The sequence below is a fragment of the Phoenix dactylifera genome, chromosome 10 (genome assembly GCF_009389715.1).
Source record: "Phoenix dactylifera cultivar Barhee BC4 chromosome 10, palm_55x_up_171113_PBpolish2nd_filt_p, whole genome shotgun sequence".
Taxonomy (NCBI): Eukaryota; Viridiplantae; Streptophyta; class Magnoliopsida; order Arecales; family Arecaceae; genus Phoenix; species Phoenix dactylifera.
The window spans coordinates 3,905,922-4,026,720 of NC_052401.1; the positions used below are offsets into that span (position 1 = coordinate 3,905,922).

Below are 120,799 nucleotides of genomic sequence, written 5' to 3' on the forward strand. Positions count from 1 at the left end.
TTCACATTCCTTCAAAGTGGTTGTCAATTCCACATCTTTGTGTGTTTATGGCTCCTTAAAAGATAGACAGTGATTGGAGGCTTAGTAATGTGACTGTGACTGGTGTCCATGTACGAGAGGTTTTGGTCATGAAAAAGCCATACATATCTATTGAAAGCAAATATAAACAATTGATTGGGTTTATGCCCAATTATTTCCTCTTAAACAAAAAAAAAAAAAGAAGAAAAACAACAGATCCAACTTTGGACTGATCTGTGGCACTACTCGCGGTTTACCATGTTTTTTCTTTTTCTTTTTTTTTTTCCGCGCTAAGACGGATGAAATATACCAGACGAGTATAGATGCACCCAATAAAATCAAAAAACAAAATACCTCGGAGTGCTAGGGGCAACTTTCCATCTTCAGCACATAGGGTACACCTGAGTGACTGGCTATATAAGCAGCCACCCAGTCCGCGGTCCCATTAGCTTCATGGAAGACATGCTTGGCCTGGAAATCTCCTCCATCCCTCACCATTACCTAGATATCTCAGAATAAAAGGTGGACACAACCGTTGCCTCTTGGACTCTCTCGAATCTAGCTGATGACCATGGTCGAGTCCCCCTTTAAGACGATGGAACTGGTACGTAAAACACACTGGGCATGACGAAGGCCCAATTATCATGGTTTGAAGCCCTCCAAGAGATAAAGGATCATTTTTGAGGCATCTGAGCAATTATTTTTGTTATTTTTATAGAACTTTCTTCTTGTATCATCAAACCATCACCCATTAATACAACGCCAATACTATTTGATTCTGAATTCAAAGCAATTTTTATTGTACCCTCTTTAAATTCTACTAATTCACCTATCATTACTTTATCAAAACCATGTGCCAAACCTTAACCCATTAAGATTTCAAATTCCATGCAATTCGTATTGTACGCTCTTCAAATTCTACCAATTCACCTGCTATTACTTTATCAAGACCATGAATACAAGCAATGCCATCACCCACTTAAAGTACGGTACCGATGTTCACAAATTTTACTTTTTTATTATATTGTTCAATACATTCATGGGTAATATTACTAATTTCGTCACCTTGAAAGGTTACAACTAGTGTTTTTTTTATTCTTTTTCGGAAGCAAAGGGACAAAATTCAAAATAGTAGAATCCAGCTGGAAACTAAAATATGTATCAATAGCTAATGGTGTCACTACAGTTTAGGCAATTTTATACTCTCCAATAATTCTTCCATGTACCCTCATTCTTCTATATACACCAGTATAGATTACAATATTGGCCTCTCCATCTATTAAAGTCACAAAATTATGTTTTTTCTTTCATTAGTAAATTTCATAACCCCCCTGCCTTTCCTTCTCAATTTGATGCCAGCTTTTTTTTTAGTTATTTTAAACAAAATAGGGATGTTTAAGCATTCTTTTTATTTGGGCTAAGAAGACACCAACACCAATCAACAAAAGCTATCAGCCTATCACTAGATGGTCATGTCCTCCTTGATGCTTCATAGATCTCCCTCCCTTTTTCTCTCAAAATAAAGAAGCTTTAGTAATTGTAGCAATGTTTGGTGGAGATCACTGGCCTTTACTTTTTAGTGTGTCAACTTGCTAACTCTGGAAATTTTTTCATTAAAAAGAGACATATATGAAAAGAGCTATGGCAAACTATTTGACTATGCTATGGACTCTGTACAACCATATTTTGATTGCTAAAGAGACATGCAACTCAGTCTAGAAACAACTATACACTAGTTGCCCTCTATCTGATAATACCACTACCCTTCAGTGTCCAAAATTTCATGTTATGTTTACTTCTTTGTTCTTTTTTCGCATGTTCATATTATGTATATCTTTAGGGAGGCCAATCAACTAGCTAAATTAGCTATCTAAGCATGGTACCCATATTTGAAGGACTTGGGAAGACAATAATTTCCCATTGCCCCTGCCTGAGCTTGTTTTTAATGAATCCAGTGTTGTTTTGTTTCACAAGAAGTGATACTACTGCTAGTTGTTTATCTAGTAGTGTTGTGGACAGCGAAATGAAGGCATCTAGAATCAAGGCTCATGACATATGCTACTATGAAATGAATTACTACTGAAGGTGTGTGTCGTTTGCAACAGAACAAATGTTTTAGATCATTGCAAAAGAGAGTTGGTATCAAAATTTCCCTAGAGATGCTGAACTATAGCATGAATTTCTTATTATTCTGCCATAATATTCCTTTGCTTGATTGGAATAACCAAACAAATGCGATAAAGGATTGGTCAAAAGATGTCTCTGTCAATAAGTGGGCGAAATTAAAAAAAAATGAAAGCTCAAAACATCAACAACATCAGTGCAATTCTTTGTGGCATTGGTCAAAGAAAAAGAAAGAAAGTCATGTGTTAACTTGGTTGACCCGCAAAGGGCATAGCCTTGAAAGGCTTAATGAGGTGTCCAGCAGCCAAGGTGCCATCATGGCTGCAAAAGAGGGGAGGTCCTACTAATAAGAAATAAAAACACCACCATTTGATGTCTAATTTTAAGAAGAATGCTCTGACACTCCACTCTGAGGCACTTTCTCTGTTGGAATATATTAATAACTAGAGCAACAAGCAGAAGAGAATCACTTGGCTTTATATATTCGAAGGCTAGAGTTTGGATTACGCCAAATCCTTCATAACTTGCTGTCATGATGCATCAAATATGAGTGGAGCCCTGCAATATTGCTCCTATTCCAGCTCTGACAACTATAGATTTTGACCTCCACACTTGGCCCCTGATAAATCAAGGAGAAACAACAGAGTAAGGCACCCTTCATGTCAAAATATGCGAGAAGCCATCTTTACATCAGTGGATTAAGATATGATTCTTGTGAGAGTATAATGACTGACCAAGATAAATACAGCCCCTTGTCTTAAAGAATTCAGAACCTTAATCCAATAGGAGTTAAGGCACAAGCATACTATATCTTTCAGCATGCATATTATGAGTTTTATGAGAGCTGTAAGGCGAGGTAGGCCAAAAACAACCCTTCTGCAGTTGAGAGTTATATTTGAGCATGCTAACTATTTAAGTTGGTAAAGGTTTTTTTTTTGTGCGCGCGTCAAAGTTAAAGACCTACAACAAGTCTCACCGTAATGCCAATATTCAGACTGGACTTCCACCTATCCTTGTTCTATAGAAAATACAAATAAACAAACTTTGGATTTTGAATGGATGATCCAGTGCCAACTCTAGATACGTGAGCTGTATGGAACATGCAAAGTATCTGTGGAGAAAGTTTGCTACTCTCTCTCTCTCTCTTTTATTGATATTTAACTTGGTAGGTGCACGGGATGGTGGAACTCTCAAATTATTATTATTTTTTTGGATACAATGGCGGCTCTCATATGATGGGTATGAGTGCAGCCAATAAAATCAGAAAAAAGGAGATAACACAAAGTATAAAGCGCAAACATGTGATTCTTCCAAATGAAATAATCAGAGTGATGAGCCACGAAGAACACAACCCAGTCAGCAGCATCATTTACCTCCCTGTAGATATGTATGGCCAATAGGAGCCACACTTTTCTAAGAATTTGTGGATGTCGTGGCGCAGCAGCCTTTCGTCCTTAGCGCAACTCCGGCTCCAAACCTACTCAATCATCATGGTCTGAGTTTCCTTCAAATATAATGCGGTCCAAAACTACTTCATTGACTAGAATATCCTAGTGAGGCCTCTTGTCCGAAAGCAAAGGGAAGATATTTAAAAGATACGAAACAGAGGCATCATGACATATTTAATAGGTTTTGGATTTCTTAGGATCCAAAGTTCTCAACCTATGTCTTACCTAACTTTGGATGAGAAAACAAAGGATGAGTCGTGTCAACTGCAATCTCAGAGCAGTGGTTTGAAAAGACGGGCTCTCAGCCTCTCACAAAGAAACCAAAGTCCGAGTAAAGCTGCCAGAGAACTTAGGCGACCATTGTGGAAACCTTTACGCTCACTGCTTCCCTCCTTCTCTTTCTCCTCCCCACCCTTCTTTCCATATATCCAAGAGATACTGTTAGCTTTAAGTTGAAACCGCCCCTCCTTTCCTCTGCGTTGCTTTAAGATCACACCATATCTTTTCCCTTTCCCTTAGAAAGGAAAAGGCTACATTGGAATCGAATGTACGGAAAGGAACCGTCTACAATGAAGATTTTGCAGTGATGTGGTGCAACGATGAACTGTGTGCATGAGACCCGGCTGTTGTCTCTTCTTGGTCTCACTCGAACCAGGCCGCACGCTGAATTGTTCGAGGGATTGTTTTGAGGATCAGACAAAGCTAGCCTTCGCTTTTTGGTGCTCTGCTTTCGTGGTTGATTGCTTTCGACTCTGGGAATTTATTTGAGAACTGTTTGCCGTGTAATAAAAATAATATTTTCATCGTACAATTGCGTATCAATTGCAGCAGTTTTTGAAAGTTGTGCTTGTGGTATTTTCTTTGGGCAGAAGTGCTTATGATATTATATATGCAAGGGCTTGATGTTTTGGCCGGCACCAGAGACCTCACGTCCCGAAAGTCTGCACGAATCTCAGCGTAAGGTGGAAAAATTTCGCATGCTTGGCACGTGAGATGGAAGAAATGGACTCCCATGGGAGTCCGCCTCTTTCCGATTTAATAGAAAGACGAACCCTAAGGCCGTTGGACTCGAGTGGAAATCGGGAAGGCAGCCTTGTTTCTTTCGTCCAGATCAAAACAAGGTTACCTTCTCCTATTTTTCTTCTCCCTCTCTTGCTTTCTCTCTCTTTCTTCTCTCTTTCTCTTTTTTTCATCATTCTTTCTCTCTCTCTCTACTTTCTCTTTTTCACTCTTTTTCTCTCTAAATGTCTTATGGACTAGTGAAGGATCCAAACATCTAGATAAGTTCAGGTTGATACTAAGAGGAGTACTAGGTCGATATTATGCAACCGTAAGAGCGATCTCGGACTGATCTTGTTAGAATCATCTGACGTATCTTTCCATAATCTTTCACTGTTCATGGTTGTTTATAATTATTGTGATGTTGAAACCTGACTCTGTAGGTGAGCAATCATTTAGGTAAGAAAATGATAAGCAAGACACTTTGCCCTGAGTTTGTAGATTCAAGAGTGGATTAGTATTCAATGTAATTGAGTTGGTCACCGTTGCCGTCGAATCCGGACCGAGGTGAGAGTGTAACTCGGACGACCCTATGGTCGATTGGAGGCAACCCGAGCAGGCTGGTTGAGATGTCGAGTACTAGTCTCCTCTGCTGGATGGCTTGTAAGAAGTCCACTTGCCGAAAAGTTTTCGGCGGAGATCCTCCGATGCCTAAGTCGGAATAATGAGACAACAGTGTGGAAAGAAGAGATCTCAACAGAGGGTGGTTTCTCTGAGTGATAGTGAATTCTTATTATGCGCATACCTCAAGTCCCCCAGGTTGCTCCCTTTATATGGGGAGTCAGTCTTGTTCTTACCTGAGCCTATGTAATATGCAATGATGCTAGGTAGCAGCCGGTGTTACAACCAAGACGTGGGGGTCAGTCCGCATGGGCGGAGTGCAGCGCAAGCCTAACATGGGACGTAGGGCTGCGACGACTGCAGATTACCAAGGCTGTCGGTTGTTAGGGTTGTCAGCTCTAGTCAACGTGTGCTAATGATTTTTCTCAACTGAAGCTAAAGTCGTTTACCTCGGTTAATGTCTGCAATCAGGGGGGTTGTTCTGGCCTGAGGTCGAGGTGTCCCATAATCCCCCATCAATCGCTAATGGCAACAAGAATTTTTATACACAATCATCTGTATAGATGTATGTATTTCGTAAGATGTATCGATGATTTTAGATTTTTTGCATCATTTTTTGTGTGATTGCTGTTTTTTTGTTGATCTAAATTTATAAATATATGTTTCTTAATTGTATCTGATATTGAAGATTTTGATTGCTCCCAATATGATGTTGGTTGTTTTGGATTTGGCAAAAAATATAATATAGAATTATATTTTATTTGGCAAAATTGAATGACCGTAAGATTGTAAAAATAAGCTTTGGACTAGTAATGTTATGAATCATCAGGGTCCGATCATGACACTTTGGTTTGCTGCCACGAGCCGAAGCGTGGGTACTATGGATTGCCAATCAAGGGTCGAATCATGATATTATAGTTTGCCAACACGGACCGTAGTATGGATATTGTGGTTTACTGCCATAGGCCAAAACGCGGGATTATGGTTTGCCACTAATGGGCTGAAGCGTGATTATGGATAGTCCAAATTGGAAATATTATTACTGATAAAAAATCTGGATAGGAACGAAAGGTAAGATATATGAAACCACTATTGAACAAAGACTTTAAATTGATGATATACCTTATATGTTTTCTTGAATGAGATGTATATTTATGTATGCATATCCATATTGATTTATTTGAGTTATGCTGATGGTCGGAATGAAGTTTTATAATTTTAACCTATATTTGACATGGTCTATAGATAATATTTATTTTAAATTTACTTTATCTACATTAGTGTAAGTGTTGCGGATTCTTATCGAGTTGTAAATTTTACACCATCTCCTCCTTTTTCCTCTAGAGTTGCAGGACACTTAGTCTCGGATGGGTTAGGCATAAAGTTCAAGTGATGAAGTTATTAGTATATTTTGTAATTGAGTAAATTCTTCTAATGATTTTATGATTAATTTTTATGATAAATTTAATTATTCTAGCGCTATTGAAAATTTTGTTCATTTTATAGGCCTTTTGCATGATCTCTAGGGCATCACTATAGAGTTCATGCGGCTTTGTCAAGTAGCCGACTCAGATGATGGATTCAGCAGTCAAAAGTGACAATATTTCAAACATAAATCATCAAATTCATGATCTATTGCATCCGTGGTGGGAATGGTATTTCCACCACACGACATCGCACTCCTCTAATTTTGTATTTGGTCATGGTGAGAATTAAGAAACATAAAAAATGGTGCTAGTCAAATATATAAAAACCTAGGAAGAGAGAAAATCAAGAAAAGGATATATAAGTTTGCCAAAATAATATGGCAACCTCCTCTATCTTGATATATGTTAGTTCTTCGTTTTGTCCTCTAAAAATTTGATAACAGAAGTCACAGAGACCTTGTTTTTTTTAATGCGATGGTTATATATAAACTTGGGAGCCAATTTTGCTTTAGTTATCAAATCCTATATTTTTGATACTCTTACATGTGCATGTGAAACAATATTTAAATCCAACAATTTGACATACACTAGATATTCTTACCAAGGATCTCCCATATATAAGAAGGACAGGATTTGGACTCTTTATAAAAAGGATTATGTAACACTTGAAGCAGTAATTACTACATGACTATTTTGTTGGAAAGGATTCTTCCTGCTATCAAGGTTACTTGATAACTTCTTGTAAAATTTCGTGCTAAGACTCCTTTAGAGTAAGATGGAACCAAAAGACTATCAAATGCAAACCACATCACAAGATAGAACTTGAGATAGACCATGAAATTTGTAATTAAATACATTTGCTTGTAAGTGAATATAATGTGAAGCATGAAAACTGGAACCCGAAACTTTATAATGCTATTTAACAAATAGTCTGATAATTTGCCAAAATTAACATAGTGTAGTACAAGAACATCGTGTATGCTAACTTGACATAAGACCAGAGAAATATATATATTTGACATGGCTCAGCATAAATACATGAATAGCTTTTCGGAACATGACTTTATGTATCTTTTCCCCCATTGTAAATGTGCTCCAATCTTCATTTCAATTATATATTTGCATGCCAATTACAGGGAAATAGTTAGGATAAATGTATTTCCTGTGGTTGTAGGAATTAAATGGAACCTGTACTGTGGAAAAATAGTGACTCAGATGATTCTCATCTCTTGGGAGCCCCCACCTCCGAGCTTTCTCAAGAAAATTTTTAATCGTAGTGTGACTGATAGTTGGTGTAGGGGCACAGTAGGGTTTGTGATCAGGAGGCTCCGATTTTAGACTTGTTGCGGTAGGTAGCAACTGTATCTATGATGTCTCAATGTCCGAAGATGAAGCTTACGGCAACCTTGGAGGGTATCACTTATATGGGGCTCATCCTGCGAGTAGGTTGTATTCATCTTGAAGCGGCATGTAGCAACTGTATCTACGATATCTCAATGTCCGAAGGTGGAGCTTAGGGCAACCTTGGAGGGTATCACCTATGTGGGGCTCATCCAGCAAGCAAGCTGTATTCACCTTGGAGGTAACATTGCGACAGTGATTGATGGATTCAGGATCCATCTAAAACGGATGGAGAGCATCTATTGCTGTAGGACATTCGTAGGCTGGCGAGAGACTATGTTGCCTTCCAAATCATCCATATGTATATGGAGGCCAACAAGGCATTTGATTAGATCACTACCTATATAGCTCAGCACTATGGACAACTATGAGACTGTTCTTCATCTCTTTCGTCATATTTTATTTTTTGTTTTTCTTAAGTATACTAATATTAGAATTGCATCATCTTTCCTGTCTTATAAAAAAAAAATAGTGAGAGAAATGCAAAGACCAGATCTCCAATTTTATTGTCAGTGTGCAATAACTCATTATTAAAAACACAGCAGCACTACATCTACTAAATATTTAGGCCTCTCCAAGCCTACATGACACAGTTTGCATGACTTGCACTCCACGCGATGAATCAAACCCATGAGCAGCTCGGTCATATGGTGTAACCCAGGCCATAGAAAAGCTAGGAGCCAAGCCGGTCAAAAGAAAGAAATCAAAGGCAAGGAAAGGATGAGATAAAGATATGATAGAAAGGTCGCTGGCATGACACGAATTGGCTCGTGAATAAAGATAGTAATTACCAAATGCTGGCCTTGAGAACGACACATCATTGCGAGCCTGTCACCTTTGGGCCTCCCCCGAGGAGGACGGTCTCCGAGTTTTCAAGCTCCGCTCCTCCAAAACCCCGACAGCACTCGCAGGTTCAGAGCTTAGCCTGTCCCAAGGTTGATCCATGAACAAGCATCTTGATTGACCCACAAAAAAAAAAAATCTTTTGATTCAAGAAACTTTACTTCTATATCTGCAAAAGTAATGCTTTTTTTTATTTATTTTTTGTAAGACAACACACAGCTCTGGTTGCAACCAGCACACTCAAAAGTAGAGATGATCATGGAGGTGAAAAGGGATGGAAACAAAGAACTTCATTTCATAGAGATCGTTTGATGAGCAGCATACGAAGCCACCCAGTCTTTTTTACAGCTAGCCTCGGATAACCTACGAAGACAATGAGAGAAGAAACAATCCTTCGAAAATGTCCATGAGGAAGGGATGGAAATCCTGCCTTTGAATCCCCTTTAAGACCCCATCTTATCAGCCTGCAATACATTAGTAGTGCTCATCTTTCTTGAGCCCCTCTCAGCTCTGTATCATATTAGCAACTGCTGCTACCTGCTACAATGGAGTGGTGCATCTCTCTTTCTTAGAAACGGCCCATTTTGCTTCTTTTATAGGAAAATGGTGCCTGGCTGCACCAGTTTATTGAGATAGTGACGTGATTACATAAGAACCGGGAAATTCATTCTAGATATGGCTTGTTTTGTGATCCATAACTAAATATCCAGACTCAACTCAGCTTCGCGGGACTTTAGATATTTGTTTGTTTTAATAGGAACAGAGCTCAGGGCAATATGAGAGAGCATTACCTACGCGAGACGTGCGTTAGAGACGGATTGTATCTCCCTTGAAGGAGATTCAGCTATGGTGATCTAGTGGGAGACGAACACCTATTGCTCGGTGACATTCGCAGGATGATGAGAGACCGCGGTTCCTTTCAAGCCATGCATGTGTACTGAAAGACAAATAGGGCTGCAGACTAAGTCATCTTTTTTGCTGCTCAACACTCAAGAGAGGACATTTGGACATGTTATATAGCTGCCCCTCTATCCTGCGCCAGCCGTTGTACCAAAAAAAAGGGAAAGAAATCAAAACCTTCACGGCCTGTTTGGATGACTAGACCAACCCATGAATTTTATAGCATTTTGATCCCAATCATCCAAATAGACTCTCAGTGAAGTTGGCTCCCGCTCGTTCCAGTTACACCAAACCTACTGGTCCTAACGGAGAGAAAAAGAGAGAGAGAGAGAAATAGAGAGCATCAGGGCGGAGCCGCGGAGGAGGAAGGGGAGGGCAGGCGAAATTGGAGGGAATGGGCTAAGCTGTTAGAAGGCCCAGCCCGACAGACCCAAGCGGCCTTGTAAGATAAGAAGCTCAGCCGAACGACCTCATGAGGCCCACGAATCCACCAAAACCATCTCCCCAAAAGCCGCAAAGTTGCACTAAGGGCTCGTTTGGTTCGCGGGAAGCATTTTCCTTCCTAGGAATATGATTCCTGGGAAACAAATTCCTAGGAAGATGATGCCTAGGAAAGTACTTTTGGCATGTTTGGTTGACCATGGGAAAGTGACAAATTTCCAAGATGCTTATGTTTGGTTGGCCATCCACTTTTCTAGGAAAGTTATATATAATTCCTATTATGCCCTTAATAAAAATTAGGTTTTTAATGCCTCTTTAATGCTTCTTTAATGCTGAAGGGACTTTTTGGGAAAAAGTAAAAATGGAGTGATTCCCGCCTCATGGGAAAGTAACTTTCCCATGTTTCTCATGGGAAAGACTTTCCCATGAAATGTGGGAATCACATTCCCATGGGAACACAACTTTCCCTTCTCTCTCCTTTGAAAACTCCAACCAAACAAGAGGCATCTCATTACTTTTCCGTTGACCACACTTTCCCCCCTTCTTTTCCCGCGAACCAAACGAGCCCTAAATGATTTTGACTGTTAATAACTTAATACATGCTTCAAATATATTCATTTTTAATTGTAGTTAAACTAAAATTAATACAATAAATTTCAAGAATCGAGGAATTAACAGGCTAACAAGTTAGAAGCTATTTTTTTAAACAAAAAATAATTTCTAAAAAAAAAAAGAGAGCATGCTTTTTTCCCCCATAAATTCAATAATACTTAGATGGTGTTGCTTTATATCATGACTGAGAAGTTGCTGCTTCCAAATCCTCGTAACTGATATTTGCACTTTAATACTGTGTCTAGTTAGTTCCACTGGGTTTGCTTGAGCACGGTCTAGTCTGTTAAAGCAAGTGCAAATCAATGCAAATCAACACAATTTAGCGTAATTCAAGAATCAAAAATGTTTCCTGCTAGTTATTAAGAGGTTGTGAGTTCAAGCATTCTAGTGGTTTATGATGGCAAAAAAAAAAAAAAAAAAAAGGTTGTGATTTGTACATAGACATTCTTGCATGCTTGGTCAAAATTTTCTGCAACTTATGACACAAAAACCTTGATCCGAGCACCTCATGCAACAGAATTTACAACTCCAAACATCAGAATGAAAATAGACAAGTCTTATGTGGCCAATGATATAGGATCAATATTATGGGATTCTAGGGCACACCTTCCTGTTCCATTGTTAAATCTTTTGTTAGCTGATTCCCATGGATATACTTATACTCGTTTGGTTTAATTTATCCCATTTACCAAAAAAAAAAAAAAACAAGCTAATCCTGGTGACTTTGGGCTTGCAAAAATATGTAATACTATTCTCTGGGGCCTTGGATGTGAACAGGTTTGTAACTTAGGTTGAGTGGTCAAAGGGAATATACTCTTCTTAGTTCCTACTAATGCATTCTTGCCTTCTTTGTATATGGAATAGAGAAGGTAGCCAGCATGTGTTTAAAGGTTCTACAAGCTTGAGTCAAAAAGCTTGTTCACTTTGGAGTTAGTTCAGAGGACAGAGAAATCACCAAGCATGACAAACTTCAGTTTCTTATTTTCTTTTCCCCAGTTCTAACTTTGTGAGGAATATGTATTCAAACAGAAATTTGAAATCCTGCTGCAGACTTTGTTAGCTAGCTCAGGGTACAATCAGCAATTGCTAGTAAATTTGATCTCTTTGTTTCTCTTAGTGTATTTGTATTAGCCCAAATAGCTGTTACTTGTTCTCTAGAAACAGATTTAGGAGTTCTTGATGCACTAGGTGACAGGTGCAAAGTTGGGAAGCTTTCATTTGAGCTTTTTTTTTTTCACTGGGTCAGGTTCCCAGGTCATGTACATGCTTGCCAATGTGTATAGCAATGATTGAGATTGATATGAAAGGTGAGGCTTGCTTCAATGATGCTCCTTTGCACTAAACTTTGATGTTTCCTTTTCTTCTCTGACCCAATTGCCCTTTGATCAAAACTTTTGTTGCACCCTCCATTTTCCTTAATGAAATAGGGTGAACCTTAGCTCTTTCCATTTCTTGAGAGAGAGAGAGAGAGAGAGAGATTGCGATGAGAAGCAATAACTCATCCTTCTTTTGCCGGCAAGTTATATGCTAACAATTGTTGAAAAATGATAGTTCTAGATGGGTTAGGATTTTTACGGTACTTATATGTTCGGAGGTCTATCTATCTCTGTTAGAGCGGAAAAGTAACTACGTCCCAACTAGAAGTATTGTCTGCTTTGGGAAAGTACGTATGTGCTTTACATCGTGCGCAGCTCTTGATGGTGCTTTACATCGTGGACCTTAGCTCTTTCCATTTCTTAAGAGAGAGAGAGAGAGAGGAATAAGAGATTGCTATGAGAAGCAATAACTCATCCTGATAGTTCTAGATGGGTTAGGACTCTTACGGTACTTATATGCTCGGAGGTCTATCTAGGGAAGTACGCACGTGCTTTACATCGTGTGCTTTGGGGAAGTACGCACGTGCTTTACATCGTGCGCAGCTCTTGATGGTGCTTTACATCGTAGACCTTAGCTCTTTCCAGTTCTAGATGGGTTAGGACTCTTACGGTACTTATATGCCTCTAGAAGGAAAGAGGTGGCTCCTTCTTATAAGGCATAATCCTTTCCGCTATTTTTTCCAATATGGGACTAAAATCCCGGATACCCCATCCGTCCCCAAACAATCTTAATGCTTATTTTTTAAATAAGATTTTAATAATATATTAGAACTCTTGTGGTGTTTATATATTTTTGGGCCTATCTATCTAAATGCTTGCATTTTTAGATAGGATGTTAACTTAATCACCATAGAACTTAGGCCTCCAAAACTTATGGTGTCTCTCCCTATAATTAGTACATTTATTGCTTCAGCCTAATAGTGCAACTACCGGCTTCCCTTGAGCTCCTTGGACAATCTGAGTGCTTTTGAAGGAGCCTGAAGCTTGAATCCCATGATTGCTAAGGTTATTAGGCGCATCAAGGAGAACTTCCTGCTCCAGACCTCACAGCTCTCAAGCGAAAAAGGCTTTAAACTTTGCTGCCATCAGAGCTATGATAGCTTCTGAGCCACCACAGCATCTTTGTATTTCTTCTTCCTCTTTCGTCTCTTTGTTATCAATGCTTTCATCTCGGTCATACTCCTTGTATAATCTGTATTAATTGGACCAAAAAGTTTTCCTTTTTCTTAGATAAATGACTAGAGATAGTGTGCACTAGTCTTGCTATGCAAAATCAATATATGTTGCCCAAACTCGTTTGGTTCGCGGAAAGAGGAGAGAAAAAAAGTATAGTCAACGGAAAAATAAAGAAATATGGCGATGCTCGGTAATTTTTTTTTTTTTAAAAAAAAGAGATGGAAAAGTAGTTTTTTCATGCGAATAAAATTCACACATTTCATAGAAAGAAAAATCCACGTGGAACATTGAAAAATCCAATTTTCATCTGCTGAGAATTGGGGTTTTTTTTTTTAAAAAAAGCATCCTTAACCTTTTGGATAAAATGAGAAAAGGACTTTCGCTTTACTAAATCATAATAGATATTTTATCTAATTTTCTAAGAAAAATATATGCTCAACTAAACATAAGCTACACTAAAATATACTATTTTTCTATTATCAATTAGATATGCAAAAAACATTTTTTCATGCATCATATATCTAGTCAACAGCATTCTAAAAAATATTTTAGTGAAAAAACATTCTTCTTGCGAACCAAACGAGACCTCTGTACAGTATACAGTAATTTACATGAGGAGAGATGACTTTTATTTCCTTCTTTTTACATTTAGATAGTTTTGAGGCATCTTCAAAGCATTATACAGCTTTCCAAATTTAATATGGAGTTTACTTAATCAAGGGTAACGCCAAGAATTTATTCTCTCTCTTAATAAACTTTATGTCTTTCGTTACGATTTTGACAAGTTTTAAGATAGGAACCGGTTTAAGTTATCACTTATGGCGATCACAGCCAGCAGTTTAAGGATGGATAGGAGAGCACCGGTTGTAAAACGGAGAAGATCTGGATTTATTAATCCATCAGTTGCGAACACACCAAACCCTTTCCTTTAAAAGGGAGAAAAAGAAAAAGACTAAGAAATAAAGAATGAGAGAAAAGATTTAAAGCATAATTTTAATATTTGACAATTAATATGACATATTTTTTAGATTCTTATTCATAGTAAGAATGTTGCTTCGAGACGTCTGACGAGGGATGAAGGGGCATTTCAGGCCAAGCATGTATTTCGTGAAGCTAATGGGGTTGTGCATTGGGTGACCGCCTATGTGGCTAGTTATGCGGGCATCACTTTGTAAGCTGGGGATAAGAAGTTGTTCCGGATACTCTGAGATATTCTGTTTTTCTGATTTTATTGGATGCATTCGTATTCGTCAAGTATAGTTTGCCTGTCCTATATATATATATATATATATATATATATATATATATATATATATATATATAATATATATATATATATACATATATACATACACACACACTAGATCATGACTACTAAGAATAAGATTGGGATCTTAACATCTCATCCTAGTTTTCTTCCTCAGATAGTGAATCAAGTAATGCAAACTTGAGTTAGCTCCAAAAGCTCTGTGCCAAATCCACCTTGCTGAGACTTTGATTAAGCCCAACATGACTTAACTTGAGTTCCAATTATATGACACCAACTCGGACCTCACTAGCTTGTAGTTTAGGCTCAAGAAAACAAATACTCTAATGGTCAGCCTATAAGCATGCGCCATCACTTTTTACAAAAAAGTGCACTCCTAGAAAAAATTAGTCCGTGGAAACTAACTTATGAGAGGGGCTGGACTGACAAAAATTAATATCTTAAACTCATGAAGGAGATGGTGATATTATCTAATTCATAACCTAGTGCTCCAGAGACCCCACCACATCACTCCAGGATTGAGAAAGTTTTTTTTTAAAAAAGAGAGTGTCTCGATCATGCTAGAAAAATTGACCAGCAGTCTACGTTTACTCCCCGCATCTTGTGGACATAATATAATTATACATACAAAATAGATTAGCTGTATATATTGAAACAAAAATACCTAAGTAGAAAATAAACATAGCTGTGCATAGTATATTAGCTATTTGCAGGACTAAATATGAAATTCTAAGTGTATTTGCGATAAACATAAAATGGGAATATATAGAACTACATAACAACTATATATAGGATTAAACATAGCTGCACATATTGCTTTTTAGGAAAGCTAATTGTATAGCTGATAGGTTGGCGGCTTAGGTAGCCAACTATGATGAGATAGGATTCACTATAGATCTTTTTACTTAATTTTTGAGTACTTTGTTTTTTAATTTTTATGAAAGTTTTTATGTGCAAATAGTTTAATTTAGTTGATTTTATATATATATATATATAATGCCAATCATAAGATGTTAAGTTTTGGTAAGAAATCAGGTGTTCATCAACAATAGCACTCTGCTTTTGTGCTTAATTTACAAAATAAAAAAAGAAATTTAAGATCTACCGCCTACGATGTGTGGTATTTCATGTTTACTTTTTATTAACCGAAAATTTTATTTTTATCTTTTGATTTTATATATAATTAGCTGTGTACAAAATTGATACGGTATTAAAAAAAAATCATACTAGATAAAAAATATTGGATATATGTATTTCATATCAGTCTAAGTCCAGCGACATAAGCATACCATACTATACCGATTTGGATGAATGGCATGGATTATGCATTCAAAAAAATTTATATTATACCGTAAGCAGTGCCGGCTCGAGCCTTAGGCGACTGAGGCGGTCGCCTAAGGCCCCCGACTGAAGGAAGGCCCCGTTTTGGCGCCTGCACTACTGCACAGCTATAGGCCTATAGCTTTCACATCCGCCTGCAACGCCGCCGCTACAGTGGGTTCCCGTCGACGGACACTCGGACAGCGAGACAAACTATGGCTATAGCCTATAGGTGAGTCGGTGACTGAGGTGAACCGTGAGCTGCAAGCCTACGACAAAGACAACCAACGGACATTTCCTCCCCCACTTTCTCTTCTCTGAGTTCTCTTCCCCCTCCTCTTCTCAGTTCTCTCCCAGTGCTTTTTTTGTTTTTTGAACCTTCTGGGCAGTGACTCAGTCCTCTCCGGCTCTCCCCCCACCACCAGACTCCAATTCTTCTCCAGTTTCTTGATAACTCGACCATCGACGGGCGCTTCTTCGGTTCTTGGGCCGCCGGCCGCCCCTGCTCCGGAGTCCGGAGATCGGAGTCCGGACGTCCTGTCTACTCTCCTCGGCTCCTCGCCCTCCGGCCTCCGCTCTAATCCGCCTCGGCTCCTCGCCTCCTCGCCGCCGCCCGCCAGCCACCCCTGTTCCGGAGTCCGGACACTAGAGTCTGGACAATGGGACCTCCTCTCCAGAGTCCAGACTCCAGCAGTCCAGCTCTCCTTGGCTCCTCCGGCCTCCGCTCCTCGCCGTCCCCGGCTCATCGTCGTCCTCCGCAGCTCCGCTCCTCGCCGTCCTCGGCTCTTCGCCGTCCTCGTTAGCGGCGAGCGGTCCACCGTCCACCAACCACCGTCCTCCAGCTAATAGGCAAGAACTTAAGGTTGGTTTGCCGAAGTCCACCGTCCACGGGTCTCACTTTTTAACTAGCTTTGGGGAGACATGAGACATCACTCATCACTCATCACTCATCTAATTTTTTTTAATGCTTTCTTTCTCTGTCTTCTCTCAAATATATTAGTTTTGGAGGAATGAGATACCAGGGGGCAGGGGCCGCTGAAGGAGAGAATAGTTTCATTTGAGGTCAGTAAGAGCATTTAGTTCTCATACCTTATTTTTGACATTCAGGGTTATCTTTTTGTTCTTCTTTTTGGCGTTCATATGATAAAGATTGAATCTTTTTTCCTATATTTGGTTTTTTCTGGAGAGTTTTGGGGTTCTTCACGCTTTTGATCATGCTTTGGATTGAGTTGAGGCTGGCTTTTTTTTTTTTAAGTCATTCTCTCCCCAAAAGTCCAAACTTCTAGACATCCTTTCAAAGTTTAGAATGGTTGTCATCTGAGAGAGCTAGGGCCGGGCAAATTTGTCTCGCACAGGTCTCTACATCTCAGAGAAATAATTGACCAATGCCCTCACCTCCCTATCGTGTTGAAGGCCACCCAGCTGGCTAAACCTTTTCTGCATCATGATGACTTCGAGCCTCTTCACTATGAAGTCTATCAACAGGCGGACAAAGGAGTCATAGTTGCTGGATGTAGCCACACCATATTGGGCACTTCCAAGTTCCAACAAGCAATTTTTGCTTGCAATTTTTGTTGCTTACTCCTGAAGAGTTTCTTTAAAGATTGAACTTTTTTGATCAAAGATTGAGGTCTTTGGGTTTCATTGCACTTATTAAAAAAATTTTATAATTAAAAAAAAGCCTCTGTTACTGAGTTCGCCTTAGGCCTCCAAACGCATTGGGCCGCCCCTGACCGTAAGATACCAAGCTGGCATTTGTACGGATTAGAAAAATTTTGCTTGAATATACTATGCAGCAGTGAATCGACAGCGAAGAAGGGTAGCCATTTCTTGGATCATTACCACCCTGTCGAAATTATCCGAAAGATTCGCAAAAAAGGGAATCTAGGCATAGATTAGTGAACCGCCCCGGCCACCCGATGCGCGCGCCGTTTCCTCGTCCTTCCGCCGACTTCTCCGCCTCCCGGTTCTCTCCATAAAACCCATTAAACCTATCTCGAAAACGCCAAGGCTTCGACGGAGAAGTGGAGGGGAGGAAAAAAGAGCGACAGTTTCCTCCCAAAATCTCCTCGTCTTGTTGTCTTCTTCCCTTCTCTTCCGTCCAATCCTTCGGTCTTGTCGTTCGTTATCGAGGATTCCAATGCGGCCAGATCAGTTGATGATATCCAAGTTCGAACCTTGATTCGTTGTTGTTGGAGTTGGAGGAGCCCTAGGATCCTCTGCAGTGATTGGGAAGATAAAAAGGGATCGCCTTTCTTGCGCGAGGTCAGTTTGTTTATCCGGTACCCTGAGTTTCTGTTTTGGAGTGTCGGAATCTATCAGTTTTGTTTTTTTGAATTTTCTGATGATTTTGGTTGGTTTTGAGTAGAATTCTTTTTTTTTTATATATATTTTTGATGAGATGAAACACTATTTTTCGTTCCTTTTTTTGCTTGATTTTTGAGTGTTTTCTGCATAGAAATCGAATAGCTTACTGAATAGATTCGGGATTTCAATCTAAAAGCGGTGTTTTTCTTTTTGGTTTTTAATTTTTCCATGAAATATTATTTAAGCTTAATTTAGGGTGCTGGGATTTCTTGGGTTTCTGAGGCTGATTTTTTTGGTGTACTAAATTTGATTCTGACGAGATAAAATAGTATTTTTCATTCCTTTTTATTTGGCGGCTCTTTCAGTGTTTTCTGCAAGGAAATCGAATGGACTGCTGAATAGATTGTTGGATTTCAAGCAAATTAAAGATGTGTTTTTTTCCCTTTGATCTCTTGAGTTGATCATAGATGTTGAGCGTAACTTCAGTTTGATATTTCTTGTATGGTTGTTTTAAGGGTATAAAACTGATGCATAAAGTTTAATCGGATTGGAAAAACTCTGCCAACTGTTCACAGGATGATGGTTTTCATAGCAAGGATCAAAAAGAGGTGCTTTTTATAAATTTAAGGGTGTTGGAGAGTTTGGAATTATAACAGGATTGAGATGAAGCCGAGGAGGAAAGGGGATGAAGAGGAGGAAGAGCTGTGGGCAAACTCTCCAAGAAAGGATGCGCTGCTTAGGCTGATAAAGATTGTTACGGGCGTAGTTGTTTTCATGGCTGGGGCAGTTCTAGGCTTGTCATGGGGTGTGCGTTTCAATCCGCACATAGCACAGACTGAAATCTTCTTCCCGACAAAGCCATACGCAAAAGAGTGTGGGAAGGTTACCATGAACCTTAAAGATTTCCTTGAGCCATGCCATTTGATGCATGGGATGACAGATAAAGAACTCTTTTGGAGGGCTTCAATGGTATCCAAGATAAAGAAGTATCCATTCAACAGAGTGCCAAAGGTGGCCTTCATGTTTATGACGGAAGGACCTCTACCATTCTTTCCATTGTGGGATAGGTTTTTCAGAGGCCATCAAGGGCTCTTCACAGTGTATGTGCATGCATATCCAGGGTACACACTTAAGGTCCCTGAGACCTCTTTCTTCTATGATCACCAAATTCCAAGTGAGGTACAATTTTTCATATGATCTTATTTGTGTTTAATTGGTTTATTTATCACATATTTTGCTTGATCTGCTGTTCTGAAACTCATGCCATGTTTTTCAATCTATCATAGAGGGTGTTCTGAAGATACAGTAGTGCATCACCATTGTTGATTTTTTCATATGATTTTATTTGTGTTTAATTGGTTTATTATCACATATTTAGCTTGATCTGCTGTTCTAAAACTCATGCCATGTTTTTCAATCTATCATAGAGTGTGTTCTGAAGATACATTAGTGCATCACCATTGTTGAGAGTTGCTGAATATGTTTACTAGTGACAATGGTAAAAGCGAAGATATCTAAAAGTAATTTCAGTTAGTATTACGATGGAGACACAGCAACCAAGTATTTTTGTAACTACAGAAAAAATTTCCATAAAATCAGATTTTTCTGAGATATAGTTATTTACAACAAAGTTCCAAATGATCTCATTTTTCTGAGATAATAGTTATTTTGAATTCTTATAGGAATTTTATTCTATATTCTTACTTTGCGGTATCCTTTCTGAAAAATTTGCATGCTGCTGCTTTCCCGTATCTTTTATGAAATAGAATTCCCAAGCACATATTGTTTCTGATTTTCTTATTTATCTTCTTAAATTCTGTGCGCTTAGAATTGACACAATTATCTGTAGTGGCCTCCTTGGTGATGGAGTGTAATTTTGTATAAGATTTGGTAACTCACCAAAGTGGTGTACTTGAATTTTGGAATTTGTAAATCAAACTATGTATGCTTTCGTGTGGTCAACCTTTCTAGTTCTCTCCGAATTTCTCTGTTATTTTGAGGGTTGTTTAAACTAGTAAACAAAACAGTGCATGCAGTATGGTCAAAAAATAGCCATCAAGCTTAATGCCTCAATTCAAGCTAATAATCATTATGATTCTTTCTGCTGAGTTAAGGGAAAATGTCAGCAAGAACAATATGAATATACTTCTGTTATATTCTTCCAACTGCCATTCTTTTATTTTGGCAAAAAGCATCTACCTTTTCCTCTGTACCCTTGGCGACGATCAATCTTGATTGTAGAAATGGCCTATGATCTGTATCATCAAAGCAGAGATCATTATATGATCTTGTCTATCCTGATCCTTAACTGTTTTCTCTTTGTCCTGTTCCAGTTTCCATGTTGAACTATTAACGATACAAAAATATCTCCTATAATCTACCCTTGTTCTCATTTTGGATTTTGAATTCCAAAATCTGGTTCTTGAATGAAATTCATTTTGTCAACATACTTCCATGGAGATTGCTTGCATCTTTTTCCTAGTTAAGTAATGTGAGTTAATCTTTTAACAAGACATGTAATCACTTGATTTATTAAGAAGAAACACTTCCATATTCACCATTGAAATAGAACTTTTTTGTCCCACAATTAGTAGATGTACATCCATAACTTTAAATCTTGTCAAGGCCTGTAGTATTAGTTCATGCTTTCTATATACGATACTTAAATTAATTGCTGGTCCTGCCTGAACTGCTTTAAATTTATTACATTAATATGGGTCGGGGCTGGGAACCCCTTCCTGTTACAGAGTTGGTGTATGAGTAATCGAGATACAAATGGTGCAGATTCCATAAGATGGTACGGGTTTGTTTCATATAATGTTGGTTTGTAAACCAGACCATATTGTTTTTATGCTTGAATAGGTTCTTATCTAATTGTGTCTCTTCTATACTTTTTTTCTTAAACTCTAAGCTTTAATCTAATATGCTTTTGCTTCATGTTAGTATGATGAGTATATGCTGAGGATAACTTTATCTCCAACTAACATGGGCCTTTAGTATCACTTTGGATCCTAAATTCATTTAGATGGGTCATTTTTATGTTTTGACTGTTTGGCATGCCTCTTCCTGTTACATTTTTTTTTTAATCAGCATAAATATAAAAGATATAGTTTCTTTTTCCAGTGTATCTTAGCTTGCTTATTGTGTTTATATTTTAGTAGTGCACTTTATCTTTTTGCCATAGCATTTCATTGTTGGCTGTTCAGCATGGTAAAACACATTAAAATTTTTTAATGGATATAGTATAAAAAGTAAAAGATATAGGGTTTCTTTATCTTCAGCTGTACGAGTTCTCTGTCCAGTGGCATCAGCAGCAGTAATAATTTTTCAAAAAGTTTTATTCTATAAATTTCAAAAATAGTGTTTTTTAATAGGCATTCCAAATGAAGTTAAGTTTATATTTCTGCAAATTTTTTTGCTTTATTGTCTTCTCAGTAAAGATGTTCTCATCCAAGATTGAATGAATATCAGAAACTCGTAAAAATTAAGATGTTGCACACTATACTTGTAAACAATTGTGAATTTAACATGACAGAAGCCTTGGTTGAATTGAAGCATTCTCTTTATGAAGACAGCTCAGCTGAACTGTGTTTTTATTTGCTGTTTGTATGCAGAAAACTAAACGGGGTTCGATATCACTGGTAGATGCGCAAAAGCGCCTCTTGGCCAATGCTTTGCTGGACTTATCCAATGAGCGCTTTGTTCTGCTCTCCGAGAGTTGTATACCAGTCTTTAATTTCCAAACCATCTATAATTACCTCATCAACTCTGCATACAGCTTTGTTCAGTCTAATGATGAAAACCCAATCCAAGGCCATGGAAGTTATAACAGCCGCATGGCCCCTGAAATAAAGCATTCTCAATGGAGAGAAGGAACTTGGTGGTTTGAAGTCAAGCGCTCACTGGCGGTGAATATAGTCGCAGACAACAAATACTACTCTATTTTCAGGAAATACTGTAAAATTACTTGTTACCCTGATGATTCCTACATCCCTACATACTTGAACATGCTTGATGGGATCTTGAATGCGAACCGGACAGTTACCTGGGCTGACTGGTCCAAAAGAGGTCATCACCCTGCAACGTATGGAAGCGAAGACATTACAGAGGGCCTCATCCAGTCTATCAGAAATAATGGGACCATCTGTACATACAACTCCAAACCAAGTTCTGTCTGTTTCCTTTTTGCGATGAAGTTTTCTCCTGATGCATTGGAACCCCTACTCAACCTCGCTTCAATGGTTATGAAATTCTAAATTCTTTTTCTGCAGCTCTCCTTTTGCTCAGCCCTCGTTCCTTCCTCTCCCTCTTCTCTGATCAACACAGGAATTATACTTTTCTCATTTATGCATTCTTACCTTCTGTGTATTTGGATCAGCGGAGGTTTCAAGCATGTGTTTTATGGTACTAGGAGCTTGAGTTGAAAAGTCAGATCATCCCTAAGTTTAATTGAGAGGATAGATGGATCACCAAACACGAAACGTCTCCATTATATTTTCTTTTCCCCAGATTTTGCTTTGTGAGATATGTATTCAAAGAGTAATTTGAAATTCTGCTGCAGAATGTATAGTGATGCAAACTCGTTGTTTGTTAGGTGATCATACAGTGAGTAATGTTAAAGTAAATTTGATCTCTTTACTTGTCTTAGTATATCTGTATTAGCTCAAATAACTGTAACCTGTTCTTGAGAAAACAGATTTACAAGTTGGTTCATGGTTACTAGGCCAAGGGATGATGGATCCATGGATACTACCATGCTAAAATTTCAGAATTGGAGAATGCAAAGAGGGAAGTGAAAAACCAGATCACCAAGTATTTTAAAGATCCTCCAAGCATTCTAATGTTGTTTGTTCTTATTTTCTGGCTATCCATGACACTATGCAGCTTAACAAGTTTAGCATTTAAGAAGTAATAAATGACTAGGTAATAAGCTTCTTCTGTAAGAGTAAGAGAAAGTGATAAGAATCAATAAGCTCTGGAGTATGAGAAGAAGCAAAGCGATAATGAGGCAGTAGGTGAAGAGGAGAAAGTGATGACCCCACTAAACGAATAGGGGAAAAATCTCTGAGTCTCTCTGAGATGATGTGACCAATGTATCTTAGACGAAGAAGGCACTAGGACAAATGCAGCCCTCATTTTATCAGAGGTGAGGATGGAACAGAAGTCTAGATAGAACAGGTCCTTGTACACGAGTTGATCTCGAAAAGAAGGCCTTTTTTAAAAAGAGACTTTTTGCCCTCCCTTGAGCTTTTCAAGGGTGCTGCATCTTTTTTTCTTGAGTGAGTTGCAACTATAATGGCAATCCATACCAATTATGGAAGATACATAGTGAATATTGGTATGCATTTTTGCAGGTTTTTATATGAAATGCAATGTTTTATCTTCCACAACGCTTGTGGATTATCAGTGTTCTGTGCCATGATTTAAATTATATAAAAGTCAAATCTAATTGTTCTTTGTTTTGTGCCATGAATCGTCTCTTACTCATGGCATAAAATTGTGACTCAAAATTTAAATCAGCCAGCTTTCTTCTGAACATCACTCACCAAAATATTTCTGGTAATATGCATTCAGTCTTTTCATACTCAATATTTTCATTTGCAGATGGTGATCCCACATATTAGTTGATAAGGTTGCATATGTAAGATTTTGCTAAGTTGTAGTGAGAAGACACTTGGAAGCTAGTGTTGCAAGGTAATTGCATTCATGTCCTGCATATCAGGTTGATTAGTTACTATAGGAAGCAGTTATTCTGTCAGCATGGTATGTGCAACAGCTTGGCCTCCATATTGCCTGCAGTGAAATTTTATCCTTAGATGCCAATATGAATCATCTAATGTAAAATTAATAGATAGTTGGTGAGGTGTTTAAGGTTCAGATAAACTGAATTCGTCTTCGGAAGTCATATTGAGTGTAAGAATCAAAAGAGCAAGCTACTCAGTGTAGAAACAAAGAGTGCGACGGACGCGAAAAGGTTGTAGTACATGAATTTATATTTCTGTTTCTGGAGGTGATATTGGATTAAAATCAGATGGTCTTTTCTCATAAGAAAACCAAAATCCTATGTGAAAGCAACAGAACTAAGTCTTCTCCAAAGCTAAGACAAAGCTGACAGGTGGAACAACTATTAGCCATTTAAATGGAATTCCAATTAATCTAAGTCTTATCCAAGCTACAAATTATAACTTAAATTGATCAGACTTATATTTTATAGTTAAAGTAAGTAAAGCCTTGGTTCCCTTCCAAAGGAATCAATTAAAGAAAATGAATCTTAATGTCTGAGTTACTAGAAGGGAGGAGAGAAGATCATTGCAATCAAAAACCACAGATACATTCAGCATTCCTATGAATGCAAATCAGCATGATAAAATTCCTTGAATTAATGGTTAAGCAGGATGCATAATAAAGTTGACGCAAATTTATGAAACATGGCTTGTTATTTATATCAATATGTCAATGTTTTAGGATATTAAATCCCAAAAGCAACAAGAAAAAGGAAGATCCAAGTCAAGGATAAAAGCTAAATATTCTGGTTATTCCATATTAAAGCAATCTGTGCACCACTTAAACCACCATAATCAAGCACACGTATAAGTCTATGCAATACATTGTATTGCAAATCAGCATTCCTATGAATGCAAATCAGCATGATAAAACTCCCTGAATTAATGGTTAAGCAGGATGCATAATAAAGTTGACGCAAATTTATGAAACATGGCTTGTTATTTACATCAATATGTCAATGTTTTAGGATATTAAATCCCCAAAGCAACAAGAAAAAGGAAGATCCAAGTCAAGGATAAAAGCTAAATATTCTGGTTATTCCATATTAAAGCAATCTGTGCACCACTTAAACCACCATAATCAAGCACACGTGTGAGTCTATGCAATACATTGTATTGGCCTGTTAAGACAAGCGGAACCAATTAAGGGAGGAAAAGATGATTAAGCTGGATACTGGAGTACAAAAACAAACAAACTCCCTGGTTCACAATGTAAAATACTATTATTGAAACACATACTTGAAAGAACTCAAATTATAGCATCGGAAAAGCAGTGATGCAAGAAATTGACCAACAAAGGGGTCACGGTTTTCACTTTGTCCATATCAAAAACACGAGCACTTGATACTTTTAAGTTATATGTATGCAACATCCAAGAATTGCGTATATCAGTTAATAGGAATTACAGTTCCAGTTCAAGAATGCATCACTTTTAATTTGATAAATCCATATCTTCTGAAAGCCAGTCAAAGCTATCTAGTTCAATTTCCCTGCAGCACAAGAAATAAATGATCTTTATTCATTCAACATCCAAATTCATATAGTGACATTAGATAATATCACCCATGAAATCTTAACTCCGAACTCGAAAAAACCACAGGCTTAAAGAGAGAAAGTTTGACACCACCTAAGAATCTGAAGAACAAAGAGGTCTGTGGGAGGAAAAAAAGGTTGTGCTGCAACCGAATAAGCAGCAGGTTCATTTGTAATCCTCAAAGTTGGACATAGGGAATGACACCATGAGAAGGCCAACATAAAAGATCCAACTCTGATATCTACTTGTACCACATATCAACTATCAAGTTAAAATGAACAGATTAAAGAAAAACGAATCATTAAAAACGTCAAAAGAATCTAGAACCTAAAAACTCCACGAACAACATTTTCATAAACAAACTACCATAATCAAGCAAATAAGACCCCAAGACTTCCAATCTATATTTGTCTAGCATCCAAATTCTGCACAAGAACACCAAATACTATCGGAAAAAAAAAAAAGAGATAGTCAATAGTATAAAAATTCTAATCTTGATTTAAGAATTTGCTATAAACTCTATGCATCTAAATCAGGCATAGATGGACCAAATCTACAAAAGCACATTAAAGTATAAAATCCTTATTCATTCAATATCCAAATTCCAATACAACCATACAAGGGATTATCACCATTAGTTCCATAATCTATAATCGAAAGCATGCATGAAGAGATAGAAAGATTGTTCGTCACCCACAACAACAGAATCCTCCTAAGCATCAGAAACCAAGGGGATGGCGCAATCGAATCCGCCCCCGCACCGGGGGCACTCCTCAAAGTTGGACAAGGGGAAGGAGGCCGACAGCGGCCCGACATAGAACTTGAGCTCATCGCCACTTCTCACGACCCCACTGATGCCAATCCACAAGAACAACACCTTCACACTGACTCCATTCAAGTCCTTGAGCGTCCCCGACTCCACCGTGCCGGTGATCTTCGTCTTGTACCTCAATTGATAGGCCCCAGTGACCTTGAACTCGCAGTCCCCACCGAGATAAACCTCAAAGGTGCCGTCTTTCCTCAGAAGGTAGCTCTGTACTCCCCGTGGGAGGATTCCTCTGGGGAAATTGAAGCTCTCGAGGAGCTCGTAGGCGGTGGGAGCGTCGGAGAGATTGGTCTCGGCGAAGGCTAGGGAGAGGGAGAGGATGAGGAGAAACCCTAGCAGGGTTTTGGGGTTGGGAGCAATTGGGAGATGGGAGTTTGAGGGGAAGGTCATGGTGGCTGGGAGTAGGATGGGATTGCGGGAATGGGGGAAGTAGGTATTAAAAAGATAGGATCTGTTTTCTGATTCGGTGGCGTTGAGCTCTGTAGGCCAGGGAGGGACGGAGATTCCAACCAAAGATACCGTGGTCCGTTTGTCGTTGGAAAGAGAATTTGTTTGGTCATAAATTTGGGATTTTGGGATTTCTCACGAAATAAAAAAAAAATGCACAAAAATATGGATATAGAATCTTTCAGAATTAATATCGATACCATTCAGGGATATGTTCTATTTCTCATTTCCAACATTATGACTAATTATAATAATGAATCACTTTATTTTAAAATGGCTGAGAATATTAATGCTATGTCATTAATATTTATTACATATTAAGTAAAAAACTTTAATAACGGTCGAGCATGTAAATACTCGTATTCATGTAGCTAATAAAAAAATTTATGTAGAATAAATTCTTATTTTAGATATATATAATAAAATAGTTGCAGTTCTCATATCCTCCATAGAATAAGTTTGGCCACTGGCAGTATCAAAAACATATGAACCTCATGCTCCCAAGCTTTCGATTACCGAGTAAAACTTCTTTTCTTTGACTACCTCTATAGATATTTTAATTTAAAATAGAATTTTTAATGCCAATGCTTTTGGCTCATTTAAAACCTAAGTCCTTCATCCCCAGTGGTGACTCTCTTGTCAAAGTTGCAACCTTAGCTACTCTGATTCACTTGCCTATTTTTTTCCAAATAAAGGGTGAAACTTCCATCCATGTCATAATCATCCATATTCGTATTTTTGGGGTATATCATCTAGAGTCGAACTCAGACTTCTAGTTGGTAAGCTGAGAGGTATTTCTACTTGAATAAGCCGTCGTTTACAAGTTTGCTTGACTTAAAATTAATTTAATGTACACGGAAGTTTTATATCTATGCTGTATACATTTACTTGATTTGAATTTAGTTAAATCCAGCTTGGGTTGGGATTGCCATTGAATCTACCCACCTCATTTTCTATGCACAAATGCTAGGACTAATATAAACATTGGTAAGTAAAATATTCTTTTCTACTCCAATCATGTAAACAATCAAGTGCTTTTATCCCTGCTGAATGCTGAGCAAAGAGAGCAGTTTTGGGATTGGAGGAATCCAAAGCATATATTAAACATTCTTTTTACTTAAAATCAGCCACATTCATGGGATATCATGGGATTCATCCATCCATCAAATATTAATTGTTAATCAATTCCATGCATCTGTGGCAGTTTGATGGTGAGAACTTTGTTTTCTCCTTCTTTTGTAGGAATGAGGATTTAGAAAGAGGAGGAATAGCAAAGAAAACTCTCCAATTATAGGAAAATAGGGGGGAAATCTGCTTTTCTCTAGAATCTCACCCTTCAAGTTTTCTCTTTTCGGTTGCTTATTTACAGTGATCAATGTTAGCAACATGAATCTAGGGGCCCGACTCGGCTCAACAAGCATGAAATCTGTGCCCAAGCCTCCCATAGATTAGGTTAGGAAGGCTGGATGTCCTTGCTCAAGTCTATCTAGACCCAAGAATAAAGTTGTCTACATACCCCTAAATGTAAGTTATTTTGCAAAAATATATTAATCTATGGATTTTATGCAAAGTTCATGAATATATAAATATTTTTTTATATATTCATAAGCCAAATCTTCTCTTATACTAAAAGTTTTCTAATAACAACCCTAAGCTAAGTTTTTATTTAGTTATAATGGAATATTTATACTATATTTTTTCCTGTTCCGCTCTTCATTTAGTCCCTCAAAGATTCTAGCTGTTAGTCATTCATGCTACTCAATATAATTGTAATCAAAATTGACCTTCTTGCCATCATCATTATCAGAATTGAGTTACTATTTTTATATCAAAATTTGAAGATAATTGCATTGAGGAACATTGTAGCTCAAAAACTTCGAAGGACCAATTAGAAAGAGGGAGGGGGGAAGAAATGCGATAAAAAATTCACCATACTAATGGAGTTAATTAGGACCCCATATGATAATTTAGTATTGGGATGGATTGCGAGTTGTAAAAATATAAAAGATGTTTGGAGTTAGATGCTAAAAAGCCCCTTTTTTTTAAGAATTATCCATTTTTCAGACCATTATACCCTATCTCCAATTGCTATATAATATAGAACCATGTACATGTAAATATATTTCTTAAAAATTCATAAGGGAAAGGGTGTAATAGTTGTAAATTCACAATCAATTTTCTCTTAAAAAAAAAAAGAAAAAGAAAGTATGATCCATCTTTACAAAACTCCACACCCTTAGCACCTATTGGGTAGTATCAAAATCAAATTAAACCATTTTTGCAATTATAATGAGTACTTGCAACTGAATTGCAGCATGACATAGCCGGCCATTAGTAGTATGACACCTAATTTGTCTATTTTGAGATGGAACATGTACATGTGTAGCAACTCCTTAGGAGGGAAGTATATATATACACTGGAACAACCTGTATCATCAAATCATCAGACCTTATTTGGAAGGTAGGGGCTAGCTTTCTTGCATCATTTTATTACGCATGGAGTTCATTCACAGAGCAGCATGACCAACTTTCTCCCTGTTTCCATCTACATGAATGGATTATCTATCATACACCCTGTTATTTTCATCTACTTAAGCATTGGAAATCTCCAACAGCTAGGGTTGCAGAGGATTCAAACTCCTTCAGACTGGAGATACATACACTTAAACAAGTTACTTTGAGGCATTCTTGTAGCCACCAAGCTAACAGTTTCTATATAGTTCAGTAAATGTCATCTACAAACAACTTCTTTCAAGGTTTGAAGCAAGCTGCCAAGTAAGAGAGAGTTCCAACAAGTGGAGCATTGATGTATGTGGCTGGCTCTGATTGAGCATAGCTGCTCCGGTCATCGGAGAATGCATCGTTCCGATCAGGCCCTCCAACTACAGCCCCTGTCAATATATTTGGATTGGCATCGGTGGCATGGTAAAACTGAAAGCCCTGGTCGCAACCGATGTTCTGCGAGTTAGAGCGAATGCTAGGGATCGACGAGCCTCGGTGATGGATGCGCTGTGGAAAGTTGTTGCCAAAGCCTACCATGTATGACAGCCCCCTTGGATTATCTCCCAAGATGTAGTCCACCTGAAGAAGAGAAGCAATGAAGAGAATTTAGACACCAAGTGATGCCTATAAACCTACCTACACTGACATTATTTAAGTCTCTGAGTTCAGCTAAACTTTTGTGTCACTTATAGACCAAACACAATCAAACAGGCATGATATAAGCCTTATGTCATATGATTCCTGCAGGTCTGCCAATGCATGAACTCCTTGGTGTCTTAGTCCAGCTTTTGCTAACATAGCTAAATAAATAGAGAGCCTTGACATGAGCTCAAATTATGAACTAATTAAAATTCAAACAAGCAAGACATGAGCATTCATTCAGTTACCTGTTTCTGAGCTACTTTCCTCAAAATGGATGGAGAGACAACCATATCACCACAGCTGAAAGTTTGTTTGGAGATCTTCAAGTATTTGGCATAGGCTGATAGTAAGAAACTGACAGAGGTCACATACTGTAGGTTGCTTCCATTGAGCTTGTACAATAGCCCTCCTGGTGTGTAGCCGACGCTCCGAGATGAGGAGTCTGGTAGCACGCTGCACATAAATCTCTCTGCTTGCTCTTTGAATGATGAGGCTGCTTCGTTCTTCTCGACAAGATACTCCTGTAAAATTCAAGGCTCATCAAATGCATCTTCTCTATGATGCAGCATTCCATCTTATAAGAAGATACGAAAGCAAGCGATTAATGCGATCGAATATAAGAACTTAAGGAGTATATGTCAATGGTTATTTCTAAGCATCAACCGTTTAGGTCCTAAAGTTTGTTTCAACACTGGTAAACGAATTTTCTTCTTTTTTTCTTTCTCATTTCCCTCTGGAATATTATTGTTCGGGTGCGACCGGACTACTATCGAAAAATTTGCACTTTGGTTTGATCTCACGACAGCTGACCTCACTCGTACCTTCTACTCTAGGTAGTAAAAGAATAAGGCGCTCAAAGGAGCAAAAAAGAGTAAGCATAGAGGGAATGACTAGTCGAATGCCAAAAGAATCAAGCTAAGGCCAGGCAATCAAAGTCAAGCGAGTCAGGTGCATCAATAAAAAAAATTGGAAGCAGGTGCTTTCTTTCAAGGTCAATTAGCGTATGGTTCATCAAAATCAGAGAGTGATCGAGCATATCTCAATATCGGCCTATCCTATCAATTCTGTCTGATGCCAACCTCTATTGTCTGGTAAGGCCCTCGAAGCTGGATTGGATCAAAGGCTGCGCATCTCGCATCTCGGGAGGCCTCCACGAGTCTTTCAAGCGAGCCATTAAAAGACCCCTTAGGGGTCGAGCGCCAGCTCGGGGGGTAAGATCCTATCTGAATGAGTAAGAGCTCGAACTTGGTGTAAGGGAAGGGCTAAAAGCAGGTGGAACTACGCGCTTTATTGCGATTCCCTACCATTCGACTCGACTGAAAGGATTTCCACCCACTTGGTGTCGGATCAGCTCGACAGGTCACTCAATAGTCTTTCGCGGAGTACCCCTCTTTTAGTGAACCTGGGGAGTTGTCGGCATTAAATATAAATCATAGTAACGAAAACCATAGTAAGGTAGGAAGGGGCTGCTGACTTCTAGGCGCAGGTGCTGTGAGAAACCCTTCATTTTCAACTAATTAAATATAAATCGTCGACAAAATGTTGTGAGAAATCTACATAAATGACCAGGTGATATCAAAACACAGCTAGGAAAAAGAACGTACCCGAGCCAGGAGCACGCGAGCACCAGGAATCTTGTTATCCCAGCTAAACATATCTGAGTCAGAGTTGATGCCAAGAGACTGAACATAGCTTAGATAGGAAGGGTTTTGCGTGGCCATGAGCAGCCATGCAGCTGCCCATAGAAGTTCATCCTAGATCACAGTATAGTTGGTGATTTTTTGTTTGTTAGACGTTCAGTGGATTAACAAAGCGCATGCATCAGTATATGAAAGTGGGCAGCATTACTTGGTAGCCAGAGTAAGAGCAATAGAAGGGGCAGACAACAGAAGAAAGGGAGTCACTGTAGTTTCCTCTGTAATTGTCGGCGAAAGTGAAGGCTTTCTCTGCAGTCTGCAGAAGCTTCTTGGAATAATTCCCATCAACGCGCCTGAACACGAGGGAGGCAGCTGCGAGGGCGGCAGCTGTCTCAGCTGCAACATCGGAGCCTGGGTTTGAAGGGGTGACCTTGTAGACAGACCGAGGTGTGCTCATGTCCTCAGCTCGTTGCCAGCATTTGTGGTCAGTATTTGGATCGCCAACCTGCTCTCAGTTTACATTGTATGCATCTGGGTCAGATCATATCTCTGAAAAAAATTCTTGTTTGTTCTCTATTGGATTCCACAGATAATTCGATGAGTCCATATTTCTCTGATCAGAATATTATTGTTACCAATCCAAACATAGGCTTTGTACTGTAAATCAGAGAAGAACATACATGCAATGGCATGAAAGGATTTGAAAAATACAGTGGGAATGCCACCTTCTCAATTCCCGTTGGCAGCATTTGGTGTCATGAATGAGGTCAAGGTTGTGCAACAAAGCATGGTACAAGTAATGCTGCTAATTAAATGTAATAAAGAGTCTGAATTTGGGAAATGCTTTTGTTCATGCAAACTGAAGTGGGTCATCTTGACAACTTGGGATAGCAGTTTAATAAATTAAAAAAGGTCTTGATATAACAAACCTGAATGTAAAGTGCTTCAGGAAGAGCACTGCAGGCCTTGAGGAGGTAGTCAGTGCCCCAGCGCACTGCTTCTCGAGCATGATCTAGTTCCTTGGGCATCCATCTCCCGAATTCGAGGACGCTCCATGCGAGCATTGTGGTTGTGAAGGCCATGGGGAAGCCAAATTTAACATTGTCCCCAGCATCATAGTAGCCACCAGTCAGATCCACCTGAACCATTGGTACTTAGATTGCTATGCAGAAGGATCTTCATTATTTACATCACAAAAATGATCACCAATTTGATTTTTTTTTAAAAAAAAAAATCCAGACTTCTTGTCATAAACATATTCATGCAAAGTCGATCCTTGCGCACCAAAAACAATCAAGGAGCTACAAAAGCAAAGGTGACAGGAATTCGCCTCTTTGTCATTTTAACACATAGAACATTACTTTTATCAAAGGAAGAGTGAATATGATTGGGGGAAAAAAGAGGCATAGAAAAAGGATAATTAGATTCTAGTGCTCAGATGCGGCAGCGATGAAATCTGTTCTCAGTTTGTGTGTTTGCAGATTTGATTTGGAATTCATACCAAGCGTACCATCAATACCTTCATAATTATGGGTGAACAACAAGCACAATGCCATCAACTTATTGCATATGATAAGATTCTCTCAAACAAAGTACTCTAGATTATTTTTGTGACATTCTAAATTACCTACTTGTGATCTTATCCCTCTTGGTCATGCTATAACTCTATTTCTACACTTTCATTTCTTTTCTTGATGCAAGCATTTAGTGAAGTGCCATTGGATGGTTGAACATTAACAACTGTTCTCAAATTTAGATGGTTGGCTTTTTAAAGGGCGCAAAGAGAAGGCAGTTAAATTAGTCACCTGGATTTGTTGGTGTGAGCAATTATCTTACCAAGTCATCCAACTGGTGAGTGAGGTGCTAACTGGCAGATCAAAGCCCCAGTGGCATTCTTTTCTTTTTTCTTCATTAAGAAGACATGCAAATCATTTAGGCTGAATTATTTGAAGCTTCATAAAATTACTAATCAAATTATAGAAATCTTTAACCAACTGATGAAAACTTGCAGAATGCAATAAAATTTGTTAGCTCAGATAATCTGAACAAAACCTACATTCTCTGTCGATCCATCGGTGAGCCCGGAGTCAGCCCTCCACTTCAAGTTCTGTCCTGGAGGAAGCTTTCCTGAGCGCTGGCCTTCGAAGAAAATGAGAGACTTTGAAAGAGCATCCTGGTAGTCAGGGTGGCCTGAAACACCAACTGCTGCAAAGGCAACGAAAATCCCGAGAACCAGAGTCTTCTCCAATCCCATTTTTCTCATCAAATTGCAACTGTATGTCCTAATGTTCCTTTCGTTAACTTGAAGCAATAGGGAAGAGGTAACAGGGTTGTAAGTCAGTTATTTGCATGTGGAGGCCTATTGCTCTTGAAGCCAGAAAAACCTAAACAGCATGTAATCAGGAGAGAAAATGGTCCTAATTAAGGCTGCTAAGTCTGGGATAACTATATATGGGTGGTAATGAGTGAACAGGGATAACTAGCTATTTGGAGGGTATTTGTAGCTCAACTAAAAATGGGAAGCTTGGATGCTTAACAAGTACCAAAATTATATGAGCCACATAACACAAATTTCAGATCGATTTCTTTATGAATTCCAAGGAACATTACGAGTTACAATTCATTCAAAGAAGCTTTAGATTTAAATTTATAAGGAAGCCCATAAACTTAGGTAATGTTAACATAGTCCACTCATCCATGGAAAGAGTGCAACACCTTTTTCCTACTAATTATTTACTACCCTAGCTTCCAACCAAGGAAGAAAGAGAACCAACAAGAAAGGCATCAGTTTGATCAGAACCACTGATGAGGGCACCTGTTAAGATGTTAGGGTTAGGGTTGCTGGATTTGTAGTACCGAAAACCAGCTTGGCAACCAATGGCAGTGGGGTGGGTAGCCTAGGAGGGCAAGGAAGAGCCATTGTGGTGTATCCTCCTCGGTAACCGTGTACCAAAACACACCATGCAGGCATCCTTAGAGGGTTTCCCCCAGAATTTAGTCCACCTGAAAGTGTGATTTGGGTGCGTATCGATTCAATATTTTAATGGTTATTATGGAAAAAACCTTAAAGCCCTATAATCTACGCTTTGCTAACAAAATAATATACGAGAATAGAATACTATTACACCTCAAATAAATTTTAAGAGTTTACCAATGGCTCTTTTGGTGAAGAATTCATTTGTTTACTTTTTTTGTTCTTTGAGGAATAATGGAGGAAGTGAGACACTTCCCTCATATTTATTAATTGGAAATCGGAATAAGTACAGCTAGAATTTGGTGCAAGTTACCAATCAGCAAGAGTAGAATCACTGTAAGCTGTAAGACACCAATGTGGACAGAGCCGCCACAAGATTTTTTTGTGACTCTCTGCTGTTTTAACTGAGCACAAATTTTCCCCCTGTTTAAAGGTTTGGAGTGTTCTTCAGAGAACTGTACTAGTAGATGCTTTCTTTTGAACAAAAATTCTCACATTCCATTCTTGCCAAATCTGCTAGAAAAGAGCCATTGTGAACTCATTTGTTTGCTTCTTACTCTACATACATAGCATATAAAATATTATGACAGTCAAGTAGCTTTTTGATTCTTGTATTTTTATACTCAAAACTTAGCTTCCACTGGTTGGTGTAAAGTGGTTATCCATGCTACAAAAGGGAAATGCAACCTAGAATTATGCTGTTAATGATTTGCACAGGCTGATTGCTTATATATAACTCCACTTATGTGATGACCCTCAAAGTAGGGGGAATATGGCAACTTGGTATCCATGTAAAAAGCTTGATATCATATTGTTCTTGTGTGCTCAAAAAGATTTTATTCTTGTGCTTCCAAGGAAGGATTACAAGCTGAAAGCTGTTTCCCAAGCATCCTAAAAAGATTTTTATTGAGATTTACTGCAATAGAAAAATCATGCAATCTTCATCAGAACACAAATTTCGAAGGCAAGGGATTTTTCTTTCATATTCATGTAGAGGTTTCTTTAAAAGGTGATAATGTGCTACAAATAAGATTGTTCAAACTGTTTTTTATCCCAGAGGATGTAATATTCCACAAAATAAGCATATACATGACACTTATGATAGCATCCATCATGTCGTGTCACAGCAGACCTGATTGCTTCCTGTAAGTTGCTAAGCTGTAACATTTTAAGAACACAAACCTAAAGAGAAACGCAGAGAAAGAACCAGGTCATAAAATGGATGTGCAATCCTGTGCTTCATGACATTCGCCTCCTGTAAGAAGCATGTAAGCAGCAACTCGAATGACAGTCGAACAAAGGACCAGGTGTTAAGCATGTAAGCCGACTCGATAGAACGACAGTTGCATTGAGATCTGTGCAGATAAATGAATGACGTATGGTGGGTGATCTGACAATGGATTCATGCGAAGGAAGGTGAATCCTTCTTTTGTGACTGCAAGCCCTCAAGCTGTCATCTCCGGCAGCAGAAGCTGGAATCGGTTCAAATCGAATAACTTCTTGCTCGGTGGGAGCGGGGCTCACACATACACGCAGCTGGGTCATGGTGCTCAGCAAGAAATACAGCTCCACAGGGCCAAAGGCATCACCTTTGGCATCTCCATGTAACTGCATTGGAAAATCCGAAATATCACAATAACAGAACTAAAAATCCACATTCATGCTTGAATCCATGCAGCCTTCAAGTTCTCAACTGTAATCCTGTTACAATTTCACTATATCCCAACTTATCCTGCAACCAAATTTCCTAGTTTCTACCCAGTTCAAAAGTCATGAAAATCTGAGAATTAGTGCATTGAATCAGAGAGTAATAAATCAACACAATTGCAGACCGAAACTGCCCTGAACATATGAAAACATACCACTAAAAAGCAATCAGCTCTATTAGATTAACTCTCGTGATCATTAGTTAGGCCCTTCTACATTTTTTCTTTAGCTTTTCAAGCTAGGCCTCTACCTTATCCTCTCCCAGGATATTTTGAGATCCTAGGTCTGGTTTCGATTCAATTCATATATTTGTTCACATATGGATTGGCATCTACTCTATTTGCAATGGCAAATCGGTGACACCTTCTTTTGTGCATGGTGTGAGACTTGCCATGCGTTGCCATATGTCTGCCAACCGTAAGAACTAGATACCTACCAGCAATACTTGTCCTCTTGGTTTATAAGACCAAGCATGGATACAATTCATAGCCTTTACAGCTTTCCTCTTTGGTCCTCTGAAGCCATTGTAAGAGACCCATCCGTTCCACTGCAGCCAAAAATTTTAATACACAGGAGGCCTTGAATTCCTACCCTCCTACTCTCCATTTTTGCAGTTTGACATGGAGGGCAAAAACACCATTGTATGTTCTTTGTTGCTGATGTTGCTCATCTTGACTTATAGCATCTCTCTCTCTCTGTCTCTCTCTCTCTCACACACACACGCATGCATGCATGATACATCCACCACAATTTTACATTATGGCTGTCATAACAATTTCAGGGCATCTCAGCTACATCATATCAATATATATGTTTGGGCAGGACATTATGAAGGTTAATATAATGACATTGTATGATAGTTATGACAATTTCATAACAGCAAATTTTGGGGGGAATGGTCAAATTTAAACAACACATGGGACAGATTGCTAATGATGAAGTCTCCGACACTGTTGGCTGATTAAGATGGCATATAGTATGGTAAACCATTGAAAAGGATTCAAATCTCACTTTTGACAAACATTTTTTTAAGTTTTTAAGGGTAATTTGTCCCCTTTTTTAGAGGTTGGTATGAAAATATTTTATCAAGAAAAATGGAGTGACATGGATTTAGGTCCCAACTAAATGTATTCTTGACCATGATTTTTTTCCCTGCTTCTAATAGATCAAGCGAAGTTTGATCTAAGGTGAAATCCAATGCACATGGTCTAGGTAAAAAAGGGGAGCCATGAGAATTAGCTCGAGGTAAAAAAAACCCAACCAGAAAATACCAAGCTTGCTCGGAATTGAGATTGAAATCTAAACTTGACCTAATCTAGAGATATTCAAGTTGATGTCTGAAGTCTGAACCTGTCATACCCTGTTAACTTTCACCGAGTTTCCTGCATCCTTCGCTCTTTATTAATCTTGACTGAAATTTGATACTCGATCAAAGGTGAAATTCTCAAACTGGACCTTTTTGCGGTAAGGGTGTCTTGAAATCATAAAAGTGGAATTTCGAAAAGATGTTTAACAATGTTGTTTGGGAGTGACTTTGGAATTATGCGGTATCTACATACTTTCTAGACTGAAAAAAACATAAAAATAATGTAGTTGTAGTTCACTCCAGTACACAACCAAATATAAAGGAGAGCTTCCCATATTCCTGTCCTGGAGATGCATAGCTTCAGGGGGAAAGGGGCAGAGTACCGTCCACCAGCCATTTTCAACCCCCACCTGGATGGTATTAGGAGACGAAATCATCTTGAAGGCACCATGGGCCATGCAGCGACACCACCCGCTGGAACTGCTCTGAAGATGGGCACACGTCTCACCACTGCGAATGCTTCGTTTAGGCGTGCAGCATGGACCTTTAACTGGGACACCTTCTGCTTAATTTAATACGCAACATAGAAAAATGATATTCAGGAAATAAAATGCTTAACTGTAGCAGAAGAAGGATAAGTCTTTTACAAGAGTTTTATTTATCAAGTGATTTGAAACCATACATTCAGAGATCTATTACAGCGAACTTGAAAGAAATAGAAGGTATAGTTTTCATGTTAGATTTATAATAACTGCCTCATTAGTCAACATCATTCCTCAGTCATCATAACTTCAGAAAACCTATGCTTTATCAGTCGAAGATCAATATGGAACTAATTAACAGTTGACAAATTGGTTAAGCAGTAGCAACCAAGAATGAAAAAAAATCATGGACCAGCAGATTTCCAAGAGGAAGATTAGTCTGGACCTGAAACCGTTGCAAAAGAAAACTAAGAAATGCAGCAGTTAACTGTTTAAATCATATATGTTTCAGGAATTACAAATATCAAGGAACTGCACTCTAAATTACTGCCTCCTATGATGTAGGCAATATACAACAGAGCAATAAAGATGGCAAGAGTTGGATGGGCTGAATTGAACATTGAGAGGTAGTACTAAAATCCAAACATGCTATTAAATAAAAAGGACCAGCTTGACTTAAACAAAAAGCTTAGAAAAATATATCTTGGTATAAGCCAGGATCTGCTAAATCATATTGATTAATAATGACCATCAAGTCATGACAAGACAAAATAATCAGTCCGCCCAAATGCATGAAATTTTCATTAACCTGCCAAGTAATTTTACACCACAACAAGCTGATGTCAAGAAGATTGTACAGCTGACAAATAAGATATATGTTTAATAATTCATGCCTCATTTTACATTCAAAGGAATGATTCGCTAAATATCATGGTGGAGAGATTGATCTGAAGTGACATAAACTAATTTCTCCTAATTCATTAATAGCATTTCAATGTTTTGCTGAAAACCACCTCAACAGATGCAACCGTTAAACATATACTAAGCATGCACTAAAGCTAGCAATCGATGGGATAGAAGACAGCACCAATGACAACCAGTAAAGAAGCTGGCACAGTGAAACAGTGACTAGTATGAAGAATGAGCAGGTGCAAGGGCTGTGTGGAGGTGAGGATCTGGTGAATGGGCAGGCAGCCTCGTGCAAGCCCAGCATCCAAGCAAAAGATGATAGATCACCTCCACCAGGCATTGAGAGGCCCGGGGTGTGAAAGATGATGGAGGAGGTCGTGGGCAGCAGTTGCAAGAGGCAGACCCCTGCATTGATAGGAGACTCATGTGTTCGCATCAGCTAACATCGAGCAGCTCCGGGCATGTCTCACCAAGTCGGTCATGTTTGAGGATGCAGAGATGCACCTTCTGTGGCAGCCCTGGAAATTTTGCCTGGTAGGAAATTCTTGGGGATGTGACCACCTCTGGAGGTCACTGCCAGAGAGCTTAAAGCAAAGGGGAACCTTGAATTTGAGTTTCAACTACCGATAGCAGCGCTAGAAGATGTTGGGTTTTGGTTTAGTAAGACATGCTCCAAATTTGGGCACTACATCCTGGATGGTTTGCTTTCCGGGTGCTTGCATTGGAGGCCTAGCAACCAAACTTTATCACCACCGCTAATGCTATAAAGACGTGTTGTTTGGATGAGTCTACTGCATTTGCCCTGGAAGTACTGCAACAAAGCAGCAGCCCTCAATACTGCCTTTGGTGTGGTATTCCACTGCAAGTGGATCTGTGCACTCACCAGCCAACTTGTGCTGGCATAGCATGACTTTAATTAATAGTTTTAAAATATTACAGATCATAGCATGATATTACATTTGATAGTATATACTAATCGGTTTTTCCTCAATTACTGATTCATGATTAATGCTTTGAGGGGAATGCAAGTTAAACTTAAATTCAAGCTAGACTTGATTTAGGTTGATTTAAGGTTATGAAGCAATCCAAACAAGTTATGCCCATCCTACAACATATTGCTTCAGCTATTAAGCTTCATCACTGGTGCCCCTTTCTCTCCCATTCAGTTCTTCTCATCTGGGGGAAAAAAATCACCCTCCTCCTTTTTACTCCACCTTAATCTTAGAGATAGTAAGGCCTGATTCTTTCTCTCTCAAAGTTCTTGTTAGACATATAATACTTTCTTTTAGGTGCTTCCTTTAAGTAACTTTATCACTTTCATATGAATTTCCCTTCTAACCTGCTCCTGCGAATCTAAATGCTAATCTCTCCTTCCAACACATGAATTTCTAATTAAAAAAGAACTCCATTTTGTTATAAGATGAATTTTGGGAAAAGCTAAGTCAAGACTATTCCGGTTCTTAATAACAATACGATACGTGTCAATGTGCCGGTCCTGCTTATTCATGCATCCAGAAATGACAAAACTCATGCAACAGCTTTGTTCATGCTTTTGGACTACACCATGAGGAAAACAGGCAAGCTTTTCTTGTGTTATTGTCGATAGGACAAATTACCTTTGCATAAAGAGTATGGAAGACATGTGCATGCACATGTGCCTCCACCCACTCAACTCTCAGAAGCAAGTAAAAGCAGCAGAAATCAGCCCACCATATTCCCATGCAGTGCATGACTACCATATTCAGTAAAGTCAGCATTAAGATATAAGTTATATGACATCACTTTCCATTCAATATCAAGAAAAAAGTTCTCTCAATTACAACAACAAAATTTGTATTTCACTGCAACCTCAAATTATATCAAATTCAAGAAACCAAAGTGTTGTAAATTCAAAGCATGCATTATCCACATCAAACAAAAAGATATTATTAATTAAGCTTAACAAAGATATGAAGCTTATTCAAAAACTTATAGCTAGGGATTTTTCCCACTATATACCTTTGCTATGACTAAATTATACCATGCTTGTTTTGACAGTCAGTACAACCTACTCATTAGTCCATAACTACTTAAATATTAAATTTGTAATAGATATCATCAAAGTAGTCAAATTTCTATGTAACATTTCTACTTTCTTCGGTCTAAGAATTGTATTATTGTTCAAAACCAGGACCGAAGACAACGTCACCTTGTCATCAAAGGCAATCTTAAGCTGAATAGTCCGGCTGGTGTTCTTCATCTTGTACAATTTCCTCCCCAGCGTAACAAACCCCATAATTGCAGCAGCTATGGAGATCCACCAAACCGGCCTCATCTTAAAAACATAAAATTTAATGAAATCCAGTGGCATCTTCCACCGAGCCAATACCCTCTTCTCTCCGTCGCTATTAGGTACATTCTCGAAGGAACCCGAGCCATCTTCCATCTTCACCAATCCACCAGAGTCCTCCACCCCATGCTCCTCATACCCTGTCTCGATTCCCTGACTCTGCCTGCTCCCTCCAAAACCCAAACCTTTTCCACTCTCATCATCGCTAGAGTCCTGATACCCAGCCTCGATTCCTTCAACCCCGACTTCGGTTATTGAACCCCCTCTATTACCAAGCTCCCCACTTTCGCTATCAGCCAGCGAACTCCGGTAATCCAACGACCCATCGGACCAAAAACCACCGGAATTCTTCACCGGAGACCCACTTCCTCTAAATTCCACCTCCCCTCTCGACCGCTCCATATCCCTGGAGTTCGAATCGGGAAGGACCCGAGTAGGGTTGTCGGAATCAACGCCGCCTTCTTCGCTCTCCTCCTCCGAGGACTCCCTCTCGATGCGGCGATTTTCGGAGTCGAGGGCGAAGTAATCCAACTCGATGGCACCGCCATAGGAGTCGCCATCGCCATCTAAGCCCTCGAAGGCCTTGGGATCTTCGGAGGAGCGGGAGCTGAGCAATTCCCAGTCTTGGAGGTCGGCTGCATCGGCCATGGCGACCGGAAACCTCGAAGTTGGAGAGAAAGAGAGAGGTTGTTTATGGATTTATTTTTTGGGGTTTCTTCGTTCGAAGGGGAAGGATAAGTTCTGAGAGTCACGAGAGGGAAGGGTAGAGCGGAGCGAAGAAAGGCGGAGGGAGTTGTTCATGGATTTATTCTTTGGGGTTTCTTCGTTCGAAGGGGAAGGATAAGATCACAGAAGAGGAGAGGGAAGAGCAGAGCGGAGTGAAGAAAGGAAGAGGGAATAGGAGGAGAATAAAACGGGAGACTGCGGGAAGGGAAGAATAACCAGCGTCAAGCAGTGGAGGAGATACCATCTTGTGCTTTTCGTTTTGGCATTTTATAGGTATTTAATCCGGGCGGGAATAGATAATTCTGCTGATATATGGAGCATTTTGAAATTTTGGAATGGTACTCTAAAATCTGAAATAAAATTACTTTGAAATTATTTTTTTATGTTTCCAAAAAAAAAAAAAACAAACCAAACAAACTTTCCCTGAAGCTAATGGAACTGCAGATTAGGTGGCTAGTTATGTAGCCAGCCACTCCAGTAGTACCTTGTGGGCTGGTGATGGGGAGTTGCCTTTGACACTCCAAAGTATTTTGTCTTTTGATTTTCTTGGGTGTATCCGTACTCGTCAGGTATGGTCCATCCGCCTTAGAAAAAAAAAAAAAAAAAGATTTGGATTAGTATAGATGAATACGGAGGCGGCCATCCCTACTCCGGGGCATTTGAGCTATGTTGAGTGGTGGTGTGGTCTTTCAGACTAAGCATATTTTCAGATAGACGAATGGGGCCGCATACTTAGTGATGTCCTATGTGGGCAGCCATTTTGGAGGTACTTTGTGGGTTGGAAAAAACTCAAAAATAAGATGAATCATCTAAAAACATGGTATAAATAGATGAAATGATGATATCTTATACTTGATTGTTTACGTAGACATGTCATGTAAACATGCACGTTATTTTCTGCTACTTATTGCCTTCCTTATAGCTATTGTCCATTTCTTACTGCCACCAACTTGCTACACAAGTAAAAGATTGTTTACATTTATGTATCACATATATTTCCAAGTAGACCAGATATTCTACATTATGTTCATGTGATGTTTACTCGCATTAATCAGACTCCGGCATCGTCTTCCACTCCTTGATCTAAATGTCGAAATTTTGTCCCAAGCTCCAAGCCAAATGTTACAAAAAAATCTCTCTCTCTTTCTCAGTATGCCATAATCCTCCTATATCCTCTTTCTTGCAACAGTGTGCTCCCAAGCTCGACAACCGTACTACATCGCATATTAGATAAAAATTTTCCACTGATTGGTAGACGTGGAGAAAATAAATAAAAATTAAACAAGTAGTGAAAAATTTATATTAGATATATAATTTGAATTGGTTGTCCTGTTTATAGCACTGATGTGCTTTATATACAAGTTGAGCCCCTAGAATACAACAACAAAATTCTAAGCTGTGATATCCAATATTATATATACCATAATTATATGTGATATTATACTAAGAATGTGCATGCAATATGTGATATCCAATATCATATGTATTACAATAGGCAAGATTGTGCAAGATTCTAAGCTGTAATAAATAGATTAAAGTTGTAACTAGACTTGCTTGAGAGCAACTCATGCCGTCTGAGTTTTGGAGTAAATTTGGGCCAACCCCAAAAAAATGAATAATCTGAATAAAACTTATATTGACAAGTATCATATTTTTCTTAAATATAACTTTGGGACTAGTAAAACTTAGACCCCTTTCTAATGAAAACTTTTAGCTTCAAATAATTGTTTGGCCGACATTTTAGGCTATTTATTTTATAAAACTTTTTGGATATTTTCTCAAATGTTTTGTGTGTAAAAAGGTTGGTTACGTTGGTAAGCAGAAACTGAAATCTAATTAGTGAGGATGAAAATGGGCTGGATTGGATCTTTTGGGCCAACATAGTAAACAGGCTGATGAAGACAAAAGACAGCGTGAAGGCCCAAACTTTTATCCATTTGATGCCCTTTTCAGGCGTCTTGATCGACTTAATCCCTTATCTCTTAACAAATCTGAACTTTGAGAGCTCAAAAAAATTCTTTAAAATAGTCTTGAAAATATATCATAACTATTAAAAAAAGAACAAAGAATTAGATGTACACAGCCGTACATGCAAGAATATTTTTAAATAGATATCCTCTTGGTTGCATGAGACATGCTTGGGATTACGACAACAATGATCTCTAAATCTATTAAATGGAAAGGAGAAAAAACACTGCTCTCTTCAAAAATCTTGATTTTTTTAAAAAAATTATAGAAAATTGAACTATCATATAATGAATTTCAATCTATCTGGATTCTTTTTTCTGAACCCATCGCGAAAAAAAGATATATTTTTTCTAGAATTCTATAAAAATAAAAGTTTTCTAATTTACCTTTTTTAAGCTAGAAATTTCACTTATCTAAGACTCTGTTGATTAGAACTAAGCTTCTATAATAAAAAAATCATGGATTAAAAAATGGAATATGCCATTTCATGAATACAAACTAATTGGATTCTCCTTCCCTAATTCCACTGGAAAAAAAAATAGAATTCTACAAAAATAAAAGTTTTGTAATTTATCTTTTTTCATTACAAATTTTTCTTATCTGAAATTCTTTTGATTAGAACTAAACTTAGATTCATGGATTAAAAAAAATTTAGTTAATATATATTGTTTATAATATAAAATATTTTTTGTTAAAATTTTTTAATATTGCACGTGCAGAATGCAAGTAATCAATCGATCATTACTCTCACATTACAAATGGGACTAATGTTATTTTTTGACTTTTTTTATTGTAAACCTAAATCTTTTATTATTATTACATTCGTTTCAGTAAAAAAAAAAAAAAAAAAAACACCATGGGACTAATGTTAAACCTAAGGCTATTTAGTTTTCTTGTATGGCCCATATGGTGGAGGCCCATCAAACGATGCCCAGCCCTACTATAAAAGCAACGCTTCGCCACCTCTCTCGATCCAAAGGCCCCTAAAACCCTATATATCCACTCCACCGCTTCTCTCCCAATCCGCCCACTCTCCGACCCAGGAGCTTCCCCCTCTTGCCCTTGATTGAGATCTTGAAGCTTCCCCAGATGGCGGATTCCGAGGCAGCGGCGTCGCCGGTTCCAGCGGAAGAAGAAGCGGTGAAGGGAGAGGAGGCTCTCCACGGGGAGGCCGCGGCTGCGGTGGAATCGTCCGAGCCCAGAGAGATCGCGCCCTCCGCTCCGGATCACAAGAGGAAGCTGGGCGATCTCGAGCCCTGCGAGGACGAAGAGGCCCCACTCAAGAAGCAGGAGGTCGCCACCGACGCTCCGGCGCTGGCCGCCGATGAGTCGGGGCCGGAGGCGAAGGAGATCTCTGCCGTCGCCAGCGAGGCCGAGCCTGTCCGCCCGGAGGAAGAGATCGACGGCTCAGGTCTTGCTCATAACGATTTCGTTTATTACGCTCGGTGATTGGGTTTAGTTCGTTCTCGTTGACGTTTTCTTGATTTCTCTATCTTTCTTGGAGCTTAGGGTCTTATCACGCTAGAATATAAGTTGTTGATTAGGGCTGTAGATTTTATCTCTTTTTAAGGGTTTTTCCGACATTTGATTTGGTTTTAGAAGCCTTGCGATCTGTGTTCGACCTCATAGGAATGCTAACCAGTGAGATTCCAGCTGCAGTGTTTGAAAAGGTGAAATCGAATGACATGCTGGACACTGAACCAAAGCCAGAGGAGATTGATGCCGAGCAACTGCGCCCGGATGAAGGAACTAATGGATTGGGTATTTGTCTCCTTTAATTTCTTTCCTCTTCTTCATTTAGCTGGTTGCTTTATTTGTAAATGGCGTTCCTTGCCTGCTTTCTTTTGTTAGCTTGAGACTTAGGATCCTGTACTGTTTTATTGGAAAACATCCCAAAATCGACTGCATTTTTGGGTAGAAGATGTTATTACTAATGAAACATGCATGCTACAGACCGTAGGAATAATGTTTGTACTAGGCATTAAACTTCGTCTGGGAAACATTTCTATTTTAAGCAAATCGATAATTTGAGGATTGATGGTCATCAAAATGAGGTTTCAGTTTGTTTGGAGCACATCCATAAAGGGGGAAGTGCAAAGCTGCCAACATGTGTAGAGGAGCTGACATGCTGGGTGTACCAGACACCGAGTTGCTATCTTCATCAAAATGAGGTTTCAGTTTGTTTGAAGCAATTCCATAGAAGAGGCATGCCACAGCTGCCCACACATGTAGATGAGCTAACATGCTGGTTGTACCACACACCCAGCTCCCTACATATCTTGAGGATCGATCTTCATAAATATGATGTTTCAGTTTGTTTAGAGCAAGTCCATAAAAAAGTCATGCTATAGCTGTCCACACATGCGGACGTATGTGCCAATTGCCCACATACCCATTGCAACACAAGCCAGTACCTACATTCCTAGTGAGGCCTCCTATCAAGGGGGTGCTAAACGTAGCATGTGGATGGTTTCCATTGACATGCATGTAAATTTAGATCTCAGCTGGTTGGTACCTTGCACAGTTTGTGGGTTTTAAATGCTGCTTTGTTTCTTTTTGCACCTTTTTTAAAAATACATAACTCTAATGAGTGGGAAGATCATTAGTTTTGAGCAAATTTTACTCAGACCACTGCGACGGTGAAGCATCATTTAGTTTTACTATTGAATATGAAATGTAACAGTTATTCTCTTGTTTCTACTGACAGCTGCTGCTGATGGAGGTCATGAAGTGCAGAAGCCAGAGGCTGAACCAATGAATGGTCAGCTTGCTTATGCTCAAAATGTTCAGCAGGTTCCTGTAGAGAATCTTCAGAAGTCTACTCCTGAGGTTTCTCAGCAAGGTAGTCTTCCCTCAGCAGAACAGCAGCCTTCTGTTGAGCTGGTAACTTCTTCTGATAGGATTGAAGTTCCAAACAGCAAGGTGATTTTTTTTATGTGATTCTCTTATAGCCATAATATTCCTCAATAATTGCATGTCATGGTAACCATCACTTGTGTATCAGATTGCTTTCATTAAAAGGTTGGTTGTTTTGCGAGCCTTTTTATTAGCAAGCACTACATGCAAGGAAGTATTTATATGAAAACTTCTTCTGTGATGCTTGAAAGTTATACTAAATTAGTGGTGAAAACTGAAAATTATGTTTTCTTTTCACCACAGTAGAAAAGAGGACCTTAATATCTACATGCATGTGCAGACAAAAACTTTTCTGCATGCTTCATCTACCACATTAACATCCTCCTTAATCTGCAGCCTCAGTTACCACTTGACTTAGGCCCCACAAAAAAAACTCTGAATGATGTGATTCATGTAGCGTAGTAAAGATGCCTACAGCTGATCAGATGGAAGTCATTTCTTTGAAATCCTTATCGTCTAATTTTACAACCTATCCTATCAGGATTTTACAACCTGAATACCAAGGGAAGGGGGGAATACACCACTATTAAGTAGTATTTCTCAAAAATTCCATAAAATAAAAGCCATGGTTTGCCATGATTTAGAAGCCGGTCACATCGATTGCTTCTGTAAGTAAATTTTGGCTGTGTGCTGGACCGAGCATTAACGATAACAGATCGACAGAATGTGTCAACTTTTTCCATTTTGGCATGTAGATATCAATATAATCATAGTGAAATTTTAGGAAGCAAAGCAATGTTTTGAATTCCTCGAACTTTTCCTTTACCATCGTATGCATCTGCTAAGCAATATACTAAATTGACAAAGCTATGTACCTTTTGTAATAGTTTGTTCCTAGTTGTTAATCACTCAAAGAAAATATGGTTCTCTCTATTTTTCTACTGGTATCTTGAGATCTTGCTTGTATAATGGTAAAGTTGTGCTCGAATGGAAATAAAAATTATCTTAAATAACAAAAAAGACATCAAAACACTATCTTTCAAACCTGATAAATATGAGAATGTGGCACTAAATTGTAGAGGATCTGGTCAAATATACCATTTGTTCTAGGATTTGTTTTTTAGATAGTTATGAGATAATTATGTTAATTACCAGAAAGATATAATCTTGTGCTGCTTCAGGCATGGTTTTGTGGAAGGAATTATTTTCCAGTAGTATTTTGTTGTTCTATATTGGAAGATGGGCCAATCTAGTTGCTTTTTCTTGTTGCATAGAGCATTTATATTAGTAATGCTACAAAGCAATTAAAATATTCCTCTTCTTTTTGTTCCTTGCAACTATTACTCACTTATCTTAGAATTTGTTTGTATACATTTTGTTCCTTATTTTTCTGCATTGATTATGTACAGCTACATAATTAGAAGTTAAAAAAAAAAAAATCTGAAGTCATGAAGTAGTCACATATTATGAAGTCAACTATTGAAGAAATTTGGGATGTGCAAGTAATATGCATTCCTAGAGACACCAAGCTGTAGTGTAATTGGATTAGCACTTGCAGATGGATTTCCCGTTGGATTGGAGTAGAAGAAACAGGCATGTGTAGAAATGTGGATATCACTTGGATGTTAAGATTCATATCCATATTTGTTTTAAACGACATGAATACAAATCATATATCGATAGTATGGATATAAATGCGAATATAAAAGGATAGTTAGGCTTTATGAATCAACAAATCAAAGATATCACTGTTAAAAGGTAAATTAATATTTTGTCACTTTTAAGTTTCATGAGAGCTAAACAAGACTAAATAGGTTTGCAAATAATACCGGGTAGTCTGATATGGATCAGATAGTTGTCTATCCGTATCTCTATCCTCATTTTTTTGACCGATGCGGATATGGATGTGGATATTAGTCAGATGCTGAAATTTTTATCCATATCTGGATAAATTTGGATATAGAAATGGATCTGGATAGATATTATCTGGTCTATTTTTATCCTTAGGTATATATGTAATATGTGCACACTCTTTTTCTTAGAAAGTGGCTGTTCTTGTTCTTTTCTTGAATTCCGAGGGACAAATTTAATGTATTTACATATTATTTAGCTGAGACTTTTTCAGCTCCTGCTACTTCATGCATTGTGCCTATCTTTTCTCTATCAAATTCAAACAAGAACCTTTCCACAAGTTGATTGTTGGAGGCATTTTGTACAGGTCGGTGTTCTTATTGGTAAAGCTGGGGATACAATCAAGTACTTGCAAATTAATTCAGGGGCTAAAATTCAAATCACAAGAGATGCTGAAGCGGATCCGCACTCCACTACTCGGCCTGTGGAATTGATAGGAACTGTTGAAAATATCAACAAGGCAAAACATCTGATAAAGGATGTCATAGCTGAGGTTCATTTAATTTGACATCATATTCTGTTATGGTGTTTCTAATCTTTGACCATATTTGTCCACTTCTTTGGGTGTATGGAAGTGGAATATGAAGTATTTCTTATTATATTTCTCCCTCTCTTTTAGGCTGATGCTGGGGGCTCCCCATCACTTGTAGCTAGGGGTTTTAGTACTGTACAATCTGGTGGAGAACAAACTGAAATAAAAGTTCCAAATGAAAAGGTAACTATTCTATGCCTGATTATTGTTATATTTTTTACTTTTGCTTTCTCCACCAGTTTATATTTCTGCATTCTCTAGGTGGGGTTGGTCATAGGCAAGGGTGGCGAGACAATTAAGAATCTACAGACCAGATCTGGTGCTCGCATTCAGGTAGCATGGTTACCACTCATCAAACACTTGTTCTCTTTTCTATTAAGAATCATGTCAATTTGCTATTTTGTTATGAACTCAATTGTTGAACTTCTTTCTTTTTTGCGTAGTTGATCCCACAACATCTACCTGAAGGCGATTCATCGAAGGAAAGGACTGTCCGAATAACTGGAAACAAAAAACAAATTGAATCTGCCAAAGAAATGATCAAGGAAGTCATGAATCAGGTCTATTCATGAAGCTCAAGCTGTCAATATTATGCACTTAATAAAATAAATATGAAGATTATTTGTTTTCATCTGTCTTATGTGGGATACATCTACCTCTGGTTTATGGGCTAAAATTATATAGCAGGGGCAGGGTAATATGATTTACCAAACTTAGTTTAGGTGCTGTTGTTCACTTGTTATATATTTGATATACTTGCCACATTATTGATGTTTTGCATCTATTTTCTTAACTGCATATTTTTGGAAGGCTTTGTAGGATTCAATGTTGGCTTAATCCTTAGTAGTGTAGCTTAGATTTTTTTTTGGATCAGTTTTAGAGATTTTTTTTCTGAAGCAAATTTTGTTCATCACTGTTTCTTGTTTGACAATGTATTTTTCGTCTAATACCCTCAGAGTGTCATCTTGGAAAGTTTGATTGAGATGTTGCTGATGTTAGTATTAGGAGTTGAGGGTAAAAAGAGACCAACAGAAGAAATTCAACCCAAGTTGCAGAGCCTGACCGAAGATGATTTGCAAGTAATGGGATACATTAGTCTTTAGATAAGTGTGCTAGTTGCACAACACTTGAGCAAATGCATGTGGTTGTGGTATGATTGCTCTTTTCCATCTTTTGATAGTTAAGGGTCACAATAAATTTTTGAAACAGAAGGTAAATGGGTTCAAAACAAGATGATGTCTCAACTGCTGCTGAGGTGAAAGGATGGCCCATATATAAACTGCGTCCCAGCCTTTTTACCACTAATTTAACCTTGGTCTCAATCTCCCTCGTTGATAAGTGGATGCCTGTGTTCTGTATACAATCCATCCACTACTCCTTCACTCATAGGGTCAAATGTTTTGTGCAAATGGCAATCCCTCATCTAATACACCACTATTCTAACTTGTTTCCTTCTAATCTTCTCTTGAACCTCCAGTCACAATTGTGTATGTAAACATCCATCACAATCCTTTTGACAATTTCCACATAAGTTTTAACCTCTGTAGAGAGATCCTATTTTTTTGAAGGCTTAGGAAAAATTCTCTCCAAAGACAAGTAACCATATTGCAAGGTGTAGAGTTGTCTCATCTGCTCCAAAAAATTGACAAATTCCTCCAATTTCATTATTCTTATTGGGATATTACTGCATGTGTGAATCTTGAAGTGAAAAATTGATACTTGAAACTCCCAGAGAAGATGAGCTTCCAAATAGGGTTTTGGTTGTAAATGCTCAATCCTCCTCTAGAGAATGAAAAGGAGCGTTTCATCAGATTTTTGTAATCTACTGATGTTCATAATTTCAATCATCTTACCAACAAATCTGAGAGAAGAGTCAGAAGCCTAAGCAAAAAAATACTTATTTCATTTATCATTTTTCTAGATTCCTGCCTAAGAAAGGATGTCAGATCGGTTTTCAAAACTAGATAATCCTGGATGAGGGCCTCTTGCTAGAGGAAGATTGAGAGCTCCGCTGTTATCCGCTACATTCAAAAGGGTCTGAGGTTGAATCATATATTTTTTATTTGAATCTGTTATTTCAATGCAAAGGATGAAGGAAAAAAAGAAATATTGTCCGTCCAGAATAAACCTAAATAAGGAATAATATAATAGGTTGTTTGCCTTCTCCAGTCAGGATGATGTCAACTGCTTTTGAGACTCGTGCTTGGGAATTAGCCGTTGTTCATCGTTGGGCAAGGCTTCAATCATCAATTTATGTTTTGACATAGAAGTTGTGGTTTGCACACCACTAGATGTTTCTCTCACTAGTTTTTTTTAAAAAAATTATATTTTGAAAAACCATGAGTTAATGATTCCAAATTCCGAAGAATAAAGCTTTAGATGGCCACTTGGATGTGACACCCTCATAAAGGTAGGTGTCTTACATGATTTTGTTATTAGCAGCCTAGAATTTCTGGATACGTGAGGTACTCTTTTTTGGCTCATCTGTGGGTGCTTGGAGCATTGCTTTGTTTTGAATATGGAGGAGTGTTGCTGGAATCTATTGTATGTTTGATGCATCTTGAAAGCGAAAATTGTTTAATAAGACTGTGTCCAAAGAAATAACTGTGTAATGATGTTCTAAAATATAGTTAGTGATTCAGTTGTTCTATCTTGTATAGGTTTTCTCAGTTCGCATGTAGCAAAGATGAATAGGATAGTCCAGCAATTCTCTTGTATTTTTGGAAATTATAATTTAATGTTTCTCATAAAAAAGATCATCATAGGATTTGTGTAGCATGATCACTTGTATCACAGCATACGATTTTTTTTTGCTTTTGAAGAATTGTACTTGTCATCTTCTGGTCATTGCAATTATGGTCCATGGCACTTGGGATGATGGTGTGTGGAAAATAGATGCTTTTGTGAAGGTGTCAAATTTGGTTGATTTAGTTCTATGTAGCTAATCTTGGTTATTTTGAAAGTATAATATTTTTTTTACCATTTTACTGCACAAACTGCGGCTTATCATGATAATTTTAGGAGGTTTAACTTGTGTCAAGAACTAGTACTGCAGATGCTCTGATGGTCTCTAAAAATTAGGTATGCTGACAACAATCTCAAAAGCAACAGCTTTTTATATAGGTTGTGACTGCAATAGGTTAACATGAAAGTTTGCAAAAGAAAAAGCATGTTGCATAATTGTGTAAATGAGCGTCCTTTTTGCTAAAATTTTCATGTATGAACCTTCTTTGAGCAAAGTTACAATGATGTGTAGTGCTGGCTTGTAGTACTGGCTATCACTTTCACAGGTTTAGGTTTTGTAGGTCTTTTACAACCCTGATTACGAGGAATGTATTTAGATATTTTCTTTTTAAAAGTCACCATCCCAGTTTTTTCTCTTAGATATTCCTGGACTTGTATGACAAAGTTCTGTATATGCATATTAGTTGTCATTACAATGTGGATCTTTGCATTCCAGTGTCACATGGGTACCTTATGTTTAGGAAAATGGCAAGATGCTATGCATGAAAACATCTAATGAGATATCTGCATGTTTACAATGAACACCCTTTTTTCATCAACTGCATGAAGGACGAAAGCTATGCAGATATTCCTTCTTTGGAGAATGAGAGCTTTTTGTGTGGATAACATATAGCAACACTTGGCCTATTCATGCATGATCCACGTGAAACTCACTTGATGCCAGTTGCGATGGTTTATTTATTCTGAAGGTGCCAATTTGTATATGGTTGGCTTTCATAATGCAGATATGGCTATACCTTTCACATGAGGTCAACATTGGTTTCTTGGTGTAGCAATAAACTTCCATTCTTCACTCTCATCTACAGAAGTGGGATATGAGGCTATAACCCTTGCCAATTGAAGAATTTTTATAGTTGGTAAGACTGCTTAAGACTTAAGAATCAAATTCATAAATTTGTAAGCCTATCGTGATGGCCTTGGTGTTTTGTAGCGGCCGGAATGTTCCATGATTGTACCGTGTTCAGATAATGCGCCATTCTAGATGAAGTCTTGATAATTTAATGCTTGCATGGTATCTATGTATTCATAATTTTTAAGCATATCATGCCTATGCCCTTAAATTTACACTACTACCGTGGAGATTATCTGTGATTTGATACAATGCTTCTTATTGTGCTCCAGTACAACTTCCAAATTTTCAAATGTATTCATTATGTTGTTGTATGTTCGACTGCTACCCTGTTTCACCTTCATGTTCATTTTACATAATCATACTTTATTTTTGCAGTGATTTCTGCTCAAGGAAGTCTCATGCATTAACAGACCAGCATAGGTTCCTCTTGGTTACATGTTATATCTTTTCCCATCCTAGAGTCCCATGAAATATGATTTTTGATTCATGCGGTATTGTGCAAGTCATGTTGCATTATTATAGAAAGATTGTTGAAGAACATAATGTTTGCATCTTTTTTTCATATCAGATTACCTTTTTTTTAATTTAAGAAATTGAATGTCGTTTAAATATGCATCAACTCAATCAATTGGCATGACTGTGACCAAGAGCTCCTTTATCCCTGATAAAAACCAATATCTGCATGACTTCCTAAATTATCTATTTGCTTGCAGGTCATTGAGGACTACTGACACATTTGCAAGCTGTAATGCTGATCTTTCAGGATTATTTCGAGTTTTTTTCCCCCCTTGGGAAAGTCTTCTTTCGACTTCATTCCAAACTATAATAAGCTTGATTTTTTTTTTTGAAGGCAGGGGGAGGGGACTATAATAGCTAGCTACTAGTATCCATCTCCTTGATTTCGCTGAACCTTTTGCTAGATGTTAATATATAGGTTCCCCAGAATCCAGCAACCTTATTCACCAGGGATTCTGTTCTTTTACATCTGCTGTCTGTCAATACCCAACTTGGATTGAGAGTATGATATAACCCAAAAAGATGACTTTGGAAAGATCGCTAAGCTTTTTAATGAGTTATCATTAACTATAGTTATAAAGTATAGAAAATGTTCATTGTACAATAACTCCAGAATGCCTTTAAAACAACACGAGTTTTATAATGTTCATGAAAACCCAGCATCAAAGGTTTTCAAAGTCGGCAATTACCGGACTTTAGCAGGATATCAGCTCAAACTTTTTGTTCGGAGGCCATAGGCCCATCCTTTCGATGTTACCTCTCTGAATTTTCAAAGGAAAGGTTTTAAGCCTTGTTCACTTTCATTCTACAACTTGTGCCTAAACTTAGGGCTGCAAATGTTCCGAGCTGCTCATGAGCAGCTTGGGATCAGCTTGACTATGGCTTGGTTCAAGCTCGGTTCAGTCAGAAAACGAGCGAGTGCATGCTGCTCGGCTTTTAAACAAGCTGAGCCCGATCAAGGATGAGCTGCAGAACTAAAAGGAAGCTCCCTCAGCTCGTTAGAGCCGAGCTTGAGCATGAAATGTTAAGCCTGGGCCTGATACTCGGTTCGGCTTCCTTGTAGACTGAGCCGAGCCTGAGCAGCCTGATACTTGGCTCAGCTCCGCTTGGTTGCACCCCTACCCGAGTTCATAATCTTTTGTATGATGTCACATTCCTTGGCTGTACTATATACAATGTCTTCATCCTTGCTAAGTTGTCTTTAAATATCCTGGTAACTATAATGATGTTCGGAATGTATCTTTCACCTTTGCATATCTTAAGAACTTTGCCATTCACCTCTGTACTCTGCCATTTGAGTTTCCTGATTGAGATGCTACACTCTTGCTAGGCGATTTGAAATGGCTTATTATTCTCTAGTTGATTCATTTGACTTGTTATTGATGTTTGAGCATGCTCCATGAGGGCCCAAAATCTGCTGTTAAAAATCTTGATTGAACTTCTATCCCTTTCGACAATATTGCAGATTATTACTTAATAATTGCTTCTGTAAAATTGTGTTCCATTCAATATTGTTTGGCATTTGCATGCTATTTTTGTAGATTTTGTATCAAGCATCAAAAGCATTGACCTGCAATTTTAGTGAAGTTACCACTGAGATTATGAGATCTTTCTTTTACCATAAGTACAAGAGATATCTGTGGAACCTAATTCACATTTGCACTTGATGGAAATCTTCAAGTGTGTGCAACAATTGCAATGGTCATGTAAAATCATGTTGAAGCTGTAATTGTTATTTTGCTTTAGGTTCTGACTCCAGAAAGCTGGATTTAGCACTAATTCATCTTTGTTATGCTTGATTGATGGTTTTCTACTGCTGTCATCTGATTCTTTGATAATAACACTGATAGTTAAGGTGATTGTGAATCACAAGAATGGGCTTCTGACAAGTTATGTCTGGTAAGCATGGCCACTCAAAATATAATTCTTTCACATAATTATGGTATCCTTTAGTAATAGTTGTTAGCTTGCTTGTATATCTCTGTTTGCACGCATATATAATTTTGACTAGTATACCAATTTATCTGTTACTTGTTCCAAATTTTGATTTGTATATCAATTTTTGTTATATATATATATATATATATATTGCTTCATATCCCTGAATATTTGTAATATTAATGTGTGGTTTTGGTGCTGGATCATAGATATTCTTTTCACAATGTTTGTTTGGTGTCCATCAAAATCAGCCCCCTGAGTATACTTCCTGATGCTTATGAATCACTAGCTGAAAATCATAGACTGCACTGTTCTGACCATCTGAAACTTGATTTGTGCAGGCTCCTACAAGGCCCTCGCCACTCTCCGGTGGATATGGTCAGCAAGGTTTTCGACCCCGCGGGCCTACAGCAGCAGCCCAGTGGGGACCCGCAGCAACAGTGCCAACACGACCAACCACGGGTAATGATTACCAGCAAAGAGGTATGTATCCACCACTTCAGACAACACAATATCCTCAATCATATGGCAGCTATTCACAGCAGCCCCTTCCAAGAGGTGGCTATAGTGCCGGCTGGGATCAGAGGCCAGTAGCTCCTGTTCAGAGCACACACCCAAGTGGTGGCTACGACTACTATGGTCAAGGTGGCCAGGCAGCTGACAGCCAACCATCTAACCCAGGGGCTAACCCCTCTCTAGCATCAACCCCTGCTCCTGTGAACTATAGCTATGGGCAGTCTCAAGCTCCAGTTTATGGTCAACCAACTCCTTATGCACAGCCTTCCCCCGCACAGCAGAACTACGGGCATGGCTATAATGAGCCGAAGTATGATAACCAAGCAACTAGCCAGCAGTTTTATGGGCAACAGCCCATGGGCTCGCAGCCAGGTGTCTATGGACAACAAGCAGCACCACAGCCAGGCTACGGTCAACAACAGGCTTACAGCAAGACATCTTATGGTGCGCCACCTCAAGAAATGCCTCCATCTTATGGGCCGCCTAGAGCAAGTCAGCCAGGAGATCCTATGTATCAGGGTCCTGCACCTTCATCCTATGGATCAAGTGCGCCCGCTCAACAATCGTATCCATATAGTTCAAGTGCACCTTCGCAGCAGCCAGCGCCTGCTTATAATCAGACTTACCCTACGTCAGGTGCTGTGGATGGGTATCCACAACCACCATTGGCTGCTTATTCCCAGCATGGTGGTCCAGCTGCTTCTGGCTACGGTCAAGGTGGACAACCGGTGCCTGCTTACGCCCAACCAGGCTCACAGCCTGGTGGTTATGGGCAGTACCCATCATCCCAACAAGGCTATGTTGAACCAGCCTCCAGCAATGTGAATTATGGGTATCATGGTGGGTCAGCTGATGCAGGTTATGGCTATACTGCCCCGAGTTCAGGATATGGTGCGCCACCGCCAGCAAGCAGTCAGCCAGGGTATGCTCAGCCGCCATCAAACCCATCAGGCTACTATTAGCAGTCCGTTCCTGCTCGGTCAGGCTTTGGAAGTCATCCAGGGACGGCGCCGATTGGTTATGCGAAGAGTGTGTCTCCACAGCCTGGATATGGAAGTCAGTATGATTCTGCTCGAATGTATGGTCACCATTGATGCGACAATGCCATCATTTCTAGAGCTTTAGATGCAGTTACGACATCAAAGGTGGTAGCAGCTAGATATTTCATATAAGGCAGTAGTTAATTTCAGAGTTTGGGCTCTGCAACCCAATCTGACTATCATACTCTACTTTATTGTATTTGGTACCTAATGGATCTGTTTAGTTACATAATTTTTAATACTTAATTGTTAATTCTCTTGATATTGATATTTTTTGCACCACTGTGGCCGGTCCCAAGTCTGGAGAAAGGAAGGGTTTATGAATCTGAACAAAGGAGTTCCAGTGGACCTGGATATTTTTTAGGATATCCTATTTTTGGTAAATATATTATCTGCAGTGGCGTGTTTATTGGCAGCTAGTTATGATCTATGTCATCAAGCTTCAGTTCCTATCCTATAGGCTGCGAATTTCATGGACATTCCTATGCTAGAGGTCAGCAGTATGCTTCCTTCGTGATTTGTGATCTGAAGAGAGATTCTGTGGATGCAAGAGCATCAGTCCTTACTTGTGCCATCTCCTAAATCCTCTAAACATTTCTATCTAGTCCAACAGGTGTTCAAGCAACACTTGGCTTCGACAAATCATGTCTTACAGGAGTTGAAGCTGTATCAGCTGGTTCACACAACAATGTTAATCGCCTTCCTTTGCCTACCACCAGCACTGTGGAATTGAAATAACCATCAAATGCCTGCTTCAACAGCCTGGTAGACTTCTTGCCCAGAAAGCAGGGCTGAGAGACGTTGAAGTATAGGTACTGATCACCTGCCACCAGATACACAAGGATTGCGTTGAAACAAGCTTCTGGTCATTAAACTGGGAATTTGCCTAGTAAAACCCAGAGGATTTGTACGATCTAATAAATATTAGGAAATCGTAATTCTTATGGATAGAGTATAGACCTGCAAAAGAAATTTCGCAAAGCTTGCAACTTGTCACCTGAGAATCAAGACAGACGCCAGCCTTTCCCAACATCTCCTCAGCCTTTTTTTTTTCAGGTGCTCGAAGAGAGTCCAAGCTGTTGGGAAACATTAGATTTCAGTAGTTTAAGAAATGAATGCTTAAATTAGGAGCATTAATGCAAAATAAGCTGTAAGTCCGTATTATAATCTTCATATTTTGACTCCCAGAGTTGTGCTCTATAGTTGAGGGATATTGATCGCTCTCATCCTTCCATCAGTAAAGTTCTTGGAATATTTGCTAATACTCGAACTGCCAAAGGGTAGAATAATTACAATAAAAAGAGTTATCAGCAGTGTTTTTAAGTACTGTTATAAGCCCAAAAAAAAAACCATAAATACTTTTTGCAGTTTTTCTTATGTACCATCTTAAGATGGCATCGGCAATTAATTAAAAATATTGATAAATTTTTTTAGCGGTATATATAAGTGTTCTTAAAGTTTCAATCCTAGCATATATGCCGATAATGAACCATGGTATCTGGTTAAGGATGGCCGACCTAGGCACATTTAACAAAGGAAGAAATTAGATGAATTTAGATGAGTAAGTTTTCAAAAAGATTTTTCGTCTATATAAGCTAGTGTTTGAGGGTGGAAGATATCAGACAACCAAAGTCTTCTTCTTTTGAAAGAAATGGGCAAGTTATGTTAGGTTGAAGGTAAAAACAAAGCCTCACATAGTAAAAGAAATGGAAGAATTCATAATCTTCTTGTTTACTGCATCATGGAAAAATGATTGACGAAGACTATTAAAACATTTACAAAACAAGGAGACGATACCTTGAACAAGGAAAGAACCGATGCATACATGCTTCCTAATAGGTGAACAAACGACCCTTCAAAATTGTGTGAGTTGGGATTTTATATGATGCAAAGGGAAAAAAAACATAAATAGCATAATTTGATGTAACATGTCTTTCACAAAACCATCTTTCTCGGTCCATGCAAGTTAGAGGTCATGTAGAACAAACTTCTTTTGTTATTCCAGCACACCATGAGATTTCCGCACGAGGGCCACTGGCTGAGAGGAATTCTATAGTTTCTATAAGGAATTTGTCGCAAAGTAATGCAACATTTCTCAACATTTTGTCTGAGATGAAGTTAGCATTTGTTCTTATCAGCTCGATATCCAATACATGGGTCATTGACCCACCATGGTACTAAGGACTCATTTGGTTATCGAATTTTTTTTTTTTCACCGAAATATTTTTTTTTTTTAAAAGCTGATGTCTGAATATATGATGACCGAAAAAATAGTTTTTACATATTTGGTTGACCAGTGGCACATTACAGATGACTTATATTTGGTTGAGTATTTATTTTTCTGAAAAATTTATATAAAATATTTATTATGACAAGAACTGGAGCCAGACCATAGCAGCCCGCTATGGGCAGGTGGGCCCTGAGGCATCGGCACGAGGGTGGAGATGTTCCTTGCTATGGCGAGAGATTGTGAGGTACCTGCGTACTACTTTGATGCACACTAGATGGCTGATTGGCGATGGACGTAGTATTGATGTGGTTGGGGACTCGTGGGTAGATGCCCTCCCCTTGCTGCATTGGCCGACTATGGTCGGTGTCGAGGTTGCGGAAGGCCTGCGGGTCTGTGATCTCCTTGTCCCTGGGGGGCTGCATAGGACGAGACTAGGTTGGTTCAGCTTTTTGGGGGGTAGCTGGCGGAGACGGTTCATTTCCTCCCGTTACCTGGGTGTACAGGTCCTGACGTGCGGGTTTGGAGCACCTCTACTAGGACCAGCATAAGGGTGGGTGACCTCTCCCACATTCTCCGGCGACAGTATGAGCATGGGCTAGACTGCACCTGGATCTGGCACTTGGGACTCCACCCGAGGGTAGCCCTATTTCTCTGAAAGGTGGTCTGGGACTGTCTTCCAACAAGGGCCTAGTAGTTGAGGACTGAAAATTCCTCCGGTATGTGAAGATTGTGGTGTGGACGAGACAGTGGATCATGCCTTTGTTTTAGTGCACATGGGCTAGGGCGACTGGGCGACTAGTGAGGATCCTGCGGGAGGTTCGGAGCTAGAGGGACCAATTTTTACAGGCCATGCATCAATGTTCGGAGTCCCCACTGCTAGGAACGCTCATACCTTTGGCAAATGCAGTTTGTCGTTGAGACTTATGGTGGAGAGTGCCCATGTGTAGGCGGCAGAGCTCAGTCATATCATACATGTCGAAGAGACCTTAACAGTTCGAAACATCTGGGGTTCCTATTTTGCTTCGGCAACATTCTGTACGGTATTTTCACCTAGGATCCTCCACCCTCGGGTTTCCTCAAGGTCAACTTCGATGGGTCTGTCTTGGATGGAGGTACGCGGGGTGGTGCAAGTTTTGTTATTCGGGACCCATCTACTAGGGTCGTGGCTGCAGGGGGCAGTCAACTCTTCGACATTTCAGTTCCGGGTGCAGAGCTAAGGGCCGCTTGGGCGGGCCTCCATCATGCCTAGTGTGTTTTATGCGCTAGTTCCATTATTCTAGAGGGAGACTCAGCCACGGTCATCAGCTGGATTCGAGGGGCCCCAAAGGGTAATGGTTACATCCACCCTTTGCTCCGAGACGTCTAGGTATTGGTGAGGGACGGATGGACTTTCTAGGTCAAACATGTTTTCCGTGAAGCCAATGAAGCTGCAGACTGGATGGCTGATTATATAGCCAGTCACTCTGGCAGTACCCTGTGGGCTGGAGATGAGGAGCTGCCCGTGGCACTCTGAGGTATTTTGTTTTTTAATTTTATTGGGTGTATCGGTACTCGTCAGGTATGATCTACCCGCCCAAGCAAAAAAAATAAAAATTAGAAAAAAAAAATATAAATTTTCTAAAAATAAATGTTAAGAACGAAGACAAATTAAGTACATAAGCCTAAACATGATTTTCGGAATTTGTCCTATAAAGGTTCCTCGTACCCCGTTTTCTCTTCCCATTCTTCCCCCGGCGAGTCTCGCCGAAGCATTCTTCTCTTCAGAAGCACCGGCATCGAAGAACCCGGCGTCTTCCGCAGAAAGAACGAAAGACCTTGGCGTCGAACCCCCAAGAAAGAAGCCATGGAGTCCTCGAACCTTTCGCCGCTTCAAGAAGAGGGTTCCGAAGGACAACCTCCTTCTGCTTTCTCTCCGGATTCCATCCCTCCTCGACCAGCATCTCAGTAAGAAAGATTTCATCGTTCCTCATCCTTGTGGTAGCTCTTTTCCATTGATCGGAAGTAAAGTTTTTAAAGATCGAATCAAAGTTTATTTCTTGCTGTAATTGTTGCGTACACTGTTGTGTTCTGAAAAAGAAATCAAGAATTCATTCTGGTCGGAATTTATACAGCAAATTACGTCCGGGGGAACGTTGATGTATCTGGACAAAAGTCTTTCTTTGATGTGAGGTTTAGATGAATTCCTACGGTTAAATAGGGAAAGCAAAAGGGTTGAAAGATTTTTCCCCTCAAGGGAGTTGTGTGTCCAGATCAAATTGTTATGCCACCTTAAGAGGACCATAAACTGTAGAAATGGCTAGAGATTGCACAATAATTGGATAAATTGTGCAAGAAAAGCCGCTTTTGATGAGGTTAAATCACTCAATTACAAGGAATATATAATCTGTTGATTCTCAGTAAAAATCATTAAGCTATAAATGCGAACTAGGGTTTTGTTTGTTGTTCTTTGTTCCATTAAGAAAATGGGGAAAGAATTGTCAGCTGGTTTGGATGCGGTGCCTTGGTGTATTGTTACTTTGAAAAATATAGCTACAAGAAACTTTGTTGCCCAATAAAAAATAGGAAACCATATCAAGAGTTTTCTGACTCTTGTTTTCATCTCTTCTTGTGTTTCTTCTTCTTTGGTTTATCAACTGATTTTTTTGTTTGGAAAAAAAAGTATGGGAATCGTTTGACTTTGCTAGTTAGCCTCTATTTAGAAGTTGGTAACGTGAGGGGGAGGAAATGAAAATGAAGAACTCAATCCGGCAATCTTGGTTCGCTATTTCTTGGTTCCTCTTGCCCACTCAATAATTTCATGTGTTTTCCCAATATCTAAGCAACACAAAGTTTAATGCAGGAATGAAAAGGTGCCTAGTTGTGGGTTTGTTTAATTCCGAATTAATGAGTTCTAATTTAATATGCATCTAGTTTTTAAAGTGCAATAGAATGGTCTCATATGTATTTTGTACATGCGCATGTATCCCTCTATCTAATAAAGCTCGACCGACACAGCTTGGGTACCTGAGAATCTTGAGAATATCGGGATTGACTTCATTGTTGAGACTCTGAGAACTTGTGTGGGTCATTGACAAGAATTTGGGAGATTCATTTGTGCTAGAGTCTAAATTGGTGGGCAACAGAACAATGACCAGAGTGGTATTCGCTCATTCCATTCTGCATGCATTGAAATGTATCTATCTGCTCTTTCTGATATCTAAATGCTTTCATCTTAGCAAGGTTCCAACAGTACTAGTTCTTATTATTGACACTCCACCTATCTCTTGATTAAAATTAGTAGGACTCGGAATATCTGAGTACGAAGGTATCTACAATTTTTCTATCTCTAAAGCTTAAAAGAGTTTGAAGTTTGTAGGATATACTTTCTGCAAAATATGCTTTTCGAGTCTATGAAATCAAGAAAGCTTCAGTCTTTCAGAACATCGTGTGATTGCACTATACTAAAGCCTACAGAAAAATTGAGGTTGGATATTGGACAAAAATGGACCACGCATGAGAATTTTAGGGTACACCTATAGTGTCATTAGAAAAAAAGTGGAGATGGAAACGAACACATTAAAGAGGTATTTTTGTTGGGTTAGTAAAGGAATAGTTGATGGAGGATCGATAAAGATTTTATTGGAATGTGCAAAAAAGTTTTGGAGGAACCTAAGACAACTTTAGAAAACTGGGATGGAAGTTGTGAGAGAATTTGATGAGCTTGTATTGACCAAGCACATAGCCTTGAAAGTAACAATGGTTGAAAATCATTCATAAATTAATATCAACCAGGTCTTATGGTATTACTTGTAGATACTTGAAGGTGACAGAACTGTCATGAAGTAGGTGTGAGATTTTGTTATTGGTGCAATACCTAGGTAGAATTTTCTGATGGCTAACTAGTAATCTTCTTACAAAATATGATTCTCAACAAATGGGAAGAGACTTTAGGTCCCGACATGGGCAGTCTTGCAAATGATTTGTTGACAAATTGCAAAATGAATTGTGACTGCCTGGCTGGTTTGTTGGCTTTACAGGCCTCATTGCTGATGATTATACTATCAATGGCCACATATAATACTATTCAAGATAGGTGTTCTTGCATGTCTAAATTTTTTCAGCAATATACAAGGCTATCCAAACCTGTAGGATTTTCTCAACTGATCGACAAGCCTTGCATGACCTGCTGTCCGCGTGTATCTTAGTTCTTATATCTTGTTGCAGAACTTTGAACTATGAGAGAAGACTGGAACTTGGTCTCTTGATGATGATGTACCTATTATGAATACATCCGTTATGGGAAAAAGCTGGTGCAAACAAATAACTGATGGAAGTGGCCGCTACAGTAACTAAAGGATTACCTACTGATATGTAAAGGCATAATTGATATGGTTGTAATTTAACCTGCCAATCTTTTCCATCTGATTCTGTCTTACTTGAAACTCCTATGTAACAGTTTAGAGTTGTATGCCAAACAGTTGAAACTTGAAACTACTTGGAATGTATTTCAATGAGCATTCTTTTTCTGGGTTAGAACTCATTAAAGACTGCTTGTGATCCACTTTGTTTTGGTTGTTGTTTGATCTTATGGTACATATCACCATACTCATATGTACATGCAGGAGTTCACTTGAAAAGTATTCACGTTTAGAATGGTCAGATTATTTTGACAAAGAAGAAGATGTAACTATTCCAGAAACAAATAATGTGAGTAGGCTTTATAATCTATGACTATTCTTATTACTATTATTTTCATTGTAATTATCATCGCTGTTTCTGTTGGCTCCTTAATTGCATGAAGATTTGTATAACATTGCGTGATGTCTCTTTTCACCATTTTATTGTTTAGGTCTTTCATGTTTACATGGCTGGATCAAAGGGGCCAGTTGTTTTTTGCCTACATGGAGGTGGCTACTCAGGGTATGCCTGATTTTGTTTTTGGCTAAAAGACTACAGGTTTCTATGTTGCACACAATGTGTTTGTGTGTGTGTGTGTGTGTGGGTGGGTGTGTTTCTTTTGCCTCCCATATAAACTGACGATTACTGCTTCCACTGGGTTGTTACATGGTTAACTAACAAGTTCATAGGTCACATTTCAGCATCAATGAAATTTTATTATTTGTGAAGTTCTTACTCCTTTAGATAGTTAAATTGGTCCAAAGATGACAACTTAAAGTGATATTTAATTAATTAAATGATTCACAACATTTAGACTATGGACATTTAAGCTATGTTTGGTTGCTGGCTTTGCTTATCCACAGATATCAAGCATGCCCCCTAACAAGGAGTAAGGAGAGGAGTCCAAAGCAGGAAGAAGTTGACCAATTGAGGGGAGCCTTTGAATTTGAAATCCATAGATTTTAGGGATAATGTAATTTCCTTTTTTGGATTTACTATCTCAAAGTTGCAGGCATTACGTGCTTGCAACTTGATGGTCTCCTTGCTCTCCCTGCTTCCCCTTCTTATCCCCTTCACCCACTTGAGAGGTATGGGGCAGATAGTGGACTTTTTGCATCTGGACTGTGCCCTTAGTCAATACATTAAGCACTGCTCTCATTTTGAATGGTGATGTTCATCGACCAATCAAGATTAAAGCCTATGTGATTATATATGTCCACTGAATATATTTTGTCTTAAATACATTTTTTAGTGCTGATAGATGTATAGAAGGGGGTATTACATTGTTTACTTAGTTGTATCAGAATTACATTCCAGTTGATATGCAAACTTATTCAATTGATAGGTACTTCCATGTCTACCATAAAGCCTAAAATACAACTTTTCAGATGGCTATATTGATCATAGTTCAATTCTCGAAAGCTAAGCTCAACCTCCAAATCCATTTGCATGAGGTTGTCGATTGATGGTTAAAGATGCATAATTAGAGTAAACTCTGGTCTTTGACTGGTAACCTGGTCCTATACTTCAGGAGTCTAGAACTGTGGGTTGTTACAGATGGAAGGCTGCAACATGGAGGTCATCATTTCGCAACTAGGAGTGAAAATACCCTACTGTGAGGCAGTTGTGTATATCTTCTTACCTTAAAAGTTGATTGTCTGTTTTTGCAATTCTACTCGATTTTCTCACCTTGTATGGGAAACGTTCAAGTGTGACCTCAAATGAATAATCAATTTTTGTGACGGATTCTTAATCTGTTCCATGTTGTAGAGCAACAATGAATATTATTTTTTGGCTTCATTATTGCTCGCCAATATTACCTGAATTTTTCAAAAGTTTAGTTTCTTGATGTGTCTACTCTGACACTAGATCACTCTACCTTGTTTTCTTGTCAATTCAAGCAAAGGGTGTCAAGTCTAACATCACTTCAAGGGAGTGTTGACCAAGCTTTGGGAGAAAAGGGTACATGGTCCAGTACATGAATACTTATCCCTGCATAACTTTATCACAGAAATGATGCATAAATTTCAAAGATGTGCAAAGTATGGTTCTGTTTCTTTCTTGCACTTTCAGATTCTTTTGGACATTGTAAATTGTATCACTTGACATATATCATCAAAGCTCAAAAACTAGCAGTAACCACCAAACTTGACCTCATTAACTGGGCTTGCTCTTGCAAATTCTTTTCTGATAATCCTCTAAGGGCTAACTTTGATGTCTTTGCAAACAAATCTAAGCTAGTCTTTGATCAACACTCTGTTAATGAGCATTTATCTTACTACAACGTGGTCTACATAATTTATTCTTGGGATACAATATTTAGTCAAGTAGTTTCCGGAATCAAAGGATAACTTTCTGATGGAATTACGAGCGCGCTCATGGATTAGATTTGATGTCTTTTCATAGAAAATCAATAGTCAGGCTCATTAAATCTGTTTTTTCTCTTGTTTTCTTTATAAGTGTTCTATTGAACTGCGAAACTGTAACTTAGATGCCCAATGCCCTCTATTGTACTGACGTACATAAAATTTTATATGAGAAATAATAAGTCTTTCTTGTTATCATATAAATATTGAGTTCACTCTGTCATAATTAAGCTTCCTTTTTTCCAGGCTCTCTTTTGCATTGTCTGCAAGTAAAATCAAGGAAAGGGCCCAGGTTGTTGCCATGGACCTGCGAGGGCATGGAAAGTCATCCACTGACAATGATCTGGACTTATCTATTGAAGTATGTCCATATGAGCTTAGTGTATTGCAAGAGAATAAGTTAATAAACTTTGTTTGACTTTTTTTGGGTTTTATTCCTGCTGTTCTATTTATCTGTTCTACTTATAGATCTTGTTCGATCCACTTTATCTGAATTTTTAATGAATGTCTGTATGTTCTTCGAAAATGGAATTAATCAATCTGAATTTACAGACTCTATCCAATGATGTTTTGGCTGTTTTGAAGACAATATATGGAAATTCCCCACCTGCAATTATACTTGTTGGCCACAGGTTTTCCTCTTGTTTGTTAATATTGTCTGATCTTTATAAATCAATTGCTGCATCAAATGCTCATTGAATGCCATGCTTCTTGACTTCTGTGAGTAGTATCTATAAGTGCTCTCATGTAAAATATATAAACTGGGTTCCTTATAAATAATGGTTTGCTTTCTTGTTGGAAATGCTTTTAGCTCTATTTAGCAATGCCTATATATTCAGTCTTACACATGAAGCCAGCCCTAAAATGCTATGTAAAATTCTTATTGTTGGGCAGGAATGTATACCGTTCCTTTGTCATTCCTGTAGTCTAAACCTACTATATCATCAGATCTTCCCATTGCGCAAAGAGTGCTAAATATTTTCTTCTCAATGGATATATTTTATGCGCTACTTTTCTCTCTACCATTCTCTTCATGACACTTTTGAACAATTTTAAAAGATGCCTTTTCTTGATCTCAGAAATAATTGATTGATGCAGTAACATCAATTTTGTTTGTTCAAGACACCATCTGTCTTAGGTTGATTCATTGACCTTGTTAATGAAGAGAATGGCACTTGGTAATTTTTATTTGGTTCAAAAAAAATGCAATGCAATTTTCTGCTTTGTAAAAACAATTCGGATTTGCCTTTTAGTGGGAACCTGGATCTTGCAATATTTTGGGCACAAAGTGAGAGCATGCAACAGATAAAGCATTGCATTTTACTTATGTGAGAGATTTCAACAATGAAGAATAATTCCGTATTCCGTAGTGTATGCATGTCTCCGTTCATAACATGAACCGTAGCCACCAAGCCATGTTGAACTACTTTGGAGGTTGAATTTATGAATCATTCTTCACTATTTATTTTAATCAAATCTAGACATTAGGTTGATATGGTTTAACTCCTTTCTGGAAGCTTCAAATCCCATTTACAATAATCATAAGAGCATCATCTAACTGAATGTAGATCTGTCAAAGCCTCCTGCTACAGGCGTATACCTTCAAAACTCTTTTTAAACTTCATTTTACATGAAATCAAACTTAGTTTTTCTATAGCACTAATTAAGCTTTTTTCATGTAAATTTCAGTATTTTTGCTTTTCGTCACTGAAATGTGAGTTACCATTTGAAGCTTCAGACACCTGTGATAGCATGAGACGCTAGAACTCAAGAGTTGAAGTCCATTTTCCCCCCATATGATTATCAGAACTCAAGTGGAAACCTCTAGAACAGTAAATTTCCCGTTGTACCCTAAATTGGCATATAACTGATGTGATGTTTGATGTTTTACTGGGAAGGCTATGCATCAATATGAAAGGTCCATAAATAACATAATATCCCTTTGATAAGTTTGATTATCCACTTAAGCTCACATGTGCAAGAAATTCATATTCCAGATGAACCTTTTCTTTATGCAAGCAATAAATTTTATTAGAAGTCAAAAAAAGAAAGAAATGCAAAAGTGGTCGTACAAATTCCTTAAACCATGAAATACTGGAAAAAATCTCAGGAAGTCCTTCTAGAAGGGCTCCTCTGCTGGAAATGACAGTATTCTCAGACCAATGATGCTGCGGTATCCAGAGAATGAACACTATCTGTGCTTATTCTTAGCTTCTGTAAAATGCTTCCATTTGTCTTCGAAAGTTCCTAAATAAAATAAAATAGGACAACGCTATGCTATTTTGGAGGTGTTAGGTTAGTAGGCAGCGGGAATTGACTGACTGAAAAACCCTTTACCATAGGAGTAAGGCTACCGTGAGGTAGTAATTTAGCTAGTCCTTTCTGAACAAAAGAGAACTGGACTTATCTTTTTGGTCTTTTTAACTATATAATATTGACAATCATGTTTGCACTTACGGAGTTTATATTGTCTTTAAAATAAATGGCTCTTTTGTGGCATTCTGTTTTGCAGCATGGGAGGTTCTGTGGCTGTGCATGTAGCTGCATCGAAAGCAATGGCTAATGTGCACGGCCTTGTTGTTGTTGATGTTGTTGAGGTTCATCTCCTGCTTAAAATATTTATTATTATTTCATTCTAATTTTTTAATCAATCTTATGAGGATAAAAACTTTGAAAACAGGGCACAGCCATGGCATCATTGGTCCATATGCAGAAAATCCTGTCAAATCGAATGCAGTACTTCCCCACCATCGAGAAAGCAGTATGTACCATGCCCTTGGAAGTTCTGGAATTACATATGAAACTGCTTCCCATAAATTTTTCATTGAATTTGTATGCTGCTCTTTTGTTATTCTGTGTCTCCATTATTTTTGTGTTATGACGATATGATACTTCATTTTATGGTTAGGCCATGGTAGAATTTGAAAACACATTTAATTTCTTAAGCACCTCTTTTACATGAAATCAACTATGGTATTTGTGTATTTCACCAGTTATTTCATTTATTAGTGTTACACTTTAAATTATTCTATCAATCAGATGACATAACAGATTTTTTGTCTTGTAGAAGTACAAATATGAATTGCAATATACCCATTTAGTAGTCACTAGCTCGGTCGGAACTTGGAAGCATACTGGGATAGGGCACCTGTGTAGAGTATGTAGAGTGTCATATGATTGGTGGATGATGTAATCTTGGAACAGAAAACCTAAATTTCTTGTGCTGTTTCCTCAGAGCTTGTTCCTAATGCCTTAACTGTGACAGATTATCATAACGAGAAGGTCAAGGATGACACCAGCTGGGAGATATGAATCCCTACATCTAACATGATGGTTATGAAACAGCTCTAACAATGACTTGATTCTTGCTGTTAGCTTTAAAGCATTTTGATTCCAGGAGGCAAGGTTTGCCGTTTCGGTACTGGACCCATACCGGTGCCACGCTAGTATAATGTCGGTATGGTATAGTATGAAATTTTTTTGGCGTACTGAGTGTTAGTACACCACCCATACCAGGTACCGGTATCGAACCGGTATGGTACGGTATGCCTCGTACTGCCTAGTTCAGACCGCTATGGCGTACCTTGCCAGGAGGTTTAGGAGTGGTGCTTGCCACACCTAATAATATGGTACGTAGATATGTAATAAGGCATCATCATCAGCATTATATGCACTCTCATGCCTTTTTAGGTAGTCTATTGACCTCGTTAGTGTCTTTTGGTAGGACATTAGTGTTTTATATAGTAAGGATACAAAATACATATTGATAGTCCATGCTAATCATTCCCATTTTTCTGAATTCTAAAATATTTGCTTTCCTAATTAATGTTAATTTTATTTTTTTCTTGAGTTTTAGTACTTATCTTCTCCCATTGAGCTTATTAGTTGTTTCCACAACAGCAAAACTGTAGCTTGATCAATCATGAATGCTTGTTTAACTATGCATCATGAATACCACATCCAGATGATGGTTACCCTCCAAGCTTATGTTGTTTAGCAGTTTCTTAGATGGTAGGTCATCTCATTTAGTATACCGCATCTTGGCCCTACCCAAGCATGTCAATATAGAGGCGAGCCAGCTTATTAGTTCTCATTCAATTCCTACATGACAGTCTTGTGCATGCATTCCTTGTCTATTTTGAAACACCAATATTTATTCCCTTGTTTACACTTCCTTGCTTAAAAGTAAAGCCTATGCCAATTTTGTTTTCATTAATTTTCGAACCAATTGACATTCAGTAACTAGCTTTTGCACATTCTATAGAGAGACATCATGCCCTAAAAGGACTAATTGATGCACTCGTCATGAGTTATATCTCTGCACATCATGTTTTATAAGAAAATTAAGAAGCAAGAGAAGTGCAACAAAGGAGTTCATTGTAGCCCATCTAAATCCCACTAGAAATACAACTCTCCAAGTTCACAATTTTCAGAGAAAGAATATATCTAACCAACTAGAAATACAGCGCAGAATTCCAATAAATTGCACTCCTGCTGCCCAACAAAGTTCTAACAGCAAACTTAATATTCATTGTTGTTACTCCTTGAGAATAATTGCCTAAGTAACCCTAGGTGATTGACGTAGCCTATTGCCTTCAGCTGACCCAAAGTCCCTCATTTTTTATCCAAATATTTCATTTATATTTTCAGAATTTCAATAAGCTGATGCTTTAACATGCCTGAATGCATATGTGGTGAACATATAGTACGATTCCCTAAAATTATTCACAGCTTGGAGATAAATTGTAATTTGCATTATCAATATGTAAGTCGTACTTAAGTATATCATGATCGTATCTTTTCAAATGTTTGAGACTGCATAGCTAGGTTGTCTTGCTGGAGGCTGAGCTTAAGTAAGAGTTTCTAAAAGAAATATAGAATCACTTCTCTAATACTTAAAAAAAGTTATTTTTATTCCTTTTGTGCCATTTGGTTAATCTTTTGCATCAATCTTATGTTTTACCTCCTTTTATGTCTATATTTACTTTTATGAACATATATGTGTGCGTTTGTTTGTAAGTGTATGTATAATGTATGTTTATCTACATGTATATAACTGTATGTTACATATTATTTTATATAGTGGTCTGGATGAGTTGCTGAAGTGTTCTGAGGCCCACCTAATACCTACACACCCTGGTCACCAATGATAGAAACAGTATTGCTTTATTGATTTATCCTTTATTGGAGTTCACATGGTGTTGTTGAAAGACTACAAATAAGGAAAATAATTTCTACTTCATTTAAAGATTGCCATGCACAAACATTGAATTAGAAAGGACTATGTTTGATGCATTGAAGTTCTAAAATTTTCACAGGTTGAGTGGAGTGTCAGAGGAGGCCCATTAAGAAATGTTGAATCTGCCCGTATATCTATCCCATCAACGTTAAAATATGATAATGCAAAGAAATGGTGAGCACAAGCATGTTTTACAATCAATGGTTACCTTTTTGATTTTGTTCGTCTGCATCTTAATCTCATGCACTCATGCATGTTTACAGTAGAATTTTACCAATGACCGTACTTATTCATGTGGTCTGCTTTTGTATCTAAAGTGAATGTTTCTGACTAAATATTTATTTGCAGTTTTACATATCGCACTTCTCTGGAAGAAACAGAGAAATACTGGAAAGGCTGGTAGGTATATCATTTTCACTTGTGGTATAATTTGGTAACTTTTGGGTTGATATGATGTTATTAGTGCTTCTTTTTGTCTATGGCCATTTGACTTTGTGATCCAGAAACCTAAATTCTGTAGCTTAATTTGAAAATATTACACTTGCATGATAAAAGGAGAAAGAAAGGATGAAGTGCTAACTAATTGCCATAAAATTGTGAAAACTGTATTCTTGGAGCATGTAACTATAAGAGGCAAGAGAATAATTCAATTTCTTCCATTTCTTTATATGGTGGTGTTCTGACACTCAGAATGCCTTTTGGTTTTTAAACATTTCCTTGCCTACAAAGTTTAGCTGTCATGGTTTTTAATACTTTTAAATATAATCATTACATATTGCCAGGTATGAGGGCCTCTCAGAGAAGTTCTTATCGTGCTCAGTGCCAAAGCTCTTACTATTAGCAGGAACGGACAGATTAGACAGGTTCTCTCTACCAACTTGCATGAAGGGAACCATGTCAAAATATTAAATTTTAGTGGCCATAATTTACTTTACCAGCATGCAAACTTATGTCAATCTTTTATGGCATTTCTACCAATTTGTGTTGCCTTTAAACTGGTAATTCTGATTGATTAAATGTTCGCCTATTTTTGAAGTCCTCATCACACTCAATGGCAGGATTCGTACAACTTGGGTATGTGGCATGTTTTAATATGTCAAATGAAAAACTAGGTAAGATTCTTTCCATTTAAAACCAACCACCCTGGTGTGTTGTATGCGGGCCTAATTTTCATGGGCAAGAAATCTGCTATATATCCTGATTGTAGGAATTTCCTATAACTAGGTTTGTATGGGATTTGCACTTTACAGTCAGTCCTTTTTCCTGATTTTTAACTCAAAAATTAGAGTAAATATGTAATTTAACCAATTGATAGCTGTGCAAGTTCTGCAGACGTATGAAATATCATGAATTTGGAAGCAGATCATATATTTGCTTGCTCGCATCTAGGCGTCAGATGCTGCAACCGAGTTGCAGGTGAAAAGATGTAGGTGTTTGGTTGCCTACGAGTGGCCCAGATGCAGGCAACTAAGTTGCGCCCTAAGGCCCTTTTGTGGCATTAAGAGATGCACTTAAAAGTGGCAGTGAATCAAAATAATAATAAAAGGTATTATGATTATAACAATAAAAGATTATCACGAACGTTCTTATATGATAAAAAATAATAATTATCATAATATCCTACAGTAATATCATAATATTATATAATTATATTAAATATAATAATATAATTATAATATGATGATCTAGAAATATACTATTATTACTAAAAGTATATGATAATAATTTTTGTAATATAGCTATTATCAATATTAATCAATTTCTGAAATAAAATTATGTTATCATTATATGAATTAATATCATATTATAATATTAATTATATTTTATAGTACAATATGCTATATTATACTATCATGCATTATACTACATTAGTATTATATTTCTATATGGCATCTTATATTACATTACACTATATTATATTATATACTTATATTATATTGTATTGCATTATAATACATTAAATTATTAATATAATATAGCTGACCCCAATTAATTTGGGATTAAGGCTTAGTTGATTTGAGTATATTATTAATATAATATATTGTACTATTATAATTGTATTATAAATAATAATTTTCATAATATCATATAGGAATATGATAATATTTTATTTAGTTATAATATAATAATGTAATTATAATATAGTTATTATCAATACCAATTGATTACTGGAATAAAATTATGTTATAATTATATGAATTGATATTATATTATAGTATTAATTATCGTTTATAATACAGTAACTAGATTAGACTATTATATATTATACTATACTAGATGACACATTATGATTGGTAGTTTTGGCTCTACTTTGTAACCTGAAATGATCTGATTTGGTTGTTTTGAGTTGTGATTGTTTCAGTTTCTTTTTGGGCAGCACTCAGGGTAAGAATTCTAATCAGAATTTATCGTATGGGTTAGGTTGGGTCCAGTTCCATTTCTTGTTTTGAGAAATTAATATATGAGTCTGGTTCAGAATGGTTTGCCTTGGATTGGGTCATTTTGTCCCAAGATCCTACTTTATCTTTGTTATAGGCTGAATTACCTGAGCTAAAAGAAGTAAGAGATATGATGAGCTGCACAGGAAAGAAAAATATATATCAAAACTTCTACATTGTTTGAAAATGAAATCATACAGACATATATTTACATAGGCATCTGCTATTGAAGATAATGTTGACCATCCTGCTATGTATCAAAATGTTATTGCTAATGCATAATATTCTACCTTCACATGTTTTGATATTAAATTATTACTGACATATTGATGAACTTCTCAGTTCTTTATTCGCCCATGGCCTAATCTCTTTGTAGTAAAATGCAACTGACAAAATGTAATACAAAGAACTTCTTTTCATTTCCCCCCTAAACAACTGTTTTCCTTCTTAAAATTCTCTGCTTTCACTGATATACTCTGTCAAACAACCTTAATACATGTATTATCTTCATTGGCTGTTGTTTCATCTTGGTTACTTTCGCATCACATATCTCACTGTGAATAGAGACTGTTAGATCAAGCAAATGGACAAGGCACAATGTCATGATTACTTCCAGGTTGAGAACTTTTATGGTTTTGTCTCATCTATCTGAAATTGGTGAATGCCTCCTTACTTTTGGGACAAGTACCATAATAATCTCATTTGATCACTTTGTTTGCTTGAAGATCCGTGCCCTATTCCTCCTCGCAAGAAGTGGTTAACATTTTTCCCAAAGGGTTTGTTATCTTGTATGGTGTCTTTGTGCAAAGCTTTCATTTCCCTCTACACTTAGCTTGAGGGATGCTGCTGATAATTTAAATATCTTGTGTTATTAGGTAGTGTTGCACATCGTGCAGCTTTAGGGTAGAGCAGTCATTTTGATACCCCTTTCATTAATATGATAAAGTGTTTTTTAAGAAAATGGCACTTCACATTTACCTCCTTCCAAAAGCCTACATTTTCGCATTGCCAGTTAAGAAGCCATCCCAGACAAACTCTCTTTACTTGCAATGCAACCCCGTAACTGGGAGAAATTTCTGAAGACATTTGAGATTTTACAGGTGAAGATATTGTAGCCTTTTATTTTTGAAATAGAAACTTACTCTCTATCCTCCACACCCCCCCCCCCCCCCCCCCCCCCAACAGCCACCACCACCAGTATCACACAAAAGGAGATAAATGGCCATGTGCCAATTGTGTGCTTTGTACACCTATAATATAATAATCTAGCAAAAGTCACAAGAGACAAAATTGCAGAAGGCATCTTCTCATACCGTCTATAGATCCCGAAACCTGATTGCATGAGCTACCCCAATCCAAAACTCGCTCCTACTGTCCTACACACTGCATATTTGACAAAAACCTTAAAAAATGGAACAGCTGATTTAGTTACACCCAATTCCTGTTGTGTGGGCCATCTTCATTCATTGTAAAACAAAGTGTGCTTGACTCACATATCATTTCCAGTATCATAAGTCTGTTCATTTCCTGAATTTGTGATGAAAATCTTATGCTTGAGAACATCATAGTGATCTACCATTATAAGGATAGATACCATTTGTCAAAATTTGACACATTGGTTGAGAATAACTATTACAGTAGCATTATATACTTTTCACCCATCTCTGAACTTTATTTTGTGGACCTACTCGAGTTCTGTAGAAGGATTAATATGTCTAGGATGTGTCATATTCTTGATAATGCCTTGGCTTATCATGAGCAAGAAATAAGGTGCCAAATATTGCATGTGAGATAGTGGTGGTTTACTTGAACATTCCTGTAGCCTTTAGTGGCAGCAAATGCCTACCTCCGCTCTTGAACCTGCCCTAGAACCACATTTCCTCATTTTTGAATTGCATTTGGCGAGGAAGCGTGGTTCTAGAATCTCGAAATGCAGATCCGAGAGGGAGAGGGGAGAAGGCAGGAGAAGATTCCATCAAAAGGGAGGAGCACTGCATGATTCCCCACCAAGATCCATCTGTTAATTGCAACTAGCAAAATCCATCAAGAAACTATCATTTGAGATATAGATAGATAAACAGAAGTAAAGAGAGATCGAAGGAAGCTAGCTGTAGGCTTACCTCCTTGTGTCCCTTGGTATTCTTGAAGGCCTTTATTGGTGGAGAGGAGGGCAGTCGTGGCAATTGACCATATGGCTCCTCACTTCAGCTCACGGGAAGGAGAGAGGAATCCTGGAGCTTGAGGTGGCCCTGACTCTGCAAGTCCCATCCTTCCTCATTGTTTTTAGCAAAAGGAGGGGGAAGTGCGGTTGTGGTCATCGAGGGTAGATTGGCTGTGGTGGGTGCCCAACGAATGAAGTTGGGGAGGTAGCGGGTGTTGAAATCGAGGATGAGCTTGGGAATCTTTTGGAGTACTGAGGACGAGCCAGTGGGTCAAGGAGATTGTCATGGGAGGGTTGTAGACTCTAGGGTCATGATACTTTCTGGGGGCGGGGGGTGAGATTTGAGGGGGATTCAAGTTTTGGATTTTGGTGGAAGGAGATGGTTGTTCATGTGTGAGGTGGTAATGGTTGTTGGATTTGGGATGAACAGTGTGGATGGGTTGGTGTGGATCAGTGACATGGCTAGAAAGCATGGGTCCTTGTGTTTTCTTGGGGGAGAGCAATTGGGGAGAATGGGGTCCAATGGCAGGTTGGATTGGAGAAATGGGGATATTTTTGTGGGGAAATAGGGAGGTTTGCTAATACTAATTATATTTTTTGATGTATATAAATTTTACATTTAAAATGTTATATTTTTGTATGAAAACGTCTTAGATACTTCCACATATTTTTTTAAAACCTTGATGCTTCCATGTATCCGCACTCCCTTTGGCACCCGTTTTAGGCTACTAAGCTATAGCCTATATTTATTGCAAGGATACTTGATATGATGTTGTCAAGAAACTCAACATCTTGATTGACAATGTAAGGTTCACATAGCTCTGTAAAGTCTTAAAATATTCTTGCCATGTTAATGATAGTATAATTTAAAATCGCACTTTGAAAGAAGCGACAGAAAAGCAGCCCCTTGGTGTTGAGCACTACTGAAAGAAGGATTGCCCGCGAAAGCCGTAGCCCTTTAATTAAGGAATAAAGAAAAAAATAGAAGAGAAGTAAGTTCCTCTTTCTCGTTCGAGGGCAGGAGGACTATATATATATATATATATATATATATATATATATATATATATGTATTCTTAAAAGCATATGGATGCCTTTTGCTGGAAAAAAAATTTCATAAATAAAAATTCATAAAATGAAAATTCTTTTCTGCTGGACATTCGAATAATAAGCACATGCATAGACATGTGACTTCATAGAAGGTTTCATATACTAGTACTACAATTCTTATACTCACACAATTGTTTACTGTATGCATTCACATACTATAGCTAATGTGGTTGAGTTAGCAAAATGCTTGTATTCTTTTGAAGACAACATGTTACCATTTGTAGATCTACTGAAGCTTAGGTAAGGTGTAAAAATTTGCATCTAGAGATTGATTGGACTATGTTGCAACAGACTTCTTACAATTGGTCAAATGCAAGGCAAGTTTCAAATGGTGGTTGTCCGCCACACTGGACATGCTATACAGGTAATCCAGTTTCTTCCTGGTTCTTTCATTAGATTATTACGTTTCAAGTATTGAAGATTGCAACATTGCAATAGATCCATCACTAGGGGCACTTATCTCAAATCATACATAATGTGTCATAACCCCCCCTCACATATGTCACTCCTCTTTATGATTGCATACTAACCATGCATGATAATATTACTTTTGAAATACTGCTGAACTCATGGAGTTTCACAAGTGGTGTGGTCAGTGTGAAAAGTACACAATCAGCCAGTTAACTAATATTGTGATGTGTAAATGATGGAGGTAAATGAAGAAGTGGTTATAAATGTCATTGTGTTTCTAAATCTCATGGGAAGATGAATCATTTGTCATTTGTTTAGATTATCAATGGGGAGGAATAGGAGCCGATGTGATGTCCATATTGGAGGTAGACTAAGCGAAATAACCTCCATAACAATGTGAGCCATCAAACAATATTTAATTCAGTCATTTAACTCTATGTCTTGCCTTCTGCTCTTCAGAGACAAGTAAATCAAGAAGACTCAAAAAATAGCAGCAGAATGCAGATCAAGGGGATCGTTGGTTAAGGTCAACTCTAGTAAGTTTATGAAGCTTCAAATAGTGTGTTATTATTGTTGATCTGAAGCTCCAACAATGTCACAAACGGGAGCATGTATTGGTTCATTATAGGTTTGAACTTCGAGGAACGTGTAAACAAGCTTAAAGCAAACAAAAGAAACATTGATGACCTAGCGTGCCGCATGGACTGCACATAATAATATAAGGTTTGGGATGTCTTTTCACTCGTATGGTGCTTGTAGATTTTTTGAGGGGTGCTTGCTATTAATAGAAGACTCAATCTACTTTGTCACATGTATATTGGGGATACCTAGCAAATTAAGGGCAGATCTTTATTGTGCTCATTGAAAGGAAGGAGAATGAAGAATGCACAGCCAACGATGTAGAGCACCCACAAGCAAGATCATGGTATGTGATACCGTATCGAACCGTATGGTATAGAGCATATAGTACCATACCGGTTGGTCCGATACATGGTCAGCCCGCATACCGACACAGTGACAGTGTGACACCAATATAAGGCTTGATACCAAGACGGCATATCTTGAGCAAGATTTTCATCTCGATCGTGATCTCGGCTTGTACCGCTGTCAGGCACCCTCCTATATAATACATATAAAGTTTTGGCCCTTTATCTTGGCCGACATAAATAGATAAAATCTAAGATATCAACAGATATGACATACTCATAATGGCTGATATTTTTTTAATCATTTTTTACTTCTTTAAATTGATTTCTTAATTAATTAATCTTGAACGATGCTTGGATATAGTTTTTAATCTCAGATTCACTACATCGCCGAGATTCCAGTATATGGGCCCTAAAAAATAAGCTGAAATTTTGGAAAATCTTAATTTCCTCCAAATTTACCTGTATACAATATTGGCCAAGATAAATTGAGATCTTGGCCACTTACCGAGATAATTGATATACCTTGCCCCCAAGCAAAGGAATAAAGAAGCATATTCACTGAATTAAAATGAACGAATGTGCAATTGCCTTTTTAAGAACACATGTTTATGGAATTAAATTGAGAGGGGGAAGTACCTTGTTATCTTGCAGCCTTGGACAATATCATCACCCAAGACATCAAAATAAAACAAAGAAGTTTACATCTATAGATGCCACCTTGATGGTAGTCCTAATCTCCCACAAGTGAAGGGCAACTAAAACATGGATGCATATATTGGGAGAAATGAAAAGAAAAGCAAAGGGAAAAAAGCATGAGGTTGCTCTGCAGTGCATCTTGCAGCACAAAAATATACACCTTGTTTGGATTTTTGGCCGATGCATGGATTGTTAGCTGTCTAACAGAAATTAGATTCTTGAAAAGTTTATAACTTGAAGAGGTGCCAAATGACTGCCAATAAATTTAGTGTGATAATATCTGAGGAAGGGTAGCATGTTTACGAGATATATTGGGAAAGTGAAATTAACTATGGTTAAATTTGTAAGAAGGAAGAACAAAGAAAGGAACATTTAAGGGTAGAAGGATCTAATGACTTCGTGTGATGTGCAAAAGCATATGGAAGAAAATTCGGCTGACAGTAAGGTAGTATAAGCTTTGACATCATTCTGAAACTACCTTTGGTGGGTCTGGTGTAGGTGCTCCTCAAGCTGAGCAATCATAAACCTTGGTGAACTTAGGGAGATCAACCTGGGTCAAATGGAGGTATCAGAGGAATATGATCACATTCTTGCTTCTTATGCGATTCTGGCATGCATGTTTATGATCTCTTCTGATAATTGCGCCATTTTTAGCTGGATAAAAGTCAAAGTAACTAGAAAATAGATTGTCACATGAGCTACTTGATAGTAGGATTTTGAGGAAAGATGGATGAGTCCATGAGTGGTGAGACTAATAAAATATATCAATAGATGATTGATTGAAGGATCCAGATAACCAAACTCATATCTGATGATGCATGAGGGTTGGGTTTTAGTTTTGGTCATTAAGGTGACGCACAAGTGACATCTCTTATAGTCAGGTGAATGATTGTGAACTTTGTGTCCTGATTGCTCCACTAGCAAGTAAAAATAATTGAGAAGGGAAAATTTTGAACAAGCATCATTGTTTTGAGTATGGGTTCTGGTGGGCAACAACAAGACATAGGAAGTTTCTCTAAAGAAGCTAGACATAGGAAGAAAGCAGTGGCCAGAGTAACACATGGTGGGTATGCAAAAATTTCATAAATTAAGTTTCCATGGTGGGTCAAGCCAATGAACAGAGGGCCTCCAAAAAACAAAAAAACTTAAAAAAGGTGGAAGCTGAAGAAGCAAAATGGACATAGAGCTCAATAGAAGTGGATGGTTAAAGACAAGTCTAGGTAAGAGTAGGAAAATTGCGCTTTCTATGCTAAAATAATTACACGTCTATTAAGTCTCTGAAGGAAGAAATATTTTGGGAAGACAGAAGGGGAGCAATAAAATCTAGCTTAACCAGACTGAAGTAGCATGATTTTAATATCTAAATCCGAGGAAAACCTTTGAGGTTCAAATTTATGAAGGAAACTATTGAATCACAGTGCCTTCTGGTGATTTGGAAGCAAAAGAACATTTGGTGATTTGGAAGCAAAAGAACACAATTAAAATGGAAAAAAAAAGAAAAGGTACGACTGGTTATAAATGAGTAGTATACTCAGCTGAAGAATGAAGGAGTTGGTGCACTTTAAAAAAAATGGTGTATGGTCACTAAAGATGTAATGAAAGAGAGGGAGAGAGAAAGAGGGGGGGGGGGTGTTGCTGATGCTCCTCTATAGGTGTTAATGCTCATAGCGTTGAGGGAACTTGAGATTGTGATTTTGTTTGCTATTCACCAATAGGGAGGGAAGCTCGATAGAAATATTCATGTTGGTTTATGGGCCGTGTTTTTTATACTCAAATGTCGATTAAACTCGAGTGATATCAAACTAAATCCCTATGCTTTGGTCAGAACATGTTAAGATTTTCAATGTCATGAGCATTAGGTTAATAGAATTTGATGATAGATGGCAGTTGTATGTTATAAGGGGATTGGCAAAGGATGAGCAATTCTCATAATGGTTCTTGAAGTTATCATGAAGAGCCCAAGAAGGTGTTCTGTGACTTTGATACCACGTTATCTAAGAGCACAGTGCCAAAGGTAGCAATGATATACTAAATCTAGTAATGCAAGGTAGTGATCCAATTTTGCACTCATATTAGTCAATACGCCCTGTGTACAATAACTGATGGCACAAACTGTGCATGAGTATGTGTTACATAAATGTCACAGAATTTTCTCACTTTTTTCTTTTTCTTTTTTTGTTCACTTCAACTCTTTTTATTGCAGGAAGATGTCCCTGAGGAATTTGCTTCGCTTGTACTGAATTTTATATCTCGCAATCGGATAGGCCCTCATGGTGTTGAGGTTAATTGCTTACCTCTTGTGAAGTTTCTTGAGATTGATTTTATTTGATTATTCACTTATTCATGATAACTGTGTTGAAGATATCACGTTCAGTAAGCCAACATTTTTTCTTCTAAATGTTTTCTAGAAACATGTCATTAACCATATAATTTGTTTTCTCTTGTTTTGTTTATACTTAATTATATCACAAATAAATATGTATTTAAAATTCAAACAATGAGTTGTTGTCTGACTATGAAAAAGGAAGGGGTTTGCTTGCAATGATAAAACAAATTAAGCTTGCTGGGCTCAAATTTGACTCTTATGTGAATGATGCATTATAAATCTAGCTAGATTCCTTTGTTCCATGAGTAATCCTGTTCAGAACATATTTGTTTTTTTGCCGATCCAGCTTATAGCTTATTGAACCCATTTGTGCATGCTTTTCTTGGTTCATCTAAAATCCATCCTCTGTACTGTATTTAAAGTTCTCCTAGTTGTAGGATGAAATGCTTCCAATAAAGTTCTATAACTGTATATTTTTTCCCTTGTAAAATCTGTTCCTTTTGAAGTGGAAATGGATTATAAAAATTCCTTTTGACACTTGGCTTGTGGGTATAGCTCATAAAGGAATAATTCCAGAGACATTTTGAAGGATGGCCTTAAAACCAGGCTATAAAACCTTGGACATGTAAAATGGCATCAGATACTACATAGCATGGGTTGCTTGGCTAATTAGAAAGGTGTGGGGGAACAATATGACTATGTCCTTCTTTCAGCATGATGAAATGTTATCCAAGGTTGCATAAATTGTATGCTACATCATGATGCAAGTCATAATGACCCAAATTGTGGGTCTGTCCATATGGAATTGCACAGACCAACTGGCGGGAATTTCATTGTAGGTTATCCTCATCTCCGTATTCTATTCCTAGATATTTCACGGCATCTTTCAAACCTCACGATGATTTCAAACTTTAACTCTCAATTAGCATGTGCTATTTTACCTCTCATTTACCCTCTTCTTAACCTTTTAACAACAAAACCTATATGTAAGGGGCTGATTTAAAGATCAAGTAGTGATCCATCAGAATTTTAAATTGTTGTATGATGGTGCTCATCTTTTTTGAATCTTTAATTTAATAATTAGGATGTATGCACATATGCGCATGTTAATATAAAATATTGTTAATGACTTTTTATGATTGCATCTTTCTTATCCCTACTTATCCCTACTTTAATAGTTAGGATGTATGCGCAAATGCACATATTTAATACTGAAGTAATTGTTAATAAATTTTTCTCTTTAAGATTGAGAAAGTGGGTGATACGTATGCTGTTGCATTGAAATCTAATAGATCATCACCAGTTTTATCATCATTCATAAGAACTTGGACTTTGTTGAAGCTTTTGAAGTGGCTATTGTTAAAACATGGTCTGGTTTCATTCCAAGGACCAGAGTATAATTCCCTGTTTTAATAAGATCGTGAAATTTTACCCTTGCTTTTGATTGCTTGGTATTTGATCAACATGCGTGTGAAACCAGACGATGCGATAACGATGTGTAAAGTTTGCAAGGATTAATACCAAACATATGTGGGATACAGATGGCATGACTCTATGAGGATCTTCATATTGCATCATTGGAATGGATGATAAAAGCAACATGCTGCTATACTCTAAGATTTGTAACTTAAAATTCTTATCATCTGGCTGGATTAATGTTGCTGGGCAATTTGTGGTACAGTGCCTTTAGCATGAAGCTGTGGCATCTTTAATACCCAAGAAACTTATGAACAGTTTAGGATTTTGTGGGGTAGAGGTACTCTTGGCCAAGCTTTTGTATGATGTCTTGGGAAGCCACCACACAATATCTCATAAGCTATATTTACTTATGGATTTTAACCATGGTACTATGGATTCAATTTGTTGTCATTGGATTTTCATGGCAGGATTTGAGTTTTAAAAGATCTTTGAATTATGTGTCTACGAACCGGTTGAATAAAATAAATCTGATATACATGACATGGATTATAAATAAATATATCAGAAGAGCTATAGGAGTTGCACAAATTAAGGACAATGATGGAAATCAATTGAGATGGTATAGATATGTACAACAGAGATTTGTAGAGGCTTAAGTAAGGAGAGGTATTTTTGAAGGTGGTAAGGAAAGAAGGGGAAGATCTAAAGGTAGGGCTGTCAACGAGCCGAGCCGAGCCCAAGCCTGGGAGAGCTTGGCTCGGCTCGTTTCATAGAAGCTCAGGCTCGGGCTCGGGCTCGGGCTCAGTAACGAGCTCTATTTGGGGCTCGAGCTCGGGCTTGCTTGGCAAAGCAAAGGCTCGGGCTTGAGCTTGTAAAGCTCGTTTCAATTACGAGCTCTAGAACGAGCCCGAGCTCGGGCTCGTAATCGGGCTCGAGCTCCGGCTCGGGCTCGATAACAAGCTATTTTTCTCTATATGATTAGATTTTTATGAATTATGGTGCTAAAATAAGATTTTTCAGTGGAAGACTAGAGCTTGTTTGGGCTCGTGAGCTGCTCAGGCTCGAGCTCAGGCTTGGGCTCGAGTGTAAACGAGCCTCATATTGGGCTCGGGCTCGAGCTCGTTTGACTACCGAGCCGAGCTTTTACCGAGCCGAGCCCGAGCCGAGCCCGAGCAGCTCAGCTCATTAACAGCCCTATCTAAAGGTAATATGGATGGAGGTTACGAGGAAGGATATAGAGAAATTCATAATAACACCAGATGTGGTTCCAAATAGGAAATATTTGGCGAATGAGGATCCATAAAGCCGACTCTAAATAGTTGGGAAAGGCGATAAGGTCATGGTATTGGTTATATATCACACGGATATTATTCCTATAAAATCAACACTAGTTAATCTTTTTGGACTTGGGGTTTATATAAGTTTTTGAGTTGTACAATTTGTAGTTTTTCTACCTCTGTATTTTCATGGATTCACATGATTCAGAGGGCTTTCTTGAAATGTCATGATGGTCCTGATTCATTTTTAGGGGAAGATGTTATAAGTTCCTGGAACTTTAATAGTTTCTCAAAAGCCCCAAACAATATGAATCATTTCCCTATACATTTGGAAGGATTTCAATAGTTTGAAAATTTATGTTGTTTTATTACCTAAACCTTAAGGTCTTCATATGTCACTTGGTCCATGCATTTCTACCCTTTTTGTGAAGAAGCACTTGATAGCTAACAATTTATGGACAAGGCCCTTAATGTATTTGTATTTGTGAGGAAAATTACTTACAGCCTCATAAAATTCAGCTTGCATATGAAACTGGCTAGTTTGAAATTCAAATTATTTAAAAAAAAACAATGAAATGTAATATGAGTAAGTCCCTCATGATTTAGTACACAAATAACTAAAAAATATGGTAGCACTTCCATTAACCTCTTGAATTTTGCATTTTTGCTTAGAGTCTACATTTTGATATCCGGAACGTTGTTAAAACGGGTTTTCTGATCAACTGATCGTGAAGCTTGGTTTTGTAAATTAACATGTCATTTACACATCTGAAGATTCATGTTGCAATCCACTTATTTCCACCACATGCTTGCCATGTGCTCTTGTGTAATAGTCATTACAATTAATTTAAATCAGTGCTCAAAACCTTGTGACTTGTAGAACCCCTTGGAACTTGTGTAGAAGTGTTCTTTGTGAAGGTACAGTGCGGTGGTTTTATTTTAGCCATTAGTGGTTGAATTGTTACATTATTCAATCCTAGGATGTAGGGGCTATTATGACCTACATGAATCCCTACTGCAAATAGGCAGATTAGCAAATTGTTAAAACTTTCTTTGTGCATTCCTTGAGGATAAATTCCTTTTGTTCGAAAGAGAGTTGCCATTAGCAACTGCATGTGCCTCAAGCGAGCAACTATCTGCCTTTACGGCACAGTTCTTAGCTTGGATCTGAAAGCACAAGGCATCTTTGGACTGTTTTGCTATACACATGCATCTCTCTGGAGTCTGGATATATATTGCTGCCTTGAATGTTGTGATGGTATCAGTTGTCTTTATGTGGTGATAATGTTAAAACTACATTTCATTGATAATGTGCTTATCATTTTATTGCATGAATTGTTACTTTAATCATGGCATTGCTTTGAACGTGATCTTTTGTGCTTTTCCACAGATACCAGCCCTCATCCAACGACAACAGTAGAGCGAAACTATTATTTTTTTCAGCATAGTGCATGGGAATGTCGAGGAGCTCCCAGTTGCTGGATGATGAGATATGCGCCACTGCAATTGTTTGTGAAAGTTGATCCACATGGAAAGGTTTATCGGAATTTATTTGTAGAATTTAACAGAAAGGCTATACTGCAATTTCTGCATGCTCATGATGCTTAATGAAAAAGGCAGAATCTTTTGTTTGTTAATACCCGCATGATTTGAACCATGTTATCTTCATTTCTGGACTGTAGATGTTTGGAGAGTTTATATAATGAATCCTGAACTTTCATTTTCCATAAAAAATGAAAACTTAAGAACCAGACGCAAGCGCTTAAAATCTTTTTACTGCATCTTCTGTTGACGATACTTTCGAGAAAATGTGATTCATTCATTAAAAATATGCGTCTATGAACTCGTGGGTGGATGCTTTCGTGCAAGGGTAGCACGCGTACAACGCATATTTTGTGCTTATTACCGGCTTGTTTATTGTAGTTGAGCAGATGATCGGCATGCATATATGCACGGAGAAGCCGAGAGGGTGGTGAAAATCGAGCCCGTCCTCTTCCCGGCGCCGGCGTGCACCTCGGATCCAAAATCGGAATCCTCTTCTTCATGATTCCTCGACCAAGGAAGGGGCGGGGCGGGGCGGTGCGGTTCGGGCGCAGCCAAAGAATTCTGGCAGGTACACGGCCTAGGTCGGAGAGGGCGGGGGCTTGCGACTCTGCTTGCTGAGGCAGGGGACGCAGATGCCCTCCTATATCCTCTTTCCCATGGGCCAATCTCACCCCTCTTCGGGCACACCGATGGACGCAGAGGGATCCGGGCGACAAGCTGGTTACGCGATAGCATGTTAACCCCGAATTGCACCCTACACTAAATCTCCAAAGTCCCAACTTCCTAATTTTCTTCTCCAATACTGTATAATGATAAATCACCCGGATATCTCCGTCAGCGTTAAAGCAGCATCATAACATAATTCAAACCATTTGATATTTCAAATCTACACCTAAATCAGCGTAAAAACACAGCAACACCGTAGCATGGAACTTAAAAAGGTCACCGCTAGGGTGTCATGCAACGGTACTACGGCAAGTACTACAGCAAAATGAATGCGCCCTGAAAATGGGCAAAAAAGAAAGAAAAAAAAAAAAGAAAAAAAAGAATGTATACTCAAGCACGCATTACCGTTTTCCAGGTTTTATTGGAAATCTTATTAGACAAACAAAATTGCCGACTAAACATGATTTACGAAGCTGTGGATTCCTTAAGATAAGCAATCAGATCTGCACGTTCTTGAGGCTTCTTCAGACCAGGGAAAACCATCTTTGTACCAGGAATATACTGCACGTACAAGAGGAAAACCATGAGATACACAGCAACCTTCTCAGCCAGAAAGTTAGAAACATAATTCAGATAAAAGATAAGATAAGAGGGGGGGGGGGGGGGGGGGGGGGGAAAGAGGCGCAAAGAAAATCGAAATAGGAAATCAGCTCTGCCTTGCACTTAACAAAAGTATAACAGAAGGTCCTTGCATGGTAGAAGACAACAAATCACTAAAGGCAACATCTGCATTGCAAAGTAAATTCCAGGGAATCTCACAAAAAAAATCATGAAATGTAGAAGAGAGTCTTTAAAAATGAAGAAACCCAACTTCATCCATCTACAACAATGCCCAGCATCAAATCCTACCATTCAAATGACATTGCCATATCCATCTGAACTACTCTTCAAACTCACCTACAAAAATCACTCATTATCAGAGCCCACTGGATCAACTGTTCTTTTACACACAACAAATACTCTTTAATGTGCACACTGTACTTGCGATCTTCAATGCTAAAAATTGTTGATGTTTCCATAACATGACACTCTCCACCTCTTCGGATTCTTAACAAGCAACAGAGCATACTTTGGAAATTTAGGTCCTACAGTAATGGGCCAAACACTAATTTGAGTCTTTTGTTAGTTTTTGTACAACATATATTATGTGGGGCATTAGACCATTCACAAAGAGCTCTACGACAAAGTTTCTGGAATTATTTATGCATACACGTGGGAAAAATCATAGCATGGCAGTTTCTGATGGCCGTCTCCTTGTATCTTTGGCACCCAAATGTGGTTAAATGACCACTTGTCTGTCCCAACCTTTTTTAGGGCCCACTAATATAGTATGATTAAGATTCAAATAAAGTGAATCCCAACACATCATAAAATATCCCAAGTACAATGTTAAGCTAACTCATACGTGATTGCCTTATACTAAATACACAAGAACAAATATTTGCAGAATCATCCAAACAAAAGCAAAAAAGGCACATATAAAGCAGCTGACTAGTAATTTATATTCAAGAAACAAAGTGCCACACGAGATGCATCAAAGGACATATTGAAGAACCGGATCAATTCAAATATTGCTACGCGGCATTCACACAAAGCAAGAAAAAACAACTGGCAATGGAATTTTAAGTGTACCGAGCGCTACATCATGAAGAAAAGTTACTAAACAATTATTAGAGAAAAAATTGTACATCGCACAAGGCACTGGCCAAAAGTAGAAAACCATTGAGGTTGCATTTTACCAGTAGGATGAACTTAAACAGCCAACCATATCAATTATCCCAAAAGCATTTTGGATAATTTGGAAGTCACATTAGGCACTTGCTTTTTATCCACTCTTCTTAACTGTGTTTTGAGGTTGGGCACAAAACTTAAGTCAATGTTATCAAGCAAAATCATCATATAATATAACTCTTCAGATAGTTACTACAGAAATTCAAGCTTACAAACTATATTACATGTTATCTATATTGCTGGTTTTGGGTTAGTGACCTACCTTCTTGGGATTAAGTAGGTAGTCATATAAAGTTGATTCCCCCCATATCACAGCCATGTTCTTGTTTGCAGCAGAGTAAGAATAACCAGGGACGGTGCCCGATTGCCTCCCAAAAAGACCGTTCAAGTTAGGACCTACAGATATAAATGAACTTTGGTATTTCTGCTTGGTAAAATGATAAAAAATATTGAAAAAAATAAGTATAAGCAAAATGACAAAATAATGTAAAGATAATGGAGGGGGAAAAAATACTAAACACCATATAAGCACAATATGCCATGATAGACCACTGTTATTGGTTTCCACCTAAGCATCTAAGATATGTTAAACAGACAGCAATTATCAAGCATCTGACCATTTATGATAGTTGTATAAGGAAAACCTACATGTGCACATCTGGATTATCGATATGTATTAAATAGCTTTCCTTTTCCTTTAAGAAGGGTGCCTTAACTAGTTAGCCATCAAAAACTCTCTACCCATGTCAATCAAAATTGAAGCACATGTTTGTTGGTCAATATAAATACACTAACATTTGCCAATATACAGCATATGACTGTGCATTAAAAGGTACTAAACAGTCTCCTAAGTACAAATAAAAAATCCTTTCATTATCTTGGTTCCTTTTCCTGTGCCCTCACTCAATTTACATAGACAGGACCAAATATATGCAACAATTGTACAAGGGAGATCCCATGATTCATGTTTCAGTTATAAATGAGCTGCAGATTCTTAGGGGCAAAAAAATACAAGAAAGGAAATATTACAATATGTACAAAATAAATATGGATAGATTTTTGGTGTACAGGAATTTTTCCATGTGCTTTGTGTGCCAATGTATCTGGACAAAGCTTTGGTGCAACAGAAATTTTCCGTGTGCTTTGCATGCTAATGAATCTGGACAGATCTTTGGTGCAGAGGAATTTTGCCATGTGAGGTATGTTATTTTTTGTGGGCATATTACAAATTTGGAATATGGAATTTGGAGGAGATACACAGTACCATCCAAGGTTGGCTGTATCGATAGTGAGATCCATATCAGTTGTTCAGCGGTATGGCACAGGATGGTACTGTGTTGCGACGTTCTGAGCCATATCGACAAAGAAAAAGTCAGAGAGGAAGCGAGAAAGAGAGAAAGAAAGAGAGGGCAGAGAGAGAGGGAGGACAGGAGGTAGAGAGATGGAGGACAGGAGGGAGAGAGCTTGAAAACCCTCACTCGTCCTCCATACCAAAGATCTGTCCAGATTCATTGGCATGCAAGGCACATGGCAAACTCTCCTGCACCAAAAACCCATCCTAATTTATTCCGTACACATTATAATATTTCTTTTCTTGTATTTTTTTTTAACCTTACAATCTGCAGCTCATTTAGAACTGACCCATGAATCATGGGATCTCCCTTGTACGATTGTTGTATATATTCGGTCCTGTGTCGTAATAGAATTCAAGCCACTGAGCCTTCATATTATTTTACAGTCCCCACACATGATATCATGTGAAAATAGTTGCTGATATCCAAACACTCCGCAGCAAATGCTACCATGCATTATTGCTCTAAATAGATATAAGATGACTCAAATGTTACTCTGTCTTCATCTCACAATTAAAAAAATCACAGGGATATCCACCAACATTAACAACCTTTACGGAGTAAGGTGTGATTCAGTAAAACAATTTAAGTTTTAGACAAATCAATGTAACCATCGCACTCACCAAAGCATCAGGTCCAGTCAAAATCAAATGAGACAAACGAGATCGTGCAATAACTCGGTGTAAATCAAGAAAAAGAAAAGAGAGGTGCTATTTGAAGACCTCAAAATATTAAACTATATTTCTGCTAAATAAATGTTAGATCCTTAGAAATCGCTAGAATAGCAAACACCTCGAAATAACAGCAATCATCAAATAAGAAACAAGTTTCACATTATCTCAAAATTAAAGAAAATGATATGAATCTAATGAGGAATCCATGGAATCTTGAGACAAACATAGAGTCGATATTGCGCAAAGAAATGGAATGGATCTCAGGAGAAATCAAGCGAATCTTGAAACAAAGATATATTACACTTGGGTAGACAGCAATCATCAGAAGCTATAAGTTCCACATCAATCCAAAACCAAAGAAAATGAGATGAACCTCCAGAAGAAAGAAACGATGGAATCTTGAAACAGAGATAGATCAAAGAAGAACACACGGAAGGATAAACAATAAAAACGCAGAGAAATGAAAAAATAAAAAACATAAATCATGCAGCTTAATCATATAAAAGAGAGCTAGAAAGAAGATAGCATATCAAGAACTCACCTTGCTTGTGGCCGGCTCCTTTCTCGACGGTGTGACACTGGGCGCACTTCGTCTTGAAGATCTTCTCCCCGGACTTGGGATTGCCGGGAGGAGCCTCCGAGAACGTCGCCATTTCCCTCGACAAAGCCCTAGGATCGATCGATGTAGGGTTAGGGTTTCCTCCCCTTCCTCACGGAGAGACGCGGAAGTACGACTCAGAAGGGCTTCCCCTCCGGGCGGGCGGCGCGATTCGTTAAATACGCGCCCTTATGAACCAAATGACCAAAATACCCCTATATAAGGAGATGTAGTCTCGCTCTGTCGGAGGGACTTGGGAGTTCCGGTTGGGGGGTATTTTCGCCATTAAGGATGAGCCTAGAATCGGATGAGGAGATGACCCCGAGTTCGGAGCGTGGCCCGCGCACGCAAGTAGTTGGCTTGGATAGATTCAATATCGACCGTTTGATCGATGGAAACCCATGACGTGTGGGCGTCTCGTCGCCTATTCGTGTATCACATGGCGAAGTCATTTTAATCATGTAAGTCTTCCATACGACAAACAGTATAATGATGACGACAACCACGAAGGTCCCACTCGATAGTCTAGGTAATGAAATAGCTTCAAGAAATACTAAACGGATGACAGGCCCAGGCAATTGTAAAAGAGAAAGAGAAGCCTGGTTCGTTTCTGAAAAGAAAACAAAAGGTATTATTTTAATTTGAAATCGTTACATCGTAGATACATATAAAAAAAACAAAAATTAAAAATAAATAAATAACAAAATAAATAATTTATAAAAATATATATTTAAATATTTATTTGAAAACAATATTCAAACAAAAATTAATATTTTAAAAAATATTCGTTTTTCTGATGATAAATATACAGTAGCTTTTTGAATAAATCACCCAGGGAATGAAAAAGAAAAACGATAAGATTACAGAAGGCGCATCCAGCTCAATAGTTAAGCCAAGGCATTGAAAAGAAAAAAAACCATTATTTATTTTTTTAGTTATTTTAATTTAAAATTATTAATTTTTTAACGATATTAGATTACGTGCATATATATATATATATATATATATATATATATAATAAAATAACATAACAAATATTTTACAAATATATATATTTAAATATTAATTCAAAAAAATATTCATGCAAAATTTAATATTTAAAGAAATATTTATGAATAAAAATAATAGGATTAGAAGGCAAATATCAAGCTCGATAGTTTAGCCAACATCATACTGCACCGGTAGCGATGAATGGAACAGAAGGCAGCTTGCAGGTCAAATATTTATACGCAAAACAGCAAATTCAGAGAACAAGCTGTCACTAAATGCAGCTCAGCAGAGACCAAAAGTTTCCAATGCAGCCGAGCCTGTTTACAGCTGAAAACAGACTATGATGGAATTGTCGTCATTATAGCATGGCTTCGGGAATTCCCTACACTCAAATATTTAAGTCAAGGCCAAAGACTGCTAAATTTTAGAGCCCTACACAGTACCCAGCAGAGGAAATAACACAACAAAATTGATAAATATACCAATATGAACAATGAGCAAACCTTGTTTAATGTTGACTGCTAAAAACACCTTTACATTAGTCTTTGTTCACCACAAAACTGATATCATTTGGCCAAAAAAAAAAAAAAGGCGAAGAGAAGTAAGAAAACTGGCAGATGGTTTTTAGTGTGAAGGAACTTCTCTAAGTGGAACCGTGGGCCTGCCAGGGAATGGGGGAGATCGAGAAAGTGAACCAATGTGGAGGGAAAATCACCAATGCTTTCTGTTTGTGGGGATTCATCCTTGACCATTGTGGGAAAAAGATACGGAGCCACGCTTGGTAGATGCGTCAGAGTTCCTGCTTGTGTCTTGATAGCCATGGTTATTAACGAGAGAGACACCATCATAGTAGTAGTCATCATACGGCATTCCTTCAATTTCTATGTGTCCTATGTCTCTCAGTGCCAAGGAATCTGCCACAGGGAAATATACTAGTATACATATCCCCACCATGGTACAAAATAACAGCATGAGGAAGGCCAGGAACACAATGGCCTCATAGACCAAATTGCCTGGGTGAGGGAGGACAGAGAATCCAAGGAGCAGCACCCTTAATGGAAGGAAGAGGATGACTGAAGATATCAGCACATAAACTCTCCGTCGCAATCCCTTGTTGATCACCAAAGAAAACAACCGGGTTCCCACATATGCGACACAGCTGATCAGGAGCGCATAAAAAATCCCAAGAACTATAGTGCTCAGCAAGGGATAGGTGCATACACTGCTGTCATTGGTCAAAGTATAGGTGCATGAGAAGAACTTTGACATCTTTGTTCTCTTGCCACTCTTTTCGTTATTGAACTTGGGTCCAACTAAAATGAGGACGAATTGCATGATGAATATCGGAAGACAAGAAAGGACGACATAGCTCATGGTCCGTCTGTTCCATCGTTGACTCAGCGCGTCTGACTCCCTCTTCTGCAATGCAGCATAGAGAAGGAATGCAAGCATGAGAAAAATACTTGGTTCTGCAAACCCTAGATTCGAGAGGACATAGAACTTGCAGACATTCTTCTCCCATAATTGGCTGGAAAAAGGTCTTCCTTTTTCTTTCAGAAAAGTAAGCCTAACAATCTCTCCAAAGCCCCACCAAATTGCGACTAGAATCAATGCAATGCGTGTAATCCAAGGCCCATTAAAGTACTTGAGCTGGGGAAAGCTTCTTCGGTGGATCTGTAGCTGGAAATAGAAAGAACGGTAGATGCAAATCAGACCCAGAATAGCACTTAGAGAGACGAGTGATATGGTCACCGCACCGAATGCATCGGCGGCGATTCTGGTCAGGGGCATCACCCAAAACACAGATTCCACGCATGCTCTCTGCCAGCAAGGATACCAAAATGGCCCACAGGTACCAGTAAATCAGCCACTTCCTCAAAAATGCAGAGCAGAAATTTTGGCATCAAGCACAGCTACCGTTCTCATGTGCAACAATCTAACTTCATCCTTGAGATTATGCTTCAGATTGTCGAACCACCCAGAACCATCTATAATCCAAAAGAATAATTGTTTACTGCTTCGTATAATTCAAACTTCAAAATAATACTTGTTAATGGACATGCATGCAGTAAATTTCTTCTGCTTTTGACACTTAGCAGAAACATTAGACAACAGAATATGAAAAGTCACAGAAGCCACAATTTAAAAGAAGACCAAACAAGAAATGCTGCTTTCGTTAATCAAAAAATCTTCTATATTGAAAAAGAAAAGAGCAATTGTTAACAGATCAACAACTCCAATATACTCCGGGGGCTACATTCTTTTGCACTTATCTTCAATGTAGCATATATTCCAATAACATTAATTTAAAAGCTACCCGAAAGGCAACACTACTAGAACAACACTGTAGCGATCTTTGATTACACTATACTTTCCATAAAATTTTCATTTTTTTTTTATGAACAGCGCATGCATTTACAGTGTGAGAGCCATCATATAAAAATGCACATTAAACATATCCATGCAGGAGGATGGACAGCCTATTTGTTTTAGTTAACCAGGAATGCCAGGAATGTCCCAATCCCTCACGATAATTAAAGTCAACCTCAAAAATCGTCTTGGCAATTAACTTAACAATTATAAAGCTATGTCTACGAGCTATGTAAACATAATAATTTGCTCAAATTAAGCAAGTGAAAACATTCTCACGGGAACAAAATACGCTGCTGTTTAAATTCCTTATTATATCGCTGTTCTTATTTTACATTTAATAGCAATACAAGAAATGGCTCTTCCACTCTGAGAAGTCACTGAAGGAGAGAACAATAAGAGTGCTACAAGTTTTATTTCAAAACGTCCCTGGTGCAGCATCAAATTCATCAACTACTTTTCGTGCTAAGGAAACTTTTAACCCGGCAACAGACGATGATTAAGACATCGGAAGCTTTTTATTACTCAATATAGAAATAAAGGACGAAGAAAATCCGATATTAGATACTGTTTGCGTTGGCAAGAACCTCTTGAAACTTTAAAAATCAAAAGTTTGGCTGCAATTCTATACCATCCACAGTTCCATTACCATATCTGAAATCTTTTAGGTCAAAGCAAACTACATTTAAATCGCCACCATCAAAAAAGCTACTCCATTGACTCAGGCAAATAAATAAGTACTAACTACAGCAATAAACAAAAAAAATCTAAGCACAAAAGGAATCATTTTTATGTTTGAACAGACGCAAGAATAGCTAAAAAGCCCCTTCTACAACAATACACCATTACCAAAAAAAAAAACAAAGCCACAAAACCATACAAATATCTGCTCTACACAAACCATAAAGATACCACATCCAACAAAAAAAAAACGAAAGCCTAGCAAAATAAGCATATTTCCTACCATTTTATAAGAATCAAATACCGAAATTCACCCAAAAATATATAAAAATAGAAACAGAAGGAGAAGCACGAGTACCTCGAGCAAGATCACAAGCATGCCATGAAATATACGACGCGGAGTGATGTTATCGAAAAGAAAGCCCTAATCTCGAGCATTACGAGAGATATACTGGATCAAATCCCGCGATGCCGGCCTCGAACGCGAGCTCTCGAGCCGCTGAATCCGGATTCGAGAAGAGCCGAAGGAGATCAGGGAGCTCTCGTCGTCGTAGATCGAAACCCTAGCGACGGAGATGAGCGAGGAGAGAGAAAATCGCAGCGGACAGGGTCCGAAGGAAACAAAGAAAAGGCGTGGGCTGGGGGTTGCGGTGGGGATGGCTGGGTTGCTGACAGCCTGTCACCAGCTGTCCTCGGGTTCGGTAACCGGGACGGAGGTTCGGAATTCAACCAAGCCTAGGTGGCCTCCCGCTCTTTTATTCCTCGCTCGTACCCTGCTATAAACTAACGGTTGTTATAACGCTGACGGCCGGTTTTGACAGGGACCGTTGTACTCTATATAAACATACATATACACACACAAATACATACATACATACATATATATATATATATATATATATATAAATTTTTATCATGACAAGGTTTGTATTTTTTTTCATACCATTGTAGATCCTATGAGAATAATGCATGAGGGGTACTCATCAGATACTATATTTTTCTACTAAATTTTTTTTGAAAAGTTAGTATGATGGAAAGTATTGACTTTTGCTGATACTTTTCAATTAACATATGCTAAAAGGTTATTGTTGTCGTATATATTAACTCAAATTGCTTGCATGATAAATAAATTTGTTTAAAATAAGAATATTAATTTATCCTTGATACTTCTTAAGAGGTTATGATTTATTAATTTTATTAAAAACTTTTCGAGGAACATAATATATTTTGAGAAATTGCATGTTTTCACGCAATATATAAGAGGCATCAAAAGGTTACACTTACTATATATGTCGCTACTCAAACTATTTCTATGATGCACAAAACGTTAAGATGTTGATTTAAATAAAAATATAAATTTTTTCATTGATAATTCTCAAAATATTATACTTTAAAACCTTGTTTGGAAAAAAAATATTTTGTTGTACTAAAATAACAAATTAAGAAACTCATTTGATCCAACATTTTTGCTGTACAAAATAATTCTCAAATTCATAAAAAATAAATGAAATATAGTACATTTTGATTTTTATGGCTCTTTTGTAGTATCATAGATAGTTGCAATCATTATGGTTATCTAATTTATTTTCTGATACATGAGATATTTAGATGGTACATAAAGAAAAATATATAAATTTTATCTTTAATAGTATTAGAACATTAATTTTTGAGTCCTTTTGAAAAAAATGAGATAATATTTTTATAAAAAAAATAAGGATTAGATTTTATTTTTAAATAAATTCAGTCTATTTGTATCCTTCAACTCCTTCATATTTATATTCTAATTTTTGTAAAAATAATAATATTAGAGATATGCGGAGGCTTAAACGCTCCTTTTAAGTAAGAGAAAGCATTTGCTTTTGGTTAAAATAATAATGATAGTATTTTTATGCTAAATAACATTGCTTTTTGTCTATAATCGACTTTTATTTTTTTTATTTGTCATTCTAAATCCAAATAGTCTTCGACCCCTGCATTTTTTTTGTGTTCATACAGATTTATGGCCGTTACAAGCTATAACGGTCAATAATGGTTTCAGTTGAGTCCGTTACGACACGGTAACGGTTTCATCTCATACCTAGGCTTGGAGTCGTCCGAGACAGGGGCATGCATATTGACCGTTTTACCCCTGCAGGAGGGATTCTAAGGGCAATGGTAGCTTTGTACATATGCTAAATCATGCGGGCAATTTAGTAATTTAAGGTTACGAATAGCCTCATTTTCGTCGTACGTGGGTCATCGTGGGCGAGTTGTAGGCTGGGAAGCGAAGACTACCGTTGGAGATAACAGCTATTTTTCTGGATATTTAGGTAGATTTTTTAAAATAAATTTAAAAATCTCTATGAAATTAGAGATAATTATACTTATATTTAACAATTTAAAAGTTCCATATTTATCCTAAAAAAAATATTTTATCCAACATTTTAAACTATAACTTAACAAAATATTAATCATACTATTATTTCTAAATAGAACATAAATATTGTATCAACAAAAATTTTAAAAATAATCAAAATAATTTTAAGCGACATAATAATCATCTAAAAATATAAGAATATATAAATATATATATTATTTAATGAATTTTCATATTATATAAACAGGTTCATAAATAATGTTAATTTAATTATATTTAAAAAAATATTGATTGTATATATAATAAATATAGTTCTTAATAAGGTTTTTGTAATTTAATTTAATTGTTTTATTGAGCTGTGTGTGGACCATCAAATGGAATGTGCCAGCTCATGGTAAAATCTTCTGGCGCTGCGTCGGTATTTGTATTTAAATATTGTCTTCGCTGGAATACGGAGGATGAAGGGTATTTGGGAATCATAAAATGATAGCCAATAAAAGAGATCTACTCATACTACGTGGGCAGAGTCCATTAGTTTTGAGGGGGAGGTTAACCATTCAAAAAATTGCTTTATTTAAAATGGAAAGGAAAGTAGATATTACGATGGATGAATGCGAGCTCACAAATAGTTTAGTTTATTTAAATCCATAATATGTTTGTTGAGTGAATTATTTACGAGTATCTTACCGTTTCTAGTAAATTTATTTTTGTTATCCTGCCTTTGCTAGAGAGAGATGGTGGAAGAGAGGCGGAAAAAAAAAAAAGAATTACATCAAAAAGTGTAAAGCTAAACCAATATGGAAACAAATAAATAGCTCCCAATCATAGATAATGCTTTAAACTCTTGATGGCGGGGAATTATGTCATTAAGGATATTAAACAACTCCTAGTTTGATTCTTTAGGGTTATTTATATATATATTTTGCTAATTTAATTAATTTTTTAAATTCAAAATCATATTTTTCTCACTCAACCTTAATATTTGTGCAAATGTTTTTATCATGCAAGTTTTTTGGACCATCTTCAAGTATTTTATCATTTGATTGTTTAGTTGATTTATTTTTTTATCACACTTTTATATAGGGGGAGGAGATAGAGGAGAGAAATCAAAAGGAAGCGCAATGATAAACCAACATGAAAACAATTAACAACACCTCAAGAAATAAGGTAAATAATCAAAAGCTAACTAAATTTGTCTAGGACACTGATATATTTTTTGCTACTTTAGCATTATCTCTCTCTCTCGCTCTCTGTTTCCTTTTTTTTTTTTGTTGCAAGTGTGAGATTAATTTACATTCCCACTTTAAACCCACCATACATTGAAGTGCTTTGTCAAGCAAGCTTTAGGATCATTATCAAGCAACAACTTCACCTTATTTTGGCACTATTTGAAGTACAAATCAGTTGAACACATGCATTTCTCATGTACTGACAAAATGATAGATAAAAGAATTGAGTCTTGCATGTTCAATTATCAAAAAAAAAGAAAAGAAAAATTGCATATGCATTTAATTTGAGAGTTACCAATGATATATGTCAAAAAGTTTGTGGAGGTGATAGTATGTGTTTGGATGAAAATTGTTAATAGGTCATGCAGAAGAGCTCAAGGCATTTTTCGAAAATGGGATAGAGGATCAAGGTAAGGCAATTATCTTTGGGATAATTGTTAAATGAGCCTTTTTGAGGCTTGGACATCAATGAGTTAAAACCCTTATAATCAAGTAATGATTCCATAGGTCCCTTAGAACCAAGAATCCCAGACTCAACGTATAATAGGAAAGCATATATGGATCGGATTGACTCAAGCAACCTAATTGTCCAATCCAGCATAGTTTGACTAGCTTTTGACTTGTTTGGGTCGACCATTTTAAAGGTGCTTAGAAAATATTTACTACTTTACACATTTGACCATAATTCACTCTCAACCAGGTTAACATATGAGCCTTTTTGAGGGATGGACCACTGATTCCCTACAGTTCGGTTAAAACTAGGAATAATCAGCCAATGGTTTCATAGATCCTTTAGAACTGGGAATTCTAGGCTCAACTCATGATCTGTTAAGTGTTGGGTCAGTCTTGAACATGAAAATTTCAGAAACTTGTGTGATCCATTGACAACCCAAATGCTCGACTTTGAACTCTGTTTTTACTTGTTTGGATGAACCACTTTAAAGAGGTGCTGAAAAATTAAAACAGAAACAATATTATTGCTCTATTCTTTCGAATTAGGGTTTGATCCAGACCGTATTAGAAACTTGCCATTCAAGTTCCAATTTATTGACATCCTTACTTACTTATAAGGTATATTTGGTAGGAGACATTAATGTAACTATTTTTTTGACAAAAATAAGTTACGATATTTTATTATCTTTGGATATTACGCTGTAATAAAATCGTCATCATCATCGTAGTCCTCATTATTTACTTTTAGATATCAATTTCTATTATTTTAAAATATTTATTTATTTTATTTAGTTATTTATGATGTCATTGGAAGATTGAACCATGATAGATCTGCGGGTGAACCATTGATGTACGACCTAAATACCAAAATGGTTTGATGTGTAGGTTGGATTTCCAAATCCAACTTTATAATTTGAAATGTCCAAAATTTTCATTTACTTGCAAAAAAGAACTATAAGCCAACAGCGTCCCCTACTCACTAGCATAAATCTGGATGAAGATAGGATGCAAATGGAAAATGGAAAACGAATCAAATATTCAGCATCAAATCTAAATCACCATATCCCTACAAGACTATAACTTTTACCTGGATTTCAGATTCTCTCAGCAGAAAATCTTCATAAAAAGAGGATAGACATCTCCATGTGTTCCGCAGAACTTTAGAACATCAAGAGCTCTTTTGGACAGGTTGGAAAGTCATTGTCATAGCACGATACTTTCCTGCGGCTTGGGATTCTCCAGATCTGACATGGATTTGGTGTATTTGGAAGGCCAGAAATCTCTAGTATGACATGCATTTGGTGTATTTGGAAGGAGAGGGATCTCAGAATCCTCGAGAAGACAAAATCTACATCGACAACGGACGTTGAGCAATAAACACCTGTTCTTGGGTTGAACCAGTTGCCTGCCTCACTAGCTTCCCGTGTAAATCCACGACAAAGCTTTCTTCTTCTGTTTTCCTTCTTTTCCTCTTCTTTTTTTTTTGTCTTGCTTCCCCTTGTATTTTTTGATCCGTGGGATTTTTTCCTGCCCGTTTTATTCAATTACAAAAACTATAGCGCGTTTTTTTAACCAAAAATATTAAATCATCGAATGGATGAGAAGAAGAACACTTCAGGCAAACATAAACAAGGACTTATCCTGCCTTATCCTGAAACCAAATGGTACCTGCTACGGATAAAAGAGGTCCTCCAGGGAAGTCTTGCGTGCGTTAATCCTGTTACTTCATTGCTGTCTATCAAGGTTGCCAGTTAATTCAGCATTCACTGAGAATTAGAGCAGCAGCAGCGGGCAGTCGCTGACCATTCACTCCGCTTCTCACCACCTTCGCTTTCCCTAGTAATCAATTCCCATCTGTTCAAGGAGATAATCTCATTATCACAACTTGAACAAATAACCAACCAGGCTAGAAATAAATGGAGGGAAATATTCCATCTTTTCTGCCACCATGAAACTCGGGTCCTATTTCTAAACAATGAAATAAACTTTTAACTAAAGCTCTACAGGAACTTTTGTGACATACCTCTAGAACAGAATGCAAGAGCAGATGGATGGTCAGATCCCTCCAACAGATCAGCATCTAACCCTCCTCTGAAATTTTTGTTTATATTCTCTTCCTGACTATGGATTTGGGTCATACAACAATCGAATTATAGTAACAGTGTTGAACTAGAAAATGATCTCTCTGCAACAATAATAATGTGCCGCCACCAAGATACATGTGAGACAACAAAGGTTAAATTGCCATCAATGTCTACTGCTTGAATAAGTATATAACATTCATAATCAAAATGTGTAACGCCATCGATGCTGAAACAGGACTACCTATTCGCATGTTACATATTTCCCTTGGATCCGCTCTTACGCTTGCCGCTTATTTAATTGGAAAGACTCAAATGCCTTTAGGCAAACTGGTCAGAGATTATTTGCCTGTACCAAAACTAGAAGTAATGAATCATTCCAAGTCGAAAATATTGGACTCTAAGAAGCTTCATACATGCAGATTTGAATACCTTGGCCTTCTCCCATCAAGTGGCAGATCACCAAAGGGTGGCATGGGTCCATTAACCAACAGATTTCCTGTCTGGAGTGGGGACCATCTGCAGAATTCAGCATTAGAGTAATTCCCCCCTTTGAGCCTGACATTTTAGAAAAGAATGCAGTAGAAATATAGGGGAGTTCAGATGTCCAGCTATGATGTCTGGGGATATTCCATAAGCGGAGAGATATTTGGAGACTAATACCCATATGACTTTTGACTCAGAGTTGGAGCTTCCAACAGTCACCATACACAGGGTATCACAATCCACTCATAATGTCTTTTGATATCTTGAAAAAACCTTGAGATTGCAGGAGGAACAACTTCCTAATTCCTTGACTTCAACAAGAGTAACAAATAAAGGAGTTGTGTGACTAATGGGATCCCTGCAATTCTTAGAGGGGCTGTGGGATCCCCTTGAGCGACGTGGTAAACAAGCTGTGCAGAGAAAATGTTTGGTAATGATTGTTCCACTGCCATAGCATTTGTCTTCAAGTAATAATATCTAGCTATGCATAGAATGGTTCGGCATTCAAGCATCATCATAATTTTATATATTGCATGGTGCGACAAGAGCTGCCGATCAACATCAGGGTGCTCAATTGCGTCAGAATATCAGTGGAAGAATGGTGTGCAGGGGAAGGAAATGCGTATCAGCCTTGCACCTGAGTCATCTAATCTCCACTGAGCAAACCCACTCAGGCAGTAGTGCCATAATGAATACTTCCAACTAGAAAAGAATTAATTTGTCACGAAAGAAGTAGACCTTTTTTACTTTCTGTACTGAGATTGCCAGTCAGACAAGGAGCAGCACACTTTGTACTGGCGCCATGAACCTCTTTGTACTGACAAGGAGCATGCACCTTGCTACAAATTTCTCCTGCAGAATAAAATCCGTAAGAATCATCATCAGATTTATAGAACCCATGGTATATAGGACTAATAAGAGGTAAATGCATGCTTGACCACAGAGGTGAAAACAAGTATGTGTATTATCCATATCAAGTGTGAAAAGGAATGTAAACATCATAGAGCATGTAAAATGAACAGGATGAGTAATCTACCTCCCTATGTTCAGAATGCAAGATTTGAAGCAACTACTTGGAGTTTCCAACTATGTGCAAGATAACATAAATATAACTAAACAAAAAAAAACCCTCATATAGCCAGCTTCACCTCTTTCTTTCTATTTCCTCTGACAGTATCTATGGATCTGGAGACAGTTCCACCATTTGTATCGGATTTGTCTCGAGCAGGAAGGTTAATGAACCTGCTTTTCTGGTAACTTAATTTTTTTAGATCCTACTAGCTCTACTAACATGAAAAGAAAAGAAAAAAAAGGCCAGATGAATTTTCTCATCTGCAGCCTGTCAACCAAACAACTAGTTCCAGTAACGATTGGTTTCAAGATAGATTAAGTGGTGCTAGCACAAGATTCCGTTAGATGGATACACAAGCGGATGCCAATATAGCCAACTCCAGCCGATTAAGATCTAAGCAGGTGCCGTGCCTTGCTTGTGGTGGTCCAAGCATGGTAGCACCTCCTCCCCTGAGAATGGTATTTTTGCTGTCTGATGGCTAAAGGTATTCTTTTGACTTCTCCCAAGCCTCTAAAACTCAAAGTCGTATGGTGTTGAACAATGGTGTGGGTACTTGCTGTAACCTATCTGTTGACCAGGTTACTAGAATCATCATAAAAAAAAATCCAACCTTTTGTTTTCTAATCCTCTCCTTTCACATTACTAGTTGTGGCTGATTTCTTTGAAGTAACCTACAAGAACAACAGCAGAAACTTATATGAGGCACTATTAGTATAGCGCCTTCATCAGAAGTATCAATGTGTGAAGAATGTGTGGTTATGGATGCAAAGAAACCAATATTAATACCTAATTGTGAATCTCTAGAGAAAGAAACAGCTGTAAACATAAAAGGCTTTTGCAACAATGATCAATATCACAAGTTCTTCTCTTGGAGGCCCTTTTTAGACTTTCTCTGGCGAACAAAATAAAAGAAGCAAAACAAGATAAAAGGAATCTATGATGTTGATATATCTCTACCTCTATCCATTATAGGACTCTACCTTTCCACCCCTCTATAAACCTTCTTGAGATGAGAATCACAAAGGTATGAGACAGGCAAGCTAATAGGAATATTCACAACTTGCTACTGAAAAAAACTCCTATATTTCCAACGTAATGACCTAGATGATTGAATTCCAGGAAAGCACTGCAAAGCAAATTCTAGACACATGATGTAGGCCAGTTCGATATTCTTAAAAGTAATTTTACAACATTAAGTGTTAAGAAGCTACATGGCTTGAGAGGACATCAACAAGACTAACAATAACAAAGTGAAGCAAAAAATTGACAAGATGGCTTCAAACAAAAAGAACAACAAAAGAGAAAGCAAAATGTATCCATCTCATTTCTCTGGAGCAGTAACTATAAAAGAAAGATTACCTGAACATATGCAACATCCTTTGTATGAACTAATGATGGTGCCTGATTTGTTTGAGCTTTTTGGATCCAATCTCTGTGTACCTTCTCTAACTCCAGAAAGGACAGCAACTTGTTTTTCAGTAACCAAAGAAAAAGGGCAAGGTACAATAACATTAGGACACACTTCTGTAAGTGGTCTATAGGAAACAACAGAGGTAGATCTATAGTTGCTTGAGACTCTATCAGCATCAGTCTTACTTGAAGACACAACGTTATCTGCCTTGCTGATTTTCCTTTGAGATGGATATTTTGGTCCCTGAGTTGATTTTACTTCTGATTTGTTTTTGCAATTCAACTTTGGATCATTTCTCTCTGAAGCAGCAGGCTCCTGACAACAGATCAGATGAAGAAATTACTTGATCATCAAATGCACATGAAGCTAGGCACTGTGTCAATTTGTGAATAGAAATCATTTTCCCCATAAACTGATTCCTATCAAGAAAAATGCATCATAACCTATGAAAGCAAATAAGCTTGCAAGCAATGCCATGAACAAAAAGGCACTGCTTTAATATTTGAATGGGCTCCCCAAAATATTAATAACTATATTTGGAAGCAGTATTCATGCAATGTAGAACTTCAATAAGTTACCTTTTTTCTTAAAAAAATATGGAGAAATAAATTTAATTAGCAATCTTGACATGCTTCATGGAAGAACTCTTCGTGAAGAAATTATTGACAAAACAAGCTTCATGAATTACTCTTCTGCATGAATTCTTTTGTACGCAATGTAAGGTAGCATGGCATGATTTCGATTCAGAAAGTACACAATCCGATGTTTGGAATTAACTTGTAAATAAGCCTAGCATCATGTGATTTCTTGAAGTGTACTCCAAGGATGCAGATTATGTTTCTCCAAGCCACATATTTAATAGCATTTTGCAATCCAAGGCTCACAATTAGAAATGAGATGCATATAAACGATGAATGCAAGTGCACCTCTCAAGTGGACGGACTTGAACCGATAGAGGATTCGAACTCACCATAAGAAGGAACAAGAAAAATATACTTCATTCGGATTGTCCATGAATCAGATTGAAGCTTCCATCTTTCCGGACTCAGTGGTCACAGATCGAAGCTCACAATTAGATTTAAACATCGTATCTTAAAGTTTTCGCATCAAAATTAGCTCCCATTAAATACTTCTCCCATAAATATCTTTCTATCAATTTGCCTCATCAAATTGGAGTTCTTGATCTAGGATTTTAGGGTGAAATAAGATTTAATTCCTGGAAACCGACATCAGATCCAACTCTTGAGTTCACAAAAAAAGAACCAATACATCGTTATCCCCTAAAAATTTTCCTATAAGGGACATTTCTGGAAACTTGCAATTAGACCAGACGTCGGATCGAAAACTTTAGCGAGAAAACTTGCTGAAAATTCGAGCGTAATTCTTCAAATAACGACAAATTTCAATCGGATTGCAGGAATTTTGGATCAGATTCAACGCTCACTCATCCGAATTAAAGTCCAAGAAATTAAGGGGATGGGAATCGCGTACCTTTCGATCGCCGAAAAATTCAAAGAAGAGCAGCAACTGGATCCAACATCACAAAAGAGAGATCTCAAATTTCCTTGGCAAAAGTTTAGAATGATTTGAGAACATCGGCTTCGATCCGGATCCAAAACCCTACTAGAAATCCTCTCTCCCTCTCCCTCTCCTCTCTCCCTCTCTCTCTCTGAGGCAAAGCTAAAGAGACAGGCTTTCTAAGCGGGAGATGAACAGTAGTTATGAAGTGGCTTCATCTTCTACAACAATTGCCCTTCAATTTTCTTTTAATAACGAGAAGCCATAGATTCCTTGGCACAATCGTAACCGGTAGATCTAATCGTCCAGTACCCCGATAGACAACGGGAGGAGGGACCACTCTATTAAGGGTCGTTTGGTCCATGGAAAGCATTTTTCTCGTAAAAATAAATTTTTAGGATACAGATTTAGAATACTTGAGAAAGTATTTTTTTTGGCATGACAGATTTTTACATTGTTTATATTTAGTTGACCATCTACTTTTCTAGAAAAATTTTATGCAATTTCTATTATACCCTTAATAAAAATTAGATCTTTAATATTTTGGATCAAATAAGGATTCTTGATTTGATAGCTAAAAAATTTTTTGGAAAGGAAAAAAAATGTTTCGTTTCTCGACCAATGAAAAAGTAATTTTCATATTTCCATATTTTTTATGTAAAAAGCTTTTTCATAAAACATAAGAATCATATTTTCACATGAATATAACTTTTTCGTCTCTTTTTTAAAAACTTCAACCAAACAAGGTATCTCTTTACTTTTTGGTTGACCATATTTTTTCTTATTTTTTCGTGGACCAAACGAGCTTTGAGGGATCGTCCGGACGGTGGCCAAGCGGAGCTCTAGTAGGAAAAAAAAGGCGACGACACTTGTACTGTTATACACGAGTAGGAACGAATCCTTTTTTTATTGCGGTATAAGCCATTATTTAACGTTTCAGCATTGAAAATTGCACGCACGAGTTCTGCGACGCATTAGTCTACGTGAAAACCTACCATGATGTGCTTCTCTTACCTGCTTGGGCCAAGACTAGGCAATGCCATTATATGAGAGTTTTCTATTCATTGACCTTAATTAGGAAAAGTGTCACATAGCACGTCAATAAGACACCAAGTTGAAGTTGGTTTACTAGAAATTTGGACATATGGTTTTGTATTTATCAACATCAATCAAGAAGATGTATGATGTATTAATATCTATAAGAACACGTGAACTCATATTATGGAGTCCAGCTACCATTGACTTTAACATCTTGAGATGTGATTATTATCATTTATGATGACATCGAACAGCATAAATCTTTAGTTTTTCCTAACATATGGTCTCAGTTTGATTATTATTTTTTTATCGCCACTCAAGTTTGAACATGAGATCCTCATTTGGAGAGGAGGGTAGCGATTAGTTAAAGCTAACAGCTGTTATATCAATGGTTAGAAGTTGCCAAAAAGGTTGAATCTTCTTTTCGCAACAAAGAAACTTGACTGGTATTAACTAAGTATATATCATTGCCATATGATACCTAATGGATTGGATAGGAAAAGAAGTTGCCATGTTTGTCTTGTCCTCGTATTTCTCTCTTAAATTATTTCCACATAACAATATCTTTTCCTTGTACGAAACAAATATCAATTGAATATGATCATTTTGTCATCTTCTTTATTACTATTTTTTGGCAAGTGCTTGTTCCATGCGAAGATGACAACGTGAGACTCGTTCTTTCATTTTCAGTTGGAGATCTTAATTGAACCTTCATTTATGTTGTTACTTGCATGTATTGAAGGGCATTACAATATCGTGACGTCCTTCATTAGAGAGTCCTTTGCATACAACGCTATTGTGATATATATCCAGGTATCGAGGATCCATAGCTCATGTTCTCATTCAGTGCAGATTGGCAACATAAGTTTAGAGCGTAGCCTTATTTTATAAATCATAGTTTTTATAACACATACGATGATGATCCATAATTGTAAGAAAAATATGATATTTTCACTAGCAAACCATGTGCAAGAGAAATATGATAATTTTAAAAAATAAAAATCGTAAAATTTATTTACTTCTATCATCTAAGACCATTACACTTTACTAGGCAAATTTGTTAATCCTATTTAAAAACATTAAAATTAAGCAAAAAATGATTTTCATTCAATGGTTTGAATGGAATTAAAATAATAAGGATCAGAGACGATTAGCCAGATGATGACGTTCAGAGGTTTCAGGTTAAGCAGGTCTGGGTAACTCGAACAATAAATAAGAGGGCACAAACTCAATCACGTTCAAGTTCGTTCAACAAGATTCATCATCAATGAATTTTAGAAACATTCTACAGAGTCAAAGTGGTCGGTTCGACAGGTTGCCCGAGCAACCGAATATTTTATGGCATCTTTGCGGGGGTCAACTCAAATCTATAAAACAAGTGGACAAGACCCAGTACTGGATTCATGGGTCTATTTAGAGAGAGAAATAGGGAGAACAGGAGAGAAAGAGAGAAAGAAAGGATTGGCTCTCTTTCTCCTCCTCCTCTCTTCTTTTCTCTTCTTTCTTTCTTCTTTATTGGCAAAACAGGGAAGAAGGATTGGGCTGGTAACTATGATCATGGTGGTCCGGTAAGGTGCCAGCTAGAGACAGTGATCCAAAAAAAAGGCTCGAAAAATAGGAGAATCGAAGCTTTTCCCTGATTTTCGGTCATTAGCTGCTCACCGACAGCCATGGTTCTGTCGGGAAAGAAGATAGAGGCTGAGGAGTTCATCCTGAGGCTCATCAACAGAGAAAACTAGCGGCAGTAGCCAGAAAAAGAAGAAAAATTTCCAAAGAGACTCGATGATCGTTGGTGGAGGGCTATAGAGGTGGGCCTCTCTCTTATAGAGGCGCCCTAGGGTCCCGCAACCTTGGGACTCCTTATCCTGGCCGAAATCGCTAGAGAGACTCAGAAGTTTCCTTGGCTAATACGCAAGGCGAACGCGGTTCGCCCTCCTATTTTGGGCCGGTCAAATAGACCGGGCCCAAACGAGCCTTCGCAACACCATTCACTAAAAGCCCAAATAAGATACAACTAATTTTTCATAAATGTTTTTTTCTCCTCTCAATGGATATCGGTCTCTCTTCTCTTTTTGATCTTTTCACCTGAGAGGCATGCTTCTGTCCATCCAAATCAACCCTTCATCCATTATTTTGCGACTGTCAGCCTATAAATGGTGATTAGAGCTAGAAAAGGAGGTGTGCAATTTCAAGTCCCTGCATATTTCTTGTTACTCGCTGTCTCCTTTTATTCCCTATACAAGAGTAAAAAGTTCCAAGGAGGATACAATGGTACACTTAAGTTTGCTACTTCCAAAACTCCTGTGTACTTTCAGAGCTCACTAACAAACTTGATCTATATGTAGTAGCATTGAACACTCAAGACAAACAAAAAAAAAAAAAAACGCTTGTACATGCCTATAGGCCAAAATCTAATCCTCCATATATTTTTTCCTTACTTTTCACATATCTGTGGAACCAAAGAAAACTTTTTTTTTTGCTTGAAATTTCTGCACAAGGAAAGTGTATTTGAAACATACCTGTTTTATTGTAGTGTATTTAGTACTACACATTAGATCTGGGATTTGGATCTCAAATTTTGGGTGGTGAATTGGAGCTATAGTGCTTAAAATAAAATACAATTCTTCTGTATTCTTTGAGAACTCTAATCAAAATCTAAATCTTGCTAGAAATAAGAAATAAGCAATAGAATTAAGGGCTTGTGACAAAAATGGAGACCTGATCTCATATTTGATTTTTTTTTTTTTTTGATGAAGTCATGGAAATGAGGCACAATATATTAGATTACATAAATCATGCTTTCAAGTGTGTGTTTGTTTGAATTTAGACCGTCAATTTACTTTTTACTAGCTACCAATTAACAAAGAGCCTTGTAGACTACGAAAATCAAAATCGATGATCTAGGTTGGAGCCCACCGATCTAGTGGATCGAATTAAAATTTTGAAGGGCTAGTCTTTATCACACGATAGCACGCGACAAAGCCAGAGAGATTAACTGATCATAAACAGCTGGAGTTTGACCACAAAATGTGAGAGGCCAAGGAAAAGAAGGTCACACACACTACATTTGTCTAGGGCCTGAGGAGTGGGTTCTCTCTCTCTCTCTCTCTAGAACTGCTATGAGTTTTTTATTCTTCAAAAAGTGAGAAAAAGTGCTGGCTTGACTTCAGAAAAATAAGTCTAATGGTCTCTATGAACCTTGAGTGCTAGGGTAAAGGCTAATCTAAGTATGAAATCGCATGGAATGAAATTTGACTAAGTAACATCTTCGCTTTCTAAGTAGCATGTATGACTGTTTAGAATTTGTTAGCCACCACATCCAACAACCACATACCCCCCCAAAATAAATAAATAAACAAAACTACTCAGAATTTATTGCCTATTGTGCATAATAGTGAATGCATTATTTCTTTGTAAAATCCACCTCCAGTTGTTCATCTGTTTTTATTTTCTTTTTCTTCAATAGAGAATACCTATTTTCAGATATACTTCAGGTGTCATTCTCATCTATGAAGAAGGAACTATCATGTTTAAAAAAAAAAAAAAATCCTGTTCTCCTTGAGACAGTACATTGTGGGCTAATGTTATGCTTATAAGATTAGACAATTCATCAAGCATGGCTAGATGCTCAGCCTATTCAGCATTACTTCTCTTAATGTGAATAATGGTTGTCTTCAAATTTAAGGACTCGTTCCAATTTAACTTAGTTTTGTTAAATTTATTTGTGATTGGGATGGGTTGGATAAACTATATATTGTGGGATGAGTTAGCTCTTAATAAGCTTGACATAGATCCTTTTAGCGGCATATTTAGATACATTGAATTATTACTTATGTTTCCTATTTTATGATAAACACTTGCTAACTACTAGCCAATTAAGCTCTAAAATTTTTTCAAAATAAAAACAATTATGCCACGGCATGTAAATTTAGAATTTGTCAATAAGCCCTTCATACTAAGTAACTGTAATTTATATATCTTGTTCTTTAATCCAGTTGAGCTACAACCCATAGGTGCAAGGGATATCAGTAATTTTATCAATCCATATTGTCTTAAATACTTGCTATTGAGCAGCCATTTGTAGTCTACTCCACTTGCCTAAAACACATTGTTATTATTTTTATTAAAAAGTTATGTCATCACTAGTGATCTTGAATTTATCAACATGAACTTTGTATAAAGCAACTTTTCATGTTTTGTACTTCTTGACCCGGATGGGTTGCATCTTTGGTACATTGAATAAAGTTAACAGTATCTAGCCATTTTTGCTAGATACTTGTGGCTAAATAGTCATTCATTTTTAGTCGTCTTGCTGTAGCTATACTTTTTTAAAAAAATTATGACATCATATTAAAGTTTAGATTTGGTCAAACATATATTTTTTTCGCACAACTATTTTCTATCCTTCTTGTCCAAAATGCACTCTCAATGGTCATCATCTTACCAATAGCATTGAAAAAGTGACCGTCGAGCCCACATTAATCTCTCTAGTCTGCAAAGAATTAAACATGAGAAAAATATAGTAACAATTGTCATTTTTTTTCTTTAGAAAGACTCCCAATCGCAACTTTGTTCTCACCATTATTGCACATATTTAGAAGCATTGCTTGTCAAACTCAAATGTAGAATATAAATACTAGACAAGTGCTTGATATCATCTTCTTCATCAGCATGATATTAAACAACTCATAAAAGTAATAATTAAACAATAACAAAATTGTAAACTATTAACTTATGTAGTAACTAAAACTTTAAAATGATAGAAATACTACATAAGATCCCATAATTTATATCCGTAGGCAAATTATCAAGCATCTTCTTTTGTTTAATATGTGTCGATTAGTTTTCTATGTCCATATAGAGTCTACTAGACTAATCCTCCATACCTAAAATGTTTGAACCTCAAAGCATAAGGTCTATCATTCTTCATTTCAGATTGAGGTCATTGTTACAACTTTTCATATTATAGACCATAGCCTACCAAAGCTAAAATATATAGGATGGAAATTTTTACACAACTTAATAGCATCATTTTTCACCGACATGCTCTCAATTGACATGCAAAAGAGAATATTTAAAAGTGCAATTTTATTACTATAAGAATATGAAATACTGGTGTACCAAGGATTCCAAATGTTTGTTCTATGAATATATAGATCAAGAAGCATTGATGTTATAAAGATCCGTGCGGACGTGTATTTAGTCTCACATCGGTTATTCGCTAGGTAGATCTTTGATACTTATATAGGATCAAAAAACCCAAATAATACATTCCGGCTAGCCATTTTGGATGTGGTCCTAGATTGTTACAAATAATATAGAGCGGACCCAGCCCATAATCTATGTAGACTAGGAGACACTGCAGCACGGGTCCATCGGGGCTGACCATGGATCGATTGTGGTGTTTGTGAATAGATTTGAATGAATTTGAACCCTTAGCCTGATAAGGACGTCAGAGCTTGAATGGGGGGAGTATGTAAGGATCCGTGCAGGCGTGTGTTTAATTTTACATCGATTATTTGCTGAGTAGATTTTGGATACTTATACAGAATCAAGAAATCCAAATAATAGCTTCCGACTAGCTATTTTAGATAAGATTTTAAGCTATTATCGATGTTACGTACCTTTTTATCCAAATACACTGACGTCTTAAAAAAAAAAATAGAGCAAATCCCTTGGCGGTGGTAACATGTCACTAAAAACATTAAAAATCTACAATGAAGTACACATCCTCCAGTTGTCCGCAGTTGATTTTTCGCGCCAAGCCACTTCCATTGCCATCATTTGTACCACTTGGCTCCTTAAACCATCCAATCCCCAATAAGATCATCTGATCCACCTCCAATCGCCATATTTATCAACGCTTCAATAATGTCCCGAATCTAGGTTGGGTCCCACCAAAATTTGACACATGGTAGACTTGAAGGGTGTTCATGATGCTGTTTCCTGTGATCTGTCGGTCAGCTTATCCTTCTCCTACTCCGGTCAAGAATCTAGCATCACCGGATTTGAATCATAAGACAAGGTCGCAATCTATGTCTCCTTCCTAGAAGGCTTGCTTCAAAAGTGCCACCGACTAAACTACAAAATTCCCATAATTATCACGTTGTGTATTTCTCGAACTGGACCAGAGCGGTCCGGTATTCAGACCAAATCTAACTGTGTCTATCCCATCATGCTGTCTCAATCTTTAGAATCACTGAGATTGTACCTATGGAGATTTTTTTTTCTTTTACTGAAATGGATGATAGTATGGGTACATCCAAAAAATTTAAAAGACAACATATCCATAGTTCATTAGGCAGCTCCTCTCCAACCCAAAAAGTGTCTCTGGACTCTAAAGTGGTTGGCCACATATAAAGCCACCTAGTCTGCAGCTCCATTTGCCTCTTTGTAGATGTGCTTAGCTTGGAAGGCCACCTCGCCACAAATCATAGTTCGGATGTCTCGAATCAAGGGGCGACACTTATCTATACCGTCGGTATTCAACTGGACCCAGCCAATAACCGTAGCCGAATCTCCCTCAAGCAGTAGAGCTATAGCCTGTAACACACGCGGAGCATAACCTAAACCGGCCCATGCCACCCTCAGCTCAGCCTCGGGACTGAGGTGTCGAAACCTATGGAGATCTCAATTAGCAAAAGGATACGTGGTTCCACATGCATGGTATTTCAAGTAATTGGAATTGGTGTTGGGAGAAAAGATGGTCTGAACCGGGCTTGGATGGATGCTTAGAATTTGGAACATGTTTAGGAACAAGGACAAGGGGTGGTTCTATATACACCCCCCTATTGCTCAGGACACCCCCCAAAAATTAAAAAAAAATTAAATACTCTCTACACCCCCCATTTGCTAAGGACACCCCTAAAAAATTAAAAATTCCTAAATTACCCCCACCCTTCCCACCCCCTCACCTAAATTGCTCTCTACCCCCCAACCCCCCCCCCACCCCGCTCTTCCCCTCCAAAACACTCGCCGGCGGAGGAGGAGGGAGGCGGAGGAGGAGGACGGAGGCGGGGGATGGGGAGGAGGAGGAAGGAGGACGGAGGGGAAGAGGAGTGAGAGGAGGTGGCGGAGAGGAGGAGCGGAGGAGGAACGGGGAGGCGGAGGAGGTGGAGGGGAGGACGGGAGGTGGAGGAGGTGGGGATGGGAGGAGGAGAAGAGGACGGGGAGTGGGGAGGAGGAAGGAAGCGGGCGCAGGGGGGAGGGGGGAGGAAGACGAGGCGGAGGGGTGATGGGGGAGGCGGAGGAGGAGGAGGAGGAGGCGGAGGAGGAGGACGGGGAGGTGGGGGATGGGGAGGAGGAGGAGGAGGGGGAGGGGTGATGGGGGAGGCGGGGAATCAGGAGGGGTAGGAGGGGGGAGGCGGAGGAGGAGGACGGGGAGGTGGGGGATGGGGAGGAGGAGGAAGCGGGCGCAGGGGGGAGGGGGGGAGGAAGAGGAGGAGGAGGGTGATGGGGGAGGCGGAGGAGGAGGAGGAGGAGGCGGGCAGTGAGGAGGAGGGGGAGGAGGAGGCGCGGCAGTGAGGCGGAGGAGGAGGAGGAGGAGGCGGGCAGTGAGGAGGAAGGGGGTGTACTGAGAAAATTTCAAAGGCAATATGGTAATTACACTAAAGGTTAGTTTGGGGTATTTTTTTTTTGGTTTTTGGGGGGGTTGTCCTTAGCAATAGGGGGGTGTATATAGAACCACCCAAGGACAAGTGTTCTGGTAGGTTGACAATTTTTTGAAGGAATATTTTGCTCAAACACTAGAAAGCGGATTTGATAACAATTAAATATTCTTGTAATCCAACATGATCATTGGCATCAAAACCCATATCTTAGTTAAATTATTTTGTTCCTTGAATCATAAGACAAGGAGTCAGCTGGTAATTATGTGTCTTCTCTTTACTCATTAATTTTTTTGTTTATTTGAAAGGAGACATATCCGGGTGGCTTTGCCTCCCTCTTCATATATATATATATATATATATATATATATATTATATATATATTATATATAAACAAAAAGAAAGGAGACATACTGTAAGCATTCGTGCTTGCATTTGTTCGGAACAAACAATGCCGGTATCCATGACCCTTAACCCGCGCAGCACCATAACAAAGAGCCTCACTTTTGGGTAATGCAGTCTAAAAGATGTTGGATGTGTAATTGTGAAAACTTTAATGCAGTCTAAAAGAATGTTGGATGTGTAATTGTGAAAACTTTAAATTTTTCTATTGCTATTGCAGTCATCAAGAATAACAGTGAGAGTGCCATCAATCATTTTTTTCGAAAAAAGAAGAAAAGAAAATTTGCTTATGCCCTACCATTGGAAACATTGGAGAAGGGACAACAAAAATGAAAGGATGCTTCATTGAAATTGGATGAGGACGTAGGGTCCAATCCAATGACTATCAACTGAATCTTACCGGGTCAGTTAGAAATTGAGGGAAAAGAGATGAATTTAGAACTACAAGTAGAAAAACTAAGAGGGTACACTTTTTTTCTTGTGGTGGGAGTTTTCAATCTCATCCATAAGAGTTGTAATGTATAGTGCTTTCTGAAATGATTTGCGTTATCACAGGAACGTCCATAGAATTATCAAGCAATGTTCTTTACGTTTCCTCCCTACTTTTCCCTTGCCCTGAATCAAGACAAAGGCTCATCATTATGGATTCCCCAATCATATAAATGATACCATACCAGTAGGGAAGCATGTCATTCAAAGTCTACAAAAATGCACGTAAGGGACAGTTGCCGAGAGGAAACAAAACTCATAAAAACAGAGGATGAAAGGGACGATACAATATCCATTTAATCATTGTCCTTGGTACTGAGTTTTTGGTGCTCAATCAGAGTAACCAAAGGAAGAAATATGACAGTATACTTCATGCAACTTCTTCTTAACAAACCCTTCTTCAGAGCGCTCTTCCAAAGCAATTCACTTGCAAGGGAATAATACATGTAATCACGGATACAGACATCATTCTCAAGAGAATGCTGTTTTACATGAAGCCATGGATATGGTTAAGAGTAGGACCAGGTGTATATTAAACTGCTTCGATCGAAGTTATAGGTTTCTCTTTTAGTAGAGATAATTCTTTTCTGCAAGGAACCATGCCAAAACTAATCATCCTCTCTCCGCATCCTTGTTTACATAGAATTATAACATGATACAGGTTCGAGAACATATCTAATTTCACAGGAAGTGGTCACACTACAAGAGACCAAGTATGTGATGCCACACAATAATGTCAACTTTGCCTGCTTATTTCTAATAACGATGATACATTCATCTGTATTCACGTGAAGTTTTGCTCCTCTGATAACTTTGATATATAATGCAAATACAAATTAAAAACCCAGCCATCCCCTCTGAAAATTTAAGGATATTGTCGTTATGGTCTACAACGGCGGATCCCACAGCGACCCTTGCAAGCCATCCTCTGGCTCACCAGTATCATTGGGCCAGGCCGGTGGAGTCAGAAGCATCGCCTCCGCCAGCTCGTCCCACATGGTCGGCGAGTCGAGCCCGAGCTCATCATTCGACAGCCTCTCGAACGCCGGCGAGCCCGAGCTAACGGGACCGGGCCGGCTGGCGCCGAAGTCCGGTGCCAACCGGAACCGGGCGGCGGCTTCGAGGGCGGCAGACCGGATATCGCTCGGGTCGGAGCTGGCGGGCCGAGGGAGCTGGTCGGCGGCCTCCGGGAAATTGAGCCGAGCGTCGCGGCCCTTGAGCCGGAGCGCGGCCACGTCGTGGGCGACAGCGGCCATCTCGGCCGACTCAAAGCTTCCGAGCCAAATCCGAGTCTTCTTTCCGGGCTCCCGAATCTCGGAGACCCACTTCCCCCACTTACGCTTGCGGAACCCCCCGGTAGTTCACCGCCGGCACGCCGGCATCCTTCATGTCCGCTTTATTCTCATGCTCCATTTCCATGCACACCTTATCCAGGATAAGAGGACAGCCTAAAAGAATATTATGGTGGTCGATCTATAACAAGGGGGAGGGTGGAGAGTATATATAACGGGAGGGGGAGGCGTTTTTGGTCGCATGGGATGAGCTTCTGAGTAGCTACGTAGAGAAGGAATATAATAATTCGGGGATGATATTTTATGAGGATTGCATGCATTTGCACTTGAGAATCGAGATATATATCCTGAGATATATACGGGGGAATAATGCATAAATGTAGGAATAAGCGGCGCTATTTTAAGCTAAGAGGAGACAGCTGGATCACCGAAGGAAGGGAAAAGAGGAAGCAGAGAGAGAAAGAGAGAGGGCGTCACAATCGCACTCTGGCTTCCATTAAGGAGGGTATCACCGTGTCAGCGTGAGGTTTGAATGTCGCGTGGGTCCCAATTTGGAGGTTGGAAGTGGGTGGGGATGGCGACTGGCAGGTGCCTGTTGACCCTAGAACGGAAGTATATTTTGGATAAGGCCGTACTTTTCCGATGGACCAAAAAAGCCGAGATCCGAGCGGCCGGGATTCTCCAACGGGTAACAAAATGCCTTGCGATGGAGGACGTCTGGGCTTTGGCAGTCGTGCTCTCTCGTGATGCACGGATTTGGATGCGTGTATAGGGAAGGAAAAAAGATGGAATAATCCGTACGTGGCAGTGTAGTGTGGTCTGTGGATCCGGGGAAGTATGGATTCTAGGGCTTGACTCGTGTGGACGTGTCCAAAATTAGGCCCATGTGGTTGGGTTCGGACTGGGTCCAGCGTGGTACGGACCCGATCCAGTTGTGCTTGTTCCATCTGGCTTAATGATTGGTAAAGCATGAGCTTCATATGGGCTAGAATTAATAAGATAAAAATGATAACAAGCAATTAGCTAAATAGTCATATGCTTACCTTGTTCAACATACTACTGGTTGCAATTTTCGATATGGATGAAATTAATCTACCGTATGTCATTATTATTAAGCATTCGAGCATGCCAAATTGTATTTCTTAACATAGAAAACCTTCGATCACATTTCAAATTCATGGAATGGCCAATTCTTGCTTAAGCAAATGACGAGAATAGGTACCATATCATCTCTCTCCCTCTCTCTCTTCAAGAGCATTTTGGCACGAGATCATGCAAATTCGTGGAATGGCCAATTCTTGCTTGAGTAAATGGTGAGAATAGGTGCTATATCATCTCTCTCTCTCTCTCTCTCTTCAAGAACATTTTGGCACAAGATCATGACAATCCAAGTCACAAAATTTTTCTATAGTGACGCCTCCTCCGATAAATTTTCTAAATGTCACGGCGATAGGCAGACCATGTAATGAATTCTCCTAAGGCTCGAAGGCGTTCGGATGACTTTCGCAGACTTTGGATGCTTATGATCTCTCCTAATCAACACATGCATATGTTAAACAGTCAACCGCTACAGTACTTGTTATCATATAGTCCTCCTTCCTGCTAAACACTATTGTTGCAATAATGATGTAACCAAAGATGTTCTCTCCAATCATGGACTAGACACTAAAGAGGACATAAACATGTGGCTCGATCTCAAGTGTTCCCTGTTTCTATTCATTTAATTGATGGGGGCAGTAGCTGATGCTTGGTTTATTCTGATAGGACCAAATCACCAACACAAATGTGTAAGCTGACCAATTCGAACGGTGGCGCCCTGTGTTGCCATCAGAATCTGAAGCTATGTAACAAAACTTGGAACTGGTGATATTATATATCCTAGATAAAAATGCGAGGAACCATTATATGATACATTATAATATTCTTGATAGAACTATGGAGACCGTGGTGTGATGGCATCACGGTGCTGTTGGATAGGAGAAAGAAGATTCCTGGCTGCTGCGTTTAAGGGAAAAGAGACACTTCTATCACTCTCAAACTAGGGGGAGCATTAGTGCAATGAGCTTGATACAGCTGCAGGTAGGTCCCCACTCTTGCTTACGATTGTGAGGAACATAATTTATATATAGGAAGCTATTTTATCAATTTTTCTGTAGCTTTCTCTGATTTTTTTTTTTTACGTAGTTGGAGTTCTCTTTTTTTTCTTTTTTGTTGGCTGAGGAAAAAAAAAGAATGCTTGGCTCGTGTAGGGGGGAAAAGTTTTGCGGGTAAGCCTTGGCTCGTCTGTACTCATTTAATTCCTGGGTGCTTGGAATCAGCACAAAGTTTCTCTACTTCTTTGCTAATAAGACATTAAACTACATCTATGTTTCCTTAATAAAGATTAAACTACATCTTTTGGTGACAAGTTGCCGCGTAGGGCTGAAGTAATTGGGGCATATTGTTTAAGCTTGATGATAAAAAAAATATCTCGGTGCACAAAATTTTTACCACTGTAGAGATTATTTTTGTATTTCAAATTCATGATTTTTCAACTAAAATGGAGCGATCATATCATTGCACCGAAGCCTATCTTTATTGTTTTAACTTGGTGATCTATGTCAGAAATTAGTCAGATTGGAGTGCTCATGTATCATTAATTAGCCGAAGCTCATTGATGAATCTGAAGGCTCGACCTAGAACTCCATGCTTGATAAATGATCTAATTCTCTTCAAGCCTTGCAGTAAAACTTGTTTTTTTTAATAAAAAAAACTTATTCAATTAAGATTTTGATGTGTGATTCTTTTTTCCTGATTAGCAACTATTTTGCTTTTTTTGGCATATATTCTAAAATATGTTGCAGTTTTTGATGTTTAAGGGAGGTGCGAGTGTTATTGATTGATGGGAAATGTTTACAGTGTGGAAGATATTTAGTGTGGAGGGTATTTACAAAATAGAGCCAGAAGTGGTCACATATAGCTTCACGTCCTGCTCTCCACACGTATGTGTGGTGCGCGTGCTCTGCCCATGCAACGTGGAGCTGTTCCCAAAGTATTCCATCGGCTTCATGCAAATTCGCTCACGGACTGTCCTACACCCTGGTATCATCGAGATATTCCGTCCTCTTGGAGTTTTAATTAAAAAAATAATTTTTCTTATCTCCTATATTTTAATTTCCTTAAAATATTTTTTTTTGACATGTTTCTGTTAAAGTTGACTTTCAAAAAAAAAAAAATGTTGGTTCAAATGTGATGCATGTATCTTAATTTGGAACTATCGCGTTTTTTTAGTCTTACGGATCGATAGAGCCTATAAATTAAACTCTTTCAAAATTAATTCAAAAGCAATCTGGTGTCTCTAGGAGCGCTTTTTTTTTTTTTTTTGTATAGATAGAATTTTTTCATACTTTAACTTTCTACTTTCTATTTATTTTATTTTTTTGGGCATGAAGGAGTTGCTCGGATCAAGCTATTCGTTAAAGAAGGATCAAACTGAATTGAATTGATGTATTTTAAGAATGAGATCGCCGTAGACCTGCATGTTCTGGCCGCTGTGGCTTATCACCGTCAGTTCCTGCTCCCCACATATATAGTGCGCGCGCTCTGTCCATGCAACGTGAAACTGTTCTCGAAATAGTCCATGGGCGTCATGCAAATTCGCTCACATACTGTCCTACACTCCGGTTTCATCGAGATATTCCATTCCCTTAGTGTCTTCCACTATAGTACGTGAGGTTCAAGTCTATAAATGAAAGGCCGCACGTTGCATGCATTACCGGAGTTGGAGAAGTTGCTTCGAAGCGAAAGATTTGGTTGTTTCTTTCTCTCCAAATGCACCACCATCCCACAGCCAAAACGCATCTTTTGGCAATCCTTCGTTCCCTGCTTCAAGCTTTGGTCGTCCAAGTAGTGTACAGATCCGTTGCGGAGCTAAACACAGCTGGCATATTAATCTTGGCTTCAATTTGTTGCCAGATCTGTTGGATAAATGGACATGAAACGAAGATGTGATTCACCGTTTCATCCGAGCTTCCACACAAAGTGCAGTTTGCTGGGGCATTCCAGCTCCTCTTTTGAAGGTGGTCTCTTGTTAGAATCATGTTTTTGATTGGTAGCCACAAGAAGACATTTGCGTTCTCGGGCATTGACCAGTTTTCACAATCGTTTAAGTGGTGATGTTATACCTCCATGAATGAAAAAGAGGTAGCTACTTCTTACTTTGAAGGCTTTCGAGACATCCCACTTCCATTCCACTTGGTCATCATCCTCGATCGAGAGCAATTGATAAATCGTCTGGTCATCTCATCAGCCAGTTTAGCTCCTCTCCTCCCTACTGCTTAGGATCCTCCCAGAAGCTGGACGGGTGTTGAAGAAGTGCAATACTCTGGTTTCCATTTGCTGAGTACTAATATTTATTAATTTCTGGACAAGATTGGTTACAAAAGAACAAAAGATGATCGCCAGAATGCTTCATTCCATCCAATAGCACAGGAGCGAACGCC

General features: G+C 38.1%; 9 protein-coding genes and 2 long non-coding RNA genes across 17 annotated transcripts; 4 read left to right on the top strand and 7 right to left on the bottom strand.

Moving 5' to 3' along the window:
• The first annotated feature begins 17,791 nt into the window (after positions 1 to 17,791).
• LOC103711078 (glycosyltransferase BC10-like) lies at positions 17,792 to 22,927 on the top strand. Its single transcript, XM_008797074.4, has 3 exons — positions 17,792 to 18,238; positions 18,856 to 19,459; positions 21,895 to 22,927. The coding sequence occupies exons 2-3, from the start codon at positions 18,944 to 18,946 to the stop codon at positions 22,534 to 22,536; spliced, it is 1,158 nt and encodes a 385-aa protein (XP_008795296.2). The 5' UTR covers positions 17,792 to 18,238; positions 18,856 to 18,943; the 3' UTR covers positions 22,537 to 22,927.
• A 3,220-nt stretch (positions 22,928 to 26,147) lies between these two features.
• On the bottom strand, positions 26,148 to 26,872 carry LOC103711080. Its single transcript, XM_008797077.4, has one exon. The coding sequence runs from the start codon at positions 26,811 to 26,813 to the stop codon at positions 26,310 to 26,312; it is 504 nt and encodes a 167-aa protein (XP_008795299.2). The 5' UTR covers positions 26,814 to 26,872; the 3' UTR covers positions 26,148 to 26,309.
• Positions 26,873 to 29,339: 2,467 nt separating this feature from the next.
• On the bottom strand, positions 29,340 to 34,025 carry LOC103711079 (endoglucanase 9-like). The gene is made up of 6 exons (XM_008797075.4): positions 33,708 to 34,025; positions 32,581 to 32,790; positions 31,863 to 32,156; positions 31,619 to 31,768; positions 30,260 to 30,535; positions 29,340 to 29,951 (listed from the first exon to the last, which is right to left on the bottom strand). The coding sequence occupies exons 1-6, from the start codon at positions 33,912 to 33,914 to the stop codon at positions 29,622 to 29,624; spliced, it is 1,467 nt and encodes a 488-aa protein (XP_008795297.3). The 5' UTR covers positions 33,915 to 34,025; the 3' UTR covers positions 29,340 to 29,621.
• A 1,577-nt stretch (positions 34,026 to 35,602) lies between these two features.
• On the bottom strand, positions 35,603 to 42,332 carry LOC103711081. Of its 2 annotated transcripts, none has more exons than XM_026806247.2 (2): positions 41,218 to 42,332; positions 35,603 to 36,233 (listed from the first exon to the last, which is right to left on the bottom strand). In XM_026806247.2, exons 1-2 carry the CDS (start codon positions 42,004 to 42,006, stop codon positions 35,865 to 35,867), a joined length of 1,158 nt encoding a protein of 385 aa, XP_026662048.1. In that variant the 5' UTR covers positions 42,007 to 42,332; the 3' UTR covers positions 35,603 to 35,864. The 2 variants fall into 2 exon arrangements, with proteins under 2 accessions (XP_026662048.1, XP_008795300.1); XM_008797078.4 differs by lacking the exon at positions 35,603 to 36,233 and adding an exon at positions 37,789 to 38,200 and having other exon boundaries at positions 41,218 to 42,322.
• Positions 42,333 to 45,013: 2,681 nt separating this feature from the next.
• Positions 45,014 to 57,508, top strand: LOC103711083 (far upstream element-binding protein 1-like). Its single transcript, XM_008797079.4, has 8 exons — positions 45,014 to 45,463; positions 45,706 to 45,813; positions 46,760 to 46,974; positions 49,127 to 49,312; positions 49,439 to 49,534; positions 49,613 to 49,684; positions 49,795 to 49,911; positions 56,024 to 57,508. The coding sequence occupies exons 1-8, from the start codon at positions 45,142 to 45,144 to the stop codon at positions 57,158 to 57,160; spliced, it is 2,253 nt and encodes a 750-aa protein (XP_008795301.2). The 5' UTR covers positions 45,014 to 45,141; the 3' UTR covers positions 57,161 to 57,508.
• A 3,647-nt stretch (positions 57,509 to 61,155) lies between these two features.
• LOC103711084 (probable protein phosphatase methylesterase 1) lies at positions 61,156 to 85,968 on the top strand. The gene is made up of 13 exons (XM_008797081.3): positions 61,156 to 61,412; positions 64,070 to 64,154; positions 64,297 to 64,367; positions 66,458 to 66,572; positions 66,764 to 66,843; positions 68,724 to 68,808; positions 68,892 to 68,972; positions 71,530 to 71,624; positions 71,799 to 71,849; positions 72,233 to 72,313; positions 77,451 to 77,523; positions 81,399 to 81,476; positions 85,608 to 85,968. Exons 1-13 carry the CDS (start codon positions 61,312 to 61,314, stop codon positions 85,635 to 85,637), a joined length of 1,026 nt encoding a protein of 341 aa, XP_008795303.1. The 5' UTR covers positions 61,156 to 61,311; the 3' UTR covers positions 85,638 to 85,968.
• On the top strand, positions 77,531 to 80,691 carry LOC113462998. The gene is made up of 2 exons (XR_003386479.2): positions 77,531 to 78,106; positions 78,199 to 80,691. It is a non-coding gene; the product is annotated as an uncharacterized LOC113462998 (long non-coding RNA).
• A 651-nt stretch (positions 85,969 to 86,619) lies between the features above and the next one.
• LOC103711085 (cytochrome c) lies at positions 86,620 to 91,023 on the bottom strand. The gene is made up of 3 exons (XM_008797087.4): positions 90,787 to 91,023; positions 88,482 to 88,615; positions 86,620 to 86,989 (listed from the first exon to the last, which is right to left on the bottom strand). The coding sequence occupies exons 1-3, from the start codon at positions 90,896 to 90,898 to the stop codon at positions 86,894 to 86,896; spliced, it is 342 nt and encodes a 113-aa protein (XP_008795309.1). The 5' UTR covers positions 90,899 to 91,023; the 3' UTR covers positions 86,620 to 86,893.
• A 1,266-nt stretch (positions 91,024 to 92,289) lies between these two features.
• LOC103711086 lies at positions 92,290 to 95,536 on the bottom strand. Its single transcript, XM_008797088.3, has 2 exons — positions 95,243 to 95,536; positions 92,290 to 93,821 (listed from the first exon to the last, which is right to left on the bottom strand). The coding sequence occupies exon 2, from the start codon at positions 93,622 to 93,624 to the stop codon at positions 92,572 to 92,574; it is 1,053 nt and encodes a 350-aa protein (XP_008795310.1). The 5' UTR covers positions 93,625 to 93,821; positions 95,243 to 95,536; the 3' UTR covers positions 92,290 to 92,571.
• A 2,975-nt stretch (positions 95,537 to 98,511) lies between these two features.
• LOC103711087 lies at positions 98,512 to 105,668 on the bottom strand. 6 transcript variants are annotated; one of them, XR_604719.4, is made up of 7 exons: positions 105,464 to 105,668; positions 103,921 to 104,287; positions 101,436 to 102,341; positions 101,248 to 101,352; positions 100,946 to 101,107; positions 100,591 to 100,776; positions 98,512 to 100,449 (listed from the first exon to the last, which is right to left on the bottom strand). It is a non-coding gene; the product is annotated as an uncharacterized LOC103711087 (long non-coding RNA). The 6 variants fall into 6 exon arrangements; XR_604717.4 differs by having other exon boundaries at positions 100,946 to 101,352; positions 103,921 to 104,028; positions 104,158 to 104,287; positions 105,464 to 105,667; XR_604715.4 differs by having other exon boundaries at positions 100,946 to 101,352; positions 101,436 to 102,126; positions 102,228 to 102,341; positions 105,464 to 105,667.
• Positions 105,669 to 115,760: 10,092 nt separating this feature from the next.
• Positions 115,761 to 116,387, bottom strand: LOC103711088 (ethylene-responsive transcription factor ERF038-like; the record flags this gene model as incomplete). The annotated part of the gene is made up of 1 exon (XM_008797090.3): positions 115,761 to 116,387. A coding segment is annotated over one exon (474 nt), but the record flags the coding sequence as incomplete, so codon positions are not given.
• Positions 116,388 to 120,799: the final 4,412 nt, after the last annotated feature.

Excerpts from the sequence above, each read along its gene's own strand:
- LOC103711086 (XM_008797088.3), bottom strand. The coding sequence starts at position 93,624 with ATGCCCCTGACCAGAATCGCCGCCGATGCATTCGGTGCGGTGACCATA.
- LOC103711085 (XM_008797087.4), bottom strand. The coding sequence starts at position 90,898 with ATGGCGACGTTCTCGGAGGCTCCTCCCGGCAATCCCAAGTCCGGGGAG. Across the intron at positions 88,616-90,786 it reads AGGAGCCGGCCACAAGCAAG|GTCCTAACTTGAACGGTCTT; the intron begins GTGAGTTCTTGA and ends TTATATCTGTAG. Across the intron at positions 86,990-88,481 it reads ACCTACTTAATCCCAAGAAG|TATATTCCTGGTACAAAGAT; the intron begins GTAGGTCACTAA and ends TTGTACGTGCAG.
- LOC103711079 (XM_008797075.4), bottom strand. The coding sequence starts at position 33,914 with ATGAGAAAAATGGGATTGGAGAAGACTCTGGTTCTCGGGATTTTCGTT. Across the intron at positions 32,791-33,707 it reads CCGATGGATCGACAGAGAAT|GTGGATCTGACTGGTGGCTA; the intron begins GTAGGTTTTGTT and ends CCAATGGTTCAG. Across the intron at positions 30,536-31,618 it reads CTCGCGTGCTCCTGGCTCGG|GAGTATCTTGTCGAGAAGAA; the intron begins GTACGTTCTTTT and ends TGAATTTTACAG.
- LOC103711084 (XM_008797081.3), top strand. The coding sequence starts at position 61,312 with ATGGAGTCCTCGAACCTTTCGCCGCTTCAAGAAGAGGGTTCCGAAGGA. Across the intron at positions 71,625-71,798 it reads TATGATAATGCAAAGAAATG|TTTTACATATCGCACTTCTC; the intron begins GTGAGCACAAGC and ends ATTTATTTGCAG. Across the intron at positions 72,314-77,450 it reads GGAACGGACAGATTAGACAG|ACTTCTTACAATTGGTCAAA; the intron begins GTTCTCTCTACC and ends ATGTTGCAACAG.
- LOC103711081 (XM_026806247.2), bottom strand. The coding sequence starts at position 42,006 with ATGGCCGATGCAGCCGACCTCCAAGACTGGGAATTGCTCAGCTCCCGC. Across the intron at positions 36,234-41,217 it reads AGATTGCCTTTGATGACAAG|TTACATGGAGATGCCAAAGG; the intron begins GTGACGTTGTCT and ends TTTCCAATGCAG.
- LOC103711083 (XM_008797079.4), top strand. The coding sequence starts at position 45,142 with ATGGCGGATTCCGAGGCAGCGGCGTCGCCGGTTCCAGCGGAAGAAGAA. Across the intron at positions 45,464-45,705 it reads GGAAGAGATCGACGGCTCAG|CTGCAGTGTTTGAAAAGGTG; the intron begins GTCTTGCTCATA and ends GTGAGATTCCAG. Across the intron at positions 46,975-49,126 it reads TTGAAGTTCCAAACAGCAAG|GTCGGTGTTCTTATTGGTAA; the intron begins GTGATTTTTTTT and ends CATTTTGTACAG.
- LOC103711080 (XM_008797077.4), bottom strand. The coding sequence starts at position 26,813 with ATGACCTTCCCCTCAAACTCCCATCTCCCAATTGCTCCCAACCCCAAA.
- LOC103711078 (XM_008797074.4), top strand. The coding sequence starts at position 18,944 with ATGAAGCCGAGGAGGAAAGGGGATGAAGAGGAGGAAGAGCTGTGGGCA. Across the intron at positions 19,460-21,894 it reads ATCACCAAATTCCAAGTGAG|AAAACTAAACGGGGTTCGAT; the intron begins GTACAATTTTTC and ends GTTTGTATGCAG.